This window comes from Episyrphus balteatus, chromosome 4 (assembly GCF_945859705.1).
Source record: "Episyrphus balteatus chromosome 4, idEpiBalt1.1, whole genome shotgun sequence".
NCBI classification, from domain to species: domain Eukaryota; kingdom Metazoa; phylum Arthropoda; class Insecta; order Diptera; family Syrphidae; genus Episyrphus; species Episyrphus balteatus.
Window position 1 is genome coordinate 18,413,046 of NC_079137.1, and position 144,179 is coordinate 18,557,224.

Genomic DNA, 144,179 nt, shown 5'->3' on the forward strand with positions numbered 1-144,179 from the left:
GCTCGCTGAAGATTTATATCAGATACAGCACGTACAAAGGCTTCTGTAGCAAACTGATTGATAATGTCGTCTCCTGCTGTCGGATATGCAAGATGAGCTAACCTTTCAATATCTGCTTGGAGTTGTTGCAGAGTTTCTCCTCTTTTTTGGACTCTTGTATTGAGTTGGACGCGGAAGACTTCCTGCATATGGCCATCTCCAAAGCGTTTTTCAATGACCTGGACAAGAGCGTTAAAGTTACCATACTTTTCTGGTGGTAAAGTTTGTAACAACTCAGCAGCAGGACCAGTGCCGGATTAACCATGTCATGGGCCCCTAGGCACAGTAGTTCTTTGGCCCTTTTCCGATGGTTTTTCAATATCATAAGCTCTTTTTAAGTTAAGTTAGAAATTTGTGTAGGTAACTTACTAAAGACTAATCGGCTATAATCTCACATTTTATAAATCATGTCATTTTATAAATGTAATCTAAAAGTTTTGAAATAACTATAATAAATATTGCAGTGATATTTCAACAAAAAAATTATAGCAACTTGATTTTTCATAGATAATTTCGATTATCGAGAAGTTATTAATATGCCGACTTTTCACGAGTAGATTTTAGCCACATGTATGTCTCACGGCTAAAGTCAACAAGGACTCTAGTATGGGGATTGCACCTTTAGTCGCGTGCGGCTTACGTTCACACGACTCGACTGACGCCGAAAAGCTTCGCCTCACGGCGAAAATCGACTCGTAATAAGTCGGCATTACGGTTTCATTATAAAACTTGAGAGAGAAATCATACGAAAAAGTTTTAATTTTGCATGAAATCACATTTTTTCACGTTACAATGTTTTTTTCATGCGAAACACAGGTTGTCCTTATCATAAAAGTTAACTTGTTTGGATGATAGGAGGTCGGGAGCAGCCGCCATCTTGGAAAAGAAATTTTGGTATCGTTTTAATTGAATAGTTCCATTGTTGTTCAAATAAACAAAAAATGACAAAGGTAAGATTTATTAACAATAAAGTCATCTAAAAAATGATATACAAACCAATTCCTTGAGTTGATTAAATCTAATATCAATTTGAGTAACTTTTCTGCGTGCACAATCTCAGATTTTTCTGACGTATTCTCTGATTGTAACATGAAGATCTTGAATGGCACCATCTCGTTACTAAACTGTGGTTCGATGTCGTTGGAATAATAGACTAGTAATAGACTAGTAATAGTAATATTTTTTTTTAAGAAGAGATTTACAGTTTAAATATTAAGGTTGAAGCACATGGGACGAAGTACTTTTTTTAATTTGTTATATAAATATGATGAATTTTGATTTTGTAAAAAGAACTTTTGGTATTAAAACGTGATATAGTTTGAGCTGACTGTTTTCCCATTTTCTGGGTTGAATTTCCCTTTTTCCTAGTCAAAAATCCCGAAAAAAAACGGGAAAAAATCCCTCAATCTGTCATCGCTGGGTTGGGCCCTTCAGGATGGGATGGGAGTCACAATTCATTATAAACACATACATGTATACAATAGCCCTGTTATATTGAAGGTGATAGTTTCCTCGAGTAGAAGATTGTGTTATTTATACCTAGTACTAGATCTACTCATGACTAACTACCTTCAATGGAACGGGGCTAATGTTTTAATGATTTGCCAACGTTTTTTTCTTTTTCTTTTTTTGTTGTTCTTTTTTCTTATTTTTACAAATACAAATGTAATGCTGTTTTTTATTGAAGGTCCTACTCCAAGAAATTTTGTTTGTTCGTTGTCAGGGCGGGGGGCCCCTAGCTGAAGTGGGGCCCCTAGGCAGCTGCCTAGTTTGCCTTGAGGCTAATCCGGCCCTGAGCAGGACCTCTAAGAGCAAGAGTCAGCGCTATACATTTGTCTTCGTCATCCCAGCCATTTGTTGTGGCAGCTGCCTAGAACTGTTTCTTGTAGATAGACCAAAAACTTTGTCCATCAAAGGTTGGTGGATGCATTTCTTTCTTCTTTAAATACTCACCAGAACTTTCTCGCACCTTAATTTTTCGAACCCTGTCAAGTTTCTCAGTAAAACTTTGCATTTTAACTTCCATTCCTTTCAATTTGTCATCGAATTTTATTTCTACTTTCTCGAGTTTTTCTTCAACTTTCTCGAACTTTTCTTGAGATTGTTTTTCAACACCTTTGATGGAAGCATCAAGAGCAACGAACTTGTTCTCGATAGCATCAAGCTTACCTTCGATGAGGTTTTTCTGTTCATCTAGAAGGTTCTTTTGCTCTGTGCGTTGTTGTTCCATTTGTTCTCTCTGTTCCTTGCGTTGTGTCTCAATTTGTTCTTTCTGTTCTTCAAATTTTGCAAGGAGAACAGCCATCATGGATGACATATCGGAACTAGTACTTACTCGTTCTTCTATCATTTCAACCTCGAATTGAAATGTATCCAAATCTTCGTTTTTCTGGGTTAAATAATCCTGTAGACGAATAATGAGATCATTTTTCGATCCAGCAGTAGGAAGACCTCGCTTAGTTAATTTCGCCTTCATCTCAGTCAAGCTTAACTGATTTAGTGTTTTACCCATTTTAACTTTTCAAAACGCGAGCATTTTTACTTATTTCAAAATGTTTTAAACTTTGTTTATTAAAACACACGCGCACTTTTTATTTTATTCGCGAAATTATCTGATTCGCGCAAATAAATAAGTTTTATTCCACTTTTCTGACACCAATGTAACGTTTTATTCCGGGTTCACAATAAAACTTATTTAATTTCCACTTATATTTTCGTTCAAATAAGAACACACTTTATTTCAACTCAATTTACTTTTATTATTCGCTCAAACAAACACACTTTTAAATCACTTTATTTACTACTAACAATTCGCAACACTTTATTTCACTTTGTACTGTACTTTGTACTTTCACTTTCAAGATTAAACTGTGTCCGGTCGGTGTCTACGCTGCCCTTTTATACCGGAATTTCGAGATTCGAGAATGTCTTCGAAGGTTCTCGTCTTTGCTTCTCGAAACTTCCTTTCCAGGAGGGGCGCTTCATACTTCCAGTCTAGTGGGATATTTTGGGATGTGTTCAGTGGGATATTTTGGGATGTGTTCAGAGGGTAGTTTCTATTACTAAAGGTCCGTTCACATTTCTACCTTTGCAGTAGTAGGTAGTGTGTTCAGACTTTTATCTTAAAAGTAGTTCAGTAATTCATCGTTACAATATATATATATTTGTTCAACAAGTTTATCAGAATCCACTTAAGACTTTTATCTGAAAAGTACATTGCGTACATCTCGAAATATTAACATTTCAATAAAACCATGTCAAACAAATTTTTGATTATTTTTTTCTATGCTTTTTTTTGTTAATATTTTCAGATATTTCTCTATGAACACAAAAATTAAACTACCTTGGCACTACTGTTTTTATCGGGAGAAAATAAAATCTGGATAATTATCTGGATTTTTTCAAAAATCTATACAGTCTACAAGTTTTTGTTGTTTTTAACACGTAAATTAATTTGATTTCAAATATCTCGATGTCGTTTTTTTGCACAAAATCTATATAAGCTGCGTTCCTTTGGAAATATTTATCTACTTTTTAGTACTTAAATCTGCTTTGAACTACTTTTTCAGTATAGCAAAGTAGATCAAAGTAGTTTTAAGTACTAAAAAGTAGATAAATTTTTCCAAAGGAACGCAGCTATAGATAAACAACAAAACACACCTATTATCTGGATTTTTCAAAAATCTATACAGTCTACAAGTTTTTGTTGTTTTTAACACGTAAATTGTTTTGATTTCAAATATCTCAGTGTCGGTTTTTTGCACAATATAAGGTAATATATTCCCCACGTTGTCAAAAATTGTTTGTCAAAAATGGGCACCAATCTGTCAGGTCGGCCTTTAATTTTTATATTTCAATCGCATTAAATAGAAAATTTGTTTTTGTTTTAATTTATAAAATGTCATTTGAAAATATTATAAATTGAAAAATTACAAATATTCTTCGTGTTTATTCGCGGAAAATGGCCAAAAATTGTTAAAAAATTAGTGGTGTGCGTGGTTTTTCGGTTTTTGTGCGTTTTCGTCGGTAATTTAAAACAATTAGGAATTACGGAAGCTGACATTGGTCGCCAAATTGTCATGTTTTGACAATTTGGCGACCAATGTCAGTTCGAAAGATATTACCTTTTTATGTGTACTGTGAGCGTACTAGGCTTAAAAAAGAAAAACGCTTATAAGTACTTATGTGTACTGTGTATAAGAATGTGTAAATTTGTACTAGATTTTTATCCACGAGTAAACTTTCACCACCAACGGAACAGAGCTAATGTGACCTCGGACTTAAGTAAATGACAATCACAAACCTTTCCAACACATCCTCTACCGAAAAGTGTTGAATTTTTTTTGTAGTTGTCAAAAACTAAAATTATTCGTCCCTTTTTTTCTTCTTGTTTACAAGAATATTTTTTAATTAATTTGTTTCAAATATTTGGGCTCAAATATTAAAAAATTCTGCAAAATTGTACAAAAAATTAACACATAACATTTTTTGTTTCTACCTCAAAGGAAGAACAAAGCCAAAAACCCAACAAGCCTCGCCACAAATACAAGCGACAAATCTGCCAACTTCAACATTTTTTTTTCAACACGGGAGTACAGCACCTTGCCTCAAAATTGGTACCGATATAGATTTTTTGTTTGAAGAAATGGAAGAAAAGAGGCGCAATCTTGAACTGGACAAAATCTGTCGGGTTTGTTTGAGCCAAAAAAAGGACATGCGACCTATATTTGGCGAAATGATTGCCGATATGTTGATGGAATGTGCCCGCGTCAAGGTAAGTTGTAATAATTCATTTCGTGAAATTCACAAAAAAAATATATATATCTAAAAGATTGAAAATACCGACGGATGGCCAGATAAGATATGTGTCCAATGTGTGCATTCCGTTTCTCGGTGTCATGCATTTAAGACGCTCGTCGAACGATCAGATCGAGAATTACGCGAGTACATCAAAGGTCTGACAGTCATTTTTGAGGAGCCAGTTGTTGAAATAAAAACACAACCAGCATCACCAGCACCAACTATACTGCAACCGAGAAAGCAACAGACACAAAAAGAATCTAATAAAACAGCTACTACAACTGGTATATCTAACCAGGGCCAAGCAATACAGCAGCGCCAAGTCCAAACGGCGGCTTTGCCTCAACAAATTGTCCTCTCGAACGGGCAAGTAATTAGCACAGCACAGATAGTTGCCCATCCGGGAACCCAAATGGCTCAGATTCTGAACACAGGGCCATTTGGACAGCTGATACAAACTGGAAACACGGTTCAGATGATTCAGCAGAACGGCCAACCAGCCCAGGTGGTGCAGTTCCAACAAGCCGACTCGGATGACGTTGATGGTCAGTGCGAGATCATCGTTCGTGATGAAATGTCAGAGGACGCCGAGTACTTTGAAGATGTTACCGAAGTAACGACACATGATGATATTGAAACCACTGAGGACATAATTGAAATACAAGACGAGGAGGAGATGATTGAAGAGGAAGCTGAAGATTGCATGATACCAGATGCGAATATTGCTTATGCTGTGGAAATGTCGGAGGATTCGGATAGCGATGAGAAGATTTATCTAGGTAAGATTGTGTCAATGTTTTGAGTACCACTGCAATTGTATTTTGGGTATCTATTTGCATTTGAATGTAGCAGAGTTCATAAGCTCACAGACCAGTTGTCCTTCACCAGGGAGATACATCTGTAATTTGTGTCGGAAAGAGTTCCGCCAAATCAAGTGGCTCCAGAGTCACATGAAGTCTCATTCAAATTGGATAAAGGTTTAAAAAATGGTTTAAATTTATTTTTTAGTCTAAATGAGTTGATTTTGTAGGCAAATTGTAAAAAGCAACCACAATGTGAGATTTGCCACCGTAGCTTTAAAGGTCCTGGAATGCTTCGAATGCACATGAAGACGCATGAGGTAAGATATTTTTGAACAATTACATAAGCGAAAAAATATAAGATAAAAGAGAATGGACGGTTTCTTCGCAGGCGTTGTAAATCAGCGACCTATATCACTTAAAAAGTCTTGACGAGTGTATTATTTTTTTTTGCATGAGCATTGTGTATCTAGTGCAGGGTAAGTTATATATTTCGTTAATTAACTTAATTTGAGGTTTTTTAATAAGAAAAAATGTCAATGAATAACTTGTTTTATAGCTTTTTACTTTTTTAAATATAAAGTCTTTTCTTTAGTCTGATAGAAAGCGAGGTTACCGTTATATTAGGGAGCTATATCAAGTATTTAATTTGATTCCAAATTAAATAAATAACAAAACAATAGAGTTAACTATCTGAGAATTTTAAAAAATGATTTGAATTTGGTATTTTATTAAATGAGGGACATTGAGACAAACTTAAAAAAAAATTTAAAAACGTGGTTTGGCCGCCATTTTAAAAAATGTCCTTTTTGTGATTTTCTCGTCTTCTGTTTATCGTTAGTTGGGATCATAACTCTTCCACTTATCTGCATCACACTATTGATGCGCCTGTGGGGTTTGACGTTTGAAATTGGCGAAAAGCCTCCCAGTTTTGTATTGTTCCTTTTCTGAGGCCTGAAATGAATGCTGGTGTTTTTGCATTTGCTTATACCAGGAGTTTTTAAGCCTACCTTCAACAATAGAGTGATTTCAAAAAAAACAACTAGGCTTCACTTGAAATGGATCTTATAAACATAAACTGGAACAATGTCTTGGAAATCGAATCTCCCTACGGGCAGATAAATTTTCTGAATAGTAGTGTGAATAGATTATTTGAGAGCCATGTACCCTTAAAAACCAAAACCTGCGCTTCTAACAACAAACTTTGGTTCACAAATGAAATACTTTCTTTGACGAGAGAGCGTGACTTAGCCTATAGACGGTGGAAAATCTTTCGTTTTGACTACTTTCACCAAGAATTTACCTCTTTGCGCAACAAAACGGTTCAACAAATTCGTAAGGCAAAAGCGTCTTTGTATTCTGATCGCTTCAATACGTCTTTAGGAACAAGGCAAATTTGGAATAACTTGAAGAATGTCGGCGTTGGAAAAACTTCTTCTGGTTTTATTTAAGTATTTTTCGGACTTACCGCGACAATTACACTTTTAATCATATAAAATATGACACGGCTTGACGTTTTTTTCGAATTTTTTTTTTTTTGTTTTCCCCAATTACTGCGGAGGATGTTGTAGAAGTACTCCTTTCTATCAGGTCTAACGCTACAGGACTGGATAATATGCACCTTTCATTTTTGAAAATTATTTTACCAACACTCTTGCCGCAAAATGATTTTCCAACACAATGGAAAAAATGGTTGTACCCATACCAAAAACCTCAAAAGGAGATGAGCTTAGGCCAATTTCGATATTACCATTTCTTTCAAAGGTTCTCGATTTCTCAAAAGCTTTTGACATAGTCAATCACATGGTACTCTGTGAAAAACTATCCTGTGACTTTAACTTTTCTTCTTCCGCAGTAAGGCTCTTATTCTCTTACCTAACTGATAGAGTGCAAGCAGTGGAAGGCAGAGATCAGAAATAAATCTCAACCTTTTGAAAGGTTCCTTAATAACTCTTATTTGTCGCCATTTTCAATAAAGGTCATAAAATAACCTTTATTTTAAAAAAGAAAAATTTCGGTCAAGGTCTGAAGAAGCCTTTATTTTGTATTTTTGTATGTTTCGGTCAACCAGTGAGATTTATCGCTGAGAGAAAAAAATAAATCTCATCGGCAAATGTATCAATTCCTAGAGACATGGGAGTGGTGCCATATGAAAGCTTATATTTTGAGCTACCCGATAGTGGTATAATCGGGTTTTTGGATTTTTTTCAAAATTGCGAGAAAATCGCGTTTGAAAGTTGGGGTAAATTTTTGTTCGAAAAATCCCCGAATCTTTGAACGCTCCTGGAAGCTAAACCGCTTGAGAGCAATTTTCGGGAGTGATGCCAAGTGACAGCTTGTGTCATGGGCCTACGCTTTGCACATTGTCAGATTTTTAAAAAATCATTTTCCATGTTAAACCGCCACATCATGCCTATTTTTTCAGAATCGGGCTTAACTTTTTTTTGACCTTTAAGTTCTTTCGGTTTGAGAACGCGTGCACCTACAGGGATGGAAGTTGTACCCAAATGTAGGTTAGAGTCCCCGCTACCTTTTGGCATCAAAAATTTTTTTGTTCATTTTTTCAAAATTCCGAGATATAGCCGTTTGAAGTTGGGCGGGCGAAAACGCTTCTGGAAGCTGAACGCTTTGACCTAGATATTAGAACATCGGTCTCCTGAAATATTCGAAATTTCATTGGTTGTGCTTGTCGTCCCAGCTACTCAAATCATAGTGGAAAACACGTTTTCGTCTTTAGATTTTACTTTAAACGAAAGGAGATATAATCTTGGGTCTAAAGAACTTTGAGAGTCTATTTAGTTCATACATTATTTCATACACAAACTTAGAAAAAACATTCTTTTCATATTTATTTTTGCAATATAAAGACATTCTTGACATATTCGACATTTTCCTTTGAATTGACCTTTTCCATTTATTTTTTTGTAAAAATCTCAACCATTGAGAGATATTTAAAAAAATAAAAAATAAATCTCAACCGATAACACTGGTCAACAAGGTTTTTGTTACAGACACCAAGATATACTTTTCTATAGGTTTTTTGGGTGCTGAGCTCGAATCCGAAGTCAAAACAATTCTACCACATCACGTTTTTGAGATAATCCCGTTAGAAAATCGAAAATGCCGCTTTCTTACCAGTTTTCGAGATTATTTCTTAGCTTTTGGTTATTTGTTTTAAATAAATTTGTAACGGTTTCTTATAGAACTAAATGTTTAAAAATCTCTTATCTTCTTTGAGAAATCTGAAATTGAAATCAACGTGTTTGGTATATCTCATATTTATTTGCTTTTCATAGTAAATCTCGAAACGTTTTTTGCCAATCGCTTTCAAATTTTGACACAACGTTTCATTTACATTCCAGTAAGTTCTTGTCTTGTTTTTAACAAGAAAAAAAAATTAAATTTTTCTCACAAGTAATTATTTAGTATAAGTATCTGACACGGTCACGCTTTGATGTATCTCACTGCGATTCACCACCTTCGCAAATATAAAAACTTGCAAGATTCTAAATGGAACGTTGTGTCAAAATTTGAAAGCGATTGGCAAAGAACTTTTCGAGATTCGCTATTAAAAGTAAATAAACATGAGATATACCAAACACGTTGATTTCAATTTCAGATTTCTCAAAGAAGATAAGAGATTTTTAAAAGATTTAAACAGACTTAGAAAGACAACATTTAGTTCTATTAGAAATCGTTACAAATTTATTTAAAACAAATAACCAAAAGCTAAGAAATAATCTCGAAAACTGGTAAAAAAGCGGCATTTTCGATTTTCTAACGGGATTATCTCAAAAACGTGATGTGATAGAATTTTTTTGACTTCGGATTTGAGCTCAGCACACCTATAGAAAAGTATACCTTGGTTTCTGTAACAAAAAAAAAGTTTAATTTTGTTGACTAGTGTAACCTTTATTTTTGATTTTTAAAAATAAATCTCAAACCTTAACCGAAACTATTTAAAGTAATGTGGTAACCCTCAGAGAGAAACCGATTGAAAATAAAGGTTGACTGTTATTTCTGGTCTCTGGTGGAAGGTAATAAAACTCTTTCCAATTATCATACCTGTCGTTAGGGGCATTCCGCAAGGTTCAATTCTTGGCCCATTGTTATTCTCAATATATGTCAACGAACTTCCTACAATTCTTAGACACTGTTTAATACGCATGTACGCTGATGACACCCAGCTATATTTGAGCTGCCCCTTGGGGCTTATTGAACACTCTGCAGCTTGCATAAATGAAGATTTAAGCTTAATTGAGCGTTGGTCGGTTGATAACTGCTTACTTCTGAACCCAAAAGAAAATAGATGTGTCTTATTTTCCAGCAATTCCAACTGTCCTATTAATTACGTAGATTCGGCTAAAAATTTAGGTGTTATTTTTAACAGCAGCCTAACATGGACAAATCATATAAACAACAAAATTGGAAAATCCTATGGTGTCCTACCATGCTATGGTCATCGCAGCACTTTATTCCTTTAAAAATTAGAACTCTGCTTGTGAAAACGCTGATTTTACCTCTGCTTACTTACGGTTGTGGAATTTTTTGTAAGTTAGACTTCGAGCCGAATTCATAGTCGTTGCTCAAGTTGAGATTTTTCTCAACTTAAGAATTCCCTCAAGTAATGTCATAATTCGCAGCAAGAATAGAGCGATCCACTTGAGTAAAGTAAAGTCTCGACTTGAGGAAAAAATGTTCTCAATCCAGCTGTCATCTGAAAATATATTGTTTTAAATAATTCTTCATCGATTTGGTTTTGTTTTGTTTTGTTTTTGTTGCGATAGACGATATTTAACACAAAAGAAATAAACAAATAGGGAATTAATAAATAATATACATATATTTTTAGATGATAGTTTCCTAAAATCAGTCAAATTTCATTGTGAGTTTGATTAAAAAAAATATTTTGTTAAGTCAAGATTTTCTTCTACTCAAGTGAATGCTTAAGTTGAGAAAAATCTTAACTTGAGTAACGACTATGAATTTCGCCCTTCGACTATAAAAGGAAACTTACGGTTGCATTTAATAGCGCAATAAGAAATATTCACGGGCTGCGACGTTACGATAGAGTTTCGCAACATACACTACAACTTCTTGGAATGTCCTTTGATAATTTTATAAAATTTCGCACAATAACTTGTTCTCTGACATACTTCTTACCCGTCAACCTTTGGATCTTTACCACGAAATAAACTTTCTCAACACAAATAGATGTCATGATCTTATAATTCCTCGATTTCAGTGTTTGATATCCGAACGCCAGTTTTTTGTCAACTCTGTAAGAATTTAGAATTCATTGCCGCGAGAAATTAAAAGTACAAATGACACGAAACAAATAGGAAAAGAACTTAAACTTTATTTTCGTAATCTATTAAATAATTTATATTTGCCTATTAAATATAATACATAAGAATATTTAAAACTTGAATTAAATTTGTAAACAAAATGAATCCCTTGTGTAAATTTTATCAATTTATAGAAACTCTTTATGTAAATAACCACAAACAAAATTGTCAATAAGAAAACTGTTGGTAACTCAGTACTTAGCTCAGTAAAATTTTGCGGGGGAAACAATAACAAATGATTGCTAAGGATAAACAAAAGTTTTTTATTTGTTGGTTTACATAGAAAGTTTTTTTTCTAAACTAATACATTTTTGACCCTTCAACAATAAAGGATTGTCAATACTAAATAAAAGTAATCGTTTGTTATTCTTCACAGCAAAACATTTTTATTTTTTACTCAGTAAAATATATACTTTCGGTTTATATTCCAAAATAAAACATATTTTCCAATTCCAATGTTTTCAATTGTTTTGGTCAGACACCATTTTATTTTTCTCAACCCAACCCAATTATTCCACTTTTGTTGGCACCATAGCTACAAATTAATAGCAAAACATTGAAATGCTATATGTGTATATAGCTTTTTAAATAACTGAGACATTTTAGTGTGTGGAGATCGCCAGTTTTTTTTCCTATCAAAGGGGTCGCGAACTCAACAAGTTTCAAGTACTGAAAACAGATACACTGTTTTATTAAGCAGGTTTACTGCAGATGTCTTAAAGCATAAAGTGATAAATGTTGTTAAGAAAAACTTTACACGTAGCAAATCCAGTATTTCATAAACATAATATAAATCAATTTTTTTCCAGACTGCGGAAAAAGTGCCGACCTGCAGTATCTGCAATAAAGAGTTTAAATCAAAAACTATTTTATATCGGCATAGGCAAACGCATCAATTGGTAAAAAGAAATAATTTTTGGTGTACGTTTTACATAAAATAAATAACCTATTTTTTTATTTAAGAAATCGTATGCTTGTGGGAATTGCACTAAAGCTTTCTCTTCGCCGCTTACCCTAAATTCCCATATGACAAAGAAGCATCCTAACAAGCCTAATCAATATAAATGTGCCGAGTGTTACGAGTTATTTTCGGGCATAGATGATCTAAAGGTAAGTTTTGTTAGGAAAATGTTTTTTTTTTTTTTATTTGAAACAGCACACTCATATTTATTTTCTTAGGTTCATATACAACTGACAGGACACAGCGTTAAAAATGATAAAAAAGATGACGAGTTTTCCTCATAATCATCGCCACTTTACTAACTTTTCAATAAAGTTATTGGTTTTATAAATAATATGAAAAATAAGCATATTTTTTACATAACTAAGATAGAGTCTATCCGTAAACAACATACACGCACGGTTATAGAAGTGCAAACATCTGTTACACACAATATTAAACTGAAGTACTTTATTTAAATGTATATAGAAATACTTCTTAAATGCAGAGCATTTTCTTTTATCTTTTTAGTTCATTTAAAATAATCACAACCATTAAACGAAATTCTAGCTGTAAAATCTAACAATGAAAACATTTTAATAATTGTACGTTTTTCAATCTGTTTTGGTGTTAATTTTACTTGTTTTGATTTTTATACATAAACAACAATAAGAAAGAATAAAAAAAACTTTGCGTTAATCAAATTATTTGACATATTTTTGAGCCTAAAACCACAAAAAGAATAATACAACAAATAATTATACAAAAAATAATTATAGTTTATAAGATTCAAATCAAAATAGTTTTTTTTTTTTTAATCTTATTTTGTTTTCATTTTGTCTAAGGCAATTAAAAATAAATAAATAAAACTTTAAACAGAGAAAACAAAAGATGAAAGTATTTGGATTATTGTGTTTTTTCGACAGGTCTCAATGTAATTATTAATTATATAGTATATAAACTATATATAAATTACAATACTGTAAACTAAATTGTGGTTTAATGTTAATGGCACTGTACCAACAAAAACCTCTTCCCTATCTTCCTATTCCTTCTAACTAGTGCCGTCAGTTTTCGCCGGCAGGCTAGTGCTGTCAATGAGGAGTCAAATACAAGGATATGAAAAAAATTGTGACATCAGATAGTTTTGGATGCAGCATTGAAGAGGGCTTTGCTCTAAGGCTACGGCCACGTCCTGAGCGTCTGAGCGTCAATCCTGAGCGACGAGGTGGCCACGTCCTGAGCGGCGATCCTGAGCGGCAATTTCAAAACCCTACAACTGCAAAATATTCGATGAGTATTCGGCTCACGCGCGGGAGTCCGAGGTTCGATTCCTAGAAGTGCCTATTTTTTTTTATTTTATAATTCTGAATAAAGTAATGATGGTATGCCATATTGTAGTTAATATAGATCAACACCTAAAACCAAAATTTCAAAAGTATCCAATGACCAGTTTTGGAAATATTAATGTTTCAATAAAAAAAATTCAACATTTTTTCAAAAATCCAAAAATGCATTTCTTCAAAATTTTATTTTTGATTTATACTAAGACCATATAAATGCTTTTTTATAAAAAATTTTAATAAAATTTAATAAGACGTTTGAGAGAAATTCAGAGTTTAAAAAAACGGTTCTATCACAGGTAACGTTAATATTGACTTTCGAAAAAATCTTTTTTTGTTAAAAGATAGGCCTTGTCCAAAAACCCACAATTTATTTTTTTGTGTTTTAATCGTTAAAAGAGTTTTTGAGAAAATTATACTTTTCTAGGATTGGTGCATCACAGGTATGGTTAGATAGTGTTATAAAAAAATGAATGCCATAGAATCATCTGCACAATCTCTAAAAACTGCTACATACCAAGTTTAAAGAGAATTGATCCATCCGTTTAGGCTATAGCATTGAATAATTACAAATAGAAGTGACACCGCAGATTACTCATGCGACCACAACGTACCGGAAGATAGATGAACTACATGTTTGCGCCTCAACTATCATGTATTTTCGAGTTGAGTCTTAACTAATAATTTTTTTTAAACCTTCATAAAAAAAATTAATAACACCGGCACACAAAAAAAAAAGTGTCATGAACCAGAAACCAGACCTATCTTTCTATATGTTTTTGGGCACGCTGAATCCGAATTTGAAGTCCGTTTGGCCCCATCACCCTCCAGTTTTGAGCTGTGAGTGCATTTTGTTTGAATTTTTATGACTTTTTTGGAGTTTTTTGCATTTTTCTCAAAACTGAAGGGTGACCGGGCAAAACGGTTTTGTTAGGAAAATGTTTTTTTTTTTTTTATTTGAAACAGCACACTCATATTTATTTTCTTAGGTTCATATACAACTGACAGGACACAGCGTTAAAAATGATAAAAAAGATGACGAGTTTTCCTCATAATCATCGCCACTTTACTAACTTTTCAATAAAGTTATTGGTTTTATAAATAATATGAAAAATAAGCATATTTTTTACATAACTAAGATAGAGTCTATCCGTAAACAACATACACGCACGGTTATAGAAGTGCAAACATCTGTTACACACAATATTAAACTGAAGTACTTTATTTAAATGTATATAGAAATACTTCTTAAATGCAGAGCATTTTCTTTTATCTTTTTAGTTCATTTAAAATAATCACAACCATTAAACGAAATTCTAGCTGTAAAATCTAACAATGAAAACATTTTAATAATTGTACTTTTTTCAATCTGTTTTGGTGTTAATTTTACTTGTTTTGATTTTTATACATAAACAACAATAAGAAAGAATAAAAAAAACTTTGCGTTAATCAAATTATTTGACATATTTTTGAGCCTAAAACCACAAAAAGAATAATACAACAAATAATTATACAAAAAATAATTATAGTTTATAAGATTCAAATCAAAATAGTTTTTTTTTTTTTAATCTTATTTTGTTTTCATTTTGTCTAAGGCAATTAAAAATAAATAAATAAAACTTTAAACAGAGAAAACAAAAGATGAAAGTATTTGGATTATTGTGTTTTTTCGACAGGTCTCAATGTAATTATTAATTATATAGTATATAAACTATATATAAATTACAATACTGTAAACTAAATTGTGGTTTAATGTTAATGGCACTGTACCAACAAAAACCTCTTCCCTATCTTCCTATTCCTTCTAACTAGTGCCGTCAGTTTTCGCCGGCAGGCTAGTGCTGTCAATGAGGAGTCAAATACAAGGATATGAAAAAAATTGTGACATCAGATAGTTTTGGATGCAGCATTGAAGAGGGCTTTGCTCTAAGGCTACGGCCACGTCCTGAGCGGCTGAGCGTCTGAGCGTCAATCCTGAGCGACGAGGTGGCCACGTCCTGAGCGGCGATCCTGAGCGGCAATTTCAAAACCCTACAACTGCAAAATATTCGATGAGTATTCGGCTCACGCGCGGGAGTCCGAGGTTCGATTCCTAGAAGTGCCTATTTTTTTTTATTTTATAATTCTGAATAAAGTAATGATGGTATGCCATATTGTAGTTAATATAGATCAACACCTAAAACCAAAATTTCAAAAGTATCCAATGACCAGTTTTGGAAATATTAATGTTTCAATAAAAAAAATTCAACATTTTTTCAAAAATCCAAAAATGCATTTCTTCAAAATTTTATTTTTGATTTATACTAAGACCATATAAATGCTTTTTTATAAAAAATTTTAATAAAATTTAATAAGACGTTTGAGAGAAATTCAGAGTTTAAAAAAACGGTTCTATCACAGGTACCGTTAATATTGACTTTCGAAAAAATCTTTTTTTGTTAAAAGATAGGCCTTGTCCAAAAACCCACAATTTATTTTTTTGTGTTTTAATCGTTAAAAGAGTTTTTGAGAAAATTATACTTTTCTAGGATTGGTGCATCACAGGTATGGTTAGATAGTGTTATAAAAAAATGAATGCCATAGAATCATCTGCACAATCTCTAAAAACTGCTACATACCAAGTTTAAAGAGAATTGATCCATCCGTTTAGGCTATAGCATTGAATAATTACAAATAGAAGTGACACCGCAGATTACTCATGCGACCACAACGTACCGGAAGATAGATGAACTACATGTTTGCGCCTCAACTATCATGTATTTTCGAGTTGAGTCTTAACTAATAATTTTTTTTAAACCTTCATAAAAAAAATTAATAACACCGGCACACAAAAAAAAAAGTGTCATGAACCAGAAACCAGACCTATCTTTCTATATGTTTTTGGGCACGCTGAATCCGAATTTGAAGTCCGTTTGGCCCCATCACCCTCCAGTTTTGAGCTGTGAGTGCATTTTGTTTGAATTTTTATGACTTTTTTGGAGTTTTTTGCATTTTTCTCAAAACTGAAGGGTGACCGGGCAAAACGGACTTGAAAATCGGATTTAGCGGTCCCAAAAACATATAGAAAGATAGGTCTGCTTCCTGGTACATGAAACTTTTTTTTGTGTGCCGGGTATGACAGCGACATGTCGCGACAGTGCTAGCACACAAAAAAAAAAGTTGTATGAACCAGAAACCAGACCTATCTTTCTATATGTTTTTGGGACCGCTGAATCCGAATTTCAAGTCCGTTTTGCCCGGTCACCCTCCAGTTTTGAGAAAAGTGTAAAAAAGACCCCAAAAACTACCTGTTTTTGAGTTTTTTGCATATTACTCAAAACTGGAGGGTGACAGGGCCAAACGGACTTGAAATTCGGATTCAGCGGTCCCAAAAACATATAGAAAGATAGGTCTGGTTTCTGGTTCATGACACTTTTTTTTTTTGTGTGCCGGTGTAATTATTATTATACATTTCAAAGAGCTTATATTGATATTAGTTTTCGTACATTGAAAAGTCATATTAGTCTAGAGAACAAGGACGATGCCTTTTACTCCTACTGGCCTAGGTTCGAATACCGGTAAAAATTGGATTTGCTTTTTTTTTTTGTGGAGATTTTTTTTTGACAAATTTAATTAATTTTTATTCTAGTAATGTAAAAAAAAAAATCTCAATTTCCCGTCAGATTCGAACCTAGGCAGGTAAACTTACCATACATTCACCTTATCCTCTAGGCTATTTCCACTTTTTGAAATAGGTAAACTTTTATCTATATGTATAAGCGGTTTAGGATTTAATTTTTGGTTGCTGGATTTGCTTTTGGATTGTTGGATTAGCTTTTGGATTGTTGGATTTGCTACTTTAATTCAACGCACGATTCTAGCGCCGACAATTTTACAGCGGAAGTTTCCCTGGGTGTCCACTTCTATTTGTAATTATTCAATGGCTATAGCTGCTTAAACAGACAAAGTTTCGAGTCCCAGGTTCGATTCCTGCCGGGGCCTAATTACACTGTGATAGTTAAAAAAACCGACAGAGGGCTCTCATGTCTGCTAAAGATAATTCGAGTATGCTGAACACGATGGCGTACTTAGTTTTTCTGGATTAGGTCAAATAAGAAAGATTTTTGCGCTTGAAATTTTGTTTGCACATGCCAAAAATGAGGGTATAAAACACCATATATTTTCCAATTTTTGATTTTTTATCGATGTAAAATGATGGAAAATCTATTTTTTTTTTTTTGGAAGTATTATACGTAAGACAAGTTATTTTTAAAAAAATCTGTCGAATGACTATTTAAATCATTATTTTATGGAAAAAACGTCAATTTTTCTTACATTTTTTAACTATAAAGGTATGCGAAAACTCAACATTTTTATGTAGACACCTTTTATGTGTTAGTACTCTGGAATATTATACATATGTAGATGTAGATATTTAATTAAAAAATCAGGCATGGTATCAATATTTTAATTTAAATTCTTTCAATTAGTTTTAAAATTAAAACATATTTACTATTACTTCCATCTGTATACTGCATTATATGAGCTTACATACACAACACATAATATATTTGTCACAGTCCATCTCTAACTTAAGGGGGTTTGTCACGCTTATCTGTTTTGACTCCTTTAACGGTCATCTATTTTTTATTTATTTTTTTAGCTACTTGAGCCCATGGGTGTTTTGCCCCTTTTCGATCTTACCTGATATTCTAGAATATTTTTTTTCTTAAGGTTCAAACCTTTAGGATTCATTCTCTCACAAAAAATACTCTTGAATATCCAACTTTCATTATAAAAAAGAATAAGTTAAAAACTTTAAATATCTCACGGTAAAAAGTGCAACTTACTAAATAGTCTTTCGACAGATTTTTTTTCAAATAACTTTTTTTACGAATAATACTTCCAAAAAAATAGATTTTCCATCATATACATAGATAAAAAATCAAAAATTAGAAAATATATGGTGTTTTATCGCCTCATTTTTGGCATGTGCAAACAAAATTTCAAACGCAAAAATCTTTCTTATTTGACCTAATCCAGAAAAACTAAGTACGCCATCGTGTTCAGCATACTCGAATTATCTTTAGTAGATATGAGAGAGCTATGTCGGAAAAAAAAAGTTCCATTTTCGAACACAGTGTTATTTGTTTTTTATTTTAACGAAAAAAAATTTGTATTTTTTAATATTTTTCTTCAAAAGAAACCATAATTTCACCATTTACTAAAATGTTCGTGGTAATTTAGAATAAAATGTAGTTCGCAGCTCAGGATTTCAAAAAAAAAATTAGAACAGAGCTGAGCGGCTGAGCGACGTCGCTCAGCCGCTCAGGGTGTATGTGGCCACCCCCATACTTTTTCATACGTTCTAATTTAGTTTTGACGCTCAGGATTGACGCTCAGCCGCTCAGGACGTGGCCGTACCCTAAGTATTAATTTACTTTGCGTATTATGGTTGGCTTTGCGTCCGCCATTTTGAAAACGAATGAGTCTCAATAGCTCGAGAAAGACTTTTCGAACAAAAAATAATTTTCTTTAATTCTCCCATACATCATTTTCTTATAAAAGATATACTTTCCAAGGTAGAACACTGCAAAGTATCTTATTTTCAGTTATTTCCCACTTTTCAAAAATCAAACATTTTTTCTAACTATTTTTTATTCAAATTAAATTCGTCAAAAATCCAAAAATTTATATTTTGTTTTGAATTTAACCGTCGTCAAGTGCAGTCGCATATTAACTTCTGCTCCGTATAATTAATTTGTATTTACCTCCTTCTGTTTCGCCCCTTAATAATTCAACTCATTCAAGTGCCCTTTAATTGTGTCTTCAATATTAATCATAATAATATCTGACCTACTTCAATTTATCAAAATAAAATTAAAAAAGAAATTAAAGTGCTTACTCTACAGTTTTTTCTTTTCTTTTTTCTTGCCATATAACCTACCACATTTGTGAATACCTATTGTGCTTATCTCCGCAGTTTCTGTTTCGATTAACCCAAATATATTCGCGAATATTGTGATAATCGACCCCATTTAACGTTTTCGATTACCCCTGCAGTTTTCTTGGCTTTTTAATTGACTTTTCGTTTGTCCCTGACCTACCCATCATAAATATGTCAGCAAAGTGCGGTAACATTAATTGCACTATTTCTTGCAATATAACTGACCTCATTCAATGCAATGGAATCTGCAACTTAAGCTTCCATCCGTTATGCATTGGTTTGAGCAGAACTACCAAATCTCATCTTCCGGAGATTTTGGAAAAGTTTTGTTATTATTGCGAGGATTGCAAATCTCTGTCGCCTGCCCACATCTTGCGGGCAACAAAGTGCAATAATGACCTTCTGCGGTCATTATCGACTATTGACAATACTTTGGATAACATCAACATTTCTTTGGAAAAGTTGGACAACAATTCCAACTCGAAATCACGTCGTGAGGTTGTTCCTGTCCCCTCTCAACTCAGAGCAGAACTCAATAAAATGTTTGACTTGCTTTCAACAATGGACACTAAAATTGAAACGCATCATCGGTCTAATAAATCTTTTAGTGATGATCTAGACATTTTAAAAAGATTTCTTGCCCAAGGTTCGGATGCAGTGAACTCATTATATAAAGAAATGGGTATACTTAATCACCGCACGGGTGATTTAGTAAATGCAATGGAATGCCTAAAAAATAAATCGGATGGATTTAAAGAGTCGATTGATGGCGTTATGGATGAGCTTCGTTTCCTCTACAACAAGTTCGATAACAATTCGGCCTCGCCAAATAACAAATCCATCCTTGATGAAATACTTGCCATCAACGTTGAACTTAATCCTGTTTTACCTGCACCTCAACCTATCATGCCTGGCACTTCAATCAATGTTCCTGTTGTCTCTGCACCAACAACTTCGACAATATCACCACCTACAGCTTCTACTTCGGCTGACTCTCGTCATACTGCTCCTTTGAATACAGTTCAATCACACTCATCATCCTCATCATCTGCTCAGCTCCAGGCTTCCGACCATCATTCAACTGATCCTCCAACAGATCCCGTTTCATCAACTTCTGCCTCTTCTCCTAGCCTTTCTGCACCGTGCATGGTATCTCCAATGGAGAAGTACATGATTAAAGGGTTACCCAAATCCACTGACGTCAAATGGCTCTCCAAGTGGTTCTCCTCCCATTTTAAAATTCACAATGCTCGTTTCAAGAAGATTTTTCAATCCGATAAATATAACACCTCAACTTTCTACGCATTCTTGCCTAAAAAATATGAGTGGATGTTTTTCTCCCCTGGATCCGACGTGACGGAACGAGATGGTGTCGAGTTTCGTCGAATTAAAAATACTGCTCCCGCCCAGAAGGCCCGCGTTTCTTTCAATCGTCCTCTTAGACCTGATCCGAACTGGCATCTTAAACTTGGAAGATATCCTGACTTTAACAATGTTCATCCTTTTCGTTCCCATAACACTTTTAATGCTACCCACAACTTTTCCCTTCCAAACACTCCCTCTCAACCAAAGCCTTCAACAATTCCTAATAGACGTGTTTCTTTTGACCTTTCAGATTCTTCTACGAGTAGCTGTCCCAACCCTAAATACTCCGTAAACTCCTCGGTAAAGAACTACCCCAATTTTATTCGATCTCACGTTTTAAACCCAACATCCTCTTCTTCATACTCTACAACCTCCTCATCTTCTTACCCTGCACCCTCTTCTACTTTGAGTCCAACAGCTCATTCTTACGGCCATATTATTCACTAGTTTAAAAAATACATCTGGATGTAAACAATGTCAAATGTCAAAAATAAATCCAATTCCATAATATTCACTACTTAAATCCAATCGTAAATCCAATTTTTTAAATCCAATCTCGTTAAATCCAAAAAAAATTTAAACTGCTCTCTGGAGGTCCGTTTAACTTTATAAATCCAGATGTAAAATTCATTTTCACAGTGTTCAGTTGTTTTGTAAAGTATTTTGTGAAGGAAAAATAAAGATAAATGCAAATTATACAAAATTTTTTGAATAATCACACAAGCTTTTTTTGAGTGAATAATATGAACAAAAAATTAAATCCTTGGATTTATGAAATTCAGAATTAATGGATTGGATTTAAAATTAACTTTAATCCGAACTAAATCCAGAGTGAATAATATGGCCGTTACTGTCCCCCAATCACTACAACGTCTGGACTTTCTCTCACCCATAACGTTTCACAACAGTACCCCAACTGCTCCGTCTCAAACTCCTCCAGCCTTAATAATCCTCATATATCTTCACCCCCTTTCTTAGATCCTCTTACCCCACCAGTAGCCAAGTTAACAAAACATTTTGTTGACCTTAACGATGATGGTCGTTACGTCCTCTCACGTCTTCGTGATCGTAGAATTTATGCTAACATTCGCCTTTACCTTGCTTACCTACATGACAAACATGACTCCGTTATTGTTGATGGGGTTACTAGAACAAACCTTATAGTTTCCATTCAACAAGAAGGTCTCCCTACCAACCCAGATTTGCTAAGATCAATTTACGTCCGATATCATGAAGAGTACAATCTCACTCCAGCTGATGTTGCAAATGATCTTGCGTCATTCGCCTCTCATGTTAATTCAAATCGGATTTCTCATTTACAAAGAAGTCGGACCAATTTTAATAATTTTTTTCGTCCCTAAACCTCCTCAATCCCAAAATAATCATCCAGAATGTTTGTCTTTATATTATCAAAATGTCAGAGGTCTTCGCACTAAAACCTCATCTGTCTATCTTAATTCTTCAACACTTCCCTATGATATTTTTGCACTCACTGAAACCAATCTTCTACCTAGCATTAACGATAATGAACTTTTCAACCCTGACTTTAATGTTTTTAGAGCTGATGGATCTTTGAGTAATGATCTATCCCTTGGTCGTGGAGTTCTGTTAGCAATTAATAATCGTTTCGACTCATCACTCCTTAAAACTTCTGATTCCCCTTCTTTTGAGTTTGTCTGCGTCAAATCAAAAATTGGCAAATTTAATGTCTACACAGTTTGCTGTTATATCCGGCCTTGCCAGCCTATTGAATCATACCAGCTTGCAGTCGATGCTCTTGACTCTATCTTCGATGTCACCGACTCGTCGGATGTTGTCTTAGTTTTAGGAGACTTCAACTTTCCAAATCTTCAATGGACTCCCTCTGATGATGAATCTTACTTTTTGACTTCAAATGCCACAACAGATAAGGAAATCCTATTCACCGATTGCGTTTCTGACTTAGGACTTTTTCAACTAAGTGGAATTAAAAACAATTTAGGGCGGCAACTCGACCTCGTCTTCTCATCAGATGTAGATAACTGCATACTTTCTGCAAGCGATCACCTTCTTTCGACCCTAGATTCGTACCACCCTCCTCTATTTCTCACCTTTTCCTATAACTCCTCCCTTACTGTCATTCCATCTGAATTTCCAAATGTCTTCAATTTTCGCAAAGCAAACTTTTCGAAACTTAATGACTTACTACATGCTGCCAACTTTAGTAGTATCCTTGAAAGCCGCGATATTAATACTTCTCTCTCTCAATTCTATTCCATTGTCTTCAATTGTATAAGCCAATCGGTACCAACTGCCCCTCAAAAAAACATTTCCTCTAGCCCTCCGTGGTACAACAATGAACTCAAGTCACTCAGAAATAGAAGAAATAAACTCTGGCGCAAATATCTGCAATCTCGTTCTGGCTTTGACTTCTCGAATTTCCAGTGCTTGAACTTTTTGTTTTCTGAGTTATGTAACTCTCTCTATAATGATTACCTTCTAAAAATTCAATCCAACATACTATCCGATCCTAAAAGCTTCTTCCATTTCATTAACGCTAAAAAGAAATCGGATAGCTACCCTTCTACCCTTGCTTATTTGAACACATGCTCGGATGATCCCAAAATAATAACTAATCTATTCCTCACAACCGGACTTAGATTATTTTTCATATTTAGCCACTTGCACTCAAACGTCATTAACTTCCATTGTTATTCCCTCGTCCGTCGTTCTTGAAAAGATAAACAAACTCAAAGTTAAATATACTGGAGGTCCTGATGGTTTACCTTCAATAATTTTAAAAAATTGCTCTGCAAACCTACTACAACCCTTAACTGCTCTTTTTCAGCTCTCTATCTCAAAAGGGATCTTCCCTTCTCTTTGGAAATGTTCCTACATTATCCCGATCCATAAAAAAGGTCCCAAAAAAGAAATCTCTAACTACCGCCCCATAGCTAAACTATCATGCATACCCAAGCTTTTTGAAAGCATAGTCTATGACACAATGCTCTTCCATTGTAAGCAAATTTTCTCCCCTAATCAACACGGTTTTCTAACTGGTAGATCAACTACCACAAACTTAGTTGATTTCGTTTCCAGTTCAATTTGTGCCATGGAGGCTGGCAAAGAAATAGATGTAGTTGCAACTGACCTAAGCAAAGCCTTCGATAAAATCTCACATACCCTTATTCTCTTCAAACTAAAATCACTTGGTTTTCAACCCTCTTTTATTGCATGGATCGAATCATATTTAAATGGACGCCAGTATAATGTCCTTTTTAGAGGTTCAGAATCAATCCCAATCCTTGCAACATCTGGCGTTCCGCAAGGTAGCCATCTCGGCCCTCTGATTTTCATATTAACAATCAATGATGTCGATTGTGTCATAAAAGATTCTTCAATCTCAGTGTACGCTGACGATAAAAAAATATATAGAAGTATCTCCTCCCTTAATGATACCCTCCTTCTTCAACGTGACCTAGACCGATTTTCTACCTGGTGTCAGAAGAACTTCCTTGAGCTTAATGTGAGCAAATGTCAAGCAATAACGTATTCTCGTAAACGCTCATCACTTCTCCCTCGTACCTACTTTATTAATAATGAGCCGGTCACACAAGTGGATTCTTTGCGAGATCTCGGAGTAATATGTGATAAGGAACTTAATTTCAGATCCCACATCACTAACTCGATAAATAGAGCAAACTCCGCACTTGGTTTTGTTAAACGTTGGTCCAAAGAATTCTCCGACCCCTATGTCACAAAAACCCTTTATCTAACATTTGTCAGACCTCTTCTCGAATATGCTAGCCAGGTATGGTCCCCATTTTATGCATCTTATTCACTTCGTATAGAAGCCGTCCAACGTAGATTTCTTCGATTTGCTCTGCGTGGTCTTCCCTGGCCTGATAGATTTAACCTCCCACCTTATGTTGATCGTTTAAAACGAGCACCCTGTGCAAACATGAGCTTTGGCGCCCCTTATTTTAAAGTGTTCGATTTCCATGACGTAGTCTTTTGAATGTGTTTAGTCTTTGAAAGGTTAATCCTCGTTAACAAAAGAAAAAGGTTTCTAAAATACAATCCTAAACTAGTATCTAACTGCACATTACCTAAATTAAATTCAAATTCTGTATCAGTAGGCTGTGAAACACATTAATTTCACCAAGTAAGCTGGAGTGCTACTTCTTCTGCAGGTTTTTCTCTACGTTGCTTTCAAAAATTTGAGTTGTTTTTAGATTTTCGGCAATCTTAATCTTTTCGCCCCGAAAGCTAATCTTTACCATTTTATGCTTTACTAAATAAAAATAAAAAATTAACAATTTTTCAAGCTCTTTCACAGTTCTGTGCCCATGTTCTGTAACTTTTATCACTGGCGATAAAATATTTGAATAACTTGAAAATTCATTTTATCTCATCGAAATAAAAGAAATTTCGTTCAAAATCATAATTTCTTAATTCAAAAACTCTGAATTTGAAAGAAATTTTGCTTTATATATGGGAGAAAATGGATTTTGTTGAAAAACGCTTATCGCCAGTGATAAAGTTACAGAACAGGGGCCCTGGGGTCAAATCACGGCATACGTTCGTTAACTTACGGCCGCTATCTGTCCCTATCTTTTTCTACTGATTAAATAGAGACGGCAATAGTCAAAACTTTAACGTATGATCGTAATCGTGTGCCGTGGTTCGACCCCAGTTTTAAATTTTAATAGGAAGTTCTAGCGCAAATCATGTCCATATTTTTTTTAGATAATGTTGTTTTTCAACAAAATATTCATTTAACAAAACACTTTATTAAAGAATTGCAATTTAATTATCCTCGGCAAAAGAACCACCTCTATTCCGCCTTTAAATAATTCAAATATACATTTTTTTTAAATACGTGTTTTGTATTAAAGGTGGTTCATAATAAACGATCTTGGCATATAAAGGGTTAAGAAACACAAAAAGGTAAGTTTTTTTCTAATAAAAAAACCAAAAAATTGCACTTTTGTACTTTAGGTTATTATAGAAAAATTGTTTGAGTAAAAGTTGTAGATGTTTTAATTACCTACAACTTTTGCATTTAAAATTTTTCGATAGGTGCGATCGTTTGTCTCACACTACCAGACCAAGGTTGACCACGCTCCTTAATTCCGGAAACAAGCCTGATGTTCATTTGAACTAGAAACATGAATTGTGTAAGTAAGTAAGTAATTGTTTTATTGAATTTCATATGATTAACAATTATTGATTAAAAATATTTCAATATAAACTTATCTTAATACATACATTTGAATTTATATTATTAATTAATTAATGTAGTTTAACATAAAACATTTATTTTGCATCAATGACTAGGTTGAGTCGTCTGTTGCTATTAAATATCCATTAAATAGTTCCTTATGTTAGGGGTATGATTGCTGCTGCTGATGGAGTTGTTGTAGGCTTTTCGTATTACTATTGGTGTTGTTATTGTTGAAGTTGGTGTTAATGTTAGTTTTAGTGGTAATGTTGGTGTTGTTGTTGATGTCGGTGTTGGTGTTGATGTCGGTGTTGGTGTTTGTGTTGGTGTTGGTGTTTGTGTTTGTTATTGTTGAAGTTGGTGTTAATGTTAGTTTTAGTGGTAATGTTGGTGTTGGTGTTGATGTTGATGTTGATGTTGATGTTGATGTTGATGTTGATGTTGATGTTGATGTTGATGTTGATGTTGATGTTGATGTTGATGTTGAAGTTGATGTTGATGTTGATGTTGATGTTGATGTTGATGTTGATGTTGATGTTGATGTTGATGTTGATGTTGATGTTGATGTTGATGTTGATGTTGATGTTGATGTTGATGTTGATGTTGATGTTGATGTTGATGTTGATGTTGATGTTGATGTTGATGTTGATGTTGATGTTGATGTTGATGTTGATGTTGATGTTGATATTGATGTTGATGGTGATGTTGGTGTTGGTGTTGTTGTTAGTGTTAGTGTTGGTGTTGATGTTGATGTTGATGTTGGTGTTGGTGTTGGTGTTGGTGTTGGTGTTGGTGTTGGTGTTGGTGTTGGTGTTGGTGTTGGTGTTGATGTTGATGTTGATGTTGATGTTGATGTTGATGTTGATGTTGATGTTGATGTTGGTGTTGGTGTTGGTGTTGGTGTTTGTGTTTGTGTTGGTGTTGGGGTTGGGGTTGGCGTTTGTGTTGGTGTTGTTGTTGATGTTGATGTTGGTGTTGATGTCGGTGTAGGTTAGGTGTGGATGTTGATGTTGATGTTGATGTTGATGTTGATGTTGATGTTGATGTTGATGTTGATGTTGATGTTGATGTTGATGTTGATGTTGATGTTGATGTTGATGTTGATGTTGATGTTGATGTTGATGTTGATGTTGATGTTGATGTTGATGTTGATGTTGATGTTGATGTTGACGTTGACGTTGATGTTGATGTTGATGTTGATGTTGATATTGATGTTGATGGTGATGGTGATGGTGATGTTGGTGTTGTTGTTAGTGTTAGTGTTGGTGTTGATGTTGATGTTGATGTTGATGTTGGTGTTGGTGTTGGTGTTGGTGTTGGTGTTGGTGTTGGTGTTGGTGTTGGTGTTGGTGTTGGTGTTGGTGTTGGTGTTGGTGTTGATGTTGATGTTGATGTTGATGTTGATGTTGATGTTGGTGTTGGTGTTGGTGTTGGTGTTTGTGTTGGTGTTGGTGTTGGGGTTGGGGTTGGCGTTTGTGTTGGTGTTGTTGTTGATGTTGGTGTTGATGTCGGTGTAGGTTAGGTGTAGATGTTGATGTTGATGTTGATGTTGATGTTGATGTTGATGTTGATGTTGATGTTGATGTTGATGTTGATGTTGATGTTGATGTTGATGTTGATGTTGATGTTGATGTTGATGTTGATGTTGATGTTGATGTTGATGTTGATGTTGATGTTGATGTTGATGTTGATGTTGATGTTGATGTTGATGTTGATGTTGATGTTGATGTTGATGTTGATGTTGATGTTGATGTTGATGTTGATGTTGATGTTGATGTTGATGTTGATGTTGATGTTGATGTTGATGTTGATGTTGATGTTGATGTTGATGTTGATGTTGATGTTGATGTTGATGTTGATGTTGATGTTGATGTTGATGTTGATGTTGATGTTGATGTTGATGTTGATGTTGATGTTGATGTTGATGTTGATGTTGACGTTGACGTTGATGTTGATGTTGATGTTGATGTTGATGTTGATGTTGATGTTGATGTTGATGTTGATGTTGATGTTGATGTTGATGTTGATGTTGATGTTGATGTTGATGTTGATGTTGATGTTGATGTTGATGTTGATGTTGATGTTGATGTTGATGTTGATGTTGATGTTGATGTTGATGTTGATGTTGATGTTGATGTTGATGTTGATGTTGATGTTGATGTTGATATTGATGTTGATGTTGATGGTGATGTTGGTGTTGGTGTTGTTGTTAGTGTTAGTGTTGGTGTTGATGTTGATGTTGATGTTGATGTTGGTGTTGGTGTTGGTGTTGGTGTTGGTGTTGGTGTTGGTGTTGGTGTTGGTGTTGGTGTTGTTGTTGGTGTTGGTGTTGGTGTTGATGTTGATGTTGATGTTGATGTTGATGTTGATGTTGATGTTGATGTTGATGTTGATGTTGATGTTGATGTTGATGTTGATGTTGATGTTGATGTTGATGTTGATGTTGATGTTGATGTTGATGTTGATGTTGATGTTGGTGTTGGTGTTGGTGTCGGTGTTGGTGATTGTGTTTGTGTTGGTGTAGGTGTTGATGTTGGTGTTGGTGTTGGTGTTGGTGTTGGTGTTGGTGTTGGTGTTGGTGTTTGTGTAGGTGTTGATCCCCTCATTGCAACCCGTCACTATTACCCGCTATTATTAATTCTACTACTACTATTACTACTACTACTACTCCCAGTATTAACACTTCGTGGACACAAAGCCAAAGCTACGAATCTGCAAAATTGTAGTTTTGAGAACAACTGCTTGAATGTTTTCAAAACTCATCATGCAATTTTAAGCTGAAACAAAACAACACTAGGTTGACATTCAACATACGTTCCAAATCGACATACTTAACAGTTAAACATTTCCAAATGATTCTAACTGATGTATATAGGAAATATCTGAGCCCAAACATGAATTCAACCAGTTTGGAAAGGTTTAACTATTCATTGTGTCGGTTTGGAACGTATGTTGAACGTTTTGATCAACCTAGTGTGGATCCAGCCTTATGGAAACTAGTGCAACGGAAATTGATAGTTTAATTTTTCGTATGTTTCCATACTTGCAGTTGGGCTGCTATTTATTCCGTCAATTCCATTATAATCTTTGAACAACAACAACAACAACATCTTGAAGGTGCTACCACCAAGTGTTTATGACTAGAGTAACAGTACTGTTTCACGGATGCCAATCCGATCATCAGATTCTTTATTCCATTTGTATGTGGTGCTTATAGAAGTCTAGTAATTTTTCGTTTAACTTTTTCCTTTTTCCTAGACTAAGCACCACACACAAATGGAATCAAGGAGTCTGATGATCGGATTGGCATCCGTGAAACCGTGGTAGCAACTTTTCAAGATGTTGTTGTTGTTGTTCAAAGATTATAATGGAATTGATAGTTTAGGCTTCTACACGGAGAAAAAAAGGGCACCTTAAAATAAGACAATACGCACATTAAATCTCACCACCTTAAAATAAGGTGATATCCAGTTAAAATAAGGTGATTCCACTAAAACTAAGTTAAATTTAAGGTGAACTTCATCTTATTTAGGTGTCATCTTAAAAAAAACCGACCAAAAATAAAAATTTTAAAATTATAGTCACACTTTACCTTTAGTTGCAGTTTATCATACTCATTTCCAACAGAGAGAGATAGCAGAGTGGTAAGGCCTAGTAACCCAACAGTTGTAGGTTCGATGCTCGGTGGCTACCAGTTTTATTTTTTAATTTGTGCATTCAAGAAATTAATTTGACTTTTCACCTTAATTTAAAGTGATATCACCTTAATTTAAGGTGAAAGTCATCTTAGCAAAAAACCATGCAGCAATCCGCTTAAATTAAAGTGCGATCCGCTTAATTCTATGTGGTCTGTTTTCTCCGTGTGTAGGTAACCTGCCATTTATTGTTACAATTATAGATCCATTTTCACTAAAGTTGTGAGAAAAACAATCATTGTGGAAGAAATTGGGTGAAACATTCTTTATTAATTCAAAATTATTTCGCTAAGGATCTTAAGGCTGAAGTGCTTTTATGTTCATAGCCTTGACAAAGCTTGCAACTGTAAAGAAATTCGATTGTTGTAATGAAATAATTTCAAAACAAAATGTCAAAATGTTTTATTTGCTCAACTCTTCCTTTTTCCAATTACCATGAAGAACTATTCAATTTTTGAAGCATCGGCGTCCTTGTTAAATGTTAAATGAGAACAACTCCTCCATTTGTGAACCCCTACTATTACAGTTAAAATTTCCACTTCTAATTGACTACCAATTTACAATTACGAATTTGAATGCTCTCACGGGATAACTAAAAAACTGTTTCCTTAACTCTCTAAATGTAACTAGACATAATAATAAAATACAAACTTTAGGTTGGTATAACAAATAAAATGCACGACTGGGTCGCACGTATTTGCTCGGATGGTAAACTTTCCTCCAAATGCTAAAGCTTTTAATTAGCATTTATAAAAGATTTTTTTATTTAATTTTTAAATACAAAAATTTGAAATTGTTTCTCCCTTTTCAAATAAAATAAAATGCATGACTGGGTCGCACGAACTTGCTCTTAGAATTAAAGTTGCTTAAATTTTCAAGACTTTTTATATAGAAATTTGGAAAAACAAAATAAAATTCGTTTTAAAAAAAAAATAAAATAAAATCTGAAATTAAATTGCCCTCCAAAACAAGTATGCAGTTTTGATTGATATATTAACATGCATTTTTAGAAAAAAAATTCAAAATCGTTAGAGCCGTTTTTTAAAAAACTAATTTTTTATAAATAATTTTTTGGAAAAAAAGTTTTAAAATAAAATTGGTATGCCATTTTGTAGAAATCACTAATCAACATCTAAAAACAAAATTTCAAAAAAATTCAATGTCCCATTTTGAAAAATTTTATTTTTCAAAAAAAAAAAATTTCAAAATTTTTTTAAAAATCCAAAAATTATTTTTTTGGAAATTGTTTTGGTTTATATTTAAATTATATAAATGCTTCTTCACAAAAAGTTTCGTTGAAATCGAATAAGCAGTTTCGGAGATAATCGGATTTGAAAAAAAAAGGTTATATGGCAGGTACCGTTTATAATACCGTACAAAATTTTTTCATTGAAAGATAGACCTTAGTTTGAATTTTTTAAACAAAATCGTTGGAGCCGTTTTCGAGATATTTCAATTTTATTAAAATCGGTATATGACAAGTACCGTTATTTTTTGTCTAAACAAATTAATTCCAAAATGCCCTCTGGAGATTCGTCAAATAACGCTACATACCAAGTTTGACATTAATAGGTCCATCCGTTTAGGCTGTAGCTCCTTATACAGACAGACAGACTGGCAGACTGACAGACTGACAGACTGACAGACTGACAGACTGACAGACTGACAGACTGACAGACTGACAGACTGACAGACTGACAGACTGACAGACTGACAGACTGACAGACTGACAGACTGACAGACTGACAGACTGACAGACTGACAGACTGACAGACTGACTGACAGACTGACAGACTGACAGACCGACAGACCGACAGACCGACAGACCGACAGACCGACAGACGGACTTCCGGGACCCACTTTTCTGGCATTGTCTACCATCGTAACGTCATGGAAAAATGTTATCTCAACTTTTTTTTTTGTACGAATGCATAACTTGATATATAGTACCTATATCGCAAGTAAAAATACTTAAACTTTTTCGTACAAAATGTTTCGAGAAAGACTGAAATCATATGAGTCGAGTCGAACTTTATGTATGAATTTAGTACTCAAACTACTTAATAGAATTTATTTAAGTACTTTTCATTTTAGAATAAACCTAAATTTGAACTTTGTATGCTTAATAAACTCAGTATCTCCTGAGAAACCTTTACGACTGATAATTAACTACTTTTAAAACTGAGAATACTAGTTTAATCCTAAATATTCTATTTGTGTCCTGAATTTTAGACCTTGCTATGTACTTGTAAATCTTTTTAATCTTGGAAGATACTACTAACCCTATTTAAGCTAGGTAGAGACTTTTAAAAGTGAAACACTTTTTAAGTGCTAAATGTTCTTCATGTGTCTAAAATGTCTTATTACCCCCAAAATTGTACTCTTTCAGGTAGATTGAGACTATTAAAACTCCACATTCTAGTTAAGTTCTAAAAATACAAGTTAAGACAAGCACGACCTTGACCATTGTCTCTTGCACTTGACACATTAAAGCCATTCGAAGAAGTCCTTCGACGAGAGCAGATTAATGACTGTGTTGTCGCGTTATTTAAGAAATATATGAAGAAAAGTTAAATAATTTGAAAATAAAAAAAAAAAAACTAATAATTTTGTGAAAAAAACAGCGTACGCTTAGAAATGTGAAAAAAATTAGGTTGTGAAATAAAATATATAGAAACAAAAGTGAAAGTAAAGCAAAAAAGTTAATACAGTGAAAAAAAAGTATTGCTTTCGTGTCAAAATTTTTTTTTTTATAAAAAAAATGTTCAAATGGTCCTAGGAAACAACCTTGCCCAATTACTCGTGCACTTAAAACTTTTAAGGGCGTTCGAAGTATGTCATTCGGTGAGTGGGTCAATGTCGGTGTTGTCGAACTAAATATATAACCCTATTCACTCTCGGCGGCGTTAGTATCAAATTTAAGATTTTATTTAGCTCGTTTAATCTTGTCTGCAACAAATCACTCGACATACAAGAAAAAAATCGTTCGATAAAAAAAAAACTCGTGTGGTTTATTTTTTTTTTAATATAATTGTGATAGATAAGTGATTGTGTTTGTTTTTATTTTTTTGTTGAAAAAAGTCCAGAGGTGGACAGAAAAGATAAATTAAAATCCCAATAATTTTTTGTTAAAGCCTAGCATACACAGATCGCGACACCTAAATTTTAGCTAAAATTTTTTTTCCGTTTTTCTTGAATTATTTTTCGTCCGCTTATTTGTGACCAATTTTCGCAAATTAGCTTAGTTCAAAATAATTTTTTTCTCTATAAGATTTAACGTTCGAAATGAGATAATTTGCAAAACTACTTCTTTGGAGCTCCAGGGAAAACAGGCTATTAACCAAATTAAATTGTTGATCTTTTAAAGTGTTTTAAAAATAAAATAATTAACTGATCTATTGGCAGCAAAATAAATTCATTGTTTTTGAGAGTATGGTAATGGTAAGTCGACGTTTTATTTGTCAATTTTGATGCATGATTCTGTCACTTGTTCAAAATGGCTATATTGTGCTTACAATTAGTACCATGTTGTCATCAACTTTACGTCTGGAAAATTAGTTATTTGCTTATGGCAGGCAAGGCAAATAGATTCAACGAAGAAGAAAGCCCAGCAATCTCAAATACAAAAAAAAAATCGAGTTAGCTGGTTCTTGCATTTAGGTGACGATATATGTACAATATTGTAAGTATACAATAGAAATATACCCTAATGGGAACAAAAAGACCTATAGAATTCTTAGAAATGAGAAGAATAAATAGGACTTATTGAGTTTTTGTAGAATATTAAGGTTTTAAAAAGGCTTTAATCATAATTTTTTTTGGTCCTAAATAACTACCCAAAATGGGATTTTTTCCGATAACTGACTATTTGGGGTCTTAAGTAGAGGTTATTTTCTTCACAAATTAAGTGATATTTATGGCCTATTGAATCTAAGCAAAGAATGTTTAGATAATATTTAGGTTTTAAATAGTGCCAAATGTTCGACTCGTGCACGAAAACGGTTCTATGGTACCTAGCGTGGCAGTACACTTATTTTTTTTAAACAAGATCGTAAGACTAGTTTTTGAGAAAAACAAATCCATTTTGGTTGCATGGCAAGTATAGGTACCTTAAAATTCTGCTCCTTAACAAAAATTCAATTTGCATTCTAAGCATAAGAAATCACTCAAAACCTTTACCCCAGAAGGTTATCCCTTGTCGAATCGACAAACGCATTTTTAATTTTTGAAATTTCTCTAAAATTATCCCTTAATAATTTTAACTTACACCCTTAGGGCCAGTTGTACAAACGTGGTTCAGCCTCGGATCAAGAATTTAACTCACCGATTTCGGCGGATTAGCTGTGGATCAACTTTGGTTCAAGGATGGATTTAGCTATTTCAACCTATATGAACCTAGAACCAGTGCTAAAAATCAATTTTACCACCGAATTCAGAAGATAATAGTTTCTGAAACACGGATTAAATATTTGTACAACTGGCCCTTATTTTGATTTGCAACTACTATCAATTGATAGTTGATAAAAATTTAATTTCGATAGCTTATTTTGCTTAGTTCACAAATGTTTTGAAAACGGAGAATGATGATCTCCGTTGTTAATTGAAATGTAATTGTAATTCCATTCAAAAGTTGTCCAGTTTTCCCATAAATTAGGTTTTAAAACACCAAATTTCAGTATTTATCAACAATAAATTGATACTTGACAATCGCAATACGGGTGTTAACGCCAAGAAAACATGATGATATCTGCAATAAATCTGAGCAAGTTTTTAGTAAGTACATAATATGTTGGAAGATTTTAGTGGAAATTCAGAATCAAATTCATCATAGCTCGGGTAGAGTGTTTTGGATGGACTTTGGTCGACTTGACGATTAAGTGTGGGTTTGGAAAATCGCTTCATTGCTTTATGCTGTAGCAGAAGATAGGGACATTATTGTTATATACAGTATAATTATATAGGGGAAGTGGGGGCAAGACCGCCTATGGGGGCAAGACGGTTTTCGTACTATGTTGTATGAAAAAAAGTAAAATTGCCAACACTTGCAATATAAAATAGGTGCCCTTTGGTACGATCGATCACGTCTGTAAGTTTTAGCAATTTCGGTTAAGACCCCGAAGAGAAACGGTAAATTTTATAATTTTTCATCAAAATGTTATCGTTCATGTGAAAAGTCAGTTGTATTTTTGACACTGAAATAATTAAAATTTTTAACTTTTCCTTTTTTTATAATAGAAAGTGCATATTAAAAAGTATTTTTCTTCGAAAGAAGGAGTCATAAAGATAAATTTAAAAAAAAATAATACAGAACATCAAATATGATATGACTGGGGCAAGACCGCCCATGGGCGAAATTGGAAGCTCTGGTAGCTTAAACAAAGTGAAAAAAGAAGTTCACCGTTAAATCTAGCTAAGCTAAGAAACCGGCGCCAAACAATACTGTAATTGATGATTCTGATGAAGAGGACTTTGCAGATTGTATTTGTACCATCTATCTGCAACTGTTTTCTTGTTCCAATGCAAAGTATTGTTGGATTAAGTGCAAAATATGTTCCAAATAGTACCAAAAAGCTTGTACTGGAGTGAGAACTAATAAAAATATAGTATAATTGTGTTATTATTACAAATAGGCTGCATTTGAAACAATAGAAACGGTCTTTCTACCAACAAAATTTGAGTGCGGTCTTACACCCATGTGGGGGCAAGACGGTTTTTTGTTATATAGGGGATGTTTTTTCAAATAGTATTATCTTTTGTTCAGTATATTTTTATTTTGTTTATAATTATGAAAGTTTCTGCAAAAAACATTAAACTTAATGAATAAAAACTTTATTCTATTTAAAAGATGTTTTTTATTGGTTTTTAAGACAGTCAAACACTAAGTGGGCGGTCTTGCCCCCACTTTCCTTACAGTATAATTATTGTTATATACAGTATAATTTCTTTTACAAATCCTAAACTTGCCCTAAAGTACCAAGCAAAAAAACATACCTGCGATGCCTATATTGATTTTATTTACTTACTGCAAAAGTATTAGTCGTTGGCATGGCACGCAACATCGTCCAAACGAAAAATAAGTTCTAGTTTTCTAATCAAACGCGGAGAACGACATTTAAAAGGACATTTGCCAACGAGTTGGATATAGAATTTGTAAAATTTTTCCATAGAATTTCAAAAGATTTATGGATAAAAAGTTGTTTCAAATGGTTATCAAACTCGAAGCTAATTAGAACAAAAAACCAGCATGGAATCATCCAAAAACCCATCGGAGGATGGTGGAAGCAGCTCAAAATTGGGATACCAAAAGACACGCCGTAGGTCGCGTAGTATGACTCCATTGTACAAAGCCAGTTCAGACAGTGGAAGTAGTTCATTTGATTTAAATGGGAATTTGTCAGAAGAAATTGGAACTGATTTTCGAGGTTCAAGTCACCAGCTTCAGATTTCAAATAGGGTTGATCAAAATTGTTTTCGGAAGACCACAGCCGAAATGATTAGTGAGACACGAACCATGTTACTTGGAACCAGTAATAGTGGTAGGTTGATTTATGAATACAATTTCAACTGTCGAGTATGATTGTATTGCAGAAAATTCAAACACATTTTATTCATATTTGGTATGCTAATGCGATACGTGTTTATTATTTAAGGTGTTCGCTTAGTCAGTACTCGTCGACCTATAACGCCCAGGGATCCCCGTCGACAATTATACGGAAAAGCTGCTCCACCCGGACGCCCACCAAGTGCATTTTGGTTTGTAATTTAGCTATGACATTTTTAATAAACGAGTGATAAACCTTTTCAATTTCAGCCTTCGGTATCTTCAATCGGAAGTACGCAATCTACCGGCCTTGGATCCAATTTCGATTTCATCAATAGATAAGGATTTCAATAAACCATGTCGTTCACAATCTATGGGTCCCAGATTTGATTCATTTGATACAAAGCTACAACGGAAGCTTCCTGCGCTTCCACAAAAAGTCAGAACCCCTCCCAAACAAGAAGGTGAGTATTGTTTTTTCTCATTAACCTACCATACAAGTAGGTTTAAGCTGTTAAGCCCTCCAAATAATAATTCTGTTTGGGTATGTACAATGTACATTAGACTGGGCCAAAAAAATAAAATATTTTTTTTTTTTGAAAGTTACTTCGAAAATCTTGTTCAGGATGATGAAAAAAAAATTTGGTGAAAATTTGAGCCGTTAAAAATAATTTTAAGAGGTCTATCATCGGTGTTTTTTATTTTTATACATGATATGATGTGTTACAACAGAACTGCTAGACGATCAAAGTAAAAAAAAATTCTGATCATTTTTTCTTATATAAAACTAGCTGACCCGGCGGACTTCGTTCCGCTTTTTTCTTGTATTTATTTTCAATTTTTGGCTTTGTAATGTGTTAACCTTTTCCAATACAAAAAAATCGGGCCACAACTTGATATATGGAACACAAACATAAAATTGTACATATAAAGTATTAAAAAAAGCAAACCATTTGTCTGACAGCTATCTATTATAATTTTAATTGGAATGTGTACGAAGTTTCATAAATATTATTATTAAGGTATAACAACATAAATCTTCAGCGGAAAGCAAAATGGTATTATGTCCTTAACAGATCCTATATGGAGTTACAATAATTTTGCTTTCCCAGGCGATATGTATGTTGTAAGCATTCCACTGTTTTTTTCTGTTATTGGCACGGGTTTTTTTCGTCAAATAGTAAAAAAAAGTGTTTTTAAAAACAAAATCTTATGTGTCTCGAACTCCTTTCAATCACTTGCAATCGCTACTAAAATTTTCAGTCAAATAAGGGTTTCACCTCGGAATGAATGCTAATAGAATTTTTTTTGCTCAATACCTTCGTTTTGGCATTCCATAACATACCTCAAAAGTCTAGAAAAATCTCATGTCTGCAAGTCGCGATTTTCAAGCTCAAATCGCGAAATGGAGATTTTCAAAATTAGAATTTCAAGAATTACATAACTTCGAGGCATTTTTTAATGCTGATTACAAAAAAATTTTTTTTGATTTTTGACATAAGTTATAGAATATCCAAACAAAGATACAAACAAAAAAATTAGCCTATCAGCACTAATTATAAGATTGTACCAGGATGTTTTTTAGTGCATATCCCAAAATTGTCCCTTTTCTCAAAAAATACCAATTTTTCATGGGTATGAATGTTTTTTTCATTGCATTGTTTTGATTCTTAATGATAATGGATATGAAAACCTTCAAGAAAAATTTTGTCCCTCTACCATAACTTTTAAGGATTTTTCGGTAGTAAGTTTGCAACTGTTATAATAATATGGGTTGACAATTGAAAAACAGGTATAACTTTTTTCAGAGACGTCAGATTGTCTTGATCTTGTCTAGATTTTTTGGCATCAGCATTAAAAAATACCTCGAAGTATTGTATCATATGTGAATATAATACCATTGTCTTTTATTGCTTATTTTGAAAATCTTCATTTCGCGCTTTGACCTTGAAATTCGCGACTTGCGGACATGAGATTTTTCTATACTTTTGAGGTACAGTGCGGTTCACATGGTTAGACGCACCAATTTTCGTTTACATAAATTTCATTTTTTTTTGTGTGTGTGCAAGAATAACCAAAAAAATTGTATTTATTAGAATGGTTATTTAGTTCTTAATAGAAAAACAAAAAGAAATAGTGGGTGAGTGGAAGTTAACGGTACTTTTTAGTCCTTCTTGTCCGTGATGTAAGAAAAAGGGCAGCTTTTTTCGGTTCACATGATTAGACGCACACCTTAAATTAGTTAGTTTGGCGAGATCTATTGCACTGATTTGATTAAATTTGGAAGATTAAACATCAAGAAGTTAATTTTTAGTGATTTTCATTCAAAATCTGTTAAAAAAATTTCTGAGCGCGAAAGAATAAGGGATAAATGACGCGTTGGATTCCAAAGGTCTTTCCATTAGCCCCATTGCCAAAAAAAATAGGATGAAGTGACTATTTCGAGAGAAATTATTTAAAAAACAGTGCATCCTACGAAAAAAACTTCAAAGGAGGAACAATAGAAGCTTTAACACCCCAGGAAAAATGAAAATTTATGAAAAAAGCGTCGAAAACAGCTCTATCCCCGAGCAAAATTTAAGAAAAAGCTCGGCTAACGGGAAGAACATCAACTTTTCGGTGATTTTTTTTTAATGCTGAACATCCTAGATTAAAATAAAACCTAAGAATAGTTTTTAAAAAGCACAATTTGAAAGAAACAGCGGATGGAGACAGGGGCGTACACTCCCTTGGGGCAAGCGGGGCGGTGCCCCGGGGCCCCCGACCGACCCCAGGGCCCCCACTGGAGACAATGCAGAGAAGGAAACTCTTAGCATAAATTGAGTTACGAATGGAGACAAATTATGTCATTCAGTGTAATGTATAATGCATTGGTAGCCACACAATATATGTATATTGATTTTAAAAAAAGGTTACCCCAGGGGACCAAAAAAAAATAAACTGCTTTTTTAAAAGAAAAGTTACCTATAATTTTATCTTAGGGCCACAAAAAATATTACTTGAAAAATCTTTGCCACCACAAATAATACATTAGGGGCCCCAAAAAAGCAAAAAAATAATATTTGACGATCTTCAAAAGTGGTTCAAAACAATCAAATGGAAAATTAAATATAAATTCAGGGGCCCCAACATAAATACATCAGGGCCCAAAATAAAAACATTACGTTATTGGTGGCATTACGAATATTACTTCAGATCAGAGGCCCCAATACCTTTTAGTTCTTGGCTCCAAAAAAATTATATTATATTTTAGGGGCCTCTAAGCACCTAATTTTGAGGCTCTAAAAATAATTTTTCAGGGGCCCCAAAATGAAAAAAATTATGTCTGATGATGGAAAATAAAATATGTATTTATTACTTCAGAACAGAAGCCCCAAGAACTATCAATTCTTAGCTAAAAAATGTTTATTTTGGGAGTCTCTAAATATTTAATTTTGGGGGCCCCTAGTACAAGTGCTTACTACTTTTATCAGAGACATTTTAAGTAAGTATAGCAAAGTGCATTACGAACATATTAAAACATTAAAATAAACCTTAAAATAAATAAGCCATACAAAAAAAAAACGTATGGCGTATACGTAATTTTTTGTGTAACTAAGGGGCCCCCAAATATCAAAGGGGCCCCAAAATTTAGTCTTACCCCGGGGCCCCGGCGACTCAACGTACGCCACTGGATGGAGATCGCACGTCTTCACATAACGTGGGAAACAAGTTTTTGATGTTTTTTTAAATTGGCGAAATGTGTTTTTTCTAATGAAAAAGAATTTAATTTGAATTGTTCTCATGGGTATTTCCACAACTTTCACGATTTTCACAAGGAGGAAAAGTTTTTGACACTTCAACATTCAAGAAAAGGAGGAGTAATGGTTTTGGGAGCCATTTAATATTACATTCGATTTAGTTTTCGTTTCAAACCGCTCTTTTTTTCAAACGGCGATTTTTAAAGACTATTTTTAAGTTTTATTTTAATCTAGGATGTTCAGCATTAAAAAAAAATCACCGAAAAGTTGATGTTCTTCCCGTTAGCCGAGCTTTTTCTTAAATTTTGCTCGGGGATAGAGCTGTTTTCGACGCTTTTTTCATAAATTTTCATTTTTCCTGGGGTGTTAAAGCTTCTATTGTTCCTCCTTTGAAGTTTTTTTCGTAGGATGCACTGTTTTTTAAATAATTTCTCTCGAAATAGTCACTTCATCCTATTTTTTTTGGCAATGGGGCTAATGGAAAGACCTTTGGAATCCAACGCGTCATTTATCCCTTATTCTTTCGCGCTCAGAAATTTTTTTAACAGATTTTGAATGAAAATCACTAAAAATTAACTTCTTGATGTTTAATCTTCCAAATTTAATCAAATCAGTGCAATAGATCTCGCCAAACTAACTAATTTAAGGTGTGCGTCTAATCATGTGAACCGAAAAAAGCTGCCCTTTTTCTTACATCACGGACAAGAAGGACTAAAAAGTACCGTTAACTTCCACTCACCCACTATTTCTTTTTGTTTTTCTATTAAGAACTAAATAACCATTCTAATAAATACAATTTTTTTGGTTATTCTTGCACACACACAAAAAAAAATGAAATTTATGTAAACGAAAATTGGTGCGTCTAACCATGTGAACCGCACTGTATGTTATAGAATGCCAAACCGAAGGTATTGAACAAAAAAAATTTCTATTAGCATTCATTCCGAGGTTTACTCCTTTTTTTCACCTAGTTTGACTGTATCATGATATTTTTTGGCTGTTTAGAAAATTCAAAAAGTAGCAATCTTTTTTTGTAAATTGTACCTAAAGAAACCGGCTTAAAATGAAAAGATTCCGTCTTAATTCTATACATACGTCTAAATATTAAAATATTTTCTTAAATCATTTTAAATTAATGCGGAAATTGTATTAATAAATTGGTAGTTGAAACAACTTAAACAAATTTTAAGTTTCAGTTTATCATACCAATTTTCAACTGTGAGATATAGCTTAGTGGTAAACAATTTTAATTGAGGAAATAACATTTTAAAGAGTTAAATCGTGTTTGTTTTTATTAGCCTTTATTAACTTGACAGCAGCGCCACGTACCAGGCCCAACAGGGGCTTACACACCATTGGGGCAAGTGGGGCGGTGGTGCCCCGGGGCCCCCAACACGCCAGGGCCTCGTAAGGAGACAATGCAAAAAGATAAGATACTTGACATGAATCACTTCGGGCACAAGAGAGACACATTATATTTTCAGTGAATTGGTAGCCAGTCACATAATATTTAATCTAAAAAAAAAGTATTACCTTAGGGGTCCCAAAAAAAAATTGCTTTTTTGAAAGAAAAATTACATATTATCTTGGGGCCCCAAAAAATATTACTTACATAATTTTAGCGCCCAACAAATGATAGGTACATCAGGAGCCCCAAAAAAAATAAGTGGGCGTATACGTCCTTTTTTATTTGTTCTTATTTTCTATCAAAGTGGCCCCAAAAATGTAGTCTTGCCCCGGGGCCCCGACAACTCAACGTACGCCCCTGGGTCCAACTTTGAAACAAAGCCTGTCTCGAATGAACCTTATCAAACGCAAAAAATTTCATAAAAGTCTATACAGCCGTTCGGACTCCAAATATGGAATTTAACTATAACTTGACAACAGCGTCAAGTCTTTCTATATATAATTTGACAACAGCATACAGTTATAATTTACAAAACATGGACGGAACTTATCACACAAACGAACTTTCACAAAAATCTGTCAAGTCTTTCGGACTTCAAATATGAAATTTGTCTATAACTACTTCGGCAACAGCGCCACCTACCGGGTCTAATTTATGAAACAAAACATGTTTCGAATAAATTGTATCAGACACAAAAAGTATCACAAAAATCAAAATATGTAATTTTCCTAGAACTTGACAACAGCGCCACTAACGACTGTCCAGTCGCTCGTTCAAAATATGCAATTTTCCTAAAACTTGACAACAGTGCCAACTACTGGGTCCAATCATGAAACAAAACTTGTCTCGAATGAACCTTGTCATAACACAAAATTTCACAAAAATCTGTCCAGTCATTCGACCCCACCTATGGAATTTGCCTATAACTTGAAAACAGCGCCACCTATCGGATCAAATTATGAAACAAAACCTGTAACGGATAGACCTTATCAAATAAACAAAATTTCACAAAAATCTGTTGTTATTCGACCCCAAACATGGAATTTGCCTACAACTTGACAGCAGCGCCACCTACCGGGTCCAATTATAAAACAAAACCTGTTTCGGATGGACCTTTTCACATATATTTCACACAAAATTTCAGAAAAATCTGTCTAGTCGTTTAGGAGTAGGGCCACAAACAAACGCACAGGAGAAATATATATAATATGTAGATACAAACCATAACTCTGATTGATGTGCCAATGCTTTACTTATTTGTCCTCAATGAAAGTCAGAGATATACATTTTATCTGTGCAGTCCATATGTGGATTTAATATCACAAGACGAATAATTATTTGTTTCACTCAAAACCAGACTTTTTTAATTATTTTGAAAGCTTTACAAATTAAGCTTAGTTTAAATTTTTAAAAAGCGAGAGTGGTTTTTTACTCGTACATATTGACAGCTATGTAAAGATGCAAGAAAAGGTATTATTTTTTTTGATACAAACCATCTACATATTAATACCTTTCAAACAAAAAAAACATTACCAAAATCGGACCAGCCAAACGCGAGTTTATCGGCCACACACACTAAACGAACTCATTTTTATATATAAGATTAAATTTCCGACAAAAAAGATCTGATTGAAAATTTTCGTCAGACGAGCCGTATTCGAGTAATTAAGCTTTTTAAATCGAAGTGTTTTTTCAATTTGACTGTTTCACTTTGGAATTTTGTGATGAGCAAATAAGTGAATAGAAAAATAAAACCACGACAGATTCTTATAGGAAATTTAATTCTCTACAAAAAAGGTCTCATAGTAATTTTCCCTAAATTGAGTTCTGAAGAAGTTATTCACAATTTAAATCGAGAAAAAAATTAAAAAATCAATTTTTAAATCGTGAATAACTTCTTCGGAACTCAATTTAGGGAAAATTACGAATAGTCCAGTAATTTTAGGTTTTATCTGCGGAAAAATTCCTACTGGGCTGAATTTTGGTATACAGCTCAATGACGGCTTTGTTATGAAGATGTGAAAAATCGACATTGATATCGTGTCCGCGTTAAGAGTTATAGGGGTCAAAAGGTAAAAAAAAACTGGTTTTTCACGATTTTAAGCAAAACGGTAAGTCTTATCAAAAAATTTTCAATGCAAGAATTGTAGACCAGATTATTATATATAAAAAGTGTCATGACACTTTTTTTCCTAAGATCCACCGTTTTTTAGGTATAACGATTCAAAAAGTCGAAGTTTAGTTGTAATCGTCATAATCCTATTCCTGAAAAAAAAACTCCTAACTGAAAAGTTCCTGAAATTTCATTATTTTTTTAGCTTGAATTTCGTTCCTCAACTGTTAAGAATATGAGGAAACCAAAAAAAAAATGGAAATTTTCGCCATTTTTCCGATTGGGGCCCTTCTCCCGAAACCATTTCCCTGGGAATTTTTGTTTAGAATATGTCTGAAAATATACAGGGCGTGCAATAGAGAATGAACAACCCTAAAACGGCTTATAGCTACACTTATGATTGTTCTAAAAACAGATAGAAAAAAGTTCTATCGCAACCAGTTCATAAAATATGGACTTTTTTTCGTTCAGTGTATTTTAAATTTTATCATCTTATGTTTTCGTTCACTACAACCACGAATGAATGAATTTTATTTATTTCTTTTTTTTATAATTTTCTACAATAATTGGATGAGTACATAAACACTTTAAAAATTTGATAGCTATTGCACATTTTCGTAAAAAAAATTTTGAAATCTGTTTTTTGATGCAAAATGTAAAAAAAGTATTTTATGAAAAATTTTGGCCACCTAGGTTTCTATAGATTTATTTTATACCATAGGTGTTTAAAATTTTTCACGAAATTCAAGCTTAAAAAATAATGAAATTTCAGGAACTTTTCAGTTAGGAGTTTTTTTTTCAGGAATAGGATTATGACGATTACAACTAAACTTCAACTTTTTGAATCGTTATACCTAAAAAACGGTGGGTCTTAGGAAAAAAAGTGTCATGACACTTTTTATATATAATAATCTGGTCTACAATTCTTGCGTTGAAAATTTTTTGATAAGACTTACCGTTTTGCTGAAAACATTTCAATTTTTGTGACCTTTTGACCCCTATAACTCTTAACGCGGACACGATATCAATGTCGATTTTTCACATCTTCATAACAAAGCCGTCATTAAGCTGTTATGAATTCAGCCCAGTAGGAATTTTTCCGCAGATTGGACTTAAAAATGACTAAAATGACTGGGCTATAAGAGACCTTTTTTGTAGAGAATTAAATTTCCTATAAGAATCTGTCGTGGTTTTATTTTTCTATTCTATGACAGAGGAAGTGAGCAGTGTTTTCCTGTTCGTCCTCATTGCCGCAGCCTCTACATAGATCATACGTACTAAGCCCAATTTTCTTTTTGTGGTAGCCCAGTAGGTTATGTCCCGTTAAGATGCCTCCTATAAGGAAGGTTTATTAAGTAGTAAGATCTTATCGGATGTTTTCTAGTCGTAGTTCGGCCATAGTTTCCTGGTGTTACCACAGGTATCTACGAGGTTCCATCTTTCATAGGTTCTTTGAAAAATATTATTGGCGATATTTGGTTGCCGAACACATCACTGTAACCGGGAACCCAGCAGAGCCTCACATTATGCTGCATACCAAAGAACCCTAAGCTCTTCTTCGCGACACCAAGAAACAAGCTTTGACTTGATTAAGGTGGCAGAGATCGCTTTTATTGCCGCTTGGCTATTACCTAATGAAAAGGGTGATGTCAGCAGATGATATCGCCATCATGGGTATTTGTTTAGCATCATTTATCACTGCCAACATCTCGGCTTAGAAGACACTGCTATAATCGGGGAGCCTGAAAGAACTGGCATGGTTGAGGTCTTATGAGTAGAAACCTGCACCAACCTCAGTATTCATTTTCGAGCCATCATCAGTGAAGATGGCGATATAGTCAAACTCATTAGAGTAAGGTAAAAGAATTTCAAAAGTATTGAAAAGTTAAAAAAATTTATGTTATTAATGAATTATGAATGAACGATTTTTTATAAAATATGTATGGGGTAGACCTTCGACAAAGTGGTTATTTAAAAAATATTTTTTTGTCTCAAAATTGTTGACCGTTTTCAACCGTTTTTTATTTATTTCTTTTTTATTTTGATAGAAGGTGGATGAAATTTGTAAGATTTAAAATAGAAAGACCAACCCCCAGTGGAGAAAGTAGGTACCGTCATCACTATTATTAACCAATGTTTAAGTGAATGAATTAAGAAAAAAATAAAATCAATTATGGACAGGGAAAACAGAATATCGTAAACCGGGGTTATTTGCGCCTATAAGGGTTACTTTGCACAATAGACATAAATTATTGTTCTCCATTTGATGCTCAGGATTTATGCGTTTTGAATATCACAAGTACCGAAATTTAAACAGAAAATTGTATGAATGATATAAAATCCTAGTCATTGGTCATATCTGTAATTGGTACGAACTGTTGATCTCTGTGTTAAGAAATATAATTGAATTTATAAGACGGTTTGTTTATTACTTTGAAAGTATGCGCAAATATAACCCGAAGTTCTCTGGTGGAGCAAAGCAACTCGTTCCCTTGTAACTATGCTCAACTTTTCAACTTAAGAAAAGTGAACCTAAACAATTAAAGAAATTGAACTCGTTTAATGGCCAATTTCATAAACATTTAACAGGCTTTTAAACTTTTAAACGACGTTTTTTGTATGGAACAAACGTCATTTTAATGTGAAAGCCTGATAAATATTTATAATATTGTAATGTTTTATTCCGGGTTCACAATAAAACTTATTTTGTTTATTTAATTTCCACTTATAATTCCGTTCAAATAAGAACACACTTTATTTCAACTCAATTTACTTTTATTATTCGCTCAAACAAACACACTTTTAAATCACAGTACACATAAAAAGGTAATATATTCCGAACTGACATTGGTCGCCAGATTGTCAAAACATGACAATTTGGCGACCAATGTCAGCTACCGAATTCTTAATTGTTTAAAATACCGACGAAAAACGCACAAAAACCGATAAACCACGCACACCACTAATTTTTAAACAATTATTTACCATTTTCCGCGATGAAACACGAAGAAAATTTGTTATTTTTCAATTTATAATATTGTAACGATGAATTACTGAACTACTTTTAAGATAAAAGTCTGAACACACTACCTACTACTGCAAAGGTAGAAATGTGAACGGACCTTTAATAATAAAGAAACTACCTACCCTCTGAACACATCCCAAAATATCCAACTAGACTGGAAGTATGAAGCGCCCCCTCTTGGAAAGGAAATTTCGAGAAGCAAAGACGAGAACCTTCGAAGACATTCTCGAATCTCGAAATTCCGGTATAAAAGGGCAGCGTAAACACCGACCGGATACAGTTTAATCTTGAAAGTGAAAGAGTACAGTACAAAGTGAAATAAAGTGTTGCGAATTGTTAGTAGTAAATAAAGTGATTTAAAAGTGTGTTTGTTTGAGCGAATAATAAAAGTAAATTGAGTTGAAATAAAGTGTGTTCTTATTTGAACGGAAATATAAGTGGAAATTAAATAAGTTTTATTGTGAACCCGGAATAAAACGTTACAATATTTTTAAATGACATTTTATAAATTAAAACAAAAACAAATTTCCTGTTTACTGCGATTGAAATATAAAAATTAAAGGCCGACCTGACAGATTGGTGCCCATTTTTGACAAACAAATTTTGACAACGTTCGGAATATATTACCTTATTATGTGTACTGTGCTTTTAAATCACTTTATTTACTACTAACAATTTCCAACACTTTATTTCACTTTGTACTGCACTCTTTCACTTTACAAATCAAAACTGTCCGGTCGGTGTTTACGCTGCCCTTTTATACCGGAATTTCGAGATTCGAGAATGTCTTCAAAGGTTCTCGTCTTTGCTTCTCGAAACTTCCTTTCCAAGAGGGGGCGCTTCATACTTCCAGTCTAGTTGGATATTTTGGGATGTGTTCAGAGGGTAGGTAGTTTCTTGATTATTAAAGGTCCGTTCACATTTCTACCTTTGCAGTAGTAGGTAGTGTGTTCAGACTTTTATATTAAAAGTAGTTCAGTTATTCATCGTTACATTGCCCCCCTCTTAGGATTGTTCGTCCCGAACAACTCCATTGCTTCTTTCACCATTATAACGATGTAAACGGTCACAATGAACTACCTTTAGTTTGCCTCTTACCCCTCTTTGTATACGGTAAACCACATCGTTAATTCTGGTCATTACTGTGTAAGGGCCTTCCCAGTTTTGTTGTAGCTTCGGTGATAGTCCCTTTTGTCGGTGGGGTTTCCTGGTTTGGAAAGGCAAATGCCTCAGGCCATTTGCTGAAGTAGTCCATCACTACAAGGATGTATCGATTTCCGTTGTTGGTTTCGGGAAGAACCTGCTACGTCTATTGCAATTCTCTCAAAAGGTGCACCCACATTGTACTGCTGCATCTTGCTTTGGATTTTTCTAGCTGGTCCTTTGCTAGCGGCACAAGTATCACATTTTCGGCACCACTTTTCAACGTCTTCTCTCATACGTAACCAGTAGAATTGCTGTCGTAGCTTTTCCAGCGTCTTGTTGATGCCTAAATGGCCTCCAGAAATTCCACCGTGCATCTCTCGGAGAACATCATTTACCTTTGACTGAGGTATGACTAGCTGCATTACATAAGATTTACCATCTGCGGATTCCCACTTACGCCTGAGTAGCCCTTCTTGCACATGAAGTGAGTCCCATTGTGCCCAATATGCTTTTAGAGTGGGGCTTCGGTCGGAAATGTCGGCCCATTCTGGTTTCTCTTGATGTTCCTTCCATGCAAGGATGGGTTCGATGTCCGAATCTTCCTGTTGGGCCATTCTGAGTTCTTCATTACTCCAGCCGCAAATGGGATCAGCTCTCGTTCTTCTTACAGCGACAACTTCCTTTTCTTCTAGTCGTGTGCAATGCTTGCAGTCTTGCTTGCACGGGCGCCGAGATAATGCGTCTGCATTTGAATGCAGCTTTCCTCTTCGATGTTGAATCTGACATTGATACGTCTGAAGTATCTCGATCCATCTTGCTACTTGACCCTCTGGATTTTTGAAGTTCAAAATCCAATTTAGTGCACCATGATCTGTGCGAAGAAGGAACTTCTGTCCATAGATGTACTTATGGAAGTGCTTTGTTGCCAATACTAGAGCTAGAAGTTCCCTTCTGGTCACGCAATAGTTTCTTTCTTGTTTCGAGAGTAGGTACCTTGCTGAAATAGGCAACGACCTTTTCTTCTCCGTCATGAACTTGCGATAAAACAGCACCAACTCCAACATTACTTGCATCTGCATCAATGATGAATTGTTTGCCTGGAGTCGGGTAGGCCAGCACAGGAGCTTCACATAACCGCAGCTTCAGTTCCTGAAAGCTTTTCTCACACTCACCTGACCATTTAAAGGGTTTACCCTTCTCCGTAAGTTGGTGCAGGCTTTTGGCGATTCTCGCAAAATCCTTCACAAATCGTCGATAGTACGTTGCCAGACCGAGGAAACTCCGAAGTTGATGCTTGTCCTGAGGGGTTGGCCGGTTCTTCACAGTGTCAACTTTTTCAGGATCAGTCTTCACTCCTTGGGATGAGATGATATGCCCCAAATATTTAGCCTCGGTCTTGAAAAGTGCACATTTCTTTGGATTCAACTTAAGATGTGCTTCTCGTAGCCTCTGGAATACAGCCTTTAGGTTTTCACAATGGTCATCAAATGTTTTTCCGTAAACGATGACATCATCCAAATAGACTAGGCAAGATTTCCAGGTTAATCCATTCAAAACGCACTCCATCAAGCGCTCAAATGTAGCTGGGGCATTACATAGCCCAAACGGCATGACATTAAACTGCCACAGACCATTTCCTGTGGAGAAAGCCGTCTTTTCCCGATCTTCTGGATGGATTTCTACCTGCCAGTAGCCACTCTTCAAGTCCAAAGTCGAAAACCATTGTGCTCCTTCCATTGCATCTAGAGTATCGCTGATTCTTGGCAGTGGGTAGCTGTCTTTCTTCGTCACATCATTCAGCCTGCGGTAGTCGACACAAAATCGAGTGCTTCCATCTTTCTTTTTGACGAGAACTACCGGTGATGCCCAAGGGCTTTTGGAATTTTCGATCAGCCCGTTCATTGTCGATCTTCATTGTCGATATCATTTCTTCAACTTCACCTTGTTTGGCCAAGGGGAGACGTCTTGCTGGTTGACGAATCGGTCTAGCATCTCCTGTATCGATTCGATGCTGCACCAGTTGTGTTCGGCCGTACTGCCCGCTGGGTGAAGAGAAGATATCAGCATATTCGTGAAGAAGCCTTCCCGCAACATTAAGCTGATGTTGACTCAAGTTGTCTGATTTAAGAATTTGAGTCTTTAGTTTCTCCGAGTTCATAGTCATCTGTGTGTCCACCTCGTTGATCTTAGTTATTGCGGCCACAGATTCACATTGCCCAACAACTTCTCCTTTCTTAAGCTTGATTGGGTACGGTTTGATGTTAAGAATCCGTACAGGCACCATGTTGTTCTTTGGTGCCACAAGAGTCTTCCCGATGATGATGTTTTCGGAACTCTGCTCAACTTCTGGTTCGACCATGAGGTATCGATGGCTTCCACAGTTCCCCTTTAACTTCGTCCACACAAAAACTTCTGAAGAAGGAGGCAGGCACATGTCTTCTTTGATAACAGTTCTAATTGTTGTTGAGTTTTCGCTGCCATAGACCATTGGAATCTCTACATTTCTGTATTTCAGGACTTGATTACCGATATTCAAGATGATTCCATGCTCCTTCATAAAGTCGATTCCAATGATGCACTCGTCACATATATCTGCCACCAAAAATACATGTGAAAACTTAAGTTCTGCTATACGGATCTCAAGACGAACTTCTCCGTACACTCTTGCTGCTTCTCCTGTGGCGGTCTTCAGACGATAGCTGTTGGTGTTATGTAGCCAAGTCATCTTTACCAAGTCTCTTCGTACAATAGAGGCGGTGGCACCGGTGTCAATTGTAGCCACGTGTTGGTTATTGTTTATGGTTGCCTCTACTGTCAGACTTTTGTTGTCTCGTTTAGTCTGTGAGACTTGAATTGTGGTTCTGGGGCCATCGATACCAGAAACCAGCTTCTGCCCCTCGAAGTTGGTTCTTACTCGTTTCCCGAATGGGAATTAAGTTGAGGATGAGTGTTGGTTGTATCGCTTACCTGTTGTTGGGCAATATTCCTGTTTCCACAGTGCTGGCAAGCAGTTCTTGGTGGCAATCTGCACTGCCGCTGGAGATGTCCGGTCTTGTTACAGTTCCAGCATCGAGCAGCTCCGTCTCGCTGGTTTCTTTGGAATGCGAGTTTTTGACAAGAGCATTCCTCCACTGCAACTTCTCTTACCCGATAAACGCCTTGAGAAGCCTGTTCTGCTGCTTCCATAGTTAGTGCAAATGCTAATGCTTCAGGAAGGGAACGTTTTCCAGCTGTTCGAATCGCTCGCTGAAGATTTATATCAGATACAGCACGAACAAAGGCTTCTGTCGCAAACTGATTGATAATGTCGTCTCCTGCTGTCGGATATGCAAGATGAGCTAACCTTTCAATATCAGCTTGGAGTTGTTGCAGAGTTTCACCTCTTTTCTGGACTCTTGTATTGAGTTGGACGCGGAAGACCTCCTGCATATGGCCATCTCCAAAGCGCTTTTCAATGACCTGGACAAGAGCGTTAAAGTTACCATTCTTTTCTGGTGGTAAAGTTTGTAACAACTCAGCAGCAGGACCTCTAAGAGCAAGAGTCAGCGCTATACATTTGTCTTCGTCATCCCAGCCATTTGTTGTGGCAGCTGCCTCAAACTGTTTCTTGTAGATTGAGCAAGAGCTTTGTCCATCAAAGATTGGTGGATGCATTTCCTTCTTCTTTGGATACTCACCAGAACTTTCTCGGATCTTAATTTTCCGAACTTTGTCAAGTTCTTCGGTAAAACTTTGCATTTTCACTTCCATTTCTTTAAATTTGTCATCGAATTTTATTTCTACTTTCTCGAGTTTTTCTTCAACTTTCTCAAACTTTTCTTGAGATTGTTTTTCAACGCCTTTGATTGAAGCATCAAGAGCAACGAACTTGTTCTCGATCGCATGAAGCTTTCGATGATGTTTTTCTGTTCATCTAGAAGGTTCTTTTGCTGTTCCAATTTTTCCAGAAGATTCTGTTGTTCACTCTTTTGCTCTGTTCGTTGTTGTTCCATTTGTTCTCTTTGTTCATTGCGTTGTTTTTCTAATTGTTCTCTCTGTTCCTTGCGTTGTGTCTCAATTTGTTCAAGAAGATTTTTCTGTTCATCCTTCTGTTCATTACGTTGTTCTTCCAATTTGGCAAGGAGAACAGCCACCATGGACGACATATCGGAAGTATTACTTACTTGTTCTTCTGTCATTTCAATTTCGAATTGAAATGTATCCAAATTTTCGTTCTTCTGGGTTAAATAATCCTGCAGGCGAATAATGAGGTCATTTTTCGATCCAGCAGTAGGAAGACCTCGCTTAGTTAATTCCGCCTTCAGCTCAGTCAAACTTAACGGATTTATATCTTTCCCATTTTAGCTTCTTAAAACGCGAGCACTTTTACTGATTTCAAAATGTTTTGAACTTTGTTTATTGTTAAAACACACGCGCACTTTTTATATTATTCGCGAAATTATCTGATTCGCACAAATTAATAAGTTTTATTCCACTTTTCTGACACCAATGTAATGTTTTATTCCGGGTTCACAATAAAACTTATTTCGTTTATTTAATTTCCACTTATAATTCCGTTCAAATAAGAACACACATTATTTCAACTCAATTTACTTTTATTATTCGCTCAAACAAACACACTTTTAAATCACTTTATTTACTACTAACAATTTCCAACACTTTATTTCACTTTGTACTGCACTCTTTCACTTTATAAATCAAAACTGTCCGGTCGGTGTTTACGCTGCCCTTTTATACCGGAATTTCGAGATTCGAGAATGTCTTCGAAGGTTCTCGTCTTTGCTTCTCGAAACTTCCTTTCCAAGAGGGGGCGCTTCATACTTCCAGTCTAGTTGGATATTTTGGGATGTGTTCAGAGGGTAGGTAGTTTCTTGATTATTAAAGGTCCGTTCACATTTCTACCTTTGCAGTAGTAGGTAGTGTGTTTAGACTTTTATCTTAAAAGTATTTCAGTAATTCATCGTTACAATATAATCAAAAGTACATTTTGAATTTTCTGACTTATTTGAACCTCTAGGCTAAAAAAATAAATGAGAATAAATCAGAGACAATGCCCTATCTTCAAATATGCAAAAAAAATCAAAATCGAAAATTTTGTAGGTAGGGCCTTTACGAGATTATGGGCAGTATAGTGAGTCCACCTACCATCTGCATGTCAAATTAGAATATTGAATGAAACATAACAATTAAAATATATCCTTAGTCAAGCTAGTGTTTTTTATTTTTATTAAGGTCTAACACGCAACCCAACTACTATTAAATCAACCACTAGGAATTCTCGAAATCACCTAGATTCGACAACTAGCTCAAAGGATACTGATGAATCCCCATGCTTACTGCCCAGTCAAGATGAAAATGAAAATACATTACCGAATATTGGAATAAATATCCTCTCTTCGCGAAAACTTTTTACAAGAAACTATGATTTATTAGCACAAACATCAACAGAAACTCTTACGGATATGTTAAAGCAGCACTCTGGATTAAAGGAGGTCACCGATGAAACTGTGCAGCACATTAATGCCGTGAGTTTTATATATTTCGTTCAAATGACCAATTTATAGATAATATTTTATTATTATACATACAAAATGTTAAGATTTTATTGGAGTTGTACAATCGCATTAGGTGTACAGAGGGTTGTTGGCGCACTGCAGTTCTTGGAGGTTTATATGGTCTGGTCGAATGTACATCAGCAAAAATTTTACTTGCTGTAGCAAGGGTTGTTCTTGGGGTCTGTATTTTCAAAATAATGATATAAAAAAAAAGTAATAAACAATAATTGGCATGCTTTTTGTTTAAATTTCTCGAAAACTTTAAACTCACAGCTTCGAGTAACTGGAAGCAATCTCACTGGAGCTTGCAAGTTGGTATTTAAAGTGGCTCGAAATGAAGCCAATGATTATTTATTTCACGAAACCGACGTGCCTGAGCTACTAACTGATGGACTTGGACGTGCGAGCCCATTAGATGAACCAGAAGCTTGCATTTATGGTTACGGCGCAATGCGGTTCTTAACAAGCGAGAACCAACGACACAGAGACACAGATGCTATGGATTATAGCAGGAATGATAAATTTTGGGAGTCACCCTGTGAATTGCCACCCAAACCATCAACAGCACCTGAACGAGACACCAAAACGATTAGTTATCAATTTCGCAATAAGCGTCAGAGCTCTCTCAAACAAATTTCTATCGCACAAAGGCTTTCGAAGCATGGGGCTGTACAACTAATGGTTTTGCATCTCCAGATAATAAATGAGGCTGGAGCGGTACAAAAACTTACTGGACCACCTTTACATGCACTCTATCAATTATCTGCAGCACTTAGAGCCTTAGCTGGAGCCCAACAAGCTTCAAAAACGGAATTTGATAATTTAAGGGCTCAGTCTGCCCATGATAGAGCGTCAGTAGATAAAATGACTAAATACTTTGGAGAGACAACTCCAGAAGTTGACTTGATTCATCTGGAACTAGCATGTCCACATCTTATAAAAGCTGCAGAAATTTCAATAGGAGAGTTAGAAATTCAGGCTAACATTGTAAGGACTCTTAGGTAACACTCGAAGAATTTACAAAAATTAAAAATAATATGTATGTATGTATACAAAATAGTAGTAAGTAATTAATTTATTGGTTTGTTTCTTTTAATACTATTCACAAATTTTACAATGAATTTTAAAGCTTTAGCTTTGCCGTCAGCTCGGTTGGCAAATTTAAATGATAATTTAAAAAAAAAAATACATTTACATTATCAAAAAAGAAAAAAAGCAAAAAGTATATAAAAATGACTATAAATATTCAGTTACAAGTAGCATCCTATATTTTAAAACGTCTTTCAGAAAAAGATAGAGTTTCTTCCATGTACACATAGAATTGTTTAGCAGAGAGTATACAAAATATAAATGTATTTTTTATAGTGTCCTTTCGGAGGACATCAGGTGCTGTGAGGCTCTTTCTGAATTTACCGGGAAAATTGGCATGCTTTTGGGACCAAGTCGACAAATCACTAATGATTTGCCCGAAAAGCTTTTATCTGTACTAAGTAGATTGGGATACATTCTCGGGAATATCTTAGCCCGTTTTGATAGTGCAAGAATGCAGGTAAGGCTTCGGTCTAAATCTAAATTTAAATTTATTTAAAAATCTTTTTATAGTTTTATCTTAACGATGTGGCAATGGAATATCTGTTTGATGCTCTGGACTTTTACTCTAAGCAGAAATTTACTTTACAAAGCCAAATGAGTGACACTGTTGTGGATGTTCTAGTCAAGTTGATTCGCGTCATTGCAAACATGGGAGTCAATTGTGAAGTAGGAATTGGGCTAGGAAGAAAACCTGGTCTGGGTGAAATATTGCTACGTGTTATGAGGAGAGTGAATCAAATCAGAGGCACAAATATGGTACACTGTTATTAAAAATAATATGAACTTGAATCTTTGAAATTTTTGTATCTATTTTAAGAATTCTGATATTCAAGAGCTTCTTAATGCTACACTAGGAGCTCTTCACAACCTGTGCTTTTATCAGGACCAATCATCTGATTCGTACAGTTCGAATGACGAAAATTCTGAAGGAAGTATTTACAATGTGCTTAGCGAAGTAGGACCTCTATTATGCCAGAATCTACGGAATGGTCAAGATTCAGTGCGAATAGAAGCAATACGTGTATTAGGAAATCTAAGCCGCAATCAAATAGCTCGAGTAGCATTTTGTCAAGCTGGTGGCCTTAGGACAACTGTTCAATGCTTAGGTTCTCCAGATTATAACCTAAGGACAAGTGGCATCGGAGTGTTGGTTAATTTGTTAGGAGATTGGGAAAACCGTACACCGTTTATAGAGCTACAAGGGCAACTGATTCTAATGGAAATGCTCAAAACATTTCTTAGTCAAGAGGACTGGATGATCGCTGGTATTATATGTCAAGCTTTTTGGAACCTTCTTATAGACACACATAATGTGATCAACGTACTAGGTGAAGAACAAACCGATGAGTTGTCAGATATTTTGGCTGAATATTTAGATGAGCACAGGTTTTTTAAGGATACCAGTCCGGATGCTATGTGGGAACAGTTTGCATTGGTTGCAACTGACTTATTAGAAAGGATTCAGTCAAAGATCGATTCACAATTCCAATCATTTGAATTTGATAGCGGGACTGATGAAGACGATGTTCATATTGAAGGCATATCTGATGATCATATTGTTTAATCAATACACGAATATCACTTTATGTTGTAATTGTTATTAAATTGTTCGTAGACTTACCTAATTAGGTTCATGTTTGTATGTGCAAATATTTATTAAACGATTGGAAATCGGAAACAGTATTTTATTTTAAAATTAGTAGAAAAAACTATTTACAAATTAGTAGATGTCAACAAAAGATAAATGATGAAAAAATCATTAACCACGATGATGTGCATTAGGCATTAGGATCGACAAAAAGATAGGATGACAGGATGAGGAGAAGCTGCTTTAAGGGTGAAGTACGTCTTTCTTTAAAATCTTTAAAAAAATCGCCTTACAAAAATTCTTGTAAAACAATGGCATTACTTATATTAATGCTATTCCTTTTGGAAAATCAAACATCCATTTCTTATTTTCTTTTTTTCCAAAAACTATTTTCAAAATCAAAAATTTTTAAAAGAAAAAGCTTGTTTGTTTTTCATTGATTTGCATCATAATGTACCTATTAATATTTGCGTGATTGGATTTTAAGGACAATTGATGTAATAAAGGATCTTCTTTAAATCCGAGGTTATGACCAAGCAATATGGTAACTAAGTATACCCAATCAACCAATGTTTTACACTTGTGCCCCATTGAAAACATCAATGTAGGTATTTACACGTAGATTAAACCTTTATTTCATCAAGTTTGCTTATAGCCCAGTAATTTTAGGTTTTATCTGCGGAAAAATTCCTACTGGGCTGAATTTTGGTGTACACCTACGTTACGACGTTGTAATGAAGATGTGAAAAATCGACATTGAAGTTTCGAAGGTGTTAGAAGTTATAGAGGTCAAAAGGTCACGAAAATCAGTTTTTCGCACGTCGCGAGATATAAGCGAAAAATTTTCGTGACCTTTTGACCCGTATAACTTCTTACGCCGGCCGGCACGATATCAATGTCGATTTTTCACATCTTCATCACAACGTGCGTCGTAACGAAGGTATATACCAAAATTCAGACCAATAGGAATTTTTTCGCAGATTGGGGTTAAAAATGCCTAAAATTACTTTAATAGGTACTAGATAGATAGATAGATATTCTTTACTTTTTCATCATAATATTTAACAATTTCTATACTTAAGAATAAGGACATGGCAATACTGTCATCTGCCTGAGATGACATTTCATAATATGATTTAAAAAATAAAAGAAATAAAATGCAAAAAATTATGAAACATAAGAAAATTTTAACAAGATCAGCCATTTCGAGGTATCCGTTCGGAGAAAGTTCCGAAACGATAGCCCGTTCCGATCGGAACTTACATTTCTTTCAAGGTACCTATCCACTTCTGAACAAAAAAATAAAGCATACAATCGCATTCATTTGACACATGTGTCAGCGTGATTTATTCAATAAATAAAAATCCTTGTGATGCTCAAGTCTTCTTAATTTCAACCAACCTCTCTTGCTGAGGTTTTGTCGCTGATTGATTTTTTTAATCTACACTAAAAAATCAAAATTGTATTTACATTTTTATATTTTTTTACTTGCGATATAGGTACTATATATCAAGTTATGCATTCGTACAAAAAAAAAGTTGAGATAACATTTTTCCATGATATTACGATGGTAGACAATGCCAAAAAAGTGGGTCCCGGAAGTCCGTCTGTCTGTCTGTCAGTCTGTCAGTCTGTCAGTCTGTCAGTCTGTCAGTCTGTCAGTCTGTCAGTCTGTCAGTCTGTCAGTCTGTCAGTCTGTCAGTCTGTCAGTCTGTCAGTCTGTCAGTCTGTCAGTCTGTCAGTCTGTCAGTCTGTCAGTCTGTCAGTCTGTCAGTCTGTCAGTCTGTCAGTCTGTCAGTCTGTCAGTCTGTCAGTCTGTCAGTCTGTCAGTCTGTCAGTCTGTCAGTCTGTCAGTCTGTCAGTCTGTCAGTCTGTCAGTCTGTCAGTCTGTCAGTCTGTCAGTCTGTCAGTCTGTCAGTCTGTCAGTCTGTCAGTCTGTCAGTCTGTCAGTCTGTCAGTCTGTCAGTCTGTCAGTCTGTCAGTCTGTCAGTCTGTCAGTCTGTCAGTCTGTCAGTCTGTCAGTCTGTCAGTCTGTCAGTCTGTCAGTCTGTCAGTCTGTCAGTCTGTCAGTCTGTCAGTCTGTCAGTCTGTCAGTCTGTCAGTCTGTCAGTCTGTCAGTCTGTCAGTCTGTCTGTCTGTCTGTATAAGGAGCTACAGCCTAAACGGATGGACTGATTAATGTCAAACTTGGTATGTAGCATTATTTGGCGACTCTCCAGAGGGGTTTTTGGAATTAATTTTTTTGGACCAAAAATAACGGTACTTGTCATATACCGATTTTAGTAAAATTGAAATATCTCGAAAACGGCTCCAACGATTTTGTTTAAAAAATTCAAATGTTAGTTTTAAGCTAAGGTCTATCTTTCAATGAAAATTTTTTTTTTTTTTAAATCATTATTAACGGTACCTGCCATAGAATGGTTTTTTTCAAATCCGATTGTCTCTTAAACTGCTTATTCGATTTCAACAAAACTTTTTGTGAAAAAGCATTTATACAATTTAAATATAAACCAAAAATAAAATTTCCAAAAAAAATAATTTTTGGATTTAAAAAAAAAAATTTGAAAATTTTTTTTTGAAAAATCAAATTTTCGAAAACGGGTCATGAAATTTTTTTGAAATTTTGTTTTTAGATGTTGATTAGTGATTTCTACAAAATGGCATACCAATTTTATTTTAAAACTTTTTTTCCAAAAAATTATTTATAAAAAATTAGTTTTTTAAAAAACGGCTCTAACGATTTTCAAAAATTTTTTTCTAAAAATGCATGTTAATATCTCAATCAAAACTGCATACTTGTTTTGGAGGGCAATTTAATTTCAGATTTTATTTTAATTTAAAAAAAAAACGAATTTTATTTTTTTTTTTTCCAAATTTCTATATAAAAAGTCTTAAAAATTTAAGCAACTTTAACTCAAAGAGCAAGTTCGTGCGACCCAGTCGTGCATTTTATTTTTCTGTGAAATTCAACTTTTCTGAAAATATTCCGAAACTATTTTGTGTCGGAGAATTTCCGATGAAATTCAAAGCACAACTGTCAAAAAGTCTTTGCTGAACACACTTCATCGCAATGCGTTGATGGGCGCCATGTTTCATCGGAAGATTCTCCCATATGTCAATCGGAACGGATACCTCGTAAGAAAATTCTCCGATTTCCAACAAATCGGAAAAAAAATTTCTCCGAACGGATACCTCGATAGGGCTGGATATGAATACATAGTTTACATAACAGAGTTTAAAATTACACATTTTCGCAAGTTTTATATATTAGACTGCAAACAAATATTTTTGGTTTGACGATGTTATCAATTTTGCCGTGATTTGAAACACAAAATAACTCACAATTTGCTTGACTTGGTTAGGTATTTATAAAAATTATTAACAATTTTAACGTGATTTGAAACACAAAAGAAAAAGTATTAAGGCCCATTTGCTCATACGGATCATAAATTTGATTCATAGCTAGGTCGAACATAGCTCTTATTTTTTTACTTAGTTTATTCCAAGTTTCTAAAAAATATTTATGTTCAACCTAGCAATGATTTAGTTTCATGCTAGAAATCCCTGGGAATTTTAATTCAAATGTCAAATAAATTTTAAATTCAATTATTTTTCATGTTTTCTGAATTTTTTTGATTAAGAGCCAATTTTTCAATCTTCTAATAAACAGTCAGTTATCTGTTTGACGAATAAAGTTATTAGGCTCATAAACAATCAGATAAAAACATTGAGTTTTTCAATCAAGAATAATTTATTCTCCAGAATAACAAAAAAAAAATTGTCAAATTCAAAAATATTTAAAATTAAACGTCATTTTTATTCATGATTGTTTTTGTTTTCTTGATTTCCACTGTATTTTTTTCAAAATTCTTTCAAAACAGCTTTGACAACTGACACAATATTTTTGTTGAGATTATTCCTTAGAATAATTTTTATTCGTCTCTGAAAGGAGCAGATAGTTTTATTCTTAGGAATAAGCTATATCTGCTTGTTGAAAAATTGATTTTTTCTCTATCCTTAGGAATAAGTACTAACTGACTGTTTAACTGACTATTGAAAAATTGGCCCTAAATAATAATAAATGTGGTTAAATATTGAATTGTTTGTGTTCTTTTATCTTTTTTTTAAAAATTACTAATATTTCGAAAGTTTAAAAATTTTTATTTGACACAAGAATAAAATTAAAAACGTCGCATAAACCTAAAATTTTGAATAAGTTGGATAATCTGTCAAATTTGTGTGCTGCAAAATTGCTTGTGTAGAAAATTTTACCCTCCACGGATGATTAATATGAAAAATATGTTTGCACGTAAGTTAAGTTCAATTTTAAGTAATCTTTTTTACTACCCGTTGCATTTTTTAAGCTATATTCCCTCGTATTTTGTAAAATAAATTTGCTTAAAACATAAACTGCTTAAGTTCTACAATTTCTTCCACCTAAGTTATGTTAAACTTAAAGGAATTTATGACACAATTTGAAGTTCGTGCAAACCATTATGTAGAACTTAAAGGTTTATGTTTCACAGAAATATTTAAGACTCGTTTCAGCAAATGGGCCAGTTTTATATGATCAGCAACATAACAATCAATGCTTAAATAAATATAGTGATTTGACAGAATTTGTTCACTTTTAAAACTGCAATAAGTGGGTATTCGACGGCGTTTTAATATATGAAACTATAACGATACGAAAGAGCATGTTGGCAATTATAGAGGCTGATCCAGCCCATTGCTACATTTAAGATTCGGTAAAGTTTTTGTAAGGATATAAGGCCCATTTGCTCATACTAGTCATAAATTCTAATCTTAGCTAGGTCGAACATAGTTCTTTAGTTCTACTTAGTTTATTCTACTTTTCTAAAAAATATGTAGGTTGATCCTAGCAATGATATACTTTCATGATATAAGCTGCGTTCCTTTGGAAATATTTATCTACTTTTTAGTACTTAAAACTACTTTGAACTACTTTGCTATACTGAAAAAGTAGTTCAAAGCAGCTTTAAGTACTAAAAAGTAGATAAATATTTCCAAAGGAACGCAGCTATAAATAGCTGAGAACTTCAAATTTAATTGTCACATCGAAATAAATGTCAATTAATTAAATCAGTTTTTGAGCAATTTAGCAGTTAGAATACATTTTTTTTTATATTTTAACATTTCTGGAATTTTATTGCAAGAAAAAATCCTAAAATAGAGAAAGTGACCAAAAATATGTGATAAATCTGATTCTAAAAAATGTGTTCATGTGAATGTATTTGATCTGTAAATGTGTTTGTGTGTCAAAATATGTTTTGAAAATATGAAAAAAAATGATGAACAGTGGTTAAAAATTTTGTGCGGGAAATTAAACCATTTTCTGATGATAAGGGGGTATGAAAATAAGTTAATTATTATTAGACTAATAAATTGCTCTTTATTTTGCAACCAAGATCATTTTTTAAGGAATATTACTTCTTTTTTTCTTAATTAATAATGCTTAAAAGTAACATAAAATCCTTAAGTTCTACTATTTCTTCCCCCTAAGTTATGTTAAACTTAGAGGAATTTATGACACAATTTGAAGTTCTTGCAAACCGCTATGTTTTGAAAATATGAAAAAAAATGATGAACAGTGGTTAAAAATTTTGTGCGGGAAATTAAACCATTTTCTGATGATAAGGGGGTATGAAAATAAGTTAATTATTATTAGACTAATAAATTGCTCTTTATTTTGCAACCAAGATCATTTTTTAAGGAATATTACTTCTTTTTTTCTTAATTAATAATGCTTAAAAGTAACATAAAATCCTTAAGTTCTACTATTTCTTCCCCCTAAGTTATGTTAAACTTAGAGGAATTTATGACACAATTTGAAGTTCTTGCAAACCGCTATGAAGAACTTAAGGGTTTATGTTTCACATAAATATTTAAGACTCGTTTCAGCAAATGGGCCTAAATCTCTCCCAAAAATCCAACCTACGAATTTCTTGTAGAATTGGGCAAGCAGCTACAAAATGGTAAATATCTTCGTTTACTGTTCCATTACATAGATAGCAAAGTTAGGGCAGCTCCGGTAGAAGAGGTGCAAAGTTTATATTTAAAATTTCAACGTTATCCTAGTTGGTTTGGATGCCATCATTATACGTCATGATATAAGAAGAGAAGGTAATATCATTAGAGTCACCATTTTACAAAATGGAGTAACAAGTTTTTGACTTTTAATTTGGCAAATTCAAAAGCAACAACAATTTCGATGGGGCAGCTGTTAAAAATTCAGGAAACCATCTTTTTTTCTTTCATCTGATAGTTCTCGATAAGGACTTTCCTCGCGTGATCATACCTTTCTTTTCTTATACCATGATTTGACGTCTCTTTCTTCAGGCACAGCTTTTCTATATTCATAAACGGTCCATTTTAGTTGGTTTCACACATTAACCGTTACATTTGAAGCTTTAGGAACAAGTTTTTTTAAACTTTGGTTTTCTTTTTATGTTTTTATCCATAAATAATTTGTGAGAAACGAGACAGTGTCCTTCTAAAAAATGATTTGTAGGACTTTAATATTATCCTGACATTAATATTAAGTTCATTTAAGTTTGGCTTTCTAAGGTGGGGCCATTACTTTACAGCTGGCAAAAACAGAAAGTACTAAGTCATAAAACGTTATACAAAATAACAAAATTTGAACACAATCAATATTATTTCAAGCATTTAAAAAACACAAATTTTGTTCATCTATGTGTATCCTATGAAATTCATTAATAGTTTTTTCACAGACTGGCAATGATTTGGTGCCGGATGCAGGACAAACTGTTTGTTTGTGTTGGTAAAAACCGCGTAAGGGAAGCACGGTTGCCACTCGCATAAAAAATTTCCTACCAAAGTTTCCAAAAAAAACTACCAATTTAAAGAAAAACCTACCCAACGAAAATTTTCGATTTTAAGAGAATAAATTCTTGTTTAAAAAAATAAAATGCACGACTGGGTCGCACGAACTTGCTCTTGGAGTTAAAGTTGCTTAAATTTTTAAGACTTTCTATATAGAAATTTGGAAAATAAAATAAAATTCGTTTAAATAAATAAAATAAAATCTGAAATAAAATTGCCCTCCAAAACAAGTATGCAGTTTTGATTGATATATAAACGTGCATTTTTAAAAAAACAATTTTTTATAAATAATTTTTTGGAAAAAAACTTTTAAAATAAAATTGTAATGCCATTTTGTAGAAATCACTAATCAAGAATGTGAAGTTAGTGTCAACACAAAACAAGAAAATGGATGAGTTCAGACACCAACAATGAGGATACTGCGTTTACATACACTACTTAATATTATTGCTCTCGGTTTAGATGGGCACATTTGTTTGGCACAAATATTTTGGGTAGATTTGACATAATTACAATTTTTTTTGTCAATTATTAAAAATAAAATTATTTTAGAGAAAGAACTTGGAAAAACCTACCAAATTGACTTCAAACCTACCAACCTACCCAAGGTAAAAAAACCTACCCAGTTTGGTAGGATCCTACCCACTCCGGCAACCGTGAAGGGAAGTGTCCGCAATGAGAGCTTTCACTGTACCTTTACACATTCAATAACAACAATTTGTCTCGGCCGAAAATGACATTCCATGAACATTTTTTAACTATATTGACTGAGCTATTATACTAAAACTAGAAAATACTTAACCCTAAAAAAAACAAACATTAAATATACTTCAAATCTCATTATCTTATACACATAAGTAAGAATACCTATTCTAGGTAATTAAGATAAAAGATCAAGCGCGATAGAAGTTGTTGTTAATAATAATAGGCCAGTTTACTCTCATGAGTGGTTTTAAACGTGGTATGACATTTACCTATTTATTAATTGATTTTCTGGATGATTAGAAGAACATGCCAACAGATAAATAATTTAAATGTCAACTATAGTCTGCGAACAAAACACCCATTAGTACCAATAAGGACTGACAACTAAACCTATTCCCACATTCGAAATTTATGGTTGAACAATTGTAAAAATAGCTCTGCGAAAATTGCCTTTCTGACTAAACACCAGATTGCCCTGATATGATTTATCACCGTATCCCTGAAAAGCGTTGCAAGGACGGAAGCGAAACCATGACTATATGACGACTGTGGTTTACCACAATCCTTGGTCCTACATTGAGAGAATAACACTTGCTGTGCATTTGATAAAGAGGGCAATAATGAGTTTGTTTAGAATGTTTTTTTTTTCAGATTGTTGAGGCAGGGCAGGGGTTAACTTGCCGACGATGGTGCAGAGGCCTTGCCTTATTGAAGTAAACTTTTATTATGTGTAAACATTATTTGTCATTTGAAGCGCATGGTTTTGTCAAACGCCATGACAATCGCACAAAAGCAGCTAAATATGTGTGATTAAGAGTTTTTCTGTGATTACTTATTCTGTTCTGAGTTCGTGTGGGCGGGTGGGTTGCTGTATTCCAAATTTTACTCGAAGCTAACCTTAAAACGCAGTTGATTGTCCAACAACAAAAAATGTCTTTGGGATGGAAACAGTTTTCATTCATTTGGAAAGAATGGAGATCAACGAAACGACTGTTGGAGTTTTTTATATTAGCAAAATTTTGGCCTTAGCGCCATTTTCTTTTTGTAAAAATGCTAAAGGAAAAATCGAAATTCGAAGAAGTATTCTGTTTGCATTTTACAGTGTTTCATTAATTTCCATAATGAGTAAACATTAAATATTTCTATATTTCTTGCATAAAGTGTAGTGAATTGAACTTTGTTTTTTCTATAGTATTCTTGACATACAGGGGACTTCTGTTTGATGCTAATTCAAAGATTCCTGTTCGGTAAGTGTTTAAATTTATTGTTTATGAAAGATGTTTAATTTTTCTACCTGCACTAAAAAAATGTTTTCAAAGAAAGAAATTGACATACATATTTAAAACCTAGTTTCTGTTCTTACTTGCACTTTTAAGTTTATTTTTAAGAATAGGCAGATGTGTTAAGGGGGGTGTACCGTCACATGAACGGATTAACGTTTATTAATTGGTGGATGAATTTCACATTTGTAAAGATAAATCGAATGAAATAAATTTTGTTATTTAGTTAATAAACAAGGCTTAAAATAATATTCGACCTTATAATTTTTGAAAAATTTTAATTTTCTTTGGTTTATCTAAAATCTAAACGGTTTTTATTAATAAAATGTTCAAATAAACTCAAAAGAATTTGTTTTTGCTCATAAAAAAGTGTCGTTTTCAGCTGCAAAAATGTGGTGTATTATTTCATAACAAAAGTTCAAACCCTCACAACAGAAAAACTGTTTGATGAATAAGTCTGAAACTTTACAAATTAATTTCAAGTCTATTAAGCTTCGATAATTTAGCCTCAGTTTAATCGTATCACCCATAATTATAAAATAGCGGTACATTTTCAAAAAAAAAAATTTAAAAGGACTATTTTGATAGCTTTTGTAAATTGATCTCCAATGTAAGAAACAAATTTTTTTAACAAAGTTAAATTAAATTCTTAGTAGAGAATTAAATGAAATTTTCAAATATATCCTTAAATTTTCTGTAAAGTGATCCGTTGTTGAGATATTGATAGTGAAAGTCCAAAAGTATGGTTTTTGGTTTGATGACTGATATTGCAGTGTAAAAAAATTCGTAGAAGTTTGAAATAAAAAGAATCTAAAAGCCAAATAAATAGCCTTTCTAAAAATAATAATCATTTTATCGTAAAAAATGTTCCCACTTTTTTTAGGGAAAAGTAAAAACAAAAAAAAATTTGCAAAAATGTTGGTATTTGAACAACTCCAAAGATTTATAGCTTTTTTACCATTAGAAATAAAATATTTAGTTTTAAAATCCTAAAACTAGAGAAATGTAGCTTACTTTTTGTTTTGTCGCATGAAGTATGCTTTTTGCTTTGTCATGATACGATCATTTTTTACTGAGATACAGCCTATCGAAAATCACTAAAAAAATCACAATTTTTTTTGTTCCCTTAATTTTTTGGGCTAGTGTACTAAGAACTAAGAATAGGTCCTTCAAGTGATTGCCCGATTTGAATGCAGTTAATCTAAACATAATAAATATATTTTTAACAATAAAACAAAAACCCACCTCTTTCTTTAGAACAAATACAAAAACTTATTTTTTGTTCAGTGTAAAAATCGTTGATTTATCACTGTGTGGTTCGTTTGCCCAAGGTTAGTACAGGCTAAACCAGCATTTATTTTCGTCATCACAACTACAGTTGGTTTCAAAGGCCAACTAGTTTCATTAGCGCAATTTTTCAAACATTTAAACCCTACTCTAAATTTACTTTAAAACTGAGGTCGGATCTAAAAACAAAATTAAAAACGAGAGTCTACTTTTTGATATTTTCGACCGATTTAAAGTAAGGTTTACTTTATCGTTAAACAGGTCGTCTAATTTAGAAGCAGCAAAACGCTTGTTTATATCTTTTTAAAGTATGCTTTTATTTGTTGTAATCCAGTCAAATAAGGGTTTAACCTCGGAATGAATGTTAGTAGAAATTTTTTTTGCTCAATATCTTCCTTTTGCCATTCTATAACATATCTCAAAAGTCTAGAAAAATCTCATGTCCGCTTGTCGCGATTTCAAGGTCAAATCGCGAAATGGAGATTTTCAAAATTAGCAAAAATAGGCTATGGTATTATATACACATATGATACATGATTTCAAGGTATTTTCTAATGCTGATTCCAAAAAATCTAAAATCAAGGCAATCTGACGTCTCTGGAAAAAGTTATACCTGTTTTTCATCTGTCAACTCATATTATTATAATAGTTGCAAATTTACTGCCGAAAAACCCTTAAAAGTTATGGTAGATGAACCAAATTTTGCATGAAGGTTTTCATATCCATTATTATTAGGAATCAAAAAAATGCAATGAAAAAAACATTCATATCTATGAAAAATTTGTGTTTTTTAAAAAAAGGGGAAATTTTGGGATATGCACTAAAACCATCCTGGTACAATCTTGGAAATAGTGCTAATAGGCTAAATTTTTTGTTTCTATCTTTGTATTCTATATCTTATGTCAAAAATCTAAAAAAAATCTCATGTCCGCAAGTCTTAATTTTCCTGGTTTGAAGATAAAGTGCAGATTTTAAAAAATTGAAAAACAACACTTAGATATTTGTGTCAGATCAACATGAATGAGGTGCATTACTTTTCAGGGATGGTCAGGTTGACTTATTGTGAGTTTTTTTTGGAATAAGTGTTAAAAAATACCATTAAATCATGTCGCTTATGTTGGTATACATATACAAACTTAAACTTTTCTTGCTAATTTTTCTAAGTCTGCACCTAACTTAGTTTAACCTCCAAAATTAGGACTTGCGGACATGAGATTTTTTTAGATTTTTGAGGGTAGTAAAAGAATATCCAAACAAAGATTAAAATGAAAAAATTAGCCTATTAGCACTTATTCCTAAGATGAACAAGAATCTTCTTTAGTACACATCCTTAAATTTGCCCCTCCATCAAAAAATAAAATTATTTCGTAGGTCTATATATTTTTTGTAATGGATTGTTTTGAATTTTAATAATGATGGATTCTAAAATCTTCATGCAAAATTTGGTTCATCTACCATAACTTTTAAGGGTTTTTCGGCAGTAAGTTTGCAACTGTTATAATAATATGAGTTGACAGATGAAAAACAGGTATAACTTTTTCCAGAGACGTCAGATTGTCTTGATTTTAGATTTTTTGGAATCAGTATTAGAAAATACCTTGAAATCATGTATCATATGTGTATATAATACCATAGCCTATTTTTGCTAATTTTGAAAATCTCCATTTCACGATTTGACCTTGAAATCGCGACAAGCGGACATGAGATTTTTCTAGACTTTTGAGATATGTTATAGAATGGCAAAAGGAAGATATTGAGCAAAAAAAATTTCTACTAACATTCATTCCGAGATTTACCCCTTTTTTCTCCTTATTTGACTGTATTATTGATGTTTGTCAATGAAAAGCAATAAAAGTAATGAAATTTGGATTTATTGAAAAATAAATTTGGATTTCTTGAAAAATAAATTTGGATTTAGTGAAAAATATTCTTTTAAATAAATTCATTTCATATTTGAACACATAATTGAAAAAAAAAAATGTATCCGGAAACAATAAAATTTATGCTTTCAGATCAACTTCACACAATTTATCCAATATGTGATTGGTCATTTGAAACCAAGGCCAATGTATTCTTTTAAAGTTTTAATTTTATTTCAGTAATTTTTCACTTGATAAAAACAAGAAATAAAAATCACCTGAAGCTTGAACTTGCTTTTAAATATTTTTTTTTGCAAATTGTTTATTTTGTTGTTTTTTTTTTTTTTGGTACCGTGAACTATTAAGGTAGAGAGAAATGAGGTAGGATAGACTTTATTTCCATTTTATATTGGAATCAAAGTCGAATTTTACCTTTTTTCATAGTCGACTTTATTTCCGTACCAATGAATAATTTCGTCATTTGCGCGTGGTGGCGCGGGGTGTTGCGGGGCGGTGCGATGTGGCGCGGGGTGACGAGAGACTGCGCGAAGCGTGTGGGGCGGCGCGGGCGAGGCCGCAATGGGACCAAACGAGGTCGAGCGTCTCAACGAATTTCGCAATTTAAAAAATCTAATGATAGGATTATTATAAAGAAATAGAGCTTTTAGCGATACAATAATTTTTTTTACATTATTTTTATTCTGGGTACTTAAAACAAGCTTCAAACACCGCATTTTGTTATTTTATATTTTCCCATTTTTTAAAGGAGACATTTTGAACTCAGATATTTCGTTAGTTTCTTAATGAACTATATTAAAGTTATACATTTTTGTAAAGCTTGTAATCTCTTCTTTCTAAAACTATAAGCATTTTTCTTATGTAATGGAACAATAAATTAAAAAAAAACTGAGTGTGTAGAAGTTTTTTTTGTTCAATATATTGTTTTCAACTAGAGTTTTCAATGTTGGCTCCGGGTGCCTCCACTGCGTTAATGGCTGTTTTGCATTCTATTTTTACTGTCGATTAAGAAACAAAAATAAAAAATTCCCATTTTCATCCTTTTCCGTTTTACAAGCGAAATTGAATATTGAGAGAATTTATTTTTTATTTATTTTAAGTTTTAAAAATCTATTACTTTTAAAAGGATACTTAAGAACATCAATTCCTTATATATTCAAGATAAAATGTTTCAAATTTTATTCAATTATTTAAAGAAACAAAAAAGTTACAGATTGTTGAGACCGAGACGCTCAACCTCGTTTCGTCCCATAGCTCGTACGTGCTAACGCGTCCGCTTCGCGTCGCCCCGTGCATCTCGCGCCGCCTCCTGCACCCCGCGCCACCCGTGCACCTTGCGTCGCGTCGCTCCCACACAATTTACACGTTCAGTATCATAACACTAAATTTTTAAATCATTAATTAACAAATTTCTAGTTTTTCTATTGTAATGTTTTATTCTGGGTTCCAATAAAACTTATTTAATTTCCACTTATATTTCCGTTCAAATAAGAACACACTTTATTTCAACTCAATTTACTTTTATTATTCGCTCAAACAAACACACTTTTAAATCACTTTATTTACTACTAACAATTCGCAACACTTTATTTCACTTTGTACTGTACTCTTTCACTTTCAAGATTAAACTGTCTCGGTCGGTGTCTACGCTGCCCTTTTATACCGGAATTTCGAGATTCGAGAATGTCTTCGAAGGTTCTCGTCTTTGCTTCTCGAAACTTCCTTTCCAGGAGGGGGCGCTTCATACTTCCAGTCTAGTGGAATATTTTGGGATGTGTTCAGAGGGTAGGTAATTTCTTAATTATTAAAGGTCCGTTCACATTTCTACCTTTGCAGTAGTAGGTAGTGTGTTCAGACTTTTATCTTAAAAGTAGTTCAGTAATTCATCGTTACACTATATTATTTAAAGTTGGAAATTAAATTAATATTGTAATGTTTTATTCCGGGTTCACAATAAAACTTATTTAATTTCCACTTATATTTCCGTTCAAATAAGAACACACTTTATTTCAACTCAATTTACTTTTATTATTCGCTCAAACAAACACACTTTTAAATCACTTTATTTACTACTAACAATTCGCAACACTTTATTTCACTTTGTACTGTACTCTTTCACTTTCAAGATTAAACTGTCCCCGGTCGGTGTTTACGCTGCCCTTTTATACCGGAATTTCGAGATTCGAGAATGTCTTCGAAGGTTCTCGTCTTTGCTTCTCGAAATTTCCTTTCCAAGAGGGGGCGCTTCATACTTCCAGTCTAGTTGGATATTTTGGGATGTGTTCAGAGGGTAGGTAGTTTCTTGATTATTAAAGGTCCGTTCACATTTCTACCTTTGCAGTAGTAGGTAGTGTGTTCAGACTTTTATCTTAAAAGTAGTTCAGTAATTCATCGTTACAATATGTTATATGTTTATTTTTCCATTTTGTGAAATTCGTGATTGTTTGATTGAAAACTTGTATATTTATAATTTTTTAGTTTTGTTGGAAATAAAATAGAATAGCTGGTAATAAAATCGAAAATATCTTTTTTAATTAGGAAATAAAGTCGAATACCAAAATTCGAATTTAAATGGTCAAAATGGTAAGCGACATTATTATCATTTTTTTGTTTAATTTTTGGAAATAAAGTCGAATGCATAAAATGGTAGAATTCGACATTATTTCCAATATAAAGTAGAAATAAAGTCGGTTCTACCTTATTTCTCTCTACCTTAATTCACGGCACCGTTTTTTTTGTAAAGGTTTGTTTGACTTCTTTATCTGTCAACTTTAGACGGGTTCAAATAAAAATGTACCTATGTTACGTTACGTGCCCACTCTAGTTAGAAGAGTTGTTTAAAGTGTTTGAAAATCAGGAAAAGTTAGAGTAGGATTTAGAACTAAACGAGTGCTTTAACTAGAGTAGGCTTAATCGCTTAAACGAACGCTGACTGAAAATTTGCGCCATTGTTTTTTTTTTAGAAAAAAGAGAAGAAAAAAACAGTACGCATACACCACAGTGTCCTTTTTAATTTATAAATTGGAAAAAGAGAATTCACTGGTGTGGGCACTGCGTCTCATATTTTATATATTTGACTTAGAATTCTTACTTGATTGAATGTATTCCATATAAAATTCCTGTTAAGAAGTTGATTTCTTTTATTTCACCTAAAAAAAAAAAAAACAAAATACAATTATTTTTTCAAGTGTAAAAATCATTATTTTTTTTGGTTTGCCATCTGAGCACCTAAAAAAGCTACAAGCTAGTGTAATCTATCCAAACTTTTTCAAAAGTAACAACAAATTTAAAATGGTGTGTAAGGTGATTTCTTTTTCTGTCCTCAAAATTCCCAACAAAAGTTACGTATACACCACAGTGTACGTACTGAAAATTTCAATAAAACAATGAAATATATAATATTATTATTATTAAAATAAATATTTACTATAGTTATTAAAATATATTATTAAATAAAATAGTAAATACAAACATATAAATATTATTAAATAAAAAATAAATACATACAAATTTTTTTTTGATGATGTGCTCTCTATTTTCCATAACATGCAATTAATATTTTTTTTTATATAACATACGGCTTAAGATTATATGCTAAAATATTTGGAAAATTTGTTTATGGAAAATTTTAAATTTTTCGATGCAAATTTTGTATTTTGAATATCTCCTAAACATAGGGTAGACAAATGACGATTTTTTTTGAAAGTAAAGAACTCAAGTGAAGATTTTGAAATTTGCTTTGTGGTGTATGCGTAACTTTTATTGGCAATTTTGAAGACTTTAGAATTGTTCGGTGCAAATTTTGTATTTTGAATATTTCTTAAACAAAGGGTGGACAAACGATGATTTTTTGTTTGTGTCAACATTTATTTTGTATGAAAGTTGCTATAAAAATTGTCTTTGGAATATTTTTCAAACGGAGGGGATTTTGGGAATGTATCAGAAACACGAGCTGAACAAACGAGTGCAATTGGTTTTATACATACGTCTATCTCAAAATTTGAGCGTTTTAAACGATTTTTCATTTTCACTTTCTATAAAAAAAAATTAATTTGGTCTGACATTTTTTTGAAGGGTGGACACACGAATTAGACTAGATTGGGCCAAAAAATTTAGTTCGCTGTTTAGGCTTCTTGAAACTTTACTTTGACTAATTGAAATAAAATGTAAAAAAAACAAATTTTACTTCTATTGTATTTTGAAATAAGTTTTTATGGTACAATTTTTGAACTAAAAAGGACAAATCAAACAGTAAAAGAATTTGTCGAAATAACCGCGGTTAATTGAAGAAATGTATGAGAAGGAAAATTTTTACACTAAACATTTTTTTTTATTATTAAAAGGTTGATAATTTAAATAAAAGTTTTTTGTCATAATTTTTTAACTAAGGGTGGGCTAACGAAAAATAGTGAAATAAGAATTTGTTAGAATTACCAACGAAAAATAGCCAAGTTATTTGTTGGAATTACCATGGTCAACTGAGAAAAAGTGTAAAAAGGATAATTTTTAAACTGAAAAAAAAAAAATCAAATTTTGATTTTTAAGAGCTTGGTAATAATTTGAAAAAAGTTATTTTGTCATAATTTTTTATCTAAGTGGGCTAACAAAAACAAATGATGGAATTTTTTGAATTAATGTGGTAAGTTGAGAAAGGTTTAAAAATTATTACTATTCGGTACTGAAAAAGAAATCCCCGCACACTCCATTTTATATTTGTTGTTACTTTTGAAAAAAAGTTTGTATAGATTATACTAAGCATGTAGCTTTTCTAGATACTCATTTAGATACTCATGTAAAAACAAATTCAAAAGAATTAGATAAGTAAAGTGAGTTATAAATAGGTATCAAAGGAAGGTCAGTTAGTATCTATGCAAAATAAAAATAATCTAAAATGGAAAAAAAAATTTAATATTTCATGTTTAATTTCCAAAAAGTGTCAAAATTTTAAAAACAAAAAAAAAACATATGGCAAAGCAAAAAAATAAACAATTTGTATACCTGAAAAAATATTTTTATTTTGTGGTTTTCAAGGTGAAATTAAAGAAATCAACTTAAGCTTCTTAACAGGAATGGGCTACATTCAAACAAGTAAGAATTCCAAGTCAATTAAATAAGATTTGAGGTGCAGTGCCCAATTTACTTTTTGCCACATTATAAATTTAAAAAAAGGTCACTCTGGTGTATACGTACTATTTTTTTTTTTTTCAAAAATTAATGAAACTAGTTACCCTCTGTAACCAACTGTAGTTGCGATGACGAAAATAAATGGGGGTTTAACCTGGGCTAACCTTGGGCAAACGGAGCTGATTTGTGATCTGCTAAGAGATATTAACTGGCCAAATCTGTTTAGTCGCTATACATGTAGTGATATCATTCCACCTAAAGTTTTTTTTATTTGTAGCATCTTCTTTGAGCATTATTTTACACGTAGCGATGTGGATAGATACCTATGTTGACCTTATTTGGTAAAAAAAGGTATCAGTGTTCCACTTTTGGCCCTTTGGAACACGCTACATTGATTAGCGAGACGAAAGGAGAGACTTAAATTTAGTCTATCGGAGTATACAGCTCCACAATCTTCAGTTTTTGATCCGTCCGTGTAAAAATGAATCGAATAACTTCCACACTCAAAAAATTTCATGTGTAAATAGTACTAATAACTGCGTACATTCTACGAATTTTATTCGTGGTTTTCAGCCACGAATATTATTCGTAAAATGGACGTTTATTATAGTCGGAGAGGCGACCGTCGAGTTACTTAGCTCATAAGGTTAGAGGTTAAAATTGGTGTCAAATGAAAGATAAGTTGATACTGAAAATAAAAAAATAGGGTTGCCACTTCTAAAATGGGAACTCCCATGTGGCAACCCTATTTGAAAGGAAAAATTGTCACATAACTAATACATTCATATCTTTGTTGTTTGGCCCGATAAAAAAAAAATTTGAAAAGCCAACCGAAAGCCAAAATAGTAAAAAAAAATAATAAAATAATATAAAGAACGTAAGCCTACAAATGTGGCAGCCCCATCCAAATGAAAACAACACTGACAAAAATCTTCTTTGAACAAAACAGTATAACTTTTTATGCACTAGAAAGCATAATTTGTAGTATTTACTAATGCTTTTCTCGTTCATTCGTACATTGTACAGCACTATTCGTATATTGTACGAATATCATTGTAATATTTACGAATGGCTTTACTAATAATTCGAACATTATACAGTGCTATTCGTATAATGTACGAATGTTATTTATTGTAGAACTTTCCGCCATTGATTTTTTTCCTGAAATTTCCAGAAATATTAATTGTTGAAATAATTACCCAAGCATATAACTGTACTTCAAAACTATAAAAATTTATTGCATACATTTTTTACATTTATACATTTTTGGACCTTAAATATTATACCATATGTATTCCCCGGTGTTCATATTCTTTTTCTTCGAAGATCACTGAAAATATATTAACATTAAACATTGAAAGTCGCTCGAAAGAATGTCTATACTTACAATAAATACTTAAGAAAAGTACTAGTAACCAAAGATGTTTTGATATGGTCCGCCATTTGCAAATTGGTAAAGCTGATTGTTGATGAATTCTTGATGCCAACCTTGAAAGAATATTCCAAAATGAAAGTAAAAAGTCAAAAAATAAATTAGGATTAATGAAATAAGCTATAAAGGACAATGATTTAAACTTAAACATAGATTACTCACCTGATTTTTGTTGCGATTCTGGTTGTTGAAATAACGGATATTTCGGTTCAAATTTGGTACCACTCAACGAATTATTCGTATATTCTACGAATAATGCGTGCAGGCACCCTACGAATAAATTTCTCTACGAATATTAGTATTTACTTAGTAAATAGTACGAATTTATTAGTAAATACTACGAATACAATGCAAGAAATTACGAATGCATTCGTACGAAGAATTTACGAATGTTATTAGTTATATGTACGCAATAATTCGTACAATGTACTAATAAAAGTTGTTTAATTTTTGTTTACGAATAAAATTAGTACATTGAACGAATAAATTCGTGGATAATACTACAGTTATTCGTAAAATTTCACTAATGCATTCGTAAATATTCCACTGCACGAATACTGCGTGTATTTTACGAATATGCGTACAATGCACGAATATTTTTCCTACGAATGATATTCGTAGCTGTTTTACTAATAAATTTTTTGAGTGCAGCAATTCCATATCCTCCCAGTCTGATCAAGAAGGGATGGTTACCTGAACATTTCTATCAAGTTGCAGTTGTGGGATGGTGTAGTCAATTTTACTTGGGATTGATCCGAATGCGAGTTCAGAAAAATAGAGTGACCAATATTATTGTTGATCCATTGTGAAGAGGCTTTGAGACAAATAGCTGTATTTGCATCCATTTGTTTGCCATGATATATGTAAAGGGGTGTTATATGGAACAGAGTATCCTGTACTGCAGAAAGGGTGATGCGAAGTGCTCCTCCTTTGCACAGACAGGCTGAACGTTAGACTTTGCTTAGTTATAACACAATTAGCATTACTGTCTAGAGCAGTCCACCATACTCCCACACCGTATGTAAGAAACGGTCTGATTACTGTTGTGTAGAGTCAATGAGTAATTCGAGCTTGATTCTCCCATGGCTTTTTTGCATGAGAAGAGTAGCCCTTTTGACTCTTTCTTGAATGTTAGGTCTCCGGCTTAACTTTTTATCTAAGGCCACCCCTAGATATTTTGCCTCGTCATCGTCAGTGAATTTAGTGGAAATGGGTTCTATATGAGGAATCTTGTATTTCCTGGAGAAGAGGATACGATCTGTTTTGTGGGGATTAACATCTAGTTCACACCGATCGGTCCATCTTGTTACCTTGTTTAAGGCATGTTGTAAGAGATCTTTTAGGGTGCTGGGATGCTTTCCTGATACTGCGATAGCAATATCATCTGCATATGCAATTACTCTGTAAATATCTCCACTTCCAAATATCTAAACAGCTCATTGGCTACCAAGTTCCATGAAATGGGTGAAAGAATACCGCCTTGTGGCGTCCCTCTACTGACAGATCGCCTTGCAGAGGAGTCGCCCTGCTTAGGCTTAGATAGTGCAAAATGAAAGTTGGGCTATCCTGGGCTGACCTTGGGCAAATAAATCACGATCCTAAACTAACGATTCTAACACTGAATAAAAAATTATTTTTTGTGATTTTTGAGGTGAAAAAAATAATTCCGTTATAATTTTAGAACTAAGGGTGGGCTAGCGAAAAAAGATCTTATTTTTTAATCGTCATTTAGACTATATCGGAAGAATAAATGTCAATATAAAAAACTTTTATGCGCAGCAATAAGCAAAATGTTGTATGGCATACTTCTTTCAAGCTTAATTCAAATCAATCCACTTAAAAAAGATTCAGTAATTTTAAAAATAAATTTTATATTATTTTTTTTAAGTTTTTAATAAATTTTGAATACAGTTAAATTGAAAATATTCTATAAAAAATCTTACATTATTATTTTAAGAAACTCTTACCATATGGCTTTGGAATTTCCATACGATAAATATCTCATTAAGCATAAGAGAGGAAAACGAGTTGATAAAAATGTTTAAAGTTGTAGTTATCTCACCTTTTATTTTTATCCATTCAGATTCTCTGTTTGTTGTTATGTAGCTGTAGCTTTCGAGTTTTAAGTTATTACACTTACAAATTTTATTTAAAAAAATCATCTTATATCTCTATCTCTTTTCCTATTTTCTATCTGTCTCTGTCTCTTTTACATTTGTACAAATTATCTGTTCCAACTATTTCCCTATTTTTTTTGGAAATTGCCACATCTAAAGCGCATCTTTTAGAATGAAATCCGCAACCTCGAAAGTAGTCACCGCACTTGATGTATCTGTTGTAGTAATGTCAACAACTTCTGGTGTGATTTGTGGATTAGTTGGATTAAAGTCTACCCAAGAGCTCAACAAGCGCTTACAACAGGTATTTTTAAATTAATATTTTATCTTATCTATGTGCAACATATTTAAAATAATTTAAATGTTCTAAGGTTGATGAAAATTTAAAATCTTTTGTGACTCCAAGAAAGGAACAAGTAAGGGCTTATGTCATGGTACTTGTATCACTTTTATTTATAACAGTGCTTTTAGGTATAAACATTTTATTTGGAAAAAACTTAATTTTAATTAACAAATCGTATAAATATATATTTAAATTTTTAAGGTCTTGATGTCTGGACATGGTTTCGAGTAGCTAAAGATATGAAAATTGATGAGGAGAACACTGGTACGGAACTATATTTTATAAACATTCAACTTGCAAATCATTAGGGGTATTCACGATCTGGTGCAACAGGCCTAGTAAAAATGTAAAATTTTATTTTTTTACAATAGATCGTGAACGCCCCTCTTATAATCTATAGTAAATATTGAAGCATGAATGATGTTTTTTTTTCCTCCACCGTTGCTCTTCTTTTTTCCATTTTTTATAATTTAATTCTTTGTTTTGTTCGGGTTAATTAATTTTCACTAATTATTTTACATCAAAATAAACTAAATTACGGGACATGAGTAGCGACAACCATTATAAACAGAATAAAAAAGACAAACTGTTTATCATGGGCGACGCACGGTGAGCTGCCATCTGTCAAAAATAATTTTACTCCATTGTATTATTATTTTGCAATAGGGTTAGGGTATAACAAAAGTGCAAGACCATTGTAAAATTTCAATCCATATATTTTGTTGTTGTAGTGTTGTAAGATTTTACACTTTTGCACTTTTGCAATGATACTAGACCAGTTGCATCGGATCGTGAATACCCCTATTCTAATTTTTAATTATTTTTTCATAAAAACCCAATCCTTTTTCAATATACTAATATACTCTTAAACTCCTAGCTATCACTCAAGCGGTGACTTTCGAGTTACTAAGCTTATCAGGTTAGAGTTTTTCAACCAAAATAATTTTTTTTTTTTTTTTTGTCCGTGGGTAGGTGTTGAAATCTTCAAAAGATTCTATGAGGACCGGAAAACGCGTGCTCATAGATATGTGGGACTCTTAACCACTAAAACCACCTCCTCCTCCCGATTGCAACTAAGTTCAGATGGAACTTATCTAGCAATTTATCTTTCTCGAAGTTAAGTTACGTGTTGTAGGTAACTTTCCGATGAAGGTTCCTACTGATGATATTTAAAAATAAATAAATAACATTTGTTTTAAATTAAATCATTTAAGTAATGGTTTAAATGTTGGTATCAAAAAAAACATTTTATAGGAAGCTAAACAAATAAAATCTTTAAAACATTTAAATATATATTAATCAATGCCGATATTTTGAGATAAAGGAATTAAATTAAAAAATTTCACTGTACCAAATCGGAAGGTTTAGTCCTTCGCAAACGTCGTACTAAGTTTGTCTCGTCGAGAATTTCTAGTATTGTTCTATTAGTATGTTCGACTAACCGTTTTCGATGTTTTTGGGCAAACGTTTTTATTTCTTCGCGAACCGTGGGGATTCCAAGATCCCTGTGAAGATCTTCGTTTCTTATATACCACGGCGCATTTACAAATGATCTTAATAATTTATTCTCAAAAGTTTGTAATCTATTTAAATTTGTATCGCGGGTACAACCCCAGAGTTGAATACCATATGTCCAGACAGGCTTAAGTACCTGCTTGTAAACTAATAATTTGTTTTCGATACTAAGTCTAGAATGTTGTCCTAGCAACCAGTACATTTCTCTCAATTTCATATTTAATTGATCACATTTATTTTTAACATGCGGTTTCCATTTTAATTTCGCGTCGAGAGTCATCCCGAGATATTTTGCCTCATTTGCAAATGGGACTTGAGTAGTATTAATAAAAACAGGTAGTCTATTTATTTTCTTATATGTAAAGTCCACGTGGACTGACTTAAATTCGTTAAGCGCTATTCGCCACGTGTTTGTCCATTCATTGACATTATTAAGGGCATTTTGCAATTTACTTGTCGACTCGTTGATTGTTTTGCCTACTGCAAGTATTGCGGTATCATCAGCAAAAGTAGCTACAATTGTGTTTTCTGTTTGAGGTATATCGCGTGTGAATAGTAGGTACAAAATGGGACCTAAAACACTACCTTGTGGTACCCCAGCCACTATTTCCTTAAAGTCTGAGTAATCATTTCCGTGTCTAACGCAGAAAATTCTGTTCTCTAGATATTCTCTAAGAATGGTAAAGAGCCCTTCAGGTAGGACTTGTCTTAACTTGAATGTGAGGCCCTCGTGCCATACTTTGTCAAAAGCTTGAGACACATCTAAAAAGACCGCTGAACAAATTTTCTTTTCTACGAGAGCTCTCTCAATGGCATCGGTGATTCTATGCACTTGATCTATCGTCGAGTGCTTGTTTCTAAAACCGAACTGGTGTTCAGGTATTAGCCTTTTTTCTTCTATTATTGGCTGAAGTCGCTGCAAAAATATTCTCTCAAAAACCTTCGATACTACAGGAAGCAGTGATGTGGGTCGGTATGATTTCTTTTCGTGTGATGGTTTGCCAGGTTTCAAGACCATTATTACTTCTGCGACTTTCCATTGATTTGGAATATATTCTAACCTTAAAGTGGCATTCATTATATAGAGGAGGTTTATTAAACCTTTCCGTGGGAGCATTTTAAGAATTCCCGCAGTAATTAAGTCGTATCCGGGTGCTTTTTTTGAATTTAGCTTCTTGATTTCTCTGTTTAATTCGGCGAGTGTAACATTTCTTGTGATTAAGCTTTCACTTGACGTTAAATTCATATTTATACTATCATTCAATGCTTGCCCATTGAATGGTTTGAATGTGTCCTCTAGGTAATCAGCGAAAACGTTTGCTTTCTCTTTGTCGCTTCTTGCCCATTCATTTTGGTCTTTCATAATCGGAGGTGCTGGAATCTTAGGTTTCTTCGTGGCTTTTATAGCTTTCCATAGAGAGTAGTTAGATTCTTTACCTGCCGTCAAATTTTCAAGGTAATTTTTAGCTTCGCGGTTCTTGAAATCTGATATCATCTTTTTAAGTAAATTACTTAAGTGATTTGAATTTGTTGAGGAGCACGAGTTTGTTGCCATTTTTTGCACGCTTTTCGCTTTTCTTTAAGAACGTCTTTTATCTCTTGGGGATATTTAGCAAAATAAATACATCTATAATGTTTGATGGAGCTTTAGCCAAAAAAAAAACACATCAAATTTTATATTGGACTTTTATCTATCTAAAAATTGTCGGGTTTCATCTATATAATTTGAGCAAATAGGTACATATATGACAAGCCTATCTAAACGCTGAAAAGCACTAAAAACATTTGTTTAGAAAAAAATTCTAAGTTGTCAAGTACTTGCTTGAATTTGTCTAAGGATATTTTTTTTATAGAAGAGAGTTTGAGCTAAAATTGATGTATGGTTTAGCCTAATATGGCAAAAATTATTCTTTTTTTTTTAAACTACTTTTTTTAGTTTTGTTTTACATTTGGGCGGATATTCTTTTTTTTTTTAATAAGAAATTATGAGTTAAAACTACTGTGTTAACTCAAATACAGCAAATATCTATCTATTTTGGGCATTTTGAGATAAATGCATTTTTAGGTTTTTGGCGTTTAATTTTTTTTCTGTTTGTTCGTCAATTTTTTTTTAAACTTATCATTGAGGGAAAACAACGCATCGTAAAATGTAATATGATCAACGTTTATTTAATGTAGAACATTAAATAACATGAAATATCTTTAAATTAAAAATGAAACAAAGTAAAAAAAAAATGTTTAACTTTTGTCGGACTTCAGCTTTTGTTACGTTTTGTCACATTAAATTTCCAACAGCGAGATAGCACGTTAGTAAAGCATTCGCTTAGTGACCCAAGAGTTGTAGGTTCGAACTCCAGTGGCTGCCAATTCATTTTTTTAAATAAAGTGGTGCTTTTTTTTTTAAGTTGAAACAACTCTGGTTTCAGCTAAAAAATGTAAGAAAAAATAGAAGCTTAGTGATTTTGTTGAAATTTTTTTCATTTAAATACAGATAGTAGGTACATTCAAAGTGGCGATAATTTCTTCATTTTCAGCACCATCTTATCTTTCATTTAAAACCAAAACTAACCTCTAACTTTATAGCCTAAGTAACTCGAGGATCATTGTAAGAACCAAGCAACAAATAAAATATTAAACTATTGAGAATTTATAAGTTCTAATATTATGTACATAAAGAGTTTATAAAGTGTTTGTATTAAACATTTATGTTTCGTTTAGGGCCAATTTTTCAATAGTCAGTTAAACAGTCAGTTAGTACTTATTCCTAAGGATAGAGAAAAAAACAATTTTTCAACAAGCAGATATAGCTTATTCCTAAGAATAAAACTTCTTTCGGAGACGAATAAAAATTATTCTAAGGAATAATCTCAACAAAAATATTGTGTCAGTTGTCAAAGCTGTTTTGAAAGAATTAAAAAAAAATACAGTGGAACACAAGAAAACAAAAACAATCAAGAATAAAAATGACGTTTAATTTTAAATATTTTTGAATTTGACAATTTTTTTTGTTATTCTGTAGAATAAATTATTCTTGATTGAAAAATTCAATGTTTTTATCTGACTGTTTATAAGCCTAATAACTTTATTCGTCGAACAGTTAACTGACTGTTTATTAGAAGATTGAAAAATTGGCTCTTAAAAAAATAAATAAAATTTGATGTAGGTATATACAATTTGAAATTAGTATTTTGACTATACCTATATATTTTTGAATTATTTTAACATTGTTTTACTGTTTATTATTATTTTTCCACAGAAATGAATGTTCAATGGTATATACCATTCTACAGCTTATATTATATTTTAACTGGACTTCACATAAGTATTGCCCACACTACCTTCGGTGTTGGTAGAAGATACCGAAGATTGAATATTACATTAAAAAAAATGTTTTTGAGTGGTATATTAAAAGCATTTTGAGACATATATCTAGAGCTCAATCCATTCTAATTTCAGATGAAAAACTTATACACACTGTACCGAAACTCTACAAAAAAGTAACAGCTATGAAAATACTTAACAATGAGCTTAATGATTCAGGAGTTATTAAAAAACCTAATACAGAAACCTATTGTAAGTACATACATGCAGAATATATTGTTTTTATTTTAATTTACGGCTTTCAAATAATTTTTTTTTTAAAAGCTGCTTCTAGTAACAATGTTATCGAGCGTTTAGCCGGAATTCATGAATCTCTAGGAATTTGCGTTCAGAAAATTTCAAGGTATAATTTAATTTTGAAGCAATTCACGCCTTTAGATTTCTTTTAAAAAGGTTTTTCTTATTATTTAGTGCGTATGGATTTGCTGTCCTAACGATGTTGGTTTCTTGTCTATTACATCTGGTAGCTACAGCTTATTTTCTATTTTTAGAGTTTTTAAACAACAAAAATAGTGTTTACTCTTGGCTACAAGTTTTGTGGATCATTTTCCATGCGTGTCGGCTTTTAATGATAGTTGAACCTTGTCATTTAACTACTGTTGAGGTAATTTTTATCAGTTTTTATATATTTAATAAATTGAAAGACGCTTTGGGGATAATTATTCCAGTCTCGTCAGACCATAACGATATTGTGTCAGATAAATCGAAGTCCTCATGAGACAACTTTAACAGACAGTGTGAGTATTTTAAATATATATTTTCATGGAACAGACAGATATGTATTAAACATTTAAGTGACGAAATCTTAAATGGAAATAAATAAATCAAATATGAGAAGAATTTCATGTCTGAAGGGCCCACACCATTGAATTGCGTTGAGGCAATCAATTCGTTAAAGTTGACGGACGGGACGGAAAGGGTTGATCTTGCATGACGGATTGCGTTTTAACAACTCACTTCAAATTCCTAAGATGTTTTCTCGTTGATTTTGCATTAAAGAGATTCTAATGTTTTTTAATGTAAACAATTTTTAACTATTTTCGTTGTTTTTATAAATTAAAATGCGCAAGTAGATCCCACGTAGAATGTAATATAATGTACAATTTTTAATAACAGAGCATCAGTTGTGGGTATGACTGTGACTTTATATTATTGAACTCTACAGCTGAATTAAGATACATATAATATTGATATATGTACAGTACATAATGTATATTATAAGATATATTATTAAATGTTACTTTAATACATATTTTCGGGTTTTAAGGTTGGTTAATACATTTTAAATGTTTTCTTTAAGCGCTTTAAGTGAAGTCAATTCCTTTTGAGGTTTCGAATCTTTCAATCGAACCCTTGTCCAGACAAAAAAAAGTTATTCAAGGTTAAATGTCGTAAATGTAGATTTTTCATATTTAACTTTAAAATGGGGGAAGCTATCAAAAAAAGATATTGCAGACTTGTAAGTGTTTTAATTCCCTAAACAAATGTCACACTTTTTTTTCTACGAGCATCAGATTCTACGAAAATCAGCTTCTTTTATTATTTGATTTACATTTTCAATATAAAAATAATCCACATACGCCACTATACAATATTTACACATAATACAAAACAAAAATATATAATCCAAATTGTGAAGAATCAAGACGTATTGTTTATTTTAATATGTATTAATTTTAAGTCTAGGTACTTAAGGTGGTATTACATTGTCATAAGGAAAATATATGGCAAAATATAGGTTCCAAAATTGACATGCAATGCAATCAAATTTGGTCAATCGCACGGTTAAAAATTCTGGAGTATTTTTTAATACTTTTTGGGTTACATATAGGTCTACACCAGAAATGTATTTAAATTTAATACAAGACAAATATTAAAATTTTTTAGTTAATAAAAAATGTAATATAGTTGTATTACAAAATAATAGAGTTTATATTAGAATTTAATAAAAAATGTATTAAATTTCAATTATTGCATATTAAAATTTAATCTTTTCATATTGATTTCTAATAAGAATTTTATTAAAAGATAATACAAAAATATTTCAATTCAATACCAAATATATTTAAAGTTATTAATATGTATTCTTTTCCTAAATTCATTACTGAAAATAAATATTAATCGTAAATAATATAATAATGGTGATATTATTGTCTCTAATTTATCTGTTTCACAAACTGTAGCATGTAAAATCTTATTGCCGATCAAAATTCATCTGCGATGTATGTATTTTGCTTCGAAAAAATACAAAGCGCTTTCAAATTAGTACAAATTTAAAAATATTAATTAAATTTTTTTTTAAAAGAGGTACCTCAAACAATGGATTTTTTTCATTTTTTTTTTCCAAAGTGACATTGGTCGCCAAATTGTCAAAACATGACAATTTGGCGACCAATGTCAGCTACCGTAAATCTTATTTCTTTTTTTTTTCGACAAAAACGCACAAAAACCACGCACACCACTTATTTGTTAACAATTATTCACCATTTTCCGCGAAGAAACACAAGAAAATTTGTTATTTTTTAATTTATAATTTTTTCAAATGACATTTTATAAATTAAAACAAAAACAAATTTCCTGTTAACTGCTTTAAATATAAAAATTAAAGGCCGACCTGACAGATTGGTGTCCATTTTTGACAAACAAATTTTGACAACGTTCGGAATATATTACCTTATTATGTGTACTTTGGCTGCTGACGTTTGATTAAAATTTAATATTCTCGCATTACAATTTAATACTTTTTATATTAGTTTTTAATAAATTTGTATTATATTTTAATACAATTATATTAAAATGTAATACAGCGGTATTAAAATTCAATACAAGATTAGAATTTAACGCATGAAGATTATTTTCCAATAATTTTTGTATTACAAGTAGTGAACTTAATACTTAAATATTGAAATTTAATACAAAAAAGATTACAAATAAATTTAATATTTTGGAAGTATTAAAATGTAATATTTTTTGTATTGAAAATTGCTTTAATACAAGAGCTGTATTAAAAAATACTCCATAATTTTTAACCGTGCGAAAAATTTTGTCGGTAAAATACCTAGGTACTTATTACTCCAGTCAAAGCGTCATTTGACCTTGCGCTCAGAGGCACTGTCAGTTTTTATTTCATGGATCGATAGGGGTATATAAAGGCTTAAACTCAATTTCTCACCACCTGATTATTATTTTTAGCGGAGTTATTCACAAAAATGCATTTTTTGGGATATTTTACTTCCAAGCTAATATCTTTGCTCCAGCATGTCGTACACCAAAAAATGAACATAAATTCTCTTCCTTATAATATTTTCTATCGTTGTATGTAGTTTCATTTCATTAAAGCGAGTTACTACAAAATAACAGCCAGTTAAAGTCAAATTCTAGTTGTTAAAAAACACATTTTCGTTTTTATTTCGAAAAAAGCTTATATTATGGTCAACGTTTTTCTAACCTATTTTTACTTGCGATATAGGTACTATAGGGCAAGTTTAGGATTCGTAAAAAAAATCGAACTCGAGATAACAATTTTACATGACATTACGATGATGGAGAATGCCAAAAAAGTGAGTCCGGCAATTCTGTCTGTCTTTCTGTCTGTCTGTCTGTCTGTCTGTAAGAACCTCGAGCTACAGCCTAAACTTTTGGAGCTATTTTCTTCAAACTTGGTCTGCCTTTTTTTTAGGACCAAAACTAACGGTACCTGTCATGTAACGGAAATACAAAAGTTAATTTTTTTCAAAAACGGCTCTAACGATTTTGATTAAATTTTTTGTGTGTAGTAAAGCACATAGAAGCTTTCTTTGGAAATAAAAAAAATATTTTTTCTACAGTTATTAACTGTACCTGCCAGTTTTTTTGATTTATGAATTTCTCGTAAACTACAAAACAGATTTCGACCAAAATTTTTATACAGAAAAGTTTAAGCAATTATTTAAAAAAAAAAAACTTAATTTTTCAAAAAACACATTTTTGGATTTTTAAAAAATATTTCAAAATTTTTTTTTGAAAATTCAATTTTTTGAAAACGGGTCAGTGAAAAATTTTGAAATTCCGTTTTTAGGTGTAAATTAATTATTTCTTTGAAATGGCATACCAAGTTTTTTTTTGAAAAATGTTAGAAAATTTTTATACATAAAAAATTATTTTTCAAAAAAACTGCTCTAACGATTTTCGAAAACTTTTTTCTGAAAATTCCTTTTTATACAAGAAATAAAATGGCATACTTATTTTTTTGGAAAAGATCATATAAAACGGTATTTAATTATTTATAAAATCAGATTTTATTTTTTTTTCACCACTTATGAAATTCCGTGAAAATATCAAATTTTAAATTTTATTTTTTATTTTTATGAATGAAAAGCTTTAACATTAGACTAACTTTTACCAACTCAACTCTTTATTACCAAACATGACCGAGCAATTGATAAATGAACGCACGAAAAACCGGTGCGAAACCACCCAAAAATATCGTTTTTTGGGAATAACTCGGCTTCAGAATGTCCTACGACAAAAAATAAAGCTATTAATTGTTCGTTACAACATTTTCTATTAATTTGGTGCACATTATTTTTGTTGAAACAAATAAAAAGTAAGTAGGTAATATGTAGGAAATTTATAGTTGTATCAATGTTATGATAAGAACTTTTTCGCTCAGATGAACCTTAACTGAAAAAATATGTAAAACTCACGATCATCTCCAAAAATTTTACATGTTTTCGTCAGTAACTTTTTATAGAGCAGCATTACAAAAAAAATTATTCAATACAAAAATTTTAGAATACGTTTTTCTATAAAACAAGACAAAAAAATCCGTTCTACCATAAACACAAAAGCACAAAATCACAAAAACGCATTTTTCAAAATGGCGGCCAAACCACACGTTTTTGGAACAAAAAAAATATTTTCTTATGTTCGTCTCAATACACCTTTTTATACGAAATATCAAATTCAAATCCTTTCCAAAAATTCTCAGATGACCCATTTTCAGCTCCCTGTTTCCTGTACTAGTCGGCCTGCCACCGCGGCTAAATGTAATGCCACTCAAGACTCAACCCACCATATTCAATACCATAACTGGACAGCCGGGACTTGTAAAATTAATCCTATTCATGTACTACCTACAGTAGGGTGCTTCTTATACATATGGTTGAAAAAAATTTGTTTTCGATTTTTTAATGGGACACCCTTGCATTATGTTCTACCATATAAGCATAGTACCTATATGGTATTTTTTTCCGATTTTAATAGTAAAATTTAGGAGTCGATTTAAGTAAAAAAAAATTGATCATTTCCAACAAAAATTTTTTTCTATGATTTATAGTAGGGAAAACAATACAAAATATGCTTAAGACCCGATTTTTCAATCTTCTAATGAATTGTCAGTTAACTGTCTGACGGATAAAGATACTTAGCTCATAAACAATCAGATAAAAACATTGAATTTTTCTATCAAGAAAGATCACTCTGTTTTTTTTTTTCAAAACTTTGAATTGTGGTATCGACCCCTAAAACGTGTTTAAACTGGACCAAATTTTACCCAATTTATATTTAAGGCATGAAGAACAAAATGGAAGGGTGTCCCATCAAAAATTCGAAAATTGATTTTTAAGAAGCACCCTGAACTATAGTTATTTATATTTATGAATTAAGGCCCCATATGTGCCAACAAATTTTATATCAATCAATGTATCTTATTAGAAATAAGTTAAGCTTAAGTCAATCGTAAATAGTTAGTTCAAAAAACAAAATTGAATAAAGCAAAATTTGATGTTATTTTTGTATTTACATAAATCAAAATTTGAAGTGTCTTTTCTTATACTATTTTTTATTAAATTAACTTAAGTAAATATTCTACCATTTTATAAATATCAGCACGTGTTATCTTAAGGAAAAATTCTTTAGTTCCACAGTGTTTAACGAATCTACAAATAATCATAAAAGCTGGTTTTGTTTTACGACAAGGAATAAAGGAATTCATCGAATATTACACATTTAATCAATCTCATTGCTCTTCTTCAAATCTCTATATACATACATACGTCCTCTACACACATACATTGATTTCTTTTCAATAAAAATGTTGTACGTATACAAAATTCTCTATTTATAACTTACTTAATTTATCCCCACACACTTTGAAAATACAGAATTTTGGGGAGTTAAGTTAAGTGCCCTTATCCGAACCTTTCCAGTCAATTTAACTCATTTGTGCAAAAATATCACTCAACTGTGAGGCCGTTTTGGTCGGCTGGGTGCTTTTACTTTGATTCGCACTCAATAAAGAGTACACTCTAAATTGAATTAATATTTTTTTTTATTTATAGATTCGATTATTTTGGCAACAACTCCTGGCAGATAAGGCAACATTTTCAGCCTGTGGGCTCTGCAAAGTTGACAGACAAATCCTGACATCAGTAAACGCCATAAGAAAAAATGTCGTTAAATATCTTTAATAATTTATTTCTTTTCAGATTAGTGCTGCAATTGCAACCTACTTGGTCATTTTAATTCAATTCCAAAAATCCAATGGGTAAAATTACGAAATACAAAAACAAAATATGCATATTTTAGTTGTTTTGCAAAATTGGACAGCAGTATAACTTCTATTAATGCCCTTAGCGTTTCAAAAAAATAAAAATGTTTTGTATAGAATGTGTTCTTTACCAATAAAAAAAAATGGTTGGAAAGAATTACGGACTCTCTCGTTGTCAGGTCGTTGTAAAAAAAAAAACAAAAAAACAAATTTTAATTTAGTTTTTGTCTTTTTTTTTTATTTAAATTATTTTTATTCCTTATTATTTATAATTTCTTATTTTATTATGTTATTTATTAAATTCAAAAAGATAGGCCGCTGTCTTAAGCAAGGTTGCACCTTCTCTATTTGATTGTCGAATTAGAATTAACTAATGTAATGAATCAAAGCTACAGGTAAAAATGATTTGGATATGCTTCCCGTGGGAAAGGAATGCACTTGTTTATGAAATATTCATAACTCATTAAATCGAATGAGTATTTGATTGTGCTGTTTGGGGAAAGGGGGTGTGTGTAAAAATTTGCTATGTCAGCAAAATGGTGAAAAAGGGCGTGTTCGGGGTAACGGGATTTATGGTGACCGGTGGAGGCTCGGACGTAACTAAAGGAAAGAAGATTTTGTGATTCGTGTAAGTAAAAAAATTGTTCAAATTCTGTTTCAACTTGGCTTTACTGCCATATTTTGGAGGTTCTACAATGAACGGGTTAAATATCTAGCCGAGGATAACTTTATAACACTGTCAAAAGTTTTTCCTCTGCACTCGGCTAAATATTTAAGAGTCCTCCGGACAAAAGTTCGAACTCAGTTTCGAAGGTTTGTATTTTAGAATGAAAACGGAATAGAAAAAAACTCAGAGGCATTAACATGTTTGAACTTCGAAGGAACATCGTACGAGACAAAAAGAAGAAGAAAGAAAGGTATACTTTTTTAAAGTTATACTTCTTTCGCAGCGTTAGTGTATGAAAATTTACTTTTTGAAAAAGAAATGCCAAAGGGCTTAACAAGAAGCACCACCTAGTGCTTATAATTGGAAAACAGTTTTGTTATGGTATGAACCTACAAAGTGAATTTCTGTGAGTGAGAACGAGAAGTATAACTTCAATCGCATTGTGTACACCCACTTTTTTTTGTTACTTTTGCCCGCGTGCACTATTAACTCTTTTTTGTGAAGATAGTACAGTGCATTTATGATGTTCATATATGGGCGACCTAGCAGTTTGTACTACCCCAAATTTTTTTTGGTCATTCGTCAGAGAATTGGGTGACACTAGTTTTTCGCACTCGTGAAATTCACTTTTTGGCCGCCATCTTGGATTAGTTTTTACTTAATATCTCAACTTCTGTTCATCCTAGGTAAACGTTGGTTGTATAAAAAACGTAGACAATTAAATTTCTCGTCTTTTATGTTAAGAACACTCTTTCGATATTCTGAATATTAAAAAAGCCAAAAAATCAAAATTATGAAAAAAGCTTTTTCACGTAAAAGATTGTTTACGTTAAAATTCTCTACATTTCTGCTATACAACTTTTTTATGTATTGCTATAAATACAAAAGTTATTAATATTTTTTTAAAATGCCCTCTTTTGTCTGTTTTTAAACTCTTGGTAAAATGGTTAATGTGCCAAACTAACTGTCAAACCCATACAAAATTTTGACACATTTACCACTTTTCCACATTTATCAGGTTTACCCAGAGCTTACACTGCTTCATGACTACCCCTGTTATAAATATAGATTTCCTTCTTATACCAAATAAATACCTATTTTACCGTACTACAGACACAAACTTTGTTTTTTTCAACTTGATCTCGAACTTTTAGATTTTAGGTAAATGATAAGGTATACGGTACGACGATGTGTGAATAGGTCGGAAAATATAACTATAAATGCTCTAATTTTCTTTACAAAAAATTGAAGGTTAAAATGCAATTGAATTTTTTCATTTATTTGCAATTTCATTTCTACCCCCTTCCTCTTTAAGATATAGGGAATAAATGATATATTCCAACATTTAGACCTCACATTTAAAAATTTGAACTAATAGTTTTGAACAGCGTTATATTAACTTTTTAATATTTTTTTTTATACAATAATATGACGCATACACCACAGTGACCGATTTCGATTTGGATCTTCATTGGGTTACCAAGTTAAATATTAAGCTAAAGTTAATTTTACTAAAAAGTTAAGAGCAACCTTATGAATGTGGTTTTAGTTATTTCCTTGGCCAAACCCGACAATGCAACATTGAGTTGGTTTTTTTCTCAGTGTAATGTAGTGTGCATTTTAAGGCGTAGGGACATAGGTCCCTGGACATAAGTCCCGAATTTTTTTTCGGGACTAATGTCCCTTTATACTGGGTCATAGTTCCCGAACAGAATTCGGGAATCATGTCCCACCTTACTGAGACATTAGTCCCGAAAAAAATTTTCGGGACTCATGTCCCACGTATATTTTTTTTTGCATAAATATATCTATAGAGACTACTTTAAGAGACCACAGCTGACCGTCGCCGTCGCGTTTAAAATCTCCGTTGGTATATTCTGTGTTAGAATTCGTTTACTTTCCATGCTTTAGACTGCTGACCCCATACAAAATTTTTTTTTTTGTTCAGGTACATAGGCCAAAAACCAATTTTTTGATCTTTTGAAAAATCGCACATCACATTTTTACAAATTGAAAATGACTTTTTTAGATTCTTGTTGGCAAAATAAGACAAAAAGATTAAATAAAATTTTTCGATATTTTGCTTCGTTTTCGAAATAGAGACAGTTTAAGAACCAACTCCCAAAATCGTTTGCTCGATGTCGGCTCTTCCCCACCCATTGTGGTACATTTTGTACTCGTATACCACATATTGGACATATAGTTAGATATATTATTTTGAAAATCAATAAAACCCTTGTAGAAATACAATACTTAACAAAATTAAGCTGGTTTGCATCAAAAAAATTAAGTTTACTTGGAATTAGAATTAAGTACTGCTAGATTGGCAAAATTGCACACTGTGCGTCGGCTGTGCATAGAACCGATATTGTTCCCTCGATTTTTTTGTCCGTAGTACCAACTCCAAAGTAAAGTACGGTTGCAAGCTGTTGAAAAATAAAAGCAAAGTTTGCAAATTTATTGGTTGGTCGAAATACCATCGTGGCAAAATATAAACAAATGTATAAAGTGAAAGTTTAATAATTGAAATTTGTGATAACCGATATGAGTTCTTACCAGGGTGAAGCGGAAAAAAATTTCTCACATGCGAATCTCTTTAATTTGTACAACCCAAACGTGAAGCGGAAAAAAATTTTGCCCACGGGAGAATCCATTTTGAAGTGTGGAAATAAAAATTCGCGCGAATTTTTATTTCCACACCAAATTTGGAGTGATATAAGAATTATATTGAAATTATTTCGCTTTAATAAACCGAAACGAGGCACAGTTGGTTTTTTTTTGAAAATAAATTGACGTGAAAGAGAAATAAAGCCAAATGTTGAAAATTGGCTTTATTTCTCTTTTGAAAATTAAAATTATGCCCCAGGAACCGTAAAGGCAGTAAAAGGCTTAGATTTCTCCTCCATAGGAATCTGCCAATATGCTGACTTTATATCTAGCGAAGAAAAAACCTAGCACCCCGAAGCCTATCTAAAATTGAATTTATGTATGGAAGTGGATAAGCATCCCTATCAGTATTTTTATTTAACTTCCTATAGTCCACACAGAACCTATAGGAACCATCCTTCTTTTTAACTAAAAGTATTGGAGATGACCACGCACTGGTCGATTTTTCAATTACCCCCAACTCTAACATTTCGTTAAGTTCCCTATCAATATGTCCCTGCATCGCCGGGGAAACCGGATAATATCTTTGTTTTATCGGCTCCGCCGACGTCCTAATTTTGTGCTCAATTAAAGTTGTGCACCCTAAACCCTCAGGCATTTTCTTAAAAGAATCCTCGATCCAAGTTTCTAAAGTTTTTAATTCCCTATCACCCCACAGCAAGGGTGATAAAACCCCTCCCTGTGGACATCCTATTGTTGTGATGATTTTCTGTGTTGTTACACCTGTAGTTGCCTCTGCCGTTCTTGTGCTCAACATTTTCTCTATCCATTTTGTAATGGTGGCCGGAACACACTTTCTTACAAGAGCCTTAGATACTGATTCATGAGAGGTGTTATCGAAGGCCCCCTCTATATCTAGGAAGGCGCATAGTGCAGTTTCTTTAACATTTAATGCTTTTTGTACGGTGTTCGTTAATTCGTATAGAGCAGTTTCAGTTGACTTACCTGCCCTGTAGGCATGTTGGCGACTATTCAGAGGCATTTTTATGAGTACTTCTGATCTTATGAAGTTGTCAATTAATTTTTCCAATGTCTTCAGTAGGAAAGATGTTAAGCTTATTGGCCTGAATGACTTTGGATGGGTTGTATCCTTCTTCCCTATTTTGGGAATGAAAATTACTTTAGCTCTTCTCCACAGACTTGTAATAACCGCCTACGGGAAGTTCGAGGAGACCCTTTGCGATATCATCCAAAGAGGACTTTCAGCTACAAGTAAATGGTGTTTAACGCTGGGGCTAAATATCAACCCAGCAAAAACTACAATTGTACCATTCACAAGGAAACGGCTTTTGCCTCATATCAGACCTATCCAGCTAGCTGGTAAGGTCATTGAACTAAAGAGAGAGGTAAAATATCTAGGTATCACACTAGACAGTAAACTCCTCTGGAATAAACACTTAGAAATAACAGTCGGGAAAGCCACAAAAGCCCTTATGATATGCCGAAGACTGGCAAATAAATCATGGGGGTGCAAACCAAATATCCTAAGGTGGATGTATACCATGATGGTGAGACCCATTATCACCTACTGTGCGGTTGTTTGGCACAAAAGAACCGAACTAGTTACAACTAAAAAGACATTAAACAAAGTTCAAAGATTGGCCTGCTTATGCATTACTGGCTCAATGAGAACTTGCCCTACAGCAGCAATGGAAGTCATCCTCCACTTAACACCACTCCATGAAGTAATAAGTAGTACTGCTAACGGAACAATCTTGAGATTTGCAAAAGAGGGAACTGGTACGGGCAAGAGTATTGGTCTCAAAGAAAGGGACTCAATATCGAACACCACAGTTAAAAACCTCCTTGACATCCCAAGAGATTGCATGATCAAGAAATACAATTTTGAGAAAAACTTTCAAACACAGTTTAGTAGCAAGGCAAAGTGGGTAAGTGAATCCACGAACTACACTTTCAATGCAAACGCCATCAAGTGGTACACTGATGAATCGAGAACAGCTGATGAAACTGGAGCAGGAATATTTGGGCCTAGAACCAAAATTTCCATTCCAATGGGACAGTTTCCTAGCATTTTTCAAGCGGAAATCAACGCTATAGATAAATGCGCAGAACGTAATCTCGAAAGAAAATACAAAAACCAAAACATTGCCATCATGTCTGATAGCCAGGCCGCACTTAAAGCTATAAACTCATACGCCATCAACTCCAAACTCGTATGGGAATGTGTGAAGAAGCTGAACGAGCTTGGCAAGGCAAATAAAATAACACTGTACTGGGTTCCCGGACATGTTGGAGTACAAGGGAACGAAGTAGCAGACTCCTTAGCAAAAGCAGGTGCAACCGCACCTCTTATGGGCCCAGAACCATATTGCGGAATTGGAGACAGCACGATCAAACAAATGATAAAAACCGATGAGGAGGCCAAACGAACTAAAATTTGGAAAGAGACTCCTAAACTCAGACAGGCGAAATCACTACTTGGGAATTACAACCAAAAAAGATTTAAAACCTGCATTAACCTGAGTAGAAACAACCTGAGAATAATAACAGGGATCCTTACAGGCCACTGCAAGCTGAGAAAACACCTCAACAACATTGGCCTGGCAGACAGTGCCACCTGTAGATTCTGCAACAATAATGAAGAGACACCAGAACACATACTGGGCAACTGTGAAGCACTAATGCACAATCGACACAGATACCTGGGCCAGCACCAGGTAACAAGTAAAGATCTACCGTCGATAGAAATACTCCAGTTAATCAAATACCTAAAAAGTATCAAACTGGAGACTGTACTGTAAGTAGTTAATTGCAGCCAAATTTGGGGGCACAATAGACCTTTAAGGTCGCAGTGCAACTTTCCCCCACAACACATTCATTCATTCATTCATCACCCAAATCGAAACCGAGCTTTCCGGTTCCGAAAAGTTCCATACGCGTGATCTTAAATCCGGAACAATACCCGATAGCGCCCAAAAATCTGCGCCCAAAATCACCGTATGTGGTATAGATGGAATGACCAAACAGTCAATCAGAATTGCCCTATCCTCTACTATAATTGGAAGAGAGAGAGTTCCCAAAACTTCGACACCTGTCCCATCTGCCAAACTCACAGAGTGAACAGTGTCTTTTTTCAATGAAAGCCCTAAATTTTCTATTATTTTCCAAGCATCCCTACCTATTATGGTCCTAGACGCTCCTGAATCTAATAAACCTAAAAATTTAGAACCATAAATACTAATTCCTAAGTGTGGTCTATTGTCCCTACCGTTTGTCTCCAGTGTAAAACTTAAATAAACTTCCTCCCCCAGCTGGTTTCCAGCAGGTAAAACCCTCAACGTCTCCGAGCTTCCCGCCCTGCTGGCGCAAGAGCCCGTTGCCCATTTCCCGAACAGCGTCTACAATTTTGTCTATTCACCCCCAATTCCCCACAACCGAAACAACGCCTAGGAGCGGAACACCTATTTGCAAAATGGCCTGATCCATTGCAATTAAAACACCTAATCGACGACGACCTTGATTGATTTGAAGATGGGTCCTGACGAACATTTCCGTTGTTCTCAGCAACAACCGAAACTCTGGGATTTTCAACACCTAATCCAATATATGCCAGATCTGGCTCAAGCAAATTCTTACTATTCCGAACATTGGGTGGTGGGACATAAGCTTCCACATTTGCCCTAACAGCCTCTAAATTCCTACCTAATGCTACTAAATCAGATACACAAGTTGGTTTAGCCAAACCAAGCTGTGTTTGATAAAAGGGTGTCAAATTTCGTTGGATCATCAACAACTTCCTACTTTCCGAAATGGATTCAGTTAACCTACCAAACAAATTTTGCATTGTAGCAACATAGACCCCGATGGATTCATCGTTGCCTTGTGTACGACGCCTAATTTCTTCTAAAAGTTGATCGTCATAATTCGGTGGTAAGAACTCGAGTTTCAACTTTTTCACGAGTTCCTGCCACGAATTAATCGAGATCCTAATTGCCCTAAACCAGATTAAAGCTTTCCCTACAAAAAGTTCTACTGCTGCCCTAAAAAGTTGAGTTTCTGAAACTCCCCTAGCTTTTCGAATTTCATCGACCCTCTCAAGGAACGCGTTCACAGAAGCACCACAACGCTCTCCAGTGAACTTCACGTCCCACTTCACTATATTTAAAAATTTTTCAGATTGGAGTACAACCCGTTCTATAACTGGGTTGACCCCGCTGTCCCTATGTCGATTATTATCTATCCTAACATCTGGCACTCCTACTGTTGTCGATGTACTGCCAGAAGTACTAATCGAACCGGTTTCCGAGGATTCAGCTGAACGCTGGTTTTCAACCTCTTTCGTTGCTTGATTTTGTTCCTTTGTTCCCTTATTATCCTTATTTTCCCTATCAAAATTTTCCCTATCAATATTTTCCCTATCATCCCCATCATCTTCTAAGGCTGCCATAGGCATTACCAACTTATTCTTCAATTCTTGTTTGATTGTATCCTGTTCTTCCTTTTCCGGTACTGATCGATCCATTCTACGTAATCCCCACTCAACTTTGGTAATAATTTTTAAATATTCCGCCGAAGTTTCTGACTTTGGTGGATTTAATAATAATTTTCCTATTTCTAATAATTTGTTCTCGACCGCCATTTGATCCTGTTCAAATGTGAACGGGTAAGCGGGAGGCACATACGAATTCCTACGTTCCAATTTGATGGCAGCTCTTAACGATTTGCGCATCTCCTCAACGTTCCCTAAAGTTAACCCTCGACATTCAATTTCGTAGGAAATTTCTTCCTGCGATAATCGATTTATCTGACTAACATCCATTTTATTAACCAACAAAATAAATTTACTTTAAACGAAAGAAAAAAAAAAATGAAAATAAATAAATTGAACAAAAATTTAACTTTATCTTAAAACTTTGAGTACCGAAACGAGTTAAATAAAATAGAACTTTAATTTGAATTGTTTAAATTATAAATAAAATAAAAAAAATATAGGTAAAAGAAAAATATTAAAATGAATTAAAAACAATATTTGCACTTTGGCAACTCTGCACGAAACAGACAAATTTTATCTCAAATAAAATTTATAAACTCCTGTAGTGGAGAAATAAATTTATTTTGAAATCAAATTATAAAAAAAATTAAACAATAAAAATATATATTAACTTGCACGTTGGCAGCTCTAAAAAAAAATTCAAAATATTTATTTTCAATGAGATTAATTAAATTCTTGTAGATTTAAAAAAAATTTAAATTATTTTTATTTTTATTTAAAAAGAATAAGAAATTATATTTGCACGTTGGCAACCCTTTACCATCAAATTTTATCTAAAATTATAAACTAATCTCTTACAATATAAAAATATTAAAAAGAAAAAAATTATTTATTATTATTTTTTTTTTTTTTAATATGCAAACAAAGTTTTAATTACTAAATAATTGCACGTTGGCAACCCAAAAATAAACTCAAAATTTTTCAAGCAAAATGTTTTTTCACCCAACTATAAGTTCCCAAGCTGAAAGTTTTCAATTTAAAATTTTTCAAAAATTGCTAAACTAAATTATTGCTCGTTGGCAACACTAAAATAAATTCAAAAAAATTTTAAAACAAAATATTTTCCACCCAACTATTAGTTTCCAAGCTGAAACTTTTCAATTTATATTTTTCCAAAAATTACTAAACTAAATTATTGCACGTTGGCAACCCTAAAATAATTCCAAAAATTTTAAAACAAAATATTTTCCACCCAACTATCAGTTTCCAAGCTGAAACTTTTCAATTAAAAATTTTTCCAAAAATTATTTATCAAAAACACCGACTGTGCTTTGAAAATGTTTTTTTTTTATCGACAATTGTTTTACTAAAACTATCCAAAAATTTTTAATAACCCGTATGAAATTTACCCAGAAAAGCTAAAAAAAATGTTCACTAAAAAAAATCAGTGGCCCCACGTTGGGCGCCAATTGTTGCACTTTTTATTTCACCGAATTTATAGTAGATAATTTAATTTTAATCGAACTTTAAGTAATAAACAAAATGAAACGCGAATTTGATTAATTATTATTTTACAAAAGAAACAAACGAAAGCGCGACTTAAACGAAATTAATTTATTGATGCAAATGACAACTGTCAAACAATGAGCGCGTTCGATGAAATAAAATATGCAAACATACAACAAAATTATGCTGTATCCCGTAGCTCAGTGTGATGGGGTGGGTTCAGACTTTTTGATACACTTTATTAATCCGTCCGATTAATAAAATGTATCAAACAACAATAAAAAAATTACACAACAATAAAAAAATGATCTAAATGGAAATTAAATAAAAGTAAACACAGGGTGTTACTTCTACTTACTAGGGTGGGCGCCAGGAAACTTTTTAATTGGAAGTTTACCAAAACCAGACCTAAACTGAAAAGTAATCTTCAAAAATTGAAAATAAAAGAAATGAATTTATTTCCTAAGTGGAATTTAAGAAAATTTTATTTTTTTAAGACTGGGAAACCTTGGTAGTCCTGGACAAAAACCCAGTATCTTTTCGAAAACAAGAAATAGTACAATAATAATTTATTTGAAACGAAGAATGAAATTCAAAATGTAGATATGCAAAAATATAAGAAAACCAAAAGCAAAAGTAAAATTACAATTTCTTTGTGCCAAAAAGACACAAAGGAAAACCACTTTGGGAAAGATCCCGAAAGACAACTGTAAGTTACAACGGTCGCGAGTCCCGCAAAATATCGGGATAAAACAAAACGGAACGAAGGCCTAATTGGTTACAAATTAATCCCACTTTAGGGCCACTCAAAAAAAACGAAATTTCAAATACTAATTTTTCACAAATAAAAACCAAATACTTATTTCAACAATTGAATCCTTTATCCTGGTCAATATCCCCGACAAATTTCCTCCCTGAAAATGGCTCTATCGGACCTCCTCCGAATTAAAATTTTCTTCTAAAATTTTACTACAAAATATTCGCCCCAACTGGACTTATATTTTCTCAATCCCAAGTTAACTCTCAAAAATAAAATCGCAAAAATCGTAATAATTTTTCGTTTAAACTTTTCACCACTAACTCGCTTAAAAGTCTTCCAAGAAGTGAAGTAATAATGGCGGGCCAAAACGAACATGCCGCCACGACCATATGGTCATCCTCTTCCGATCTTTGTGCAAGGAGGTTTTCTGTCTCGGTCTAACAACAGCACCCTGCCTATTGGCTAGCGGCCTGCTCCGATGTCGAATAACCATCGCATGCGATCTCATGCGTTGGTGATATTCTCACCAACAGTGGCTCAGTGGACGCATTCAGTCCGCTTCCGCCAATTCCATTTAAAAAGAATTAAACGAAAAACTATTTAAAAATCACGCAAAGTCCCCAGCCCAAACCGGCCCAGAACTAATAAATTGGAGGAAAATATTTCTTCTAGACGGAGTCACGACCATTTACATTTTCTAATTAAACCGCGAGAAAGGATTCAAACGCGAAAATTAAATAAACTAAAACCGTAGACCTTCGCGCAGACAATTAGGGGAAGGGAAACACATCGCAAAGTGGTTTTACTTTTTGTGCAAGGCACTTATGTTGGGCACTCGGCCATACTAAATTTACGTTGGTGAATTATAATTCACATTTACGTTAGGCATGGGTAAATACTTCATGCCTTTATATCCTGGGTGAGTCATCTCTCACAAACATATCAAATGTATCTTTCTTCAAGTATTTTATGGACCGCCCATCCAAATAGATATAATTCTCAAAAAGTATGGACCGCCCGCGCCCGTCCAATACTGACTTTATAGTCTGTGTGAACCATCAATCACACGTCACACTATATGTTGTAATGTAAACCTGTTTTGTTTGCTTTTCCAAGATACTCAAAGAACAAGCTTCTGGCTGATGGACCAGGTCTCTTATAATCTCTTCGAGCATTTTGGAGCAGCAAAAGAATGGGATTCAAGAAAATGATTAAAAGGGAATGGAATGGGGAGGTAAAACTTGTTGTGGTAAAATTTACCGCAACAAATCCCACCCTTACCTCCTCGAAAATGTGATTACATTTTGAAGAACTGTAACACATTTTCAAAGATGTACACAGGATGAAAAAGGATTTTCCATCAGAAAAAAAATCAAAAATCAAAAGTTTAAAACTATAAAATCAAAAATTTAAAAATATAAAATCAAAAATTGAAAATATAAAATCAAAAATAAATAAGCTTAAAATCAAAAGGTAATGTGAATTATAAAAATAAATAAAATATATGAAAATGATAATAAAAAAAAAAACAAAAAAACTTAAACTACAAAAACTACGTTACTATAAAAAAATTAATTATTAACGGATGCATCTGTAAACGGTTTTAAATCCTTAGCGTGCCAAGTTCCGCGCTCTTTACCATTACTATCTTGTAAGACATATGTCCAGGGTGACACACGCTTCTTAATTTCAAACGGACCGACAAACTTCGGTGCTAATTTGGCTGCATAATAATTCGCGGCATCCGACAAAGTGAAGTTTCGTCGCCAAACAATTTCGCCGGGATGATATTGAACATCATGCCGTCGAAGATTATAGGCTTCTGCAGCTCTTTTCGAGGCTGCCTGTAATTTTTTCCCAATATCAATTCTTAGTTCTCGGAAACGTTCTCTGATCCCCTCCGGATCCTGAGCGTTCCCAGAACTGTCTCCAACAAATGGCACTTCTCTCCCCGAGGTTACCATATCCCTCCCAAAATTCGCATAATAGGGTGAAACACCCAAAACCTCATGTTGTGACGTGCGGATAGCACACGCCACTTTAGCAAGTTGTAGATCCCACACTCTGTAGTTTTCTATGACGTACGCCCTCAGCGTCGTCTTCAAAATTTGGTTTATCCGTTCCGCAGGATTCGCCTGCGGATGATAATGTGCAGTAAAGTTGATTTGTGAAGCGTACGCCTGGCAAAGCGCTGCCAGTTCCTTGTATCGGAACTGGGGACCGTTGTCACTCACGATCACCTTGGGTATGCCAAATAACAGGAACACATTGTCTTCTAACTCCCTACAAATTGCCTTAGCAGTCGCCGACCTCAACGCGAACAATAGTGGAAACTTTGTGAAGTAATCCACTACCGTCAGAATATAAGTAAAACCTCTACTCGACTTTGGAAGTGGACCTACCAAATCGATGCAAATCATTTCCCACGGTGACTTTATCCCAACCCTCTCACTCATCAACCCAGCTGGTTTTTCATTCACCGGCTTTACCTGTTGGCAAACTTTACAACTTCTAACATACTTGGTAATATCAGCCCTCATTTTTGGCCAGTAAAACTTCGCCGCAACCCTGGCAAAAGTTTTCCTAACACCCATGTGTCCTGCTAATGCACCATCATGAAACTCTTGTAAAATTCCTAACCTTTGGTTCCTATCTATCACTCTCTTCCATTCTTGATTGTTTTCATGTACAACTACATGATTAGCCTTTACCAATTTGAACAACTGTCCCTGTTCAACCCTCCAAGCTGGATACCTAAGTGGATTTGAATTGACTGCAGCAATCATTTTATTCACCCAAGGATCTACATCCCCTTCTGAGATACCACCCAACTGCGGCACTCCTCGAGAAAGCATATCCGGTACTACATGCTCTTTGCCCTTGCGATGAATGATTTCGAAGTCGAACTGTTGAAGCCTAATTGCCCAACGGGCTAACCTCCCCTGTGGATCTTTAAGATTACTTAACCATACCAAAGAATAGTGATCCGTTACGACTGTAAATCGAACACCTTCCAGATACGGTCGCAACTTCTCAATAGCCCAAAGTACAGCCAAGCATTCTTTCTCTGTTGTGCTATAATTTCTCTCGTTCCTATTTAAAGACCTACTAAGGTAACAGACAACCTTTTCCCCTTCCTCAAAATTCTGTGAAAGAACTGCACCGATACCATAGTCTGACGCGTCTGTTTGTACGACGAAAGGTCGTGTAAAATCTGGGCAAGTAAGTATTGGTGCTGTTACCAAACACTATTTTGCCTTCCTAAAACTATCCTCACATTCTTGTGTCCAAGTAAATTTCCTATTCTTTTTAGTAAGATCAGATAGTGGCAGATAAGCAGTTCCGCAAAATTTGGTACAAATCGTCGGTACCACGAAACTGTCCCTATAAAACTTCTAACTTCTTTAACATTTCTCGGTGCTGGAATCCTAAGTATACTTTCCACTTTCTCTGGATCTACATGTAAACCATTTCGATCCACTATATACCCTAAAAATTTTAATGATGGCATGCAAAAGTTGCACTTTTCCCTACTAACTTTTAATCCCGCTTCAATCAACCTTTTCATCACCTCTTCTAAAATTTCTAGATGTTTTTCGAAACTTTCGGAAATGATAATGATATCGTCTAAATAGACGAAAACGTACGGCTCAAGATCACCCAAAACTGTGTCGATAAATCTCTGCCAAGTCGCTGGCGAATTGTGAAGACCAAAAGGCATTCTTTTAAATTGAAATAAACCCCTCCCAGGAACCGTAAAGGCAGTAAAAGGCTTAGATTTCTCCTCCATAGGAATCTGCCAATATGCTGACTTTATATCTAGCGAAGACAAAAACCTAGCACCCCGAAGCCTATCTAAAATTGAATTTATGTATGGAAGTGGATAAGCATCCCTATCAGTATTTTTATTAAACTTCCTATAGTCCACACAGAACCTATTTCATTGCACCAAAAAATAATCTTTTGGATTACTTAGTACCTATGTATATGAACATTTATAGTAAAAATATGTAATATAAAATACATAGTATTTTTTTTATTCGGGACTTATGTCCCATTTTCAACAAAAAAAATTTGGGACTTCTGTCTCAGCAAGGTGGGACATAATTACCGAATTAGATTCGAGACTTATGACCCAATAAAGTGGGACATTAGGGCCGAAAAAAAAATTCGGGACTTGTGTCCCGGGGACTTATGTCCCTGCGCCTAGTTAGTTCAGGTACTTATTTTATTGCTAATGCGTAGCTTACAATGGTGTTTTCTCGATCGATAAAACATACATACTGTAACGTTTTATTCCGGGTTCACAATTAAACTCATTTAATTTACACTCATATTTCCGTTCAAATAAGAACACACTTTATTTCAACTCAATTTACTTTTATTATTCGCTCAAACAAACACACTTTTAAATCACTTTATTTACTACTAACAATTCGCAACACTTTATTTCACTTTGTACTGTACTCTTTCACTTTCAAGATTAAACTGTCTCGGTCGGTGTCTACGCTGCCCTTTTATACCGGAATTGCTTCTTTCACCATTATAACGATGTAAACGGTCACAATGAAATACCTTTAGTTTGCCTCTTACCCCTCTTTGTAAACGGTAAACCACGTCGTTAATTCTGGTTATTACTGTGTAAGGGCCTTCCCAGTTTTGTTGTAGCTTCGGTGATAGTCCTTTTTGTCGGTTGGGATTGTAAAACCACACAAGTTCTCCTTCTTGAAACCCTATTGCTGTCGCTCGTGCGTCATATCTTGTTTTCATCCTGTCACTAGACGCTTTTATATTTGTCCTTGTCCGTTGGTGAATGTCAGCCAGTGTTCCTTTCAGGTTATCTACGTACTCATCCATTTCATGTGGCTCGTTTGGAACACATCCAAATTTCATCTCACTTGGCAGGCGTATTGTTGAGCCAAATAGGACTTCCGATGGTGTATGTCCAGTAGAACTATGTGTTGCACTTCTATAAGCCATCAAGAATAATGGAATATGTCGGTCCCAGTCTCGTTGATTATCATTGACTACTTTTGACAGGTGTTCCTTAAGTGTCCTGTTAAATCGCTCAAACATCCCATCAGATTGTGGATGAAGCGGTGTTGTTCGCGTCTTCTTGATGCCAAGGAGTGAGCAAACCTCTTGAAAAATCTTAGATTCGAAGTTCCTTCCTTGGTCGGAATGAAGTTCCATGGGTACTCCGAACCTGCTCACCCAATGAAAGACAATCTTATCCACAACTGTTTTGGTTTCCTGGTTTGGAATGGCAAATGCCTCAGGCCATTTGCTGAAGTAGTCCATCACTACAAGGATGTATCGATTTCCGTTGTTGGTTTCGGGAAAAGGGCCTGCTACGTCTATTGCAATTCTCTCAAAAGGTGCACCCACATTGTACTGCTGCATCTTACTTTGGATTTTTCTAGCTGGTCCTTTGCTAGCGGCACAAGTATCACATTTTCGGCACCACTTTTCAACGTCTTCTCTCATACGTAACCAGTAGAATTGCTGTCGTAGCTTTTCCAGCGTCTTGTTGATGCCTAAATGGCCTCCAGAAGTTCCACCGTGCATCTCCTGGAGAACATCATTTACCTTTGACTGAGATACGACTAGCTGCATTACGTAGGATTTACCATCTGCGGATTCCCACTTACGCCTGAGTAGCCCTTCTTGCACATGAAGTGAGTCCCATTGTGCCCAATATGCTTTTAGAGTGGGGCTTCGGTCGGAGATGTCGGCCCATTCCGGTTTCTCTTGATGTTCCTTCCATGCAAGGATGGGTTCGATGTCCGAATCTTCCTGTTGGGCCATTCTGAGTTCTTCATTACTCCAGCCGCAAATGGGATCAGCTCTCGTTCTTCTAACAGCGACAACTTCCTTTTCTTCTAGTCGTGTGCAATGCTTGCAGTCTTGCTTGCACGGGCGCCGAGATAATGCGTCTGCATTTGAATGCAGCTTTCCTCTTCGATGTTGAATCTGACATTGATACGTCTGAAGTATCTCGATCCATCTTGCTACTTGACCCTCTGGATTTTTGAAGTTCAAAATCCAATTTAGTGCACCATGATCTGTGCGAAGAAGGAACTTCTGTCCATAGATGTACTTATGGAAGTGCTTTGTTGCCAATACTAGAGCTAGAAGTTCCCTTCTGGTCACGCAATAGTTTCTTTCTTGTTTCGAGAGTACCTTGCTGAAATAGGCAACGACCTTTTCTTCTCCGTCATGAACTTGCGATAAAACAGCACCAACTCCAACATTACTTGCATCTGCGTCAATGATGAATTGTTTGCCTGGAGTCGGATAGGCCAGCACAGGAGCTTCACATAACCGCAGCTTCAGTTCCTGAAAGCTTTTCTCACACTCACCTGACCATTTAAAGGGTTTACCCTTCTCCGTAAGTTGGTGCAAGCTTTTGGCGATTCTCGCAAAATCCTTTACAAATCGTCGATAGTACGTTGCCAGACCGAGGAAACTCCGAAGTTGATGCTTGTCCTGAGGGGTTGGCCAGTTCTTCACAGTGTCAACTTTTTCAGGATCAGTCTTCACTCCTTGGGATGAGATGATATGCCCCAAATATTTAACCTCGGTCTTGAAAAGTTCACATTTCTTTGGATTCAACTTAAGATGTGCTTCTCGTAGCCTCTGGAATACAGCCTTTAGGTTTTCACAATGGTCATCAAATGTTTTTCCGTAAACGATGACATCATCCAAATAGACTAGGCAAGATTTCCAGGTTAATCCATTCAAAACGCACTCCATCAAGCGCTCAAAAGTAGCTGGGGCATTACATAGCCCAAACGGCATGACATTAAACTGCCACAGACCATTTCCTGTGGAGAAAGCCGTCTTTTCCCGATCTTCTGGATGGATTTCTACCTGCCAGTAGCCACTCTTCAAGTCCAAAGTCGAAAACCATTGTGCTCCTTCCATTGCATCTAGAGTATCGCTGATTCTTGGCAGTGGGTAGCTGTCTTTCTTCGTCACATCATTCAGCCTTCGGTAGTCGACACAAAATCGAGTGCTTCCATCCTTCTTTTTGACGAGAACTACCGGTGATGCCCAAGGGCTTTTGGAATTTTCGATTAGCCCGTCTTTCTTCATTGTTGTTATCATTTCTTCAACTTCACCTTGTTTGGCCAACGGGAGACGTCTTGCTGGTTGACGAATCGGCCTAGCATCTCCTGTATCGATTCGATGCTGCACCAGTTGTGTCCGGCCGTATTGCCCGCTGGGTGAAGAGAAAATATCAGCATATTCATGAAGAAGACTTCCCGCAACATTAAGCTGATGTTGACTCAAGTTGTCTGATTTGAGAATTTGTTTCTTTAGTTTCTCCGAGTTCATAGTCATCTGTGTATCCACCTCGTTGATCTTAGTTATTGCGGCCACAGATTCACATTGCCCAACAACTTCTCCTTTCTTAAGCTTGATTGGGTACGGTTTGATGTTAAGTATCCGTACAGGTACCATGTTGTTCTTTGGTGCTACAAGAGTCTTCCCGATGATGATGTTTTGGGAACTTTGCTCAACTTCTGGTTCAACCATGAGGTATCGATGGCTTCCAATATTCCCCTTTAACTTCGTCCACACAAAAACTTCTGAAGAAGGAGGCAGGCACATGTCTTCTTTGATGACAGTTCTAATTGTTGTCGAGTTGTCAGTGCCATAGACCATTGGAATCTCTACATTTCTGTATTTCAGGACTTGATTACCGATATCCAAAATGATTTCATGCTCCTTGATGAAGTCGATTCCAATGATGCACTCATCACATATATCTGCCACCAAAAACGCATGCGAAAACTTTAGCTCTGCCATACGGATCGTAAGACGAACTTCACCGTACACCCTTGCTGCTTCTCCTGTGGCGGTCTTCAGACGGTAGCTGTTGGTGTTATGTAGCCAAGTCATCTTTACCAAGTCTCTTCGTACAATAGAGGCGGTGGCACCGGTGTCAATTGTAGCCACGTGTTGGTTATTGTTTATGGTTGCCTCTACTGTCAGACTTTTGTTATCTCGTTTAGTCTGTGAGACTTGAATTGTGGTTCTGGGGCCATCGATACCAGAAACCAGCTTCAGCCCCTCGAAGTTGGTTCTTACAAGTTGAGGATGAGTGTTGGTTGTATCGCTTACCTGTTGTTGGGCAATATTCCTGTTTCCACAGTGCTGGCAAGCATTTCTTCTTGGTGGCAATCTGCACTGCCGCTGGAGATGTCCTGTCTTGTTACAGTTCCAGCATCGAGCAGCTCCGTCTCGTTGGTTTCTTTGGAATGCGAGTTTTTGACAAGAGCATTCCTCCAATGCAACTTCTCTTACTCGATGAACGCCTTGAGTAGCCTGTTCTGCTGCTTCCATAGTAAGTGCGAACGCTAATGCTTCAGGAAGGGAACGTTTTCCAGCTGTTCGTATCGCTCGCTGAAGATTTATGTCAGATACAGCACGAACAAAGGCTTCTGTCGCAAACTGATTGATAATGTCGTCTCCTGCTATCGGATATGCCAGATGAGCTAACCTTTCAATATCTGCTTGGAGTTGTTGCAGAGTTTCTCCTCTTTTGTGGACTCTTGTATTGAGTTGGACGCGGAAGACTTCCTGCATATGGCCATCTCCAAAGTGTTTTTCAATGACCTGGACAAGATCGTCAAAGTTACCATTCTTTTCTGGTGGTAAAGTTTGTAACAACTCAGCAGCAGGACCTCTAAGAGCAAGAGTCAGCGCTATACTTTTGTCTTCGTCATCCCAGCCATTTGTTGTGACAGCTGCCTCAAACTGTTTCTTGTAGATCGACCAAGAACTTTGTCCATCAAAGGTTGGTGGATGCATTTCTTTCTTCTTTAAATACTCACCAGAACTTTCTCGCACCTTAATTTTTCGAACCTTGTCAAGTTCTTCGGTAAAACTTTGCATTTTAACTTCCATTCCTTTGAATTTGTCATCGAATTTTATTTCTACTTTCTCGAGTTTTTCTTCAACTTTCTCGAACTTTTCTTGAGATTGTTTTTCAACACCTTTGATGGAAGCATCAAGAGCAACGAACTTGTTCTCGATAGCATCAAGCTTACCTTCGATGAGGTTTTTCTGTTCATCTAGAAGGTTCTTTTGGGTTTCGAGAAGATTCTTCTGTTCATTCTTTTGCTCTGTGCGTTGTTGTTCCATTTGTTCTCTCTGTTCTTTGCGTTGTGTCTCAATTTGTTCGAGAAGATTCTTCTGTTCATCCTTTTGTTCTTTACGTTGTTGTTCCATTTGATCTTTCTGTTCTTCAAATTTTGCAAGGAGAACAGCCATCATGGATGACATATCGGAACTAGTACTTACTCGTTCTTCTATCATTTCAACTTCGAATTGAAATGTATCCAAATCTTCGTTTTTCTGGGTTAAATAATCCTGTAGACGAATAATGAGATCATTTTTCGATCCAGCAGTAGGAAGACCTCGCTTAGTTAATTCCGCCTTCAGCTCAGTCAAACTTAACTGATTTAGTGTTTTACCCATTTTGACTTTTCAAAACGCGAGCACTTTTACTTATTTCAAAATGTTTTACACTTTGTTTATTGTTAAAACACACGCGCACTTTTTATTCGCGAAATTATCTGATTCGCACAAATAAATAAGTTTTATTCCACTTTTCTGACACCAATGTAACGTTTTATTCCGGGTTCACAATAAAACTTATTTAATTTACACTTATATTTCCGTTTAAATAAGAACACACTTTATTTCAACTCAATTTACTTTTATTATTCTCTCAAACAAACACACTTTTAAATCACTTTATTTACTACTAACAATTCGCAACACTTTATTTCACTTTGTACTGTACTCTTTCACTTTCAAGATTAAACTGTCTCGGTCGGTGTCTACGCTGCCCTTTTATACCGGAATTTCGAGATTCGAGAATGTCTTCGAAGGTTCTCGTCTTTGCTTCTCGAAACTTCCTTTCCAGGAGGGGGCGCTTCATACTTCCAGTCTAGTGGGATATTTATGGATGTGTTCAGAGGGTAGGTAGTTTCTTAATTATTAAAGGTCCGTTCACATTTCTACCTTTGCAGTAGTAGGTAGTGTGTTCAGACTTTTATCTTAAAAGTAGTTGAGTAATTCATCGTTACAATACATATGTATAAAAAATTTCTATTTGATAAGAAATTCAAAAATTTGATAAGAAAACAAAAACAAATGTTTCATGTACAAACGGACGCACCGAGCGACCCACAGACACAGAAGAATGGCATTTCCAAAACCAGACTTTTTGGAGTCAATCCGCGGTTTAAAGTGAATTCTTCAAAATGCGTCTGTTTATTTTAGTGTATTTTTTCATTTTTTGTCCATTTGTGGTAAATTTTGCAAAGTATAATCGTATTTTTGTGTTTTCATATTTGGTAATTTCTATAGTTTCCCGCGATAAATTCAGTTCTTCACAGATTTTTTTAACAGACACGCCAAAATAATGACTTGCAACAGAAGATGCACTAATTTCAATGTTAAGTTCCGCCGTTATGCCCAAGTTTTTTCAAATCGGAGCCTTAATAAGTCTGTCAGTTTTATACGTGCTTGAAACACGTAAAATGAATTACCTTACCTTAACAACGTTGAAAAAGAACGATTGTCAAAATACTTTTTTCCCTCAGAAATTAGCACTTTTTATACAAAAAATGCAGCCTCGAAGCATAATACCAACTATATACCATCATGAGATTCACCATGACCATAATATACTTAAATAACCGTCAACTTCCTTATTTTATATTTAACCATTACAGATTATTCGCATCAGTTAGTAAAATGTTCATTTTGTCAAAATACTTTTTCCGATTATTGTATGTAATAAAATTTATTATATTTATTTTTTGTTGCTTTTAAATTTACATAAACTACACTCCTGCTCAAAATTAAAGCACGCTTTTTTCTTCTGTACCTACTTATAGCCCTGTATTTTATTTTAAATGGCTTTAAAATTCTTTGGTCTATTCTTTTGTTTTTTTATTGTTTAGCAAGTCGCCAAAATGCTAAACTGCAACAGTATTTCTAACCAAAAAAAAAAGATAAACCAAATTTAACAACTTAACGTCTGAAAACTGATATTAAAATAATTTTTGTTTTTTAAGAAAAAAAATTTTTTAAAATGGAAACAAGTCACAGTTCTTTCCAAAAATTGTATTCAAAACATGCAATTGTCTCCTCTAGCGCATATGGCAACTTGAAGTCGTCTGTTCAATCCACGAATTAACTTTTGAAGGTTTTGTTGTAACTCTTTTTTCACTGCAGTTTTCAGTTGATCAAGACTGCTTGGAGGGGGATTTCGGTCTAATATGCATCTTTTTCAATCTTTTCAACATTTCCATCAACCTTGACATGTTCTATTGAATTTAAGTCCTGATTTCTGTGTGGTCAATCCAGAGCTGCCATATTAAAATCTTGAAGATATTCTTAAAACACTCAATCAAAATCAAAATTCGTGCATCAGACTAAACTGTGGACCGAATCTAGTGGTGATTGGAAGGGCTCACTAACCCCGTACGTGTTGTTAAGCAGATTTTACTCCATGAAAATTTATGACTTACCTCTAAGAGGTTCGCGGGTTGACAGACTGACTTCAGCAAATCTCTCCAAGTCTTCCCCACAGACATTTTATTCCATGAGGAAATAACCATGATACTGTGACATAAAGTAACAATAAAACTTTTATATTAAATAATTATGATGTGCGTTAAATTTAAGCAGAAGTGTATATGTTGTCACAAACACGTACATAATATGTTCTGTAGCTCAACTCAATAAAATTTTTTAGCTTCACTTGCTAAAAGATAATGTCTTAATGTGCTAGCACCATTGAATAATTATATATAGAAGTGACACCGATAGTTTCTAGCGCTACAGAATTTTATTTTTTTCGGCAATTAGATGTACTAAAAAATCCCCAGAGAGAATGGGGCTTGTCTTAGAAAATTATTTTTCCAAAAATTTGTTTTTAAAAAAGGAAATTTCACTAATACAAACGTAACAAAACAAATATCAAATAAAAATAAATTGTATCGACACGTCGACATCCTATAATAGAAAAAAAATAAGGAAATTTTACTCACACATAAAACATAAAACAAATATCAAACAAAAATAAATCGTATCGACACATCGACATCCTATAAATGAAAAAATAAAATAAGGAAATTTTACTCATACATACAAAATTACACAAATATCAAACAAAAATATTGAAAAGTTAGTTGACATTATAAATGTATCCATAGTAACTCGAAACTAAAAACAAGAAATTTTTTATTAACGACAAGAATTTGAACAAAATTAAATATTATTGTTGTATATCCTAGGCACTTTATAGTTTATAGGGCATGAAAGTTACCCTTGTTTCAATAGTCCTATTAGCGTAGGTGGCAAGGTGATTGCTCTTTAATTTTGCTTTCTGAGTTCGTATCCCCACAGAGATTGCTATTTTTTTATATTATATTTTGTTTTGGAATATTATGAAATGCGTAACAATAAGAGCCTTTTTTTGCGGAATCGAAACTTAAGCATTTAATTACAACATAAATCTTTATGTGACAGTTTCCCCTGAAGTAAAAATAGAGCCTATACTTTTATGTTCAACATGAATTATTTAAGGTTCGTTTCAGCTAATGGCCTTTAAAGAAAAAAAGAAAAACGTTAAGAAAAACTCAACGTAATATTTTAAATCAGGTAAGAGCTCAAACCAATAAGTCGATTTGGCTCAAACTTTTTGTTTATTTTTGATTCCAAGGAGGGGAAAGTGAAATTTTTTAAAGGTACCAACTAGAGATGCTGCGAATAATGATTCGGTCGAATCCCGAACATTCGACCACGGTTATACATTCACTTACTATTACGCTATTATTACTATAATTCACCAAAACTTATCATTAGTAAATTTGATTTTCTACGAGCCTTACCAATAATCAAATTAAAGGCTCACTTAAATATTTAACTGAATTATACATATTTCCAATATAAACAATTTAATACTCAGGTTAAAGGCTAAAGCTCGGCTAAATTTAATAGTTGAGTTTCATAACCATAAAATTTAACCGAGCATTAGCTTTTAACCTGAGTTGTTTTTATACACTAGCCCAAAAAGTTAAAGGAACAAAGGAAAATTCGTGATAGCTCCAAAACAAGTAGGTACCTATTCGATTTGATTTTTTCTACTAAGATAGATTTTTAGAAAAAAAATGCTTCATACGAAGTTTGATGTTAATCGGTAGATCCATTTAGCTGTTCCTTTGGGAGGTGGCAAAGTACTACTAGTAGTTTACTAGCGATTTTCAATGGAACGCACTTTCAACAAATTCAATACAAATCGTATCCACTCGGGAAGAAGAGCATGAGTTGGTAGATGATAGTACTAGATTAAACAAAAAATCTACTATTAGCAGACTACCACCTCCAGTCGAACAGGGCTATAGTAATCCCATGTCTGATTGTTATCTCAACTTTTTTTTTTGTAAGAATGCATAGCTTGACTATATAAAAAGCATGTAAAAGCTACATTCTTCTAGTTTTAGAATCTTAGAACCAAATATGTATTTTATTTCAAATGGTGAAATAGAAAAATCATTGGAACTATCCCAAAACCACATTTTCTTGCATTTGCGATCAAAATATGCCTTTTTACCTTTTAAGTTTATTTGAACATTTTATTAATAAATATCGTTTAAATTTTAGATAACAAAAATGTTTTAATTAAAAATAAAGAAAAGTATCCAAAAATGGTATGAAAAGATTTTTTTTTTTTTCAAAATTTAACATTTTATAAAAACTTTAATTTTTATATAAAAATCCTTGTTCGCAAACATAAATCAGTTTAAGCAAATAAACGAGGTTGTTTCGTATTGTATAAAAATAATTTGAAATATGTATTAAAATACTTTAAAATAATGTGAAATATGGCCATATTGTATGAACTTAATCCCTACCTACTCTTGCATTATGCGGTTTAAGAAAATAGTAAGTATATGCCACAGTGCATGTGGAAAACATTCAAACAATGTGAACTACAACTTTGGCCTAGATATAATTACAAAAAGCACCCTAATTAAAATTAAATAAACACTTCTATAACTGAAGAAAATCTTCTTGTCGTTAATAAAAACAAAAAACAAAATCCTTCCAAATATACATAAGACCAAACATTCAAAAATAAATATTCAATTCAAAATAATACAAAAATTTAAAATAAATTCAATTTCAATATTACAGAAACAAAAATAAACAAACACACTACTAGCACAAAACAAAACTAATACAAATACACCAAATATAAATAATATTGTAGATGTGGTTACTTAGTAACCAAAAGTCCTTTTCAGGGATTTTTCGGCCATCGAATACACAATCCTAAAACGATTGTGGCGCTACTCCTCAAACGATTGTGGCTCCACCCCTCAAACATAGCGGACGTTTTTTCCGGTGTCACTTCTATATATAATTATTCAATGCTAGCACTTAATCGAAATAAAATAAACTTAATATAAATCTTACTTTTCTGAAGATTTTGAAACTTCTTTTTGAGTTTTTAAAGAGAGCCATAAAAGAGCTACAGTAAAACATATTTTTCGTATAAAACCTAATACTTTTAAAATATATGTATGTAAGTTTTTTTTAGCTTTAAGCCTTAACACTTTATAAGCTATAACGGACTTATCGGACAGAAGAAACTACAGGACTTTTTACAAATTGTAAACAATGGCAATAACCAAAATTCAGAGTCTTACAAGTTTTTCCGAGATTGTTGCAATGACCGAGTAAATATTTTTTAGGCTCAATCTGATATTAGATTTTTTACAATAGTTAGTGAAAATCCAGTATTGAATCCAACGAACACAACACCGGGTACGCCAGGGGCGTACACACCATTCATTGGGGCATGCGGGGCGGTACCCCGGGCCCCCGACAGACCGGGGCCCCGACTGGAGACCATGCAGAGAAGGCAAATTATTATAAAAGTAACGAAGCAAAAAGATAAGATATTTGACATAAATCACTTCGGACACAAGAGAGACAAATTATATTCTTCAGTATAATGCATAATGAATTATCAGCCAGCCGAATAATATTTCTTCAGGGCCCCAGAAAAATAAATCGGTGTTTTAAAGAAAAATTATAAATTACCTTAGGGCCCCAAAAAATGTTACTTGAATAATCTTATGCTGACTTTTTACGACACGATTTTTGCCGTGCGGCAAAGCTTTGCGGCGTACGTCGACTCGTGTGAATATACGCCGCATAGGTGAATAAAGTGACAATTCTCATAGTAGAGTCCTAGATCCTAGTAGACTTTAGCCGTGCGGCATATTGTGTGGCTTAAATCGACTCGTGAAAAGTCGGCATTAGCAACAAATGATACATCAGGGGCCTCCCACAAAAAAGTAGGGCGTATACGTTTATTTTTATTTTTTCTTATTTTCTTTATCAAAGGGGCCCCCAAATGTCAAAGGAGCCCCAAAATTCAGTCTTGCACCAGGGCCCCGGCAGCTCAACGTACGCTTCTGACACTGAGGTCAAAAAAACTTGATAGACTGCATAATTGAGACGTGTTCAACAAAAATGTATATGAAAGGACATTGTCTTTGCGTGTAAAACGCATGATTTTACCCTTGTCAATATACAGGGTGTCCCGGAATGAGATAAGAAGATTTTGAGGGATGATTCTTGGGTATATTATAAGAATTGTTCTACAGTAACTGTCTATCTGCAAAGTTGATACCCTTTAGCGATGATTTAAGAAGACGCTTACTTTGGTATACCTACCTTTACTCATGTTAATGTTAATAACTCCGTTAATACTTATGATACAAACTTCATGTCTGGATTTTTAGAAGAAATGCTATTCTTTGTACCTGCATTTAAAAAATGTTAATATCTTTTTTAATTGCTCAGATTATAATTATTATTTATTATTATTTTTTTCTTACCCATGATAATTTTTGACTTTGCGGCCGATTTTCTTCGATAAATGTCTAATAAACATAGTGTTTTATAACTTTATTCTTATAAAGAAAACAATAATGAACAAAAATGTTGTTCACAAATTTGCCAGAAAACTTATAGATTATATGATATTTGGGAAAACCTGCACAAGGTAAAATCTCTAAAAAATGTGTTTTTTTGCTAGAGTCAAAAATGGGTACGAATTAAAAATTTATTTTTGTAGTTTAGTTTTTATTTTTATTCGCATTTTCTTTATGTGGACCATAACAGCCTAACAACAATATTTACACTAAAAAATTGGTCAAATTTAACAAATAACATATATAAATTGTCTGTTATTAATTTAAAAAGTACCAAGTATATGTAGGTATGTATACCTAACTTGTTTATATTAATTTTTCCAACGGAGTTGAAAAAAGCAGAAACGAGATTTTGACTGTTCAATGGTCTCATGTCGATTTGAGGAACTTAATGAATACGCATGACCCATAAATATAGGGAAATTTTTGTTTTCCTACTTTATTAAGGATGGGTTTAACTAAGTTTTTCATATTCTGACACTTTCAGGAGAAAACGTCAATTTTGTTCAGTTCACTTTTGTCGCTGACGTCGTCGTTATCAAAAACTTCAATAGTTTAAGTGCGGGTGTATTCCTTTTTTCTTCAAGCGCAGTATTGAAGGAAAAAGAAACATACAAAAATATCACAACATTTTTTGATGTCACACAGACAATTTATCTCTTTCGCATTAAAAAGGACGAATACACAGTGAGCAAGCACTATTAGACGTCGTCGCCTTAAAGTGGTTTTCCATCGTTATATACACCTACATCCCTTGCTATAGATGTAAAATGTAGATACTATTTTTCTTCTTTTTTTATTCATCCTTTGTCCTTTGGTGTACGTTTTTTTAATCATTACTCGTCGGTATTGTCACTAAGTCGCATATAGGTACTTCAACTCACGGAGGACGACGACGTTTCGCATAATTGCAAAAAAATATAATAGATACTCGGTAAACTTAGACAAACAAGAATTAAAGACTATCAACTTCTTTGTTCGTAGTTTTTAATTTTTTTATGAATCCATGATCCCCGTGTGTGTGTGTAATTGGTGTTGGATGTATAAGTGCAAGTGATTACATAAATAAATTATTGATTAATTAGAAGTGAAAGGAGTAAACTTAATAGTTTAATTGTGCAAAGAGGCACATCGTTATTGCCGCACCTGCAAGGACGACACACTCTGAAAAAAAAGAAGAAAAATCCGTTTGTGATCTCAGGAAATAGTTCCCCGCAATTCGTACGTATTATTTTTTAATAGATTCATGTATGCAAATTGCTATAGACATCATTCTTGAAGGATACCATACTATATCTAACCAATAGAGGCAATATCGCATCGGTTCATATAGAGGTGTCATGGGAATCTAAAAGAATTATGCAATCAGCTGTTTCGAGGGATGTTTCGTTTTTAATGCAATTGTCCTGGATTTTTATTACTTTTTTTTTATTAAAAATCGATTAAATGATTTTCAGTGCATGGTCTCTTTGTGCCGCAGTGTCCTTCTTACGATTTTTGTTGTGTAATTTGACATAATTTAATTTAAAAGTCATGTCAGGTTCTTATGCAATCGACATAAAACAAGAAAGGGAATAGCTAGAGAAGGAAAGGACAAAGTGCTTTGTTTCCTTTGATCTTGTCTCTGCGAGTTTTGAATTCATAAATAAGATTAGTTGAGGTTTAGCTCTTAAAAATCGGCAATCATTCTATATCCTCTCACACTGACACTCACACTCACATTGGTGAAATATTAATCAATAAAAAGATGACATCTCTGTGGGGTTGGTTTTTTTAGGAGGAAAGGGTGTACATGGAGTTAACGACAACAACGAGAGCGCCTCGAAGATGACGACAAAGTTTTTTTTGTGGGTGGTTCGTTTGACTTTTTTTTTTTGGCAACCGAACGCGCGTCACGTACATAGATAGCAAATCCATTAAACCGTTTCACATCATCCTACTATTGATATATATATAGATGTGTAAGAAGTAAGTTGGAAGAAGCTAGAACAATAACAATAGTAGCAGAACAGGGTACTTTCGTTTGTTCATTGTTCTGTCATCATCAACCGGGTGAAGTTGTAGCTTGTGTAGGTTCTTCCTAATCTATACATGAACATAGATACTTTCTTCAACACAATGAGTTTTCATTGTTTGTCCTGTTGTCAATAACAACAGAAGTTTGGACACAAACAAACATGTGGAGTCAACCAGTAAGGTACTCAGAGTTAACTATTCTATACAAAATCCCGTCACCGCCAACGTCGCCATCCCCTCCGTGCTGCCACCATCGCACCGGCTTTAAAAGAGGTAGACTGTGGCAAGAGACTCTTCCGATGACGGTGAATAGACACATGTCATCATGTCATTGAGCGACAACGACAACAAGGACAACGACTCATCGAGGAAACATTCTCGGAAAACAATTTTTGTTCCCTTTGTAAAATGTGTGCAAGCCAAAAAGGAGTTGGTATAAAAACAGGATGCAAATATTGAGAGAATCAGTTGTACACGGTATGATTTTTTTTTAATGGGTGGAAATACCAAGACTGCTGGCGCCAAACAGGCCGGAAATGACTAAGAGAGGTCGTTACAGAGGCTTGAGGGTGGCTTCGTTTTTATTACTCTGATAAAAACTTTACTGTTGAATTTTCATTTTTGGATAAAAGTTTACATTGGACATTCATGTACATAGCTATTTATATTTTTTTTTTTCAGTTGGATTCACTTAAGAAAAAATCGATAAAAAAAAAAACATTTAAACTCAGACTTTTCAAAAAAGAACAATAAAAAGCTGTAGAAAATTAATATTTTTGTCTTCACTCAAAATGAAAAGTTTTAGAAATTTTTAAGGAAAAAATATATTATTATGATGCGTGTTTTTGGTGCGTGTACAATGGTGATGAGTCTTGATTCACTACTACTACCGACCGACGGTGATAATTATGATAATATGACTAATTTTATTTTTACTTGCGATATAGGTACTATAGGGCAAGTTTAGGATTCGTAAAAAAAATCGAACTCGAGATAACAATTTTACATGACATTACGATGATGGAGAATGCCAAAAAAGTGGGTCCCGCAATTCTGTCTGTCTGTCTGTCTGTCTGTCTGTCTGTCTGTCTGTCTGTCTGTCTGTCTGTGTGTCTGTCTCTATCTGGAGCTGCAGCCTAAACGAGTGAAGTGATTTTCTTCAAACTTGGTAGTTAGCAGTTTTTGGTGATTCCCTAGAGGGAAAATTAAAATTTTTTTTTTATGACCAAAACTAACGGTACCTGTCATATAACGGAAATAGAAAAGTTAATTTTTTTCAAAAACGGCTCTAACGATTTTGATTAAAATTTTTGTGTGTAGTACTACACATAAGAGCCAACTTTTGAAATAAAAAAATATTTTTTGTACCGTTATTAACGGTACCTGTCATAGAACGGTTTTTTTCGTTTCTGAATATCTCGTACAAAATTAACCCGATTTAAATGAAAATTTGTATACAAAAGTGTGTAAGTAAAGATAATAATAAAATTTTAGAAAATTTTCAAAAAACGAATTTTTGGTTTTTTAAAAAATATTTCAAAATTTTTTTTTGAAAAATCAATTTTTTGAAAACGGATCAATGAAAAATTTTGAAATTTAGTTTTTATGTGTAAATTAATTATTTCTTCAAAATGGCATACCAACTTTTTTTTAAAAAAATATTAAAAAATTTTTATATATAAAAAATTATTTTTTTTAAAAACGGCTCCTACAATTTTCGAAAATTTTTTTCTAAAAATACGTTTTTATACAAGAAATAAAATGGCATAATTTTTTTTTTTTAAGATAATTTAAAACGGAGTTTAATTAATTATAAAAACAGATTTAATTTTTTTGTACTACTTATGAAATTTCTTGAATAAAAAGCTTTAACATTATTGTTACTTTAAGCATAAGAGCAAATACGTGCGACCCCAGTCGTGCAATTTATTTTTTTTGTGATTTGAGAATTCAAAACAAACTTTCCAGACTATGGATTAAGCAAAATTCTGTTGACTTTTGTATTGGACGTCTTGAGACTACAACAAAGTTGGATGTTTTTGTGTTGAGCTGAAGAATAACAAGAGTTTGAAAACAGTTCCATTGGGAGGTGACAAAGTACTACTAGTAGTTTACTATAATGTTCTTTCATAGAAAACTAACAAGTACAAAGTCATTGACGCTTTTTGTATTTTTATATTTTTCCAAGAAATGACAAAAAGCAAACAGTGAGACATTGTTAAAATGCAAACAGTGAGACACACATTTAAAAAAAAAACCTATTAATTGAAAATTAATTCATGGGGCGTCTGCCCTAACGCGTTCCCCATTACAACGCCACTTGTTTCGGGTATGATAACTAGTACAGTTAAGTTAGATTTGGTTATATGGAGGTCTGACAAATAATTCGCAACTGCAATTGGGATTCAAAATATGAAAGAACATTAGTACCGAAACTAAACCCTACATTTTTCACAAAAATATCGGTTTAACTTTGGCTGCCATTTTGTATTGAACCGTTTTTTGACTTCCACTCGGCTAATTTTGATGTTAGAGAAAAATGTTATAAGAAAAAGTTGTAGTAAATTTTATTTCCCACAAAATATGTTAAGTTACTTTTTTCTTTAACGGTTACACATACATTTACGTGCAATAACTTTTTTTAAAGCCAAAACCCTCGTCTGGTATCTTGTATTTAAAAAGAAGCTGTTTTATTTTCACACCTCAAAATTGATTCTTCCGTGGGCAAAATTTTTTTTTTCGCTTCGCGTTTGGGTTCCAAAAATTAAACAGATTCTCATGTAAGTAAATTCTTTTCTGCTTTGCTTTCCACCAATTAAAACAGGTGGGATTTGTTTGTTTCTTGTCTTTGTATTGCGATTAATTTGACGGCTCTATTTGCGAGATAGGTACTTAGTTCTACCGGCGCTCATCATGCGAGGTTGGGTGTATTCAAAGTTTCTTTTGCATTTAAAAAATCTGGAACAAAACACGAATAAAATATGACAAAAGTTATTGTACATTACTGTTTTATATTTCGAAAAGTTTGGGGCTTATGTCCCAGTTAAGCATATGTCCCACTCAAGTGAGATAGTCCTTTAATTAAATGTTGACCCACTCAAGTGGAACATAACTTCCATTAATAAAAAGTGGACGTTATGTCCCTGGGCCTTATGTCTCTGCGCCATGTTTTTATCACTTCTTGAAACCAATCTAGGTAAATGAATAATTAACAGGCACAAAAGACCCAAAACTTTTTTGGAACCTATACCTCGATTGGATGGACATGGATATTAGGGTGTGTCAAAATGCTAAAATATGGAATTTTCGAATGTAATAGCTTTTAAAAGTTACATTAGATACATATCAAAAATAAATCCTGCGTTTACAATTTTTTATTTAAATTAATATCTTTGGCTCTCTCAAAATATAGGAAGAAATCTAAGAAATTTGAATTTTTAGAGATTTTTAAAATATATGTTTTTTTTTTAATTGCGCCTTTTGAATTCAAAAAAAATATATTAAATATATATCTTTATAAGAAAAATCTCTTAAGCTTATATATTTTGGAATTGAAAACTTAGTAAAGAAGCTGCGAAATAATATGCGAAGGAAAAAAAAAACATTTTTTTCATATAAAATCGTTTTTTTTTTTTTTTCCTACACGGAGAAAAAAGTGCCACCTTAAAATAATATGATACTCACATTAAATTTCACCACCTTAAAATAAGGTGATATCCGCTTAAAATAAGGTGATTCCACAAAATACTATTCAGAATGTCTATCGATGGAATGGAAAGGAATGTCTATCGATTAAAAGAAAATGTTCATTTTGGGCGTTCGGCGGACATCAATGCAATTTGTTTCAAATCAACGAACTATAACTTAAGAATAACTTTTACTACGCAGCAACATTGCATTTAGAATGTAAGATATTGTAATTATTGTAAATTATTTTTTTTTTTTATTAATTTTATTTCATGAAGAGTTTCAGCAAATTACATGTTAGACGCAACCTACTTAATTCATAAGGAATTAGATAAATATAAATAGCATATTGAAAACTGGTACTCAACGTATTAAACAAAGTGTCAGAAAAACTGACCTTATTATATTAAGATTTATTAAGATTAGTCTAAACTAAGAAGCGTTTAAATGGGGGTTAAAATTCAACTTAAGCAATTTTTTTTACTTTAGAATTTCTTAAACAGACGGAAACAGCGATTTGCTTTCGAAAGTGAGATGTTTTTTAAAACCAGTTTGAAATTTGTTTCGTATGAAACGAAAATCAGTAAAATACTGAGTACCAATAAAACACGGCTAATATGTATGTAACAATATGCTCTTCTTTTTAATAACTTTCATTAGCATCACTTGTAACTAACAAACTAAAGTATTAAATTTAAATAAAATTTTGAAGTTCAAAATTTTCAACAGTGTGCCTACACCTACATGTAGGCTGTTTTCGACATCGAAATTAATAAAAAACTGCGCCATGACATAACATAATTGTTCAATATGGCTACTGTGTAATATTTTTTTTTTTATAATTTTGTAGTTCTTAATGAATTGAACATAATCATTTTTATCAAAAAAAAACAAAACCGACTTCCATGGATCAAAACTGGGTTTTATGGTTTTTCTAATAATTTCTGAACGAACTGCAGCCACCAGCTTTCCAATACAAACAGAATTATCAAAATTGGTTCACTCAGTCCAAAGTTATGAGGTAACAAACATAAAAAAAAATACAGACGAATTGAAACCTCCTCCTTTTTGGAAGTCGGCGTAAAAATAGAATAAAATACAATTGAATACAAGCTTAGGAAGACACGTCGTGTCAGTGCTTTCGTGTCTGCATGGCAATTTGAACGTAACATTTAATTTTTTTTGCCGCTCATCATTCGCACAAGTGCCTATAGGCGATTTTTGATTATATAAAATCAATTAAAAACAAAATGTTCTCTACGTAAGGTAATTGCCCCATGTTATAATCAAATTTGTGTGGCAACTATAGCACGTTCATTTATGGAAGTGCAACTATAATTTTAGTTTTAATTTCAGGGCAAAAACTTCCAAGCAGATTATCAGTTCATTGGATTAGATTTCAAGCTATTATTGGGCGGATTAGCAACAAAATCGTGCACTTTGTGATAAAAGAACGAAATTTATATCGCACAATATAGTTATTTTCAGATATTGGGCCACCTTGTATTCCATCCTAAGGATAGATACAACAGTTTTTCTGTGTTGCACTCGCTTTGTTGCATAAATATATTATAGGTAATGAAACATTTATATCAATATGATAAGTAAAGGAGAGGTGCGGACAGTGAGACACCCCTTTTTTAAATTGGTATATCTTAGAATGTTTTCAAGATAGCTTAGCGAAACTTTGAAGTCAGTTTAAGACATATTTAATCTTAATGTTGCAAAAAAACTTGTACACCGAAAAAAAAACCAATATCAATTTATCATTTTTTAAATATCAAATAAATATTTTTTAAATATCAGCCAAAAATGCTCTATAAAATGTGTTTTATGATATTTAAAATGTTAAAACAACATTTTTATTATCAGGATGATATTTAAATGTCACATTTTGGAAATTTTGTTTGATATTTTATTATCATTTTTTCATGTGAATTTCTCATTCCAAATTATTGAAAAATATTAAATAAAAAATTCTTAATGTGTACTAATTTAAAGGCGCTTTGTGTTTTTTCGAAGTAAAATGTATGATTTACTGAGAAAATTTGATCGGCACGAAGATTTTACTTCACATGGTTTGGGAGAAAATAACAAAACAATTATATCACCTATAAGCTATAATAGAAAAAATAATATCACCATTATTTTGTAAAGAATATTCCCTTTCAGTAATGTTTTGAAAAAAGAAAGAAAATTCTTAAAATAATAAAAATAATAAAAATGAAAAGGAAAGAAATAGGTTTCATTATAATAAACTAAAACGTAAAATCTAGTCAACATTGATATTTTAATTGTCAAAGTGAAATTGTCACTATCCACTTAAACTTAAAAAAATGTCAAAATGATATTTTAATTGTCAAAGTGAAATGTTCACTATCCCACCTGAAATTAAAAAATGTAAAAATGATATGATAAAATATCAAAATTTTATTTTAATTGTTGGACGACTTTTGTCACTGAAAAATGTTAATTTGATAGCTGTTATTATCAAATTTTTTTTTCGGTGTAGTTAAAGAATGAATGAGAGCATCACATTGGACTAAAATGTAGTCTGTTGCACTGTTTGATTTTTAAAAATCTATGTCTCACTGTTTGCTTTTTAATAATGTCTCACTGTTTACTTTTTGTCATTTTTCGGAAAGATATAAAATTAAAAAAAAACGAGAAAGAATTCTAATTACATGATATTTTTTTATGAAAGAACATATAAATATAATACATATGTAAAAAAAGTTCTGTCCACTAACCAGATTTTTTGTATTATACACTCTTTTTATAACACTCCAAAAACTACTTTCACCTGATTTTGTATGATATTTTACGGTGTAGGAAAATGGACAGCTTTAATTTAGTCAGGACAAAATTAAAAGACGCAGACGGGGAAATAAACATTTTGACCCAAACTAGCGTTACTGTGCTTATTTTCAGAAAAGAGGAAAATGGATTGTCTCACTGTTTGCACTGTCTCACTGTTCGCACCTTTCCCCTACAGGACTTCTTTAACGCCCGATCAAATAAAATAAAACCAAAATGTCTGGACCATCATTTTAAAAGTTATTGGACTCTTTAACTTAAAGAGCAAGAGACAGAATATTACTCTTTGGAAATAAGTGGTAGATAGATCAAATTTTGTATGGACGTACCATAGAAAAAAATAATAAAGCGTATGCATTAAAATATTTCGGATTAAAGGGTGTTTTTTTTTAGTGAGAAAGAACGCTTTTGAAATATTACCAGTGCACCACATGGAAGACTTATGCATTTTTTTTACCTGCATACAAATTGTCATCAAGTGGGCACTACGCCCAGGCTTTGGCACTACACCCTTATTTACAGGAATACACTCAGGGGGGTCATTCCGTAATTTTTAAAACGATAATCGAATCGATGATAATCGTTTTACAGTTTGAGAATCTTTAAAGCTTTTTTAAGTCAATTCTGATTCTGATTGAAAAGAGAAGAACTAAACTTGAAATATAGAAAAATGTACTGGTTACTTTTTAACAACTCTGATTTATCAACCCAAAACAAAATAATGCTGTATAGTCAAGTACTAAAGCCTGTTTGGACCTATGGTATCCAATTATGGGGCTGTACAAAGAAAACAAATACCGAAATCATCGAAAAATTCCAAAACAAAGTCCTTCGTGGAATAGTTAATGCACCTTGGTACATAAGAAATAGCGATCTACATCGTGACTTACAAATAGAAAACTTTCGCTATCGTAGAAACTTGTAATTTGGCAGGAAAAACTTTAAGATTTTCAATTCAGGGGCGTGTTAACCTTATTTAATATTATAGAACACTTCTGATTATCGTAGAATCTTGAAAGTTAGTAGAATGGTAGAGTTGGTAGTTTATACAATGTTTTTTTTTTCTTTTTCCTTGATTTTTGGTATCTTGGCTGGCGATTTTTTTCACAGCCAACCTTTGATACTTTTTCCCGTAGGGTTCTTGAAGTTGAAAAGAGGTAGCATATCTCCGAAAAAATAGAATTAATATGGAATTTTTTGGCGGAAAATTTACCGCCAACCTCAACTAGAGAGATATATTGCATGGGATAAAAAATTAAGCGTTTGCTGGATATGACTCTGTATCTGTATTAATACAGTCAAATAAGGAGAATGCTAAGCATTATGTAACTTTTCTAGGTGCTCAAAAAAATTAATGATTCTTACACTTTAAAAAATATATTGTGTTTTATAAGGTTAAATAAAACAAATCAATTCAAGCTTCTTAACAGGAATGTTATATGGACATAATTCTAAGTCAAATAAAAAAATAAAAAAAAATTTGAGGTGCAGTGCACCAGTGGATTCACTTTATCTAAATTTTAAATTAAATAAATTGCACGACTGGGGTCGCACGTACTTGCTCTTATGCTTAAAGTAACTATAATGTTAAAGCTTTTTATTCAAGAAATTTAAAATTTGATATTTTGAAGAAATTTCATAAGTAGTATAAAAAAATTAAATCTGTTTTTATAATTAACAAAACTCCGTTTTAAAATATCTTAAAAAAAAAAACAAATATGCCATTTTATTTCTCGTATAAAAAGGTATTTTTAGAAAAAAATTTTCGAAAATTGTAGGAGCCGTTTTTTAAAAAAATTATTTTTTGTATATCAAAATTTTTACCATTTTCCAAAAAAAAAGTTGGTATGCCATTGTGAAGAAATAATTAATTTACACATAAAAACTAAATTTCAAAATTTTTCATTGATCCGTTTTCAAAAAATTTATTTTTCAAAAAAAAAATTTTGAAATATTTTTTAAAAAACCAAAAATGCGTTTTTTGAAAATTTTCTAAAATTTTAATATTATCTTTACTTACACACTTTTGTATAAAAATTTTCATTTAAATCGGGTTAATGTTGTACGAGATATTCAGAAACGAAAAAAACCGTTCTATGACAGGTACCGTTAATAAGGGTACAAAAAATATTTTTTTTTTTTTGAAAAGTTGGCCCTTATGTGTAGTACTACACACAAAAATTTTAATCAAAATCGTTAGAGGAGTTTTTGAAAAAAATTACCTTTTCTATTTCCGTTATATGGCAGGTACCGTTAGTTTTGGTCATAAAAAAAAAATTTCAGTTTCCCCTCTAGGGAATCACCAAAAACTGCTAACTACCAAGTTTGAAGAAAATCACTTCACTCGTTTAGGCTGCAGCTCCAGATAGAGACAGACAGACAGACAGACAGACAGAATTGCGGGACCCACTTTTTTGGCATTCTCCATCATCGTAATGTCATGTAAAATTGTTATCTCGAGTTCGATTTTTTTTACGAATCCTAAACTTTCCCTATAGTACCTATATCGCAAGTAAAAAGGTCACTGTGTTGTATGCGTACTATTTTTTTTTTGAGATGAATAAAAAATAATGCTTCCATAATTTTTAAATTAAGGCTAGGGCTGTAATTAAGTTGGGCTATCTTGGGCTAACCTTGTGCGAACAAACCTAGGTTTTAAAACAACGATTTTTTTACAGGAAAAAAAAAATCATAATATTTTCGGTTTCTGATATGAAAAAAAGTTTTTTGCTGTATCTTTTGAAAAATAGGTGGAAACAAGAAAACAAAAGTTGGGCTATCCTAGGCTAACGTTGGGCAAACGAACCACAGTGCAAAACAAACAATTTTTACACTGAATAAAAAAAAAATATTTTTTTGTGATTTTTGAAATGATGGGCTAACGAAGAAAAATCTTGGCTTATCCTGGGCTTACCTTGGACAATCGAACCAGGCAGGTTTGAAAAAAAAAATAGCATTTGGGGTTGCCAAGTTCTCATAGCCAACTTTAAAGGGGGACATTCTTGAGTATATTTTAAGAAGAGAAAAATCTATATAGGTAATTATAGTATAATTGATTATAATCAATTAAAATGCATGACTCGACCTTACGTACCTACTTGCTCTTGCAGTTCAAGCTTCAAGGTTACTAGAAATGTCTCTAAATACATTTTAAAGAGGTTTGGTTAATATACGGGAAGACGGAAGAGTCTATGTCGGCAGATTTTTTTTTACTCCAAACTGAATTTTTTTGTTATTTGATATTTTTGAGAAAAAATAAATATGCAGTGACAGTGACATATGTATATTGTATGTATTTGTGTATTGAAATAACTTTGAAAATTAAGTGTGCAAAGTTTAATCAAAATCGTAAGAGTCCTTTTCGAGAAAATTGCAATAACTTGAGGAAAATTGTATGGGAGGTATACGTTCAAAACCAAATACTAAAAAACAACTTTCCGAATTTAATAAAAATCATCGCCCTTTTAAGTTGTGGAAATGTGTACAGATAGATAAGTATACACATACAGACACACAGTTTGACTTGCAACATGACGAAAACGACTTTTTTGAAATCTCGAAATGTGGCTTTGAAGCAAACCAATACTAAAGAGCAAGTACAAATTATATAAAAATGTCGTTTTCGTTTTCAAATGCTATTATTTTGTTGTTGTTTGCCTTAGAGATCTTTAATTCAAAAAAGAGTTTTTGCTATTAGCTTTCGAATTAAGGATGAGCTTTGCAAAAAGCAATGATAGACTGCTTTTGGATGAATTTTGCTATAAAGTACAAGATCAAACATTTAAAAAAAATCGTTTTGGTTATAGAAAAAATTACCGAAAAATGGGTTGAACTTATTTGGAAAAACGAACAACATTTGTATGTGCCGTATAGCACCATTTCAACTATTTTCTAATTAATTCAAGGAATACAAACATAGAAATTTATATCAATTTTCATTAATTTTTATCTACAAGTCATGCCGATTTTATTAAATAGTTCTGTTAAAAAAAATCGCCATGAATAAAAATAAATTTTTACACGTCTCTGGTTGCTTGAACTAGGTCTTTCAGTTGCTATTGATGGTTTTTTTTTTAAATCGTTTTCTTCTGTATTAAGCTTTATTTTTCTGTTGAAGAAATTGTAAGTTTCTTATAATTTTTGTTTACCGTTTTTGTTGAAATTCTTCGTTTATTCTTAAACGACCTGAAAGTTATTCTACCGTAATAAATATTCGAGACTTATAAAGAAAAAAATATTTATTCAACATGAAAAATATTTAGAACTAACTATTATTGAAATCGTTCCTACTATTAGTTTAAAACAAAAAAACAAATGAGTTTTTAACAAAACAAAACAGAACAAGTAGTTATGTATATCAAATTAAAGCATAATTTTAAACAGTTTCCAACATTTTAAAGCTTTTATCGACCAGTTTTTATTTAAATTTGAAGTAATTTTTTCGAATTTCTCCATTGACTTGTGCAAACCAGAAGTGCACTTTTTGAATTTAGAGTTGGAATACAAAATTATTAGACGTACCTATAGCACGTTGTTGGAGGTGTAACCGTTGATTTTAAATATTTTTTTTCCAAATTAAGTCAATTTTTTTCTTTAATTATTGCCCTTCACTGCTAAACGAGGGGGAATAGACCCCCTCCTCCCTCCCATACGATTTTTATCATGGCTCGACCCAATCTAAACGCTCTAGCTTTTTGGCACATTGCTCCTGGATCACCCTGTACATTAGATCTTCTTTTAAGAGCAAATCTTGAATTGATTTCAAATAGAAAACAAAATTAAATAATGCGTTTAATATTTGATGTAGCCATGCAGCATTCCAGATAATCTAGGCAGAAGGCTGTTAGTAGTCACGAAAACCACAGGTTTTGGTCTTCCATCCTATAAAATTGGCGTGGTAAAGTGCATAGTGCATAGTTCCATAAGAACTGTTTCCTTCTTTCAAGACCTGTTTAAATCTTTCCGATATCTTACTTACTTACTTCATCTTAAGATTTCTCGGGCAATAAAACAGATATCGGAAAGTTCTAATGAAAACCGTTACTAAATATGTTTAAACAATTTTCCTTACATAAAAGAATAAGGTCCGAAGTCGTCAAAAAATCATTTTTTTTTTGCATCTTATAACGGTAATATTTAAAAACGGGAGCTGATTAATTTTTTCTGACTTCGTATAAAAAAGTAGAAGTATAAGAAGTATAAGCTAAAAAAAAGAGTATAATTTTGTTAACCAGTGTTATTATTACAGCAGAAAGATATACATATCGTCGGTGAAACCAGAAAAGTGTGTAGCTCCAAACCTGATATCTACCGTTTAGTTCCTTAAACTGGAAATCCCCTTAAAGTTCATAGTTTTTATTTTATTAGAAAATTAGAAAATGGAAACTCATACAAATGCCTTCAAAACTGTGAGGTTTTAATGCTCTCTTATAAAATTTGCTAAAATGTAGTTACACACTTTTCTGGTATCACCGACGATATGCAGAATCATATCTCTGTACTTTGTTGAAAATTGTGCGATAACATACTAAGGTGTTTTAACGGAATAAAGATATCTATCTATCTATTAAGATGCGGGCCCCGTTTGGCTAGCCAAAAATATAGTACGCAAAAATGCCACTAATTTTAATATCTTTTCGGGGCCTGAGTGATCTTTTTGTTTTTTATTTTAATAAATTTCTTCCTCACATAATCATCTGCGGGGCCTCATCATCTCTCGAAGGCCTCGCTCGGGGCACTGCCCCTGCTACCCCAATGATATGTACAATGAACACCCCTGCGAGTAGGAGAGAAGCAGAGTCAATATTTCCTATGAGCAATTGATGAGCAAGCAGTATATCGGCTATTTGGCGACGCTAGGCAAAGGGTTGCAATTCAATAAGGTTCAGACAGTGAAGAAATTGGAAATTGAAAATTTTCATATCATCTGCAAACAATAAAAGGGAAAAGTCTTAAGATAACGGTCACATCAATGACTGTCAGAAAAAAAAGAGGTCCAAGGTGAATACCATGAGGAACTCCAGTTGTGGCAAAGATTGATTTGGATACGGAGCAACGAAACAGAACTCTGTAGATGCTGTTCTTCAAGTATGAGGTTACCCAACAAATAAAGCTTGGTGGAAATCCTTATATTTTAATTTTGGGTTCTATCAATCGCATTTTCAAGATTCAGGTTTTCAATGTCAGAAAGATAATGACAGATTTTCTTTTGTTCTTAACCACAGTAAAATCGAATCTAAGCAACTCATTTACTGTTTTTGTCAGGAAACGAGTTTTAAATTTAGTATCGATCGATTTTTGTATGTAAAAATATTAGTTTCTAAAACAAAACTAGTGGTACTTCTCCGTCAGTTTTTAAAACTGAAAAATGTCTTTTTACAACTTTATGTAAGCCCCTCCTCTTCCAAAATAACCTGTAAAGACAAAAACTTTTATTGATATGCTTTCCATATACAAACACCTACTATTTTTGAAAAATTTCACTTTAATTTAAACCTCCATAATAGTCATATTCTTTTGCTCATAGCCAAAGTGTAACAGTGAAATGGCATACACAAAAATTTGTCTCTTCAGACACTTTTAAAAAGGAGGGGTTTTCACCCAAAATTTAAACATTAAATTGACTAAATCTTAGGAAACCTGACTATAATGATCCCGTTTGGGGGTTTTCGGGTAATTAAGATTTCCATTTAACTATTATTCAATACTGTAATAGATATCAAATGTATGTATAAGAAAAAATGGTATTCCCACCTAATTAACAAAGTGAGATGTCAAAAATGTGCTCTGCGACCTCACGGCCCATTATTTGTTTCCAGCGTAACAGCCCTCTGATTTCAACTCTTAACCCCACGATAAATCTTTTAACTAAATTTTTATAGTCATTAAGTCGATGTTAAATTAACTTAAATGCCGGTGGAGAGCAGGGCATTCCCAACCAACGCAGGACAAAAAAAAGTAAAAAACCAAACAGAAGAAATCTTTGATCATCACCCCGAATAGCTCGCGGCTATTCACTTCAGACAACAGCCTCAACAAGGATGACGAGAACTACAACGACGGCGACAGATTTTACGATTCATTGCACACCATCGCTATTAATATACCTCACACTGTATTTAATGGTTGGGGTGTTTTGGGTGGTGACCTGCACGGTTGAATGGTATCCTTTTTCCTCCCTTTTTTCGCGCTAACATAGCGTTGTTCTTAATGATGCATACACTCACGCTTTACGCTCATTTTCGTTGGAGGTTATAACACCGTTAAAGTATTTTCTTATTTGTGATGTTTTTTTTTTTTGTACTTTTTAGTGTCGCCGTATCGCAAGCAGAATAGAGACTTAAGAAAAATGGCACAGGACACGAAAATTCCAACGACGCACGTGACATTTGTGGGTATTCTTATCTTAATCACACAAATCCTGGCAGAGAACGGAAGCTTTAACAGCCAACATCAGCAGCAGTTAGGAACTGACGTTCCACCGGTAGTACCTTTTGCATTGGATGCTATAAATGGTGGTGGTGAACATAGTGGCAGCACAAACCAAATGCAAAATCTACCAACTGTGAATTTGGCTCCCGTCTTACCCGAACAAGGCACGTCCCCAGCATCGCCACCATCGAGTATGTCAAACCCGCCACTATCTGCTGTCACGCAATCGGGTGCCTCATCATCTAGCTCCACACAAGTACCACCATCAACAACACAAATACAAGAGAGCTCAAGTGACAATCTAACTGAACCGATAATCGGTGAACATGTTATGTTGGGTTCGGCTGGCCCCGATAAACGTGAGCTGGAGGGTATTCTTAAGGCTTTAGATTGGTTGAAAGAAAAACGTGCTCCCGATTACGGTTGGGGCAATGACACTCACATGGTTATCTTGGCCAAGGAACTTTCTGGCGCTAGAGATCCGACCGACTCAGATGGGCATTTGCAAGTGATTGAAGAGCTAGAAGATACTCTGTCAGTTAAGGAAATGGAAATTGAAATTCTAGCTATGCTCGATCGCCACCACACATTACCCAAACCTATGAATTTGGACAAACTGGCGAGATACGTTCTTGCACTCGGCTCACTTTGTAAGGATCCCAAACGATTTCATGGACATGATTTGGTGGTTACATTGCAGCATCACGAGCCAGCACAAGACATTGAATTTGCTTTGACTACTTTATCTGCTTGTAGTTCCGCTGCTCACGTTAGAAAACGTCAAATTCGAAGACTTTTGGACATCGCCAGTGGAGTAACAGACCAAAGCGTCGATACTATTGCTATGGTCATATTAGCTTTGAGATGTATTGTAACCGATCATCGACACAGGCACCTTCAGCACTTCGTTCGCCGCCCAGCAAGGGGACTTGCAAGTCTGCAGGATCTTAGAGGTGGATTCGGTTCACTTCGCAGCACAGCGTTAGCCATGCAGGCTCTACAGGATCTGGAACGTGACCCAGCTGGCTCTTGGAACCGAACCGCTGCCTCTAGGTGGATTTTGAGTCGTCAACGACCTGACGGAGGTTGGACTGAAGAACCGTTACAAGATGGGCAAGATCCAAGCATTGGTGTTGGTCTTACAGCAGATATTATTCTCGCCCTCGGTTGGAAAGGTTTGGGAGCTGTACGCGCTCTTCAATGTGATCATGTCATACGAGAGAATAGCGATTCCGTATCTGGTTTGTTTCTATATTTTACTTTTTTTTAAATTAATAATCTTCAATTTTTACCTATATAGAAAATGGAGAGCCTAAGCTGGCTCTTCCTTTCGGCCTCACATCGGCCGAAGAATCTGACACGAAAAACGTCTCCTACACATATACACTTTGGGTGGGCTCGAATGTGACCGAAGCATTCTCGCTTTCGCTTGTCTCTCCTAAAAATACAAGCTTTTTCAAGGCTATGACGCAAGCAGCTGAAATCGACACAAGGTAACAAAATAATTCGCATTTGTTTAAATGTAGTTTTTGATTGAAATAATTCTCATTCTCCAGATTCAACTTTGAAGCAAGAGAATGGCCGAATGGTCATTATATTCACACTCTAGCTGGCAAAAAGGAAGAACCAAGAGGGTAAGATAAAAAAATTATAAATATAACAAAAAGACAATAAAACAAAAAAACTATATCATCAGGTACAATTATTGGCTGTTGTATCGTCTACCCGAACTACCCGATCCCAATAATCCACCAGGAAATCAACTGATAGCACCTGTGGGTAAGTAAAATTAAATTCCCTTCAACTGACATCATGTTTGTGTTTAGAAAAAGCAAATATTTAATCAATCGCCTTGGGCAGTACCGTATAAGCATATGCGGGGAAAAGGTGTTGTTTAGCTAATTAGTTATGGACGAATAACTTCGTCGGCCTTGACTTGAATTAATCAGCCCCTTTGGGGTCGGTTGACATTTTTGAGTGTTGTTTGCAGCATTTTAAATGAGTACGCTTAAAAGTTAATTCAACGTATATGACATGAATGGTAATGACGACGACACGTCCGGTCGATCTATCGATTTCTTTTCCACAGAAGGACAGAAGGATTAGATACTGTCTGGAACGTACTTGACCGCAGTAGAAATGAATTAAGTATTACTTAACAAGCTTAGCGTGGAATTGTAGTAGTTGAAAGGGAAATACTGCGTGAGAAAATTTCTACTAGTGAAAGTGGTTTAGTATTAAACAGTTAAAATAAAAGATTATTTCTATCTACAAGCATTTTTGGGCTCTAAACCTTACATGGTCTTGTCCCAAATCATTAAGCATTTGTATTCTAAAACTTTACCTTGTTATAAAATGCCAATAGTTCATAGTATCAGGCGTTGTCCAACCATTAACCCTCCCAGATATTTCCCGGCCAGCTACCCACTTCAAGTTAACCGCGCCAAGTTTATTGAGGTCCAAAAGCACTCTAAAGAGTTCTCCTTCACCTACCTAAAAAGTCAATGAAAATATTCACCCCCTATTTCTACTGTCATTATCAGATTAAGAAATCTGACTCCGAATTGGCTAATCAAGAAAATCTCTCTCTTAATAAATAGTAGGGGAAAGTGGCTCAAAATGGCACCCCAAGGTAAAATGGCCCCTTGCTAGAAATCGTAGAATCGAACATAATTAGAAAGTTTTATGAACGCGATTCTTATGATAATCTGGCGAAACCGACCGAAGTTCCAAAAACTACAGTAAGGAGATGAGAAACCAACAGGAACAGGGTTTTGAATGTCTCACAGAAATTTTGGGGGGGATTAAGCACCACTTGTTCCAAGAAAATGGAAAAGGAGCCCTTTGACTCGATTTTTCATTTAAAATCACGTATATTTGAACAGGGGGCCATTTTAGGCCACCTTCTCCTACCGTTATTCTTATTCGACAGTGTTGTGTAAAAATGTCCACAACAAGTGTATACATTTTTTGACCATGGCTAACTTTAAGGGTATTTGAATCACTCCAAAAAAATATAAATCTTTTTTTTTTTTCTATACATGTGTAGGTAAATAATTGTGAGCTTGAACTTATTAATTTTTTTATTTGAAAGGGAAAAAGAATTAAAGGTGCATATCTCTGAAAATTTGAAGCTTTTTTGAATTGTTATATGGGGGGCTCGGGGCTGTACTGGAACAAGTGAATAAGTCATAAAAAGAAAATCCTGAGAAATAAAGAGTTAAAGTTAACACGTTGCAGTTATAATTACAATTACTAACGAAACATTTCTGACACAGTTTATTACTGGCTCTAAAGTTTAAATTTAAAGATTTTCTATTAATTTTGCAATGCACATCATTTTTCAAGTTTTTGCTGAGCTTTTAAGCAATTGTAGATTCGCTTCCTTTGGGGAATAGCATGTGGGTAAATTGTTAATATCCCATTCTTAAAATATTATTTAAAATAGTTGAGTACCAAATTTCTTTCGTCTTTCCAAGTACATTTTTATTCTGGTACATAACTCTTTCTAACTTGAAGAAAAATTGTGTCTTTATGATAGACGACGCAGGTCCTCTATCATAAGGAAAGGACGCAGGTCCTCTATCATAAAGACACTTACCACTTAGTGCTGGTAACCACAAAGTGCTGATCATAATTTAACCGTGAATTATTCTAAATTGTAAATCCTTGCATGTTATAAAACTAATTAATTTTCTGAGAACCCTTTCTTTGGGTTATAAATCTTTTCTGTTAATAAACGAAATTTAAACTAGAACATCTTCAAATAATGCTAGAAACTTTATTCGTTTCGAACGTACTAGTCCTAAGTCTATTTGACTCCATTTTGTCTAGAGGTCAAGCAATAAAGTGTACAATTCCGCTGCTTTTCTTTTGTGGAACAAAAATTAAAGTTAATTGTTGTAAGATTGTAGAAGTGTTCCTGATAGTTGCAATTGACCAACAAAATTAATTTCCTTCAACTTACATAAGTTCATTGGATTTTGATATTTGACATCTCGCTTATTTTCATTACATATTTACATTAGCAATTTTGGAAGAAAACAATAATCCAGGTACATTTTTATTGTTTTGCTTTTATTGATGGTTAAAAAAGTAATGTCGTTTTCGATTGGAAACACTCAAGGATTCACTCATTCTGAAATCCAATAAAACAGTTTGAATCGCTTCCACTCAATTTTGTTTTTTTTTTTTTGTTTATGTTTGTTTTTATTTGAAATTCAAAATGTCAAATATGGCATAGGATTTGAAAAATAATTTATATTAAAAGAAAATTGTGCCTAATGTTCAACAAATTAATGTGGAATTCGTTTTTTATGATTGAGTGTTTATTTGACATGTGAGTATATATGTATTAGTGCTTTTTGATTGAATTCTGTTTTGAAAGAGAGAATTTCTCTTCTCAGAAGCGTTCTGTCTGTCAGTTTTGTGCGAATAAAACACTTTCAGAAGGCTTCTGAATGATTCCGGACGCTTCCGGAGAGCCAATCGAAAACGCCATAACTATTGTAGGGTATGGACAGATATGTCATCAAATAGTTTTGAAAATTAAATTTTTCTTGCACGCTGAACTGTCAACGGGAATGTAAACGTTTTTTTTTTTTTTTTTAATTCATTTTTATTATTCATCAATTAAAAACTATCTTAAAGCTAGACAAAAATTCATAAAAACTAGCCTACTTATCAATTACTTACAACTAACTTACTGGCACTATACGGGCATGGTATAAAAAGACAAGGTATGATCATTAGAGCCGCCATCTTACAAAATGGGGTAATAGTGTTTTGACGTCTGGCATTTGGCAAAGTCAAAAGCAACAACAATTTCCAAGACAAATTTGTTTACAACAACAATTTCAATGGGCTGGGCTGTCAAAACACTAAGTAGCCATCTTTTTTTCTTTCATTTGACAGTTCTCGATACTGAGTTTTTTCTAATGATCATACCTTCTTTTTTTATACCATGCTATACGGGCACTCTAAGTTATACTTCATTTTTCTTAATTCTAATGCCTTTCGGCCTTATAACTATTTTAATACTAATATTTTAATGGTTTTTATTTTTCACCAAGAAATAATTTAAAAAAAAACTTGGTATCATATCATTTTTTTTTTTTTTTATTTTTTTTTTTTATTTTTTTATGTAAACGTTCATGAGTGGAACATACAATTACCTGTACCGTTAAAATCAAACTAGTATTTTCTGGGAAATTCAACTTAAGAAAATCTGATTTTGTGTTTTTAATTGTAGTTACTGCTTGGTTAAAAACTAAATCAAGAAGAAACCGGAAACTTCTGATCAGCTGCCGCCTATGTGAAAATACAGTTTAATGTACACTGGGGCGTATACGTACCTACTTTTTAATAACAAACAATTTTTGTTCTGATATGATACGCCAGATTTTAAGGAAGAAGTTAATGCGTAAAGCCGATTATTATTAAGAACACTTCTTTTCGTTCATTATTTTAAAATCTTTTTACATTTGTTGTTGTTTTTAGAACCACGGAATTTTTGATAAACCGCTGTGTAACTTTTTCTGTAAGTCAAAAGAAATGCGTTTTAACGTCTTTCATCATTTACCATCCAAACAGTGTTGCTGTTGTAGAGACTTTTTTCCTAATTCAAAAGTTTATAGTGACAACAGAATGAAGTTGTAATGAATATGAAAACCCTTGCAATGGTCTTTTAAAGAACCTATAAATAATGGTTTAGATATTGAGATAAATGAAGTTGATGGAAAGGCAATCGATGTTACTATTTTTTTTATTTTACAAACTTATTAATTATACTTTCAAAACATGTTATCATTCCTTTTTTTTGCATTTCTAGGTGAACTTAGGGCATGTTTATAAACTTTGTTTTATAATATACAGCATAGATATTATTATTATTATTTTTTTTTTTTTTCAATTATAGTCACTTACCTCATCTGGAAGGTCGAGTTGATTTTTATTAAGATTGCGTCAACACTGCAAGCAAAACTGAATAGGAACATGAAACAAGAATGCTAAAAAAAAGTCATCGAACCTTAATCTTAAAAGCTTTTCTTATACTCAAATTTGAATCTTTAAACAAAACTTATCCCCATTTGCTAAGACGAAACTTAAATATATTAAAGATGTACCTACATAAAATCTTATTCCCTACTTTTTCCTCTGCGTAAACTGTCACTTAAAGTTTCATGTAAAACTTAAATCCTTAAGTTTCGTTTCAGCAAACGGCTTTCAATGAATTATTTCACTGAACTGAATTTAGGTAAATTTAGACGAAAAACAGCTTTTTCCCGATTAGAGCTCATAATTGAATCATTTATTTTAAAACATGGTAAGTCAATTTTTTCAAAGTTAGTTTTTTTTTACTTTACTTGTTATCTGAGAATAACCGCACCTGCCTTCAAAATATCAAGTTTCTACTCCATCAATATCCGAACTTACAGCTAAGCGAAATATTTTGTTATTACCAAAACACCATCAAAGTCCCGGACTTATCACCTTTTGAAAATAAACAGCAGCTTCCATGAGTGTAGTTGACTTCTTATTAAAAAAACTGACTACTGGTTGAAAATAAATATTACTCGTATGTATGTACTCTGAACATTGTATTTTAATCAAAAATACAACTGTTTAATAAACTAATTTTTTTTCATTTGTTAACGGAAAGGAGAGCTATTTTAAACTTTCAGCTAGGAATTGCTCTCCTGAAAAATGCATAAAAATGATATTGACAGGTTTTTCGTTTGGACACGGATCTAATGACCATTTGCTTTCAGCGGAATTGAGAATGGACAGCAGTTAAATTACGATGTATACGTTTTCGAGATATAATTTTTCAAAGTTTCTTGTCGTTTTGTTTTCCAGCATACTTAGTATTCGGGCTATATCTTGAGTAATAAACAACTAATCTGAACAGAAAAACCGGTTCCTGAAAGCTGATCAAAAAGCAACAAACACTGGAATAACTTTTTTGGGTCACTCCAAAAGTTTAAGTGCATTGTATCAAAACACTTAAAATAAATCGACTTTTTAATGAAAATTTTTGCAAAAAAATATATTTTTTATGTGTAGTGCACTTTCTGGCAAAGATAACAAGATAATTTTCTTCCAAATCTATGGATAAGTTATAAAGATATGATAATTTTTGTAACGATCAATATTTTCAACTTTTTTTTTGTTATTTTTTGTGTTTTCGTCTATAACTTGAAAAGGAAGCCGAATATGAAAATTTTTATTAAGTCATTTTTTGTAGATAATTAAATTTCGATATATACCCTTTAAAAAAATTTAAAATTAAAATATTGTAAAAAACTAATGAAAAACTATTCGAAAAAGAGAAAAACATGGCATTTTTGGTGTTTTTACTAAATAGTCTATTTTTATCATTTAAACATTTACGAGTACGGATATTGAAAATGTAACGGAGAAAAGAAAATACTTTATCTTTCAACAATTGGTCACAAAAATTGAATACGGCTAAAATTGGATAAAATATGGACTTTCAAAATCTACTGTTTTTGGTCTCTTTGAGCCATTTTTCTTTAACATAAATATAATACAATAATATAAAACTATGAGGATTCGCAAGATTTAGATTTTTTATGTCAGTAAGAAAATCTTTTTTTGCAAAAATTTCTATTAAAAAGTCGATTTTTTTTAAGTGTTTTGATACAATGCACTTAAACTTTTGGAGTGACCCAAAAAAGTTATTCCAGTGTTTGTTGCTTATTTGATCACCTTTCAGGAACCGGTTTTTCTGTTCAGATTAGTTGTTTATTACTCAAGATATAGCCCGAATACTAAGTATGCTGGAAAAAAAAACGACAAAAAGCTTTGAAAAATCAAAGTTGTTCACACATTAAATCAAAGTTGTTCACACATTAAATCAAAGTTGTTCACACATTAAAAAAATAAAAAAAGGAAAACTGGCATCCGCTGGGGATCGAACCTGCTATACCTGAGTTGACAAGCTTGTGCTTTACCACTGTGCCATCTCACTTATAAAAATTGATGTGACAAACTGTAACTTAAGCATAGGACGACTTTTTAGAAAATTAATGAATATATTTTTCACCATTGATTCAATGTAGAACGGATTAAAAATTACTATGCGTTTTTTCTCTGGGTGTATTAAAGATGTACCTACATAAAATCTTATTCCCTACTTTTTCCTCTGCGTAAACTGTCACTTAAAGTTTCATGTAGAACTTAAATCCTTAAGTTTCGTTTCAGCAAACGGCTTTCAATGAATTATTTCACTGAACTGAATTTAGGTAAATTTAGACGAAAAACAGCTTTTTCCCGATTAGAGCTCATAATTGAATCATTTATTTTTAAAACATGGTAAGTCAATTTTTTCAAAGTTAGTTTTTTTTTACTTTACTTGTTATCTGAGAATAACCGCACCTGCCTTCAAAATATCAAGTTTCTACTCCATCAATATCCGAACTTACAGCTAAGCGAAATATTTTGTTATTACCAAAACACCATAAAAGTCCCGGACTTTTGAAAATAAACAGCAGCTTCCATGAGTGTAGTTGACTTCTTATTAAAAAAACTGACTACTGGTTGAAAGTAAATATTACTCGTATGTATGTACTCTGAACATTGTATTTTAATCAAAAATACAACTGTTTAATAAACTAATTTTTTTTCATTTGTTAACGGAAAGGAGAGCTATTTTAAACTTTCAGCTAGGAATTGCTCTCCTGAAAAATGCATAAAAATGATATTGACAGGTTTTTCGTTTGGACACGGATCTAATGACCATTTGCTTTCAGCGGAATTGAGAATGGACAGCAGTTATAGTTTATACACAGAAAGCTGATTCCTAAAAAAATATAAACAACAACCCATACTGGGCATAATTGCCCACTGTATTTATATTACATGTTTTATTTATAAGAAATATAAATTATTAACCATCCACTACTTTTAATAAATTCTTTCTTATCACTAATTATCATATATTTTCTTTTAGGAGTTGACGAACTTATGGTGGAAGATGGGGAGCATTACCTTTACTGGTATAAAAAACTTTAAATGAACAACATGCACAATGTTCATTTTAAACTAAATAACAAATTAAAAAAAAAAAAAACAAATGCAATAATTTAAGCTAAATAAAAAAAATAATAAATAAATGAAAAAAAAAAACATTACAAGAAACAAGTTCCGCGCTTTTAAAAGAACAAAAACATGATAAAACATTAATTGCAAATAAAAAGTGTTTTTGACTTAATTTAAAATATTTTTTTATTATTTTACAAAACAAAACAAAAAATGAAAAAACACTGTGTACGTAAAACAAATTAAAAAAAAAAAACTACCTAAGCGAAAAAAGGCCAGCGAAATAATTAAAAATGATTAATAATGATGAAGATTAGTATAATAAAGCGCAACTCAAAATTCGTCTACTTTCTACTCGTATATTTTTTAAATTTACTCAAATGCGTATCCTTAAGCCAACAAATATTTAAAATAAAAATATACAACTTATGTATGTATACCTACCACATTAAAAAAAATATTGTAAAACCAAAATATTATATATTGCTTCAACTACTGAAAAATTAAAATAAACATGAATATCTGATTAAGTTCGGATATCGTTAATACCGTCACTTACATTATAACCACTATTGAGCTACTATAAAGTTGATACACTTTAATAGAACGCGTAGACCAATTTAATAGAGGAACATATATTATATGATGTTTTAAAAACAAAATAACTTATTAATCTTAACAACATTTACTGCATTATTAATATTTTTGTTTGTACTGTTTCAATTCATAACTGTTTTTTTTTTTGGTTCCGACAACAAACATGACATTTTTTTTTCAAAAACCATCCCAGGAACCTGCTATGACAATTCTTAATTTCAAAATTAACCTTTTTTTACAAAACTAAGATCATGTAAAATAAGCTAAGATTGTTTTCTTAATTGATGGTATTTGCTTGTTTTTGGATTAAATGCACATGATGGACGAAGGACACACGGGAATTATCTGGATGTGGTTGATACATAACATAAAACAATAAATTATATCACTTTAAAAAAATTCTGCATTTACGGTGTATACCTACCTAATGTAGGATAGATTCTCTTGGCTTATACCAAAATGTCTGGTTTATGACAGTTTTTATGGATCAATCTAACCACAATATGCAAGCATGGTTTGTAGCGCCGCCGCCTTAAGGCGCTGGTCATACCAAAGTATATCCTTGTTGAATAACAAAATTCTTCTTCCTGTAATCTTTTATCATTCATTGTTATAAAGCGGTTTATGAATTGAAACTAACATTAATTAAATTTTCATTTCATGTTTTTAAATGAGATTCAATCATATTTTATTTAACTATTATTTAATACGAATTCATTCAGAACATAAAATTCAAAGAACGCATTCTTTTTGTTATTTTCTTTTATTAACAAAACTTAACCAAAAATCAGAAACCTTTTCCATACAATAAGTATAAAACATAGTGGAAAAACAACAACAACTGTTAAGATTTCAATGTACTGCCGAATGAAACGTTTAAAGAGAAAAATGCATTTGCATATCCAGAAAACACTCCTATTTTTTAAGTGTTGAAAATATTATGTTCTTTGAAATTAAACAAGCAAAATAAAATATAACAAACAAAAGCTTTGAGAATAAATTTATTATTAAATAGATAAACATTGCCTATTATTATTACTCTCTGAGCATTATAACATGATTAGGTGTATACTAGTAGTGTGTATTGTGTTTAGTTATGTTTATACATAAAAATGTTTTTTTTTTAAATTTTAAATATCTACTACCTACATAGGCGTGTTTTTTGTGGAAAGGTGTAAGCCCTACTCAAAATATTTTTACACGTAAATGATTGGGCTCCTGTATTTATTGCTTTTTTCAAGCTTTATTCACTCATTAAATTCTTAAATACTAAGCATAAGAATTTAATGAGTGAACAAATCTTGCAATAATAACACTGGTTTACAGCCAAAATGGACACTCAATCCCACTATTTTTTTCTTACGTACTTTGACCTCAGAAACTCGGAAATCACTTTAAAAAAAATTACGATGTATACGTTTTCGAGATATAATTTTTCAAAGTTTCTTGTCGTTTTGTTTTCCAGCATACTTAGTATTCGGGCTATATCTTGAGTAATAAACAACTAATCTGAACAGAAAAACTGGTTCCTGAAAGCTGATCAAAAAGCAACAAACACTGGAATAACTTTTTTGGGTCACTCCAAAAGTTTAAGTGCATTGTATCAAAACACTTAAAATAAATCGACTTTTTAATGGAAATGTTTGCAAAAAAATATATTTTTTATGTGTAGTGCACTTTCTGGCAAAGATAACAAGATAATTTTCTTCCAAATCTATGGATAAGTTATAAAGATATGATAATTTTTGTAACGATCAATATTTTCAACTTTTTTTTTGTTATTTTTTGTGTTTTCGTCTATAACTTGAAAAGGAAGCCGAATATGAAAACTTTTATTAAGTCATTTTTTGTAGATAATTAAATTTCGATATATACCCTTTAAAAAAATTTAAAAATTAAAATATTGTAAAAAACTAATGAAAAACTATTCGAAAAAGAGAAAAACATGGCATTTTTGGTGTTTTTACTAAATAGTCTATTTTTATCATTTAAACATTTACGAGTACGGATATTGAAAATGTAACGGAGAAAAGAAAATACTTTATCTTTCAACAATTGGTCACAAAAATTGAATACGGCTAAAATTGGATAAAATATGGACTTTCAAAATCTACTGTTTTTGGTCTCTTTGAGCCATTTTTCTTTAACATAAATATAATACAATAATATAAAACTATGAGGATTCGCAAGATTTAGATTTTTTATGTCAGTAAGAAAATCTTTTTTTGCAAAAATTTCTATTAAAAAGTCGATTTTTTTTAAGTGTTTTGATACAATGCACTTAAACTTTTGGAGTGACCCAAAAAAGTTATTCCAGTGTTTGTTGCTTATTTGATCACCTTTCAGGAACCGGTTTTTCTGTTCAGATTAGTTGTTTATTAATCAAGATATAGCCCGAATACTAAGTATGCTGGAAAAAAAAATGACAAAAAGCTTTGAAAAATCATATCTCGAAAACCTATTCATAATTATTTTTTTTAGATAAGGTTTTCGAGTTTTCTGGGCTCAAATCTATACGAAAAGTATAACGGCACTTGGTGTCCGAAAAATTTTTATTTTTTTGTAAACTAGTGTAATCTACTGATTCTTGATTGTATTCATCTCCTTTTCTTCTGTAGAAAAAATGTCTTTGAAATCATTCATAAGTAGGTACTTTGCTTGCAGTAGTTACTGGAGCCCAAAGGAACTCGACCATTGTATTGACTATTGATTTTGTTTGAGGGTAAATATATTCTGAGCAAGTCGTACATTTTTTCACAAAAACAGACCATATACGTAACATACAAATATGAATAACAAACTAAATTTCAATGACAAGTTTATGATTTAAAACTTAAAAAAAAAAAAAAAAAAAAAATCCAACATAACAAAGAACAAACAACAAAAATGGCTTATATGAGAAAAAACTTAATCCAAGAATGTTGCGCATTTATTTGTATATATAAACTTGAAATTAAAATAACATATAACGCCAGATGATAATATAGTAATTAACAAAACATACAATTATGTATTTCAACAAAGAAAGAATTAGTGAATAATAAAAATATTATTATACATAATATGTTTGTGTTTTTGAATCGTATTAAGCCTTATACTAGTGAGGCGACTTAGCATTATAAAAGAGTTCAATCGTGCACTTTGTGATAAAAGCATGAAATTACCATCGTTGGTAGTACTCAATATAAGAGTTATTTTGAGATATTGGGTTGTATTGCATCCGGAAGGGTAGATACAAGACTTTTTCTGTGTTGCACTCGATTTGTTCCATATCATAGCATAGGCAATGAAACATTTGTATTAATATGATACATGATTTCGAGGTATTTTCTAACGGCAGATCGAATAAAATCAATACCAAAATGTCTCGACCATCATGTAAAAAGTTATTGGAATCTTTATGAATGGTCTTTTACTCAAAGAGCAAGAGTCAGAATATTACCAAGTACTCTTTGACAAAAAAGTAGTAGGTTGATAAAATTTTGTTTGGACGTTTCATATACCATAGAAAATAAAATGCTCGACTGGGGTCGCACGTACTTGCTCTTATGATAAAAGTAGCTTTTATGTTAAAGCTTTTTAAGAAAAATATTTTGAATTAGTTAAAATTTGATTTTTTTAAGGAATTTCATAAGAAATGCAAAAATTTAGCTACATATATTAAAATCACTTAAGGCGTTATGTATGTCAAATTAAGTCTAGAAAATTGTAATAATAGGCTATTGATTATGTTATTTAGAAAGGAACTAAGACGTTCACGGGTTTTTATTGCAGGAATCGTTCAATGGGTTATAAGAGAAGATAAGACCGCGGAGTGCTATTAAATGAGAGGGTGGAAATTGAAGATAGGGGTGCAGAAGCTTTTGTAGAGAATTGAATTTCCTATTTAGAATAATGTTTTTTAAAAATTGAAAAAAAAAATTCCATACCAAAACAATCATAAAAAAAAATATCAAAAAATTTGATTTTTTGAGTTTTTTTGCTTTTTTAGTGGTAAATTTTTTTTGGGTTGAGATAGAAATAAACATTGTTCTAAAGAAAAAAAAAAAGAATAAATTTCCTTCAAAATGCTGTACTCACTAAATTTTTTCATTGAAAATTAACCGAAGTATGGCCATTTGAATCTATCTTTTTTTCGCATTTTTAGTTTTACTCAAGTAAAACAGAAACATTTTGAGGGGAAGTACGATAACTTAAGAACCGAGAATGGATAATGAGATTTTGTAGAGGGGTTAAATACACTCATTGTTGACTATGGGAGGGGGGGGTCTCCCCCCGTTTCAGCGGGAGGGGAAATTTTCTAAATAAATACCTAAAATAAAAAAAAAATTATTAAAAAACAACGGCAACACTT

At 33.2% G+C, this 144,179-nt stretch overlaps 5 protein-coding genes across 11 annotated transcripts; all 5 read left to right on the plus strand.

Moving 5' to 3' along the window:
- The first annotated feature begins 4,370 nt into the window (after positions 1 to 4,370).
- On the plus strand, positions 4,371 to 12,631 carry LOC129918596 (transcription factor E4F1). 2 transcript variants are annotated; one of them, XM_055999217.1, is made up of 7 exons: positions 4,371 to 4,813; positions 4,871 to 5,618; positions 5,692 to 5,816; positions 5,870 to 5,959; positions 11,797 to 11,886; positions 11,951 to 12,097; positions 12,167 to 12,631. In XM_055999217.1, exons 1-7 carry the CDS (start codon positions 4,685 to 4,687, stop codon positions 12,230 to 12,232), a joined length of 1,395 nt encoding a protein of 464 aa, XP_055855192.1. In that variant the 5' UTR covers positions 4,371 to 4,684; the 3' UTR covers positions 12,233 to 12,631. The 2 variants fall into 2 exon arrangements, with proteins under 2 accessions (XP_055855192.1, XP_055855191.1); XM_055999216.1 differs by having other exon boundaries at positions 4,373 to 4,813; positions 5,689 to 5,816.
- A 22,905-nt stretch (positions 12,632 to 35,536) lies between these two features.
- Positions 35,537 to 55,757, plus strand: LOC129918660 (armadillo repeat-containing protein 2). The gene is made up of 9 exons (XM_055999287.1): positions 35,537 to 35,995; positions 36,110 to 36,212; positions 36,271 to 36,464; positions 52,665 to 52,957; positions 53,032 to 53,166; positions 53,261 to 53,988; positions 54,353 to 54,536; positions 54,590 to 54,835; positions 54,897 to 55,757. The coding sequence occupies exons 1-9, from the start codon at positions 35,704 to 35,706 to the stop codon at positions 55,641 to 55,643; spliced, it is 2,922 nt and encodes a 973-aa protein (XP_055855262.1). The 5' UTR covers positions 35,537 to 35,703; the 3' UTR covers positions 55,644 to 55,757.
- Positions 55,758 to 59,777: 4,020 nt separating this feature from the next.
- LOC129919022 (gustatory receptor for sugar taste 43a) lies at positions 59,778 to 88,283 on the plus strand. 6 transcript variants are annotated; one of them, XM_055999820.1, is made up of 12 exons: positions 63,516 to 64,364; positions 64,432 to 64,486; positions 76,516 to 76,660; positions 76,728 to 76,827; positions 76,901 to 76,963; positions 81,471 to 81,614; positions 81,671 to 81,787; positions 81,860 to 81,938; positions 82,007 to 82,199; positions 82,264 to 82,332; positions 87,916 to 88,005; positions 88,063 to 88,283. In XM_055999820.1, the coding sequence occupies exons 1-12, from the start codon at positions 64,181 to 64,183 to the stop codon at positions 88,123 to 88,125; spliced, it is 1,302 nt and encodes a 433-aa protein (XP_055855795.1). In that variant the 5' UTR covers positions 63,516 to 64,180; the 3' UTR covers positions 88,126 to 88,283. The 6 variants fall into 6 exon arrangements, with proteins under 6 accessions (XP_055855801.1, XP_055855800.1, XP_055855799.1 ...); XM_055999821.1 differs by having other exon boundaries at positions 63,517 to 64,364; positions 76,528 to 76,660; XM_055999826.1 differs by lacking the exons at positions 63,516 to 64,364; positions 64,432 to 64,486 and adding an exon at positions 59,778 to 59,976 and having other exon boundaries at positions 88,063 to 88,282.
- A 4,680-nt stretch (positions 88,284 to 92,963) lies between these two features.
- On the plus strand, positions 92,964 to 94,220 carry LOC129918234 (uncharacterized). Its single transcript, XM_055998647.1, has one exon. The coding sequence runs from the start codon at positions 92,964 to 92,966 to the stop codon at positions 94,218 to 94,220; it is 1,257 nt and encodes a 418-aa protein (XP_055854622.1).
- Positions 94,221 to 114,708: 20,488 nt separating this feature from the next.
- LOC129918100 (uncharacterized protein CG3556) lies at positions 114,709 to 139,263 on the plus strand. Its single transcript, XM_055998449.1, has 6 exons — positions 114,709 to 115,435; positions 130,045 to 131,406; positions 131,466 to 131,658; positions 131,722 to 131,799; positions 131,862 to 131,944; positions 139,140 to 139,263. The coding sequence occupies exons 2-6, from the start codon at positions 130,083 to 130,085 to the stop codon at positions 139,199 to 139,201; spliced, it is 1,740 nt and encodes a 579-aa protein (XP_055854424.1). The 5' UTR covers positions 114,709 to 115,435; positions 130,045 to 130,082; the 3' UTR covers positions 139,202 to 139,263.
- The last annotated feature ends 4,916 nt before the right edge of the window (positions 139,264 to 144,179 follow it).

Excerpts from the sequence above, each read along its gene's own strand:
- LOC129918596 (XM_055999216.1), top strand. The coding sequence starts at position 4,685 with ATGGAAGAAAAGAGGCGCAATCTTGAACTGGACAAAATCTGTCGGGTT. Across the intron at positions 4,814-4,870 it reads TGGAATGTGCCCGCGTCAAG|ATTGAAAATACCGACGGATG; the intron begins GTAAGTTGTAAT and ends TATATCTAAAAG. Across the intron at positions 12,098-12,166 it reads CGGGCATAGATGATCTAAAG|GTTCATATACAACTGACAGG; the intron begins GTAAGTTTTGTT and ends TTATTTTCTTAG.
- LOC129918660 (XM_055999287.1), top strand. The coding sequence starts at position 35,704 with ATGGAATCATCCAAAAACCCATCGGAGGATGGTGGAAGCAGCTCAAAA. Across the intron at positions 36,465-52,664 it reads AACCCCTCCCAAACAAGAAG|GTCTAACACGCAACCCAACT; the intron begins GTGAGTATTGTT and ends ATTTTTATTAAG. Across the intron at positions 52,958-53,031 it reads CTGTGCAGCACATTAATGCC|ATTTTATTGGAGTTGTACAA; the intron begins GTGAGTTTTATA and ends CAAAATGTTAAG.
- LOC129919022 (XM_055999820.1), top strand. The coding sequence starts at position 64,181 with ATGGAAACAGTTTTCATTCATTTGGAAAGAATGGAGATCAACGAAACG. Across the intron at positions 76,828-76,900 it reads ATTTATAACAGTGCTTTTAG|GTCTTGATGTCTGGACATGG; the intron begins GTATAAACATTT and ends TAAATTTTTAAG. Across the intron at positions 81,788-81,859 it reads ACCTAATACAGAAACCTATT|CTGCTTCTAGTAACAATGTT; the intron begins GTAAGTACATAC and ends TTTTTTTAAAAG.
- LOC129918234 (XM_055998647.1), top strand. The coding sequence starts at position 92,964 with ATGGTGAGACCCATTATCACCTACTGTGCGGTTGTTTGGCACAAAAGA.
- LOC129918100 (XM_055998449.1), top strand. The coding sequence starts at position 130,083 with ATGGCACAGGACACGAAAATTCCAACGACGCACGTGACATTTGTGGGT. Across the intron at positions 131,407-131,465 it reads GAATAGCGATTCCGTATCTG|AAAATGGAGAGCCTAAGCTG; the intron begins GTTTGTTTCTAT and ends TTACCTATATAG. Across the intron at positions 131,945-139,139 it reads TCAACTGATAGCACCTGTGG|GAGTTGACGAACTTATGGTG; the intron begins GTAAGTAAAATT and ends ATTTTCTTTTAG.